This window comes from Oreochromis niloticus, linkage group LG15, assembly GCF_001858045.2.
Source record: "Oreochromis niloticus isolate F11D_XX linkage group LG15, O_niloticus_UMD_NMBU, whole genome shotgun sequence".
In the NCBI taxonomy this organism is placed as follows: Eukaryota; Metazoa; Chordata; class Actinopteri; order Cichliformes; family Cichlidae; genus Oreochromis; species Oreochromis niloticus.
In genome coordinates, this window is record NC_031980.2 from 31,858,844 (window position 1) to 32,003,022 (window position 144,179).

The window sequence follows — 144,179 nt, forward strand, 5'->3', positions numbered from 1 at the left end:
GCCATCAGTCAGGATTTCGCCCAGAAGCTGATTGACAGCATGCCAGGGCCTATTGCAGAGGTCTTGAAAAAGAAGGGCCAACATTGCAAATACTCAAAACTTTTGACCACGACTGTATATGAGCTTCATTCTTCATTTTTTTTAATGTCAGTTTTTCATGGTTTTATGTGGAGATATACTGTAATCCATCCTTCACCTTCCCTCTTTTAATAATTTCATCCTGCAAACTCTAAATACAGGTTACATTACCTTCCTATCTGTGTCATAAGCAGCATGCAGCTCCAGCTCTCTTTTTGTGCTGTCTTAGCAGAGCAATGAGATGTTGGAGCTACAGCGGACCCGAATGCGAGAGGAGATCAGAGAGTACAAATTCAGAGAGTCACGGCTTCTCCAGGACTACACCGAGCTGGAGGAGGAGAACATCTCTCTGCAGAAACTGGTGTCAGCCCTTAAACAGAGTCAGGTACAGACAGTGCTCAAGTAACGTCATGAAACTGTTTCAAAGTGTATGTATGATGCTGAAGGTCATTACACTTTAGCGCTGTCTTTGACGTATTAGCTACAGTTACCAGACAGTTATGTCTATTCCCTGCTGGCTCAGCTGTCAATCAAAGGTGTACTTATCTACTAAGAGGTCCAAAGGTTAAAGAAGCACAATTCATCTAACACAAAGAAAAGATTACCCTTCTATGTCCCTAGCTGCTGCTGACAGTCATCTGTCTTTCTTTATACTTCTTTTCTGAGTGAACTCTGAGAATCCATCCATTTGTCATTGTTCTTACCCACTTAACCAGCAACAATTGCAGGGGAGTCAGGAGCCTGTCCCAGCTATATACCAGGTATGCCCATGCAGATGATAATGTGTGGTTGAGTTGGTACAAAACTTCCGGGGCCTTTCTGTGTCTGTAGATTTTCTCCTTGTCATCTAGTATCTTCTCACAATCCAAAGATATGGATATAAAAGAAATGAAGCACACAAAGTGATTTAGAATAAAGGTGAAGGTGAGATTTCTTTATTATCTCCGATCCATTTCACTTTCCTGTGGAACTTCCAGTTTGACAAGTAAAGCATTAAGATTAAGATTAAGATTAGTCAGACGCTGAGCATGTGCAGCATTTCAATATTAATCCACTGTCAGACCAATGTTTGTGGATTCACTGCATTGTATTATGGAGAATCTTCAATCAGTCAGTCACCACGGTTGGTTTTTCTACCTGCTCAGTGTTAAATGCCTTGGAGTGGTTCTCCTCATATTTACATCACCGATGTTTTTCTGTGGCGGTCTCTAAATTCAGGTCATCCTCTACCTCCCTTACTTACGGTGTCCCTCAAGGTTAGGTTTTGGGGCCTTCATTGTTTTTAATATATCTTCTTCCCCTCCAACATATATTGAGCCCCTTCGAGGACATTTCCTATCACTGTTATGCTGATGATATTCAGTTGTGCATTTCTTTTAAGCCCCAAGTCTTATCTAAGCTCCAGCTTCTGAATGACTGTTTAGATTCGATTAAACGCTGGATGGCTGTTAACTTCCTCCAGCTTAATGAGAGACTGAACTGAACAGAAAACTGAAGTCCTTGTATGCGCCCCTGACAGATTTTTACCTCAGATAGTGAAAGCCCTTGGTCCTCTTTCGGTGTATGTTAAATCCTCTGTCAGGAATTTAGGTGTACTTTTTGACTCGACTGTCACATTGGATGGTCATGTTAAATCTCTGGTTCGGTCTTGTTTTTATCATTTAAGAAATGTTGCTAAATGGTTAAGCCCTATTGTATCTGAACTGGAGATTGCTATACATGCATTTATTTCTTGACGCTTGGACTATTGTAACTCACTGTTTATGTGTTTAAGCATAGGTTTCCTGGAACATCTGCAGGTTGTGCAAAACACTGCAGCTAGGCTTTTGACCAAATCCTCTAAGTATTCACATGTGACACCGTTACTATCTCATAATTCAGAGCCCATATTAATATCCTGGTTTTGACTTTTAGAGCTTTGCACTAAGAACTGTGGATTCAGTAGTTGCTTTTAAAAAACAACTCAAAACTCACCTTTTTAGAATTGCTTTTGGTTAATTTTTGCCTGTTTATTTTGTCTGTTTTATGTTTTATGACTTGTTATATTGTGTTATATTAATAAAATTTTACTTGTATGTATATCCCAGCTGTGATCTTCTTTTGATTGGTGTGATTACATTTATCTAAACATTTAATAAAACCGTAGTAACATAAATTTACAATTGTTTCCATTTAAAGAGGTGTCATATTTTAAAGCGATGTTCAGTATACGTACCTTCCATTGGATGAGGAACATCTGTAGGCTTTTGACATAAAACGGAATATAATATTTGGGGCTTTTTAGTCTTTATTATAAGAGGACAGTTGAATGGACAGGAAAGCAAGAACACAGCAAAAGGCCTTGGGTTGGACAAATATGTTACTCTAATCTTGTTAAAGTTTTATCTGGTTTTTTTTGTTTGTTTGTTTTTAATTGAAATACTGATGAGTAATTTTGTGGGGATCATGTCATGGAGTGGGTTGGAGGAATTATTATTATCCAACATTGTCTTTATTTTGGACAACATTTGCCTCTCCGACACCACCTTAAGAGAGTCCAGCTCCCCACAACGTTGCTGGCCTTGCGCATCAGTTTATTGAGTCTGTTAGCAGCAGCAACCCTCAATCTACTGTGTCATGTGACCACAATAACAAAACCTGCGTAGCCTGGTGAGTGATACCAGCAGCAGGAGGAATGTGTTTTTTACAAAGGTGGACCTACTCGTCTTCCTTCTTTGGAAGGATGACACTCTGGGCATCAACATGTCTATCTAAGCTTAAGTATGTAAAGCTTAAGTATTTAGGTTTCCAATTGCACAAAATATATGCATAAAGTTTAGAATAAATATATCTTGTGTTTACAAACATTTCAAAGCAATTGTGATTTTAATATAGGTTAATCACCTAAACAATGTAGCAGTGTCTCAAAATAAAGGTTCGTACGTTTGAAAGTGAATGTCCACTCTTGTTCAGGTGGAGTATGAAGGCCTGAAACATGAGATCAAAGTTCTGGAGGAGGAGACAGAGCTGCTGAACAGCCAGTTACAGGATGCACTGCGTCTGAAGGACATCTCAGACGCCCAGCTGGAGGAGGCGCTGGAGTCTCTGAAGAGTGAGCGCGAGCAGAAGAACCACCTGCGAAGAGAGCTTGTGCACCACCTCAGCATGTGTGATGTGGCCTACACTGGAAGTGCAAATCTAATATTCTCCTCAGCACCGCCCAGTGGAACTGCTACCCCAACTACTCTGCTCTCCCCAAACACAGAGGAGCCAACAAGGTGGATATCACACCTACAAACACAGGCCCACAGACATGTCTCCTTGACCCAGTGCATTCAGACTGTAATCTGCAGAAATGGGAGAGTAAGGGGGGGGCAGCAGTTACTAATTGGTCACTGGCCACAGCTGCTTGTGTTCAAAGGTCGTTGCTTACATGAAGTTGCTTTAAAACTTTTCTTCTTACTGTTATTGACACTATAGCTTGTGACAAGACACTTTCTGCTCTAATCTGCCAGATGTAACGGTCACCTTCAGAGTGGCTCAGGACCAGTGACGGCTGTGGGCTCAGCGCTCAGGGCTAACGGAGAGTGCAGAAGGCAGTGTCTGAAAACTGAGGGGGCCGCCACATCAGACCTCCTTACTGAGATGAACCTGACAGAGATTCAGAAGCTCAAGCAGCAGCTGATAGCGGTGAGTTCTAATGATATCATCCTGACATGTAGACTAAGGAAGACAGTCAGCTTAATAATTATAATAGTTTATGTCAAAGTAAATTAATCTTTAGTTGGTTTGAGTTCTACAACCACACCCAGTCTGCTTCATATTACCAGCAGTGAGTCAGACTGCTTTGTCACCAGTGCTGTTCACAGCATTTATGGACAGGCTTTTTAGGAGCAGTCAAGGCGTGGACTGTTTGGTGGTCTCAGGATCTCGTCTCTGCTATTTGGAGATGATGGTTCTGTTGGGTTCATCTGCCCCCGGCTTACACTGGAGTGCTTTGCAGCTGAGTATGAAGCAGGTGTGAAGAAAAAATCAGCACCTCCCAGTTTGGGCCCGTGGTTCAAGACTGTGAAAGCACAAAAATGCGCGAGTTTAAGGATGTTCGTGAGTGAAGGGAGAGTGAAGCAGGAGATAGAAAAAATTATATCATAGATATAAGTAGAAATTTGCTTCCTCTGAAGTAGGGTCAAGCTTAGAGAAGAGTTGCTCCTTCCCCTCATAGAGAGAACAAGGATGCCTCCTGAGCATCTCGTGGGTGAGGTGTTCTAGGCTAGAAAAATGGCAGACCCAGAGCATGCTGGAGAGATTTACTGACCCTGGGTCGATTACACCCAGCACAAAAAGTGTTTATTTAATATGACTAAAAACTGTGAGGATGATAAATAAGCTTTTAAGGAATAATGTAGCATGTACTTTGAATAAAAGTACAAAAAAACAACAATAAAAAAATCTGCTTTTCTTTGGATGACAGAACTAATAATGCTTTAAGAAGAAATATATCTGGCTATTATTCCTGTTTTGCTGTTATGACTAGAGATGCACTGATGTCTTCACTCACTTACATGCAAACAGCGCAGCATGTGGCTGTGCACAAAATGTGCATGAAACACACCGGTTCATAATGGTCTTTTGGGATAACTGTTCCTGGCTGAAAACTGGAAATCAGTGCATCTCTAAGTGTGATTCTCAAAGTAAATTATTCTTGTGGTCCCCAGGAAGCCCAGTTAGTAAGAATTTTTTGTAAAATATATCAGTGAGATAAGGGCTAGGCTAACAGCTAATGTCCACCTACACTTTAGCCACCAACAGCTAGTGGCTTCCAGGTTGCAGCTTGCTGCTTCTGGGTTTGTTTCCACAGTTGCTGATGGTCTTTAGTCTGAATTATTGCTGGACAATCCCATTCTGGTGCCAGGCAAGGAAAGATTTCTAGGTGTCGCTTAGATAATGATAGTGTCATTTTTGAACGGCTGTTTCAAACATGGACAGAACTATACACTCGGGTGACCATATTTTCATTTCCAAAAAAGAGGACACTTGGCTCAGTCATGAAGAACTTTCTTAAAGAAACATGTTTAACATATTTAAACGATGCCTTCTCTGTGCAGTTAATGAATTGTGAAATAAAATATTTCATATAGGATTTTACAAGTCAACAAGTGCAAAAAAAATAACTTAAAAGCTTCTGGAATTAAATAATGGTACAGAAATAATGCCTCATCTGCATAAGAAAAACTACCAGTACTGGGTCGGTACGAGGGAAATTTCTTCTGCAGTTCGTCTGAAAAGATGCACTTGCGTTTTGGGATCTTTTAAACATCATTAGGTGCGTTGCTGTGCACTGTCAGTCCCATCTGTGAGCACAGAACAACTTACAAGCGCTCACAAAGCAGCAATTAGGGGATGATGTCACACACGGGTCCTCTGTCGGAATATAGGAAAACCCGGACATTTTTATCAATCTCGAAAATCCCCCCGGACGCCACGGACAGAACATTAAAAGTGGACATGTCCGGGGAAAAGAGGACGGTTGGTCACCCTACTATACACGGTCTTGGCAGCAAGCACAGGCTCAGGTCAATTGCTTCCTTAGCTGGTTCTAATTCACATCTTCACATCAGTAGCAGCGTAATCTTTGGTTTTCCCCTTTTAATATGTTTAGATATTAAAATGATTTTTTCCAGCAGATAGTCAGATTGTGATATCTGTGCTACTGTCACTGAATTGGTTTCCATTTAAATGTTGTCTTTTTATTTTCATTTAAACAGCCTCCCAGCTTATTCAGAAATGGGGTTGTGGTTGCACCTCTTCTTATCTTTTTACTTTCTTAGAACAATTATGTTGACATCACTGTAACCTCAGAAACTGCAGTTTTATTAAGTCGCGCGGTATACGGCTTTCCTTTATCGTGCAGTTGTCTTCTTCAGGTTGAACGTGAGAAAGCAGCACTGATGACGAGCCTGCAGGAGTCCCAGACTCAGCTGCAGCACACCCAGGGGGCCCTGACCGAGCAGCACGAGAAGACCCTCCGCCTGAGCCAGAAAGTCTCGGCTCTCCGCTGTCTTCATCGAAGGGTCAGCCAGGAGGCTTGTAGCAGTCCCACCTCTCAACTCAACTGTGAAAGTCTGCTGGTGCTGGATAGAGACGATGAGGCTGAGGAGGAAGGAGAAACTGCAGAGGAGAAGAGTAAAAGTCTGGTATTTTCATACCAAACACCCAGTCTGGAGATCTTGCAGTGCAAGTACCGTGTGGCTGTGACAGAGGTGGTGGAGCTCAAGGCAGAGTTAAAAGTGCTCCATGAGAAGCTTGCTCAGTGTGTGGAGGGAGCAGTGGAGGAGAAGCCAAGGCAAAGCAGTCAGCTCCAGAAGCTGGAGAGACAGGTTGCCTCTCTGGAAAAGAACTGCCGGGAGGGACGGGATAAGGTAACAAAGCCATACTGCCAGAGAGTCTGTTTCCTCTCCTCTCCTGTGAGTCTGTGAGAGTGAATTTTTTACATTCTCTTTCTTTACACTGTGACCTTGATGTGAAGGTAAGATTAGTTTTGCCAGTTTCATTAATTTGTGTGTTGAGTGAATGAAAATTAGTGGATTGTGTTTGGAGGCCCTCTGTAGAGAGAACTGGCCTCCCTGTCTATCAGACTTGGGGTTGGTGGCTGCAGGAGGACAGGTGGATGTGAAAGTATCACTTATTGCTTTCCAATGAATGTGGCTGCTGTTGTCTTTCTCTGAGAGGAGTGTTCAGTTCAAACAGTGTTCAGCTGTCTCTTCAGAGATTTATATAGGTTTTTACAGTGGTTATACCAGCTTAGGCAGGATGGTGATGTCAGCTACAAACACTCATTCTGCCACAGAGTGCTGGTGACACCAGCTCCTGCAGTCATGCAACAAACAGCGGGCTGCAAACCTGAAAACTGATTTGGCAAAGTTGCAAGAAGAGTGCATGAGAATAAGGAAGTCGGCTGACAGATAGGTGGAGGAAAATGAAGGTAGTGGACAGATGGGGAGTGAAAGCTGAAGCTGAACTCCAGTGTGTTTGAATGAAAGCGAAGAGATGATTCTCTATTCCAGTTCTCAGATACTGAGTAACAGGGTGACACATTCATTATCTCTGTTCTGAAGAGAACAGCATTTGGTTACGAACAGTTAAGTAAACAACAAAGATTTCATGGAAAGGATGAGGACACTGAGTAAAGTAAGAGGGGGAAAGCACTTGTACAATAATGTGGGTGAAGCACAGATATCAGCGGTAAAGAGTAGGCTCAGTGGTAATGGTAGGAGCAGACTGGAATATACCAACTATCCTTCAGCTGATAGCAATGAGAAAGGTTTGTTTAACTCAGGGGTAGGAAACTCCAGGCCTCGAGGCCTGCAGGTTTTAGATATCACCCTGGGTCAACACACCTGAATCAAATGATTAGTTTATTAGCAGGCCTCTGGAGAACTTCAAGACATCTTGGGGAGGTAATTTAGCCATTTGAATCAGCTGTGTTGGATCAAGGACACATCTAAAACCTGCAGGACACCGGCCCTCAAGGCCTGGAGTTGACTACCCCTAATTTAACTAATGTCTTAATAGGACAGGCAAAGCTGAGCATTTGGCTCACCAGAGGGAATAAGATGAAGGAAACGGGGTCTGTCAAGTCAGAAATTGTGTTTTGGTTGCTATATATCATGAAGTGATATCTGATATTGAGGAACCGGTTTCTATCTGGTGATTGATGTGTGTATTTGATTGATTGATAATACTGTATTCATCCCGAGGGAAACAGTTTTAAAGGCTGCCGGACGATCCAGCACCATCATGAGCATCCCTTCTGACCATACATAGAATACACAAACATAACATTGGGAAGACCGGTTAGAGAGGTGCGAAAAAGAAACAGTGGAAATACACAATACACGAGGAAAGAGGAGGAGAAAAAACTCCTCCCAGACTGAGCTCCTAGGGGACAGCAGTTTGAGAACAGAAAAAAACACCTCAGCACTGAAAGCACATAAATCTTTACATTTTACAACATAAAAGCACATGACCTCTAACTGGGGGGGGGTTAACCCATTTAGACAGCAGTCCGGTCCTGCTGCCAGTCTTCCGGTGCTGCACAGATCCGCCTGCCTACTTCGGGTGGGAGTAAGCGGGGGAGGGGGTGAGTGCTTGTCTGTGTCAATGTACATGAGAGATTTGCATGTATGTGTGTGTATCCTGTGTTCAACTTGAGAGAGAGTGTCCTTTCACCCGGTTAAGCAAAAGTCAACAGTCCTCCAGCTGGCGCAGGTGACCTTGAAGGGTAGGAGCACATAGTCAAAACACAGTCCTGTTATCAGGGAGAATTGTCTGGTCAGTCTAGGCCTTGGGTAGCTGCATGAAGGAGATGATTGTTTTGGGTTCGAACGAACAACTGCATTCCAATTTCGCAGTTGGTCTAAATGTCCATCACTGGTCATCAGGTCTCTCAATTCCCGTCGCAGAGCCGTGAGCTTCTCCAAGATCTTATCAATATTGCATTCAGTAAACACAGTCTGAGTACTCTCAGCTTGCCCATCGTCAATCGTGTCGGCCAGCCTTGTGGGGTTTTGAACAGCTCTAACTTCTTTCTTAGTTTTTTGATAAGCCAGGTCCGAGCCAGCGCCAATCAGCCAGAACTCTGTTATCATTCTTCTGAATAGGTAGACCTCGTTCAATGCCCTCCATTGAGAGTGTCGCCAGGCACACGATGCAACCGAACATCGCGTATCCGGCAGCAAACATCTCTGTAGGACAATCGGGCTCCCCCGAGCCCAGTCTTCTCCTCGAGAATAGGGTGTCAATTTCGTTAAGGGACCAGCTGATCAAATCCATAATTCTTTAGGTTTTAGAGAACAAGACTGGGAGACTATCTGTGGGTTAGAGTTAGACGAGACTTGACAAGGACATAGAAGCCAAGCAGGGAAAGATAAGGGAGGGAGAGGGAAAAAAAGATGAATCCACCTCTACCAAGAGCCAAGAGAGAGAAAGAATTTTGTGCAAAGTCACTGTGAAACAGCTAGTGTTGAACTTCTGAGACATCAATCAATATTCTGCTTCTTGGGGGGTTTTTGTGTTTTTTGGGGGGACTACAATTTCAGTTGTGCATATGTTAATTTTTTCTCCTTTCCTTCTCCTCTCTTTTCAGATTTGTAGCCTGGAGTTTGAATTGCAGGCTGTTCAGTCAGCAGCCAATGAGAGCCAAGGGGCATTGAACGCAGCTCAGGATGAGCTGGTAACCCTGAGTGAGGAGCTTGCCCAGCTCTACCACCATGTCTGCCTGTGCAACGATGAGACGCCCAACCGTGTCATGCTGGATTACTACAGGTCTGACTGTTTTACTGCTCTTAGAGTATCCATGGAAATTCAAATAATAAATAAAATTACTCACATTATTGGTGGGCTTGTCTGTTCTATAAAAACCTCTTTAAAAAAATGATATCATCTCAAGAGGCCTGGGGAGCTTAAGGGTATATTTGCTGTTTGTAGGAAAGTGCTCTTCTGGACAAAGCTCTCGGATACACTCGCCCAGTTTGCAGGTGACTGAACTGAATGCTCGGTTACCATGGGGACCACTGTTGCCTTCACCTTCCACATCTTCTGTCTTTATCCTGTCTTCCCTCTCTCTCCAACCTGACACAGTGAATGGCCGCCCCTCCCTAAGCCTGGTTCTGCTGGAGGTTTCATCCTGTTTAAAAGGAGTTTTTCCTTCCCACTGTCGCCAAAGTGCTTGCTGATAGGGGGTCATATGATTGTTGGGTTTTTCTCTGTATGTATTATTGTAGGGTCTACCTTACAATATAAAGCACCTTGAGGCAACTGTTGTTGTGATTTGGCGCTTTATAAATAAAACTGAATTGAATCTTCTTGAGCTCCTCTCTCAGCCCTTGGAATTTCTCGAGCTTTAGGTGTTTCTTTTTCCTGATGTTACTGTTTGGGGTGAAACCCTCCATGCATAAGGAGCTTCCTTGTCTTGGTGTCGGTGACTACTATCTCCTCCTTTGGCCAGCTGACTATCCCAGCAGGGTATCTGGGCACCGGCATGGCACAGGTGTTGATTGTCTGCATCTTGTTCTTCCCATTCAGCTGACTCTTTAGGACTTGCCTGACCCTCTGCAGGTATTTGGTGGTTGCAGCTTTCCTAGCAGCCTCTTTGTGGTTGCCTGTGGGATTCCCAGGTACTGTCCACAATGTCTTCATTATTGCCTTCTGTTAGCACAGTCCCCTGAGTTATGACTGCTTTCCTTCTTTTCCTTCACCATCCAACTTCTCCAGTACAAATGACATTCCGATGTCATTGCTGTAAAGCCTAGTGATATTGATCAGTGAGTCTACATCTTGTTCACCCCTGGCATACAATTTGATGTCATTGATTTAGAGGAGATGGCTGCAATGATTCATCGAGTATTTCGAATAATTCAGCTATAAAAAGTTCTCGACGCATTCTTTGTGTTCTTTTTTTCTTTCTTTGCTTTGATGCTTTGTTTAATGCATGGCTCCGTAGTGTGCCAGTGTCAACATGGAAATGCGAATGGGAGATTAAAAGTGATATAATATAAAATATTGTGTTAAACTGCAATAATATTTAAAAATATAACAATAAAAGGTTTTTAACAAACCTATAAAAATATACATGGGCCAGTAAAACTTGGTGTTATCAGTGTTTTTTCAGGGCAGGCACTGACCCAAAGGTTGTTAGGTTGGCCACCAAATTATCATTAATATTAAATAACATCTACACATATATCATAATTTCTTATTTTCTGCATCACAAAAACTTTGCATCAAAGCACGTGCCAAACTTCAGCTGATATGCTCACTTCTCTTCATTGCAGCCGTCACATTTATATATTTTTGCATTCAAGAAAATGTTTTATTTAAAAAAACACCATTTTAATATGGCATTTTTCCTTTTTTTTTTTTAAAAAAGATAAGCAAAAATACATTGCAATGTCTGAAATGGAAACCAATAAGTTCATTTTGAAAGTCCTGTTTTAAAAAATTTTTTTTTTTTATTAATACTCAATAAGAGAAAAGTATTTCTTATCTGTTTAATTGATGGAATAATTGATAAATTAATTGATTATGAAAATAATCAATAGCTGCAGCCCTACTGTGAATTGTTCCGTTCTGTAGTCTTCAATGCATTTAATGCGGGCCCTTTTATTTACCTCATGAGCTAACGGTAGCCATAGTTACCATTGTTTACAACCTCCCCAATGCTAACGTTCAGCACTCAATCACTTCCAACTGATTATCAGTAAACAGCAGAGCGCGCACCTGGAGCTGGCTCGTTCAGCCTTTCTTGACACCTTTCTGCAGCTCCGGTAGTTGGCGTTCCTCCGTGCTACCTTGATCTTGGCCTCTAGTCCCTGTCAGTACTCTAACAGCAGCATTCTCCTTCTCCTTTTGATCCTCCTCCTAGTTCTTGCACTGCATGCTTTTGGTCACTACTTTTCATAGTGCTCAAGATATGATTGCTAAGCAAAGTTATTAACTAAATGCATTTTCTCTTGTGTGGAAGGGTACGTGACAAGATACAGAGCATTGTTTTATTCAGCTACAAAGTGAGGGTTTGGTGAGCATTGAGCTGTTTGCTTGCTTTTATTTTACTTGATGTCTTAGTTGAGAAAGAACAGGTTTAAAACACCTGTGATTAAAACTGCCAGAGTTGCTCAGAATGACACTAAAGGTTCTGTTCTATTATCTGTTCTATTCTTCCAGACAAGGCAGGGGCCTCAGGGGCCTTAGTTCTAGTCTCAAAGCCATGTGTACAGACAACAGCAAAGTTCTTCTCACACCACGCCTAGCCAGACGGCTCGCTGCTGTTGCTTCAACAACCTCAACTCCAGGGGAGTCATGGACGCCCTCGGAGTCTCCATCCAAAGAGCCCTTACATGGAGGGAGCCGAAGAGTAGAGAAAGAGGTCCTTCAGGTGCCATCTGAGCAGAGCCTGCCACCTAGCACACCTCCAACCCGCTCACCTAGCATCAGTGCCTCTTCATCATCATCGTCGTCTTCATCACCAGCCATGGAGCCAGCTGGTGAGCTGCGCAGGGAGCCCATGAACATCTATAACCTCAGCGCCATCATCAGAGACCAGGTAGATCTACCTGCACCTCCTGATGTGCTGCTATATTTCAAACTGCCTGGTCTTTCTTACACAGGCTTTATTGCCAAAAGTCTTTTCTCACCCCTACAATCATTGAATTCAGGTGTTCCAAATACTTCCATGAACACGGGTGTATAAAATCAATCACCTAGGCATGCAGACTGCTTCTACAAACATTTTTTAAAGAATAGGTCCTCGCTATTAAATATCCCACAGGCAACTGTTAGTGGTACATAACAAAGTGGAGGCAATCGGGATCAGCAGCAAGTCAGTCACAAAGTGGTAGGCCATATAAAATCACAGAGTGGGCTCCGCGGATGCTGAGGTGCATAGTGGCTGTGGTTTCCAACTTTCTGCAGAGTTAATTGCTGCAGACCTCCAAACTTCATGTGGTGTAAAGATTAGCTCAAAAACTTTGTGTAAAGAGCTTCATGGAATGGGTTTCCATGGCCAAGTAGCTACATCCAAGTCTTACATCACCAAACACAATTCAAATGCTATAAAGCACGCCACCACTGGACTCTAGAGTAGTGGTGACACTTCTCGTCAGACATCAGTGTCTCACAATTGTGCTTCTGGAAGAATGGTCAAAAATTCCTATAAACACACTCCTAAACCTTGTGGAAAACGTTCCCAGAAGAGTTAAAGCTGTTATAGCTGCAAAGGGTGGGCTGACATAATTTTGAATCTTATGGATAAAGAATGGGACATGACTGAAATTCATGGGAGTGTGAAGGCAGATGAGCAAATACTTTTGGCAATATAGTGTCAATCGTTGTTCCTCCTCTCTACCACCTTCTTTTCTTGCGGCACAAGATGTGACACCTTCAGTGGTTTCCATTTTTTTATCTCCTCATGTCTCCTCCCCAGGTGAAACACCTACAGCGGGCAGTGGACAGGTCACTGCAGCTGTCCAAACAGAGGACTGCAGCCCGGGAACTGGCTCCTCTCTTGGATAAGGATAAGGAAAGCTGCATGGAGGAGATCCTGAAGCTCAAATCTTTACTCAGCACCAAGAGAGAGCAGATAGCCACTCTTCGACTGGTGCTCAAGGCTAACAAACAGGTGAGTATGGAAATGTGATGAAGTTATTATAGGCAACAATATTTCAAAAAATTTCCAGTGCTGCCATTTCCCTATGTGTATTTAACAAAAAAGTAAAACCCCTCAGAGCTTTAAGCTCAAACCCAACAAGTAGTGACATAAGCATGTAAATAAATGGTGAATGGACTGATTCTTTTTTTTTCTATGCTTAAGTGCTTTCTTTCTAACAGTCACAGATGCCAACTTCCCAACTTCCTTTCTTCCTAAAAACTGGTTCTTGGCCTTCCTCACATGTTGGCTATGTACATCTCACATTTGCTTTCTTCCTCTCCATTATGCATATGAAACATATAAATGATATTTGCAAACAACTGATTACTGCTGTCCACTGCTAAATATTGTAGACAAATAGTCAAGAAAAGTCATTCTGAATCAGTATACATAATATCCACTAAAACCCGTTATATTAGTACCTACTTGGATCAAGGTCATAGTACCTGATACCAGGTACCTGCTCAGCTGGGGTTCCAAGCGATCCGAGCAGGTACTAAAATGTGACTTTACCAGACTTCCTGCCAATTGGCCGTCAGGTAAGTGTCCCTAAGGCTACGGCCACACTAATCCGTTTTCGTTTGAAAACGCATTGTTTTCTCTCCGTTTTGGCCTGCCATCCTGAGACGGCGTTTTCCCCAAGGAAAAACGCAGCGTTTTGGAAATGCTCTCGAAAACACATACACCCTATAATGTGATTTACTGAGGTCAAATGACCCAGGATGTGAGTGGGCGTTAAGGCGTCTGGGAAGGATCTCAAAACTGGATCATAGATGGCAGACAGTTGGTGTCATTAGCCACCTCCTCTCTTCAAAGATTCTCGTTCACAGTGGACATAGATGGCTTCTTTCACTCCTCTTTCAAACCATCTGTCTTCTCTGTCCAAAATGTGAACATTGGCATCCTCGAAGAGGAACCTTTGTCCTTTAGATGCAGATGGACAGCCGAGTCTTGTCCCGTGGAGGTGGCTCTTCTATGTTGTGCCATGTGTTTATGAAGTGGCTGTTTGGTTTCTCCAATGTAGAGGTCTGAGCATTCCTCACTACACTGTACAGCATAACACTACATTGTTAAGCTTGTCTTTGGGATGAACCAGTTTTTGTCTGAGTGTGTGGCTGGGTCTGAAGTATACTGGGATGCTGTTCTTTGAGAAGACTCTCCTGAGTTTCTCTGACAAACCTGCTACATAAGTTTTGACAATATTGTTACATTTGCCCTTCTGATTCTCCCTAGACAGAGGAACAATAGGGGGTCCAGGAACCTCTTAGGGACACTCCCAATAGGGCTTAAAAATCTGGAACTCTCCACCAATTGCTCTTAGAACTGAAGAAGCTTCTCAGATGAGAGGTGAAACGTCTTCAAGAAACTTAAAAAAGTCCAGATGCTTTTCTTTTCAAGCTTTTTAGACTACGATGAACCTTCACAGACACTTCACAGTAATGGAAAACCAGTTGATCCAAGTAGGTACTAATGGAAAAGGGGCTTAATATACAGTCACTAATATGTGTGTGTGTTTAACTAGACAGCAGAAGTGGCTCTGGCCAACCTGAAGAGTAAGTATGAGGCGGAGAAGTCCATGGTGACCGACACCATGACAAAGCTGAGGAACGAGCTAAAGGCCCTGAGGGAAGACGCCGCCACATTCTCCTCTCTGCGAGCCATGTTTGCTACCAGGTCAGAGAACAAAACAGAACATACTGAAGCACAAACATTTCCAGAAACTCTTTGAGAATCCATATGTTGGGTTAGTGCAGGGGTGTCAAACTCCAGGCCTCGAGGGCCAGTGTCCTGCAGGTTTTAGATGTGTCCTTGATCCAACACTGCTTTTTTAATAGCTAAACGACCTCTTCAACATGTCTTTAAGTTCTCCAGAGGCCTGGTAATGAACTAATCATTTGATTCAGGTGTGCTGACCCAGGGTGAGATCTAAAACCTGCTGGACACCGGCCCTCGAGGCCTGGAGTTCGACACCTGTGGGTTAGTGTGTCAGGGAACGCCTCTAAAGAATTTAACCAGGATGTAAGAAAAAGTCCAGTCGTTTCTCTTTCCAAGCTCCTTAGGATTACCATGATCTGGATTGACCGAGCACCTACACAGACAACCAGGATGTAATGTACATCACAGCCCAGCTCTATTTCTAAAGACAAACTGTCCAAAAACTCAGCTTTGTTTCCTCCCAGTCAACAGACTTTTTAATCTTAAAGAATAGGTTGATATTTCAGCAACAATGCATCTACATTTTCCTCATTTTAGTTGTTTCAGTCTTTACAAATGTTCCACACAGCACCCAGCTGGTTTTATCTGGAGCTTATTAACTAGCATCGCGTATCTTTTTCACCAAACTCAAACTAACTTATACATTCCACCAGGTAATGTGTAGTTATCCAATTAGAACATCAACTGTCTTTATTTCCACATTTTACGTTTCAGTTCATTTTCTACACTCAAACGTCTGCTTTGTGCAGGTGTGATGAGTATGTGACCCAGCTGGATGAGATGCAGAGGCAGCTGGCTGCAGCCGAGGATGAGAAGAAGACTCTGAACTCTCTCCTGCGGATGGCCATCCAGCAGAAACTGGCCCTCACCCAGCGTTTGGAGGACTTGGCCTTTGATCAGGAGCAGTCCCATCGCACCCGGGGGAGCAGGTTGACCCGTGGGAAAACCAGCACCCCCAAAGTAAGTCCCTCGACTTTGGCGTCAGCCTCCAGTCCTGCTCAAGGGTCCAGTCCAGCTTTGGCCCCTGGCAGTCTCCCTTCTATCAGCCCCACACCAACTCTTCGCGATGATCCCTCTGACCCCCTTAGCCCAGCCACTGCGGCTCTGGCCTCAGCTACCACCTCCCCCACCTCACACGCATCATCTCACAGTCCGTCATTACCATCGGTTGCCTCGCTGAGTGGCCCTCCAATGCCAGGGAGCCCCCCTTCTCTGCAGGCCCCCTCGCCTCCCTCAGCACAGACCCCACCCTCAACCCCTCTGAGGGTTTCTCACTCCCAGTGGACGGTGGGGGTGCGGACGTTTGTGGTCGACTCCCACAGTTTCAGCGCGAACATCTCCCCTGCTCCCGCTCGCCCCTCAGGCCTATCCAGGCACTGCACTCCACACACTCACACCCCTCCTCCCTCCCCACCACCAGGCCCACCCAGCCAGGATCTGCTCCCTCCTCCCCCTATCGGTCCCCCGTTCTGGGTCTCAGACGGTCCACGTGGAGCCCCTCACCTCGAACTCGTCCCCTGCCCAGCATGACACGCTCTTCCGTCCTTTACACTCCCTCCTCATCCTCCCCTTACTCCTTCCCTTACTCCCCATCTTCTTCCCACAGCTATTCATCTGCCTATTACAGCTCCTCTTCTGCTTTCACCCCCTCTAGCTCCTACCTCACCTCTGGCACCTCCACCTCCTACAGCCATTCCTCACACTACACCCCCCTCTATCCCAGATACTACAGCTCCTACAGGCCCCGGGAATGACGCTGTACTGCAAGCCTGTCAAAGGCTACTGCACTGAGCTCCTCGTTTCTAACAAACTGCAGCCCCCATAATGCTTCTCTGTTATCACCTAAGAGGGGGCTCACAGAAAGGAGGACAGACTGGTTTCCTGTTTCCTGTGCCTAAGCCGTGGCCAGTGGGTTCTGAATGTTCAGTGACTTTGCTCAGGGATTATATGGAGCACAAACGTCCCCGCCTTTATTCTGAGACTGCTGACTGGTGTACAGGAGGACATTAATGAAGACTTTCCAAAGTTTTTAGCATTTAGATGAATCAGGTTGACTACACATTGACTGGACACTTACGTTTAGATGAGGCTCATGACACATGAAACACTGTACTCTGTATTCAATTTAATACTCACATTGATTGGTAGTCTGTCTCATATCATCTAAACCTGCACATTTTTGTTTTGAAGGTGTGTTTGAAAACAGAAGGACACAGAGGAAGCAGTGTTTTCGCTGTGGGTCCTCTGTCCTAGACCACGGTGAAAGTCCTGATGGCACAGATAATGATGCATAGCTTTGGCACTCAGTTACTCTTGTGGAGCCCACAGGTTGTGTGGACAATTGTCTACAGCTGCTCGTTTTCATTTCCTTCCCTCGCTGCAGGCCAGTGTACATTCTTGGGACACTCCTCTCATCAGGCTGTTGTGGTCTTCTTTATCCAGGGTGTTGCCATGATAAAGCTCACCCCTCAGTATTTTTTGTTCATCTCTAGCAACACCCAGTGTTCTTTTTTATATATATAGCCATACACTCAGCTATGCATGTTCACATACGGATGCTTTTGTGCTGCGGCTGTCCCTCCGCTTGCCTTTGAAAGGTTGGTGTAATTGCAGTTGAAGGCTGTTTGGAAGGTTTGGGATGAAGAAAATCTTTTAAGACGAACAGGAAGCTGGGATGAGGGACCTTAAACTGTATGATCAGTGAATGATCAGCTGATACCATAGTATACCAGCCATACCATCTCATCTTGTGTGTTCTTGTAGCCAACACACAGTTTTCTGATTAATTTTTTCCCCCCCAAGGATTAAAAGTTTTCATTAAAAGGAAGTTTAATTACATTTCAGATTTGCCTGAAACAATTCCAAGGGAAAGATACACTTCTGTATGTTTCTTTTTGTCCATTTTGGGTCATTTTAGTAAAAGTCATCAAATTTCATGGCAAAAGAATGAAATGAAGGATGTTTTCCTCCTGTCAAATGTCAAAACTGCTCAAATTTGACCTGAACAGTATGTGAGGGTTAAACAATATGCGTTATGTGCCTTGTATACGAGAAATGTACATTATACAGCAGCCCCCACCTTCAACACTGTGCTCTCCACAGGCCTCTAAATCTGATAGCAGAGACTGGACATCCAAATGTTTTAGATTTTCAAGCATCCATCATTCTACTTAACTGGAACTACAGTCCAATTTATCGTCTTTACCAGACCCTGAAAAAATGAATAACCTAGCTTAATTAGTTCATCAGTGTTCATTCCTTAAAGGATTTCTTTGAGAAAATCAATTTCTCTGCGATTTTTTTTAAGAAGCACTGATGTGCTGTTCAGTTAGAACTGTATTTTTGGCTCCTTTTTAAAATAAAAAGGAATAAAATGTAGTGAAAATGGAACGACCCATCGACACCATCACAGAACACACTGCATGTATGGCATGGATATATAGGGAAGAGCACATTAGCTGTTAACACATTAGTTAGTAGATCACTGTGTTGTTTTCTTGGAAAGCTACCATATCCTCCAGAACCATCAGTGAATTTTTTTCATGTATTTATTTTTTCCTAAAATCACTTTTTCTGTAATATGCTGTCATAAGCACTGAGAGGAAGTGATTAAGCATTATTCTGACTCACTGCTGTCATGGCAGACTTGGTGTTAATGGCACGCCAACAGTGTAGCATCTGTAAAAGAATGACTGATTTCAGCATAGCTGAGGGCTCACCTCACCAAAGTGAACCTGACATACGTTATTCAGTCTGGCACGAGTCATCCTGCAGCAGGATGACCTGTAGCATCATGGTGTGGTTTGAACTGGGAGAAGAGACTGGCTAAACTGAGTGAGTGAGTGAACTTAAAGGAAGTGTGAAAAGAAATACTCTTCTTAGTCAAGGTTGATATCTTTTTTGAAACTGGCCTCTTGTGTAACCACTTCTTTGTGCTTGATTGACAGATGATGTGAAGCTTCTTGTGATGTGAGTCTATTGACAGTTATTTTGAAAGATCCTTGATGGGCCTTAAAGATCTGTTAGACCTGATATCCCAGCAGGTACCAGCTGTACGGTACGCACAGTTTAGCCTGCTCTGGCAGATTGCCTTTACCTGGACACAAACAGATAATGTGCTTCCTTTTACATGTTACTTCTACACCTGTACCTCAGGCTAAAATGCTGTTCTTCATGTATTTGTCTTTGGCTTGGATTACTTTTAGTCATAATACTTTTTTGGTCTGGATACTGTTCGTGTCAAAAATCTGGAGCCAAAATGATCAACTTTGTGTGGCCTGTCACTTGCTTTTTAGATTTAATTGACACTAAAAACAGTCAAAAAATAAATAAATAAAAGATTTGTTTGTTGCAATGCCGTTCATTGAAATTTGACAAAGCGCAGAGCCAAATAAACGAAGGAGCTCTCCAGGGGTGTCAGGCCTTCAGCACACGCACCAGCAGACTCCGTTCTTTGGAGCGAGGATGTCTGACTCCTCCTGTTTTTGTTACTTAACCATAATGTACAACAAAAATACAAATGTGTTGTGCACTAGCGTACACACTGAGTATTCACGTGCTCGTTAGACTGACTCACAGTCACAGCTTGGCCTTTCCAGTGCGGTCAGCAGCCTTCTACAGACACGCGCCCTCAGTATTGTTAGTCTCTTCTGCCCATTGACTGTATGACAGCCTCCCTGTAAGGCCAGTTTACTGTGCTGGGGTCAGCATACAGGGCCTACAAAATAGAGACACAGCTTCCTGATGTCAGTTCTTCAGGCACAGGGTCACACAGAGGTCACTCACTAAGGCACACAGTAACAGTAATGTTTCCACACTGGTTACATGTAGCAGATTAAGAGAACTTCAAATCTTATCGAGTGAGATTAACATTAAATGAGGTAAACTGAGAATTATTCTCAGCGCATACAATCTTTAATCACCACTGACATACTATCAAAAGGATAATCCTGCAGAAAACTGTTAGAAGATGTTTTTGAAAAACTCATTTGACAGACACTGCTGATTTGAATGTTGGAAAACAAGACCACTTTATTGAGAAAACTGCAATGAAAACTAAAGTAAAAAGGTGGACGTAAAGTAACTGATTATCCAGTCCTCAGAGGTGGGTAGTAACTAATTACATTTACTCAGTTACATTTACTTGAGTAACTTTTTGGAAAAAAATTACTTTTAGGAGTAGTTTAGTGCACTGTACTTTTGAATTTTACTTGAGTAATATTATTATAAAGTATTGCTACTCTTACTTGAGACAAACACAAACCTGCAGTTTGTGTAAAAGTGAGACTTCTTGTTTGTACATAAGGTTTGTTGTTTTAGTGTTACTCTATCTGCTGAGCTTGTTGTGCCATCTGAAGTAAAGTAGCAACATTTTTTTTTTGCTTTTCAGACTTTAAAATACCAAAATTTGCACTAAAATTTATATTTTTGTCTGTCTGATTATCTCATTTTTAAACATGAAATCAGATGTTATAATCAGTTACTCAGTACTCAAGTAGCCTTTTTTACTAAATACTTTTTTACTCTTACTTGAGTAATTTCTTGGACAGCTACTTTTTACTTTTTCTTGAGTAAAACTATGTTGAGGTACTGCTACTTGAGTACAGTTTTTTGGCTACTCTACCCACCTCTGCCAGTCCTACCCTGGATGATCACTTATTTATTTTACATCGTGGACCGCAGACAGAAACACTTTGATCTGAAGTCGACTGATTTCATGATAAAGTTGTAAAATTACACTGAAGCTCCAGATAACTGTCCACACTGCCCTGTAATCGTAAAACATAAGTTTTTATTAGTTCATAGAATAATGAATAAAATGTTGTTGTTTTTTACTGTGTAAAGAAAAAAAAGACATTTCCATTGTAGATACTGGAGAAACAGGAATTTCTCTGTCATTTAAATCATCTAATCTTTTTTCCTTGTCAGCCACTGCGGTCCATTCATTTCAAACACATTCACATTGTCCTGATCTAGAACAGTCATACTGCTTTTCCTTCTCCACAAGCATTCAGTTAGTTCATTACAGAAGTCATTTAATACATAAATATGCTTAGCTACTGTAAGCTGGGGAAAAGCAGACAGAAATGTGATTTCTTACTCATGTTTGGAGGGCTGTGCCAAATCATGCTCCAGGAGACAACTGTGTAGAAGATCACAGCAGAACAATACTTGCACTGTTTTGTAGTAATGATGAATACTACAATTTGATTTCAGTGCAGAAGTGACCTAAGTGAAGGCTAGAGGAAACGGGGAAAGCCAACAGTATTGTCAGCAACACTGCAGGTTTATCACTCAGAGACATACAGTATATCACTTTAGTTACATTGGTGAAGCAAAAGAGGACACATGCTGTCTGAGTTAAAGGAAACCATTGTCTTCTCTCTGTGATCCCCATACATGTAGAAACATATACAGTGACGCACATGTTGTCTGAACCAGTCACCCAGCATATAATGGCTCAGATAAATCTGAATCATTTAAAGATGCCATGTGTCACATGTGGTTTCTACCCCATTGAGTACCATTTGATATTTTGGCCAGCCTGGTTCATCTTTGATTGATGCATTAACCTTTGCACTCATCTCTGGACTGAATAATATACAGACAATAAAATTATAATCGGGTCGGGAAAAGTACAGACATTCTTTAAGTAGAAGTACTACTGTTAAAAAAATACCCCAGTAAAAGTTTAAGTACTGACTCAACTTCTTTACTCAAGTAAAAGTCTTATTTTGAGTACTTTTTTTTAAAGTAAAAAGTTGTTTTTGTCCAAAGCTAACTGAACCTTGTGCTATATTAATGTAATGATACAATAATATACACAGGAATACAAACTTTAGTCTAACTTTTTTTTAAATTCCAATTATACTCAGCTTGAATCAAAAGAAAAACAAGGAAATTATTTATTCTCACTCCTCTTCAGTAGGGCTAGCTAGATGCTGAAATACTGCAACTTACAGACATCTGCAGTCGTTCCGGTGTTGTGGCAAAAACAACAACAACAAAAACACCTTCCCACTTTAACCCGACTTTGGTACACGTCATCTCTTTTTATGCAACATCCTCTGGTGATTATTAAACACGCAGGACTGCCTTTTAAGTGATTATTTTCAAATGGGTTTGATGTTTGGAGGCTCGCAGTGACAAAATAACTCGACCCAAATCCGTTAAAGCAAAAATAATGAGTCAGTTTAGAAAATGTAAGAAGTAGAAACTACAGATATTTGTTTAAAAATGTCGGGAGTAAAAGTAAAAAGTAGTCAAAATGAAACTACTCAAGTAAAGAACAGATACCTTCAAAATTGTACTTAAATACAGTAACAAAGTAGTTGTACATTGTTACTTCCCACCTCTGATGATAATGGAGAGAGAGACAAATTACAGTGATGGGCAGCACGGCTGGCTGCAGACACAAAATCGGTCCTGACATTTTCAATCCAGATGATTGCTCAGAAAACAAAGACACACACACACACACACACACACACACATATGTGTATATATATATATATACATATATATATTGCATACAGTTTTGAAACAGTTATTCTTGTTAATCAGGTTGTTACAGTTGTTGTTTTGTTAGTTCTTAGCTGCACTGCACACATGTAGGAAAAGCTACACTTTAGCTATTAGCAGTGGCTAATGGTCAAAGTAGCCGTTCACTTTACTTGAATCCTTGACTCGCTCCATTTCTGATTACGTCCTTCATCTATTTTCTCACCTTGTTAATTTCACTTGCTTTCTCGTCCTCACAGTGGCCTTTCAAATATGCCAGACTACCAGTCCAGTCCTATTCATGCCAGTTTTTTGTTTATTTTTTTTTTACAGTTGTTTCTCAAAAATACTCCAATTTTGATTTTGAAGCAAGTTCTGAGCTTTCTTTTGCCCCCGAAAGAGGTCCTTGTCAGGAGTTGATATTTTATAAATGTTCAGGAACTTCACGATTGCTAAGTAGTCCAATTTTCTGTTCAGGTTTTTTACAGAGGAAATTTAAGACATTCATACTTGTGAATTATTAGAACCCTGATTTAGTCAATTAGTCTTCCTGGATTTTTGGCCCTGTTGTGGAAATCCAACTTAGATTATTTGCTGGAGGGATTTTTACCCCTCTTGAAAGCTGACAATATTGAACTTTAAATTCTGGAACTTGTGGAACAGATTTGGATTCAGCTATAAGAAAGAAATCCGATGAATAATTGGTGGAAATGGTTGGTTGTTGTCATGTCATAAAAGGTCCAGGGGATGTGGAAAAACAACAAAATGTGGTTGAAAAAAGAAGACATGAAGGCAACATATTAGATTAAAGGTTCTTGTCTGTATTAACTAATCAAACTGAAAGAGACAAGTCGCCATCGCCTTTAAAAGGATGGAAACACAACAAAGCTCATAAAAGCACTAGAAAAACACAGAACAGGAATAAGCAGCTACCACACACAGGTCACTGGCTGCAAACCAACAAGACTCTCTGGCACTAGAGCGCCCTTTCTCCAGCCTTAAAATCTCCGCCTTAATTGCTTAGTAAAGTTGCCTGGGGAAAGGACAACCTAAGGCAGGAGAGATGAAAATCCCTACAGACCCTACTAGGGTCATAACAGGTGGTATAAATGAAGATCTCTGTAAAACATGTGGGAGTCCCTCTTGCCATGAAGTGTCTTCAAAGTTTTCAATTTTTAAGTTGGCTACATTAACCGAATAACCAAGAAGCTGTCACCATTTTGCTGTCCATCATCTTATTTCTATGGGTCCTCTAGGAAGGGAAGAATCTGAAGCTGCAATTGTTCTTTTTCCTTCCTGTTAGTGATGGTTGTAAGTGGATTTGTGGCCTGAGATGAATAATTAGTTGTATCTGGACATTTGGCTTCTCTAGACAGTGGGTGGATAACAGAGGACCACATAGTTTAGATGTCCAGACAAAAAAGATTCAAGGAAAGCTTGAACATTAAAAAAATAAGTCTAGATAAATAGTCAAAGGGATAACATTTACCTTTAATGCTCACATGCTGGTCATATGAAATACCTAGAGCCTTTTAACACCACAAGAGTTTATGAAAAGGGCAGAAATTATGTATATATGCACATATTTATTTTATTCAATGCAACTGTAACTTTTTTCCCTCTTATGAACACACAACAATGTTTTTGGTGTTCTGATCAACTGGTAACTATAAACACGAAGTATAAAAATAATGGTCCAATAGGGAGGAAAAACAGTTTTTTTTTCTTGACACCCTGAAGCACTTTTATCAAACTTTGATGCCAGTTTACCTGTTCACCATGGCTCATAATCACAGCATTTCATGTAGCATAGCCACAGAAATTTAACAGATTATGTGCCAACATCACAAACTGTAACCATTTTGGTGTGGGATCATGTAGCAGCTGTCAATTTATATGATCATGTGGAGAGAAATGATACGGCGTTATTGAAGGCCATACTGGATCCCCGGAGTTAAGCGTCCTGGAGTGGTTTCTGTTTTTGCCACTCTTGTCCTTTATGGAACATGCTGTTGAGGTCACCTCCTTGGCTTACTATCAATATACTTAGCAATGTACCATCACAGGTGTAAGGAACAGAAACATTCATACCAGGGTTTGTGGAAATTTAAAGTTTTAAGATGAGTTTCACTTTAGCTTTGATGGAACTAAGTGGCTACCATGTTTCTACTGTTCTTAAATGCATCCATAGACCCACCAAGAACGATTCAATTTATCTAAGGGAATAAAGTCCACTTATTATGTATTCTCTGCAAGACTAATTTTGTATCTTTGTAGTTTCCATCACTTTATATGAGTTTTACTTTGCTCAGAGACAGGGACACTGCACTGCTTGCATTTAAAAACAAATAATTTTGTTAAATTTATAACCAACATTTTAATCTGCTTTTCCAGTATCATGCTGCTGAATGTACTACACAACACTGAGATTCATGCTTTCTTTTCATACTGTGATCATACTGGGTGTTCTGTGCAAACAGCTATTGATCTGTCGTTTTGGCACCCGGACTGTTAAATGTCATACCGCTGAATGTGTTCAATGCCTGTTTGCTTTCTAACCACTTGATATGCAGGTGTACATACCGAGTATGTCAAAGCTTTAAATGTACAGCTTTATGTAAATATATATTGCAAATACAGTTGAATACTGTGTGTCATTCTTTGCTATTGATCACTGCTCAAGTCACTTACACTTGACAAATTTCTGTGATTTTCATTTGTGTTTAGATGTATGTAGTTCCGCCTCTCTACAATCTGCAAATATACAGCCTTAGTCTTACTTTATATGAAATATTAAATTCAAATTTGACCCTTTTCTTCATGGATGTGTTGGTAAGTGTTAAATCTGTTGATAAGCCTTTATTATTCAAGTGGTTAAATGTGAAATAATACCATGCAAAGTTGGTTTGTGTCTATCTAACAGTGTCAGTTTCTTGCAGATTGTCAGTAGCCTTCTGCCACAGTGCCGTTCCGTATTCACTCCCCACAGCTGAGGGTTTGTCCTTCTTAGCACTGATCACAGGTAACAGCAATGTCATGACATACCAGCAGGTGTGTGATATCTCTTGGCAAGCATTCTCCACACATCGCTTTAAGCTCTGAATCCAACATTAGGTTATTATGTTGTTGTCACCTGCAATTTTGAGTCAGATTCTTTCACATGCTCACAGAACAAGTAAAGAAATGATGTAAAGGACAACAAGTAAACTGCCCCAAACCCAGATACCCTGATTTAGAACTGTATCACTATATTAAAGCTTGTAACCATCAAGAGAAAAAAAAAAAAGAATAAAATTGCTCTTAATGTTCCTGATTGGTACTAATGGCTGTGTGGGTTTCTCTGGGTACTCTGGCTTCATCCCATAATATGTGACACAGATAAAGTGCTTAAAACACTGTATGAATCTATGGTTTAATGTGGCTCATACTTTAAAGTTCTTTAAGGTTTGAGTTTCTCTGTACTCCAAAATCAGGAGGTGTGACCATGGCAGTGTACCCTGTTAAGAAGAACCAATGTCATAACACTGAAAAAAACCTAAAGTTACCAAATGACGAGTGAATGAAGCCCCATGTTCATCATGCAGTCTTTGTGTACTTTTATTGATGTCATAAATAGAATGGTGAATGATAAATAGATTGGTGCCTGTGTATTTCTACTCTTACTGGTCTTAATCTGTTTTGCATAACGTCTCAACAATGGTTTCTAACTCACACTTTCTTATTATCAGCAGTGGCAGTTCCTCAACCCTCTTCAGTTGCTCAGGAGATGTTTGTGAGTCTTCATCGCCTGTTGAAAAGAGCCCATGTTACCAGTCTGTGATACTGTCATCCCAGAAGAACTGCAAAACCGTTTCTGCATAGACTCGACCTGAGAACTGTTCCACAAAATGTTTGGTTATGTTTACTTTGAAAAATCCAAACTATTACTGAGACAGTTTCTACTGCTAGGAGAGCAACATGAACCACAGTCCCTCTTTATCTGCGTATCAACCCATTCAGTAGGAAGCAAGGTGTTTGAGTTGAAGCTGAGTGACAGCAATACCCAGAACTACAATAATACAAAGTCAGATGAAGTTTAAAGGTTTTATTTGTTTTGCAAATGATTTAGATCATTTCATTTCAGATCATTGCGATAAAATAAAACAAACATCACAAGACCTCACACATCTACATAATTTAATAATTATAGAAGAGCATTATGGAGAGGTTACAATTGAACTTTGGATAAAGGGTAGTATTAGTTATGTTAAAATAAAAAGATTTAAAAAAGAAAAACAAGCTCACAGTCTGCCTCAATGTTAAGATGATAATAAATGACTATAAAAGCAGAAAAGTTCAAGTTTATCATTTTGTCCACATCTGACTGCAGCCTCTCTCTCACATCCGTCTGCAGCTCTTTCCATCCTTGTGATCCCAATGTTTTTCCTGAAAAACATCCCCATAACAGAGTATGGCTAAACCCTCATTTGCACTTCATAAAGTATGCACAAGGCTTTAGCTGTTTATACTACAAAACTTGTTGCTTGTTTTAAACTTCTGTATAAGGTATAAACATTTACTACAACTTTTTTTTCCATTTCTTCTCCGGTCAGGTTTTATCACAGCTTTTCTTTAAAGTCCAGAAAGCTGAAGGGAAAAATATCTGTATGACTTAAAAATGACTAGCAGTTATATATGATAAATAAATAAATATTAGGGAATACCACCATTAACAGAAATCAACCTGTCTCTCTTTGGTTTAGTTGGAACAGATTGTAGAGAAAGACACAGAAGACTAGTCAGTAAACTGTTATTCACCTGAGTCCTGCTATAATACAGGCTTTTAAAATACCACCCCAAACAAAACACTAACAACCAAAAAACAACAATTTTTCCCAGTAATACATCCTTTAAACAGATAATATTGTGATTATGTGACTATTATTGCTTTAAGGAATTTCACGCATATGTGCACATATTTAACTGGACCATCTGCGCTGTTTTGACCAATCTTGGTGGCCACTCAGACCAAAAATGCCAGGTCCGATTTTTTTGTCCCAGTCGAGCTCTGGTTTGGATTGTGGAATTTGGTGTAAACAACATGAAAGAATGGATCAACGTAGGTCACCAGCACTGAATATAGAAATACCTCAGAGACACAGCTAAACACTCCTCAGGGTCAACACTATGAATGTCCTCGAGTTGCCCAGACTTGAACCTGATTAAACATCTCTAGAGAAATCTGAAAAATGCTGTACACCAACACTCCCCATTCAACCTGACTGAGCTCGAGAGGTTCAGCAAAGAAGAATGGAGAAGCTGCCAAAGGTGCTTCAACAAAGGCTATGAATACTTACGTACATGGTATACTTTGTTTTTTATTTAAAAATAATCAAAATCAAACATACAGCTTTCATTGGCCATGCTGGATTAATGACTCCCAAGTCAGGGAGTAAATTACACAGGTGGGTGGAAGGATAGTTTCCTTCTCAGGGGAGCAGTCAGACATTGAAAACTATCTTGACATTTTGATAACCAGGTCTATAGGTGATAGTGAAGTTAGGTGATAGTAATTAATGAAACTTTGTGGCCTCAGAGTCTATCAAACTGTATTGGAGAGAATGATTACGGGCGATGACATATCTCAGCAGGTATTAACGTACTCAGTAGGGACAAGACACACTGCAAGGCATCTTCTGCGGCTTAGTGGAGAGAGGCGAGCATGGCCGAGCAGCTTGGCTTGCTTGCCTGACTCTTCTTACTAGCTTCCCCCATTACTCCACCCTGATGGGACCTTTACTGTGTCTGATTTTAACTGGCCTCTTTCCACGATGAAACCAAGAAAGTCTTGGAAAAGACGAGAATATCATGAAGATAGACAGTTGTTAATGAAATCTCAGGATGTCATTTGAGGGTCTGAAATTTCTGCAGGAGCATTTGTTAAACCAAAAGACACTACCATGTACTCAAAGTGACCCAGATGTGTATTAATCACTGTCTTCCACTCATCCCAATCCTTTATTCTCACCAAATGTAAGCATTACTGAGATTCAACTTGGTAAAAAACAGTCGCACTCCTGGAGCAACTCAAAAATAGAGATAAGCAAGGGTAGAGGGCATTTATTCTTTGTCGTCATCTTTTTTAAACCGTGGAAGTTTATACAGGGCCAAAGGAACTCGTCTTTCTTCTCTACAAAGAAAAAAACTGTGCATAGGAGATAATGAAGGACAGATAATTCCTTGTACTAATGAGTCAGTAATGTACAATCCATGGCTTCATGTTCTGTCTGTTGAACAATCATTTGCACCATGAGGAAGAGAGAGAGCTAGATCCTTACTGAACATTTTGGCTAGGTAGTTAGGTCGGGCTTGGCAAAGGTGTCAATTTCAACTGGGGGAATGGCTGACTTAAGGTTATGTTGGTGGCACCAACATTTCAACCAGAAATTTTATTTTTGCTTTTAGTATGTGAAGGTTACGTTCACTGAACCACGAATATCTTATAACCAATGTGAGGTGGGGGCCTAACCCTGCTGCCAGAGTGAGAGAGTCACAGGTCAAGTCTTATGGGTGACGTCAGGGAGATGGGCACCGTTTAAAGCGGAGACTTGTATTTTTGAATTCAGAGGCAAGGAACTAATAATGAAACTTTGTTAGGCCCCAGAATCATTATGGGTGTTGACATATCTTAGCAGGTATTTACACCTTGTGTGGTGAGGAGTTCTTATTTATTTTGTAAATAATAGCCAAGGTGTAGCCAAGTGGCAGAGGGCTTCCACTTGGATGAAGCCAAGTTAAATCAACTTTATTTATTAAGTACTTCAACAACAGCTAGCACGGCCCAAAGTGCTGAACATAAATAAGAAAAAATATAAATGCTAAAAATAAAAATACAATATAGAACACCAACATCAGAAAGACAATGAAATCCAAAAAAAATAAACATTTCTATACTGGGTTAAAAGCCAAACCGAAAAGTTGTCTCCCCGAATCTCCTCTCTGCTTTTGGTAGATGATGTGAATCTGTTGGCTTTATCAGGGTGGTGGCCTCCAGCTCGCACTGGAGTGGTTCACAGTCCAGTGTGAAGTGGCCATCTGGGAGGGGCTCAGAGTAGTGCTGCTACTCCTCCACATTGAAAGGAGCCAGTTGAGGTGGTTCAGGCATCTGACAATAATGCCTCCTGGGTGAGGTGTTCTGGGTATGTCCCAATGGGAGGAGGCCCAGTGCAGACCCAGGACACACTGGAGATATTTTATTTATAAGCTGGAGAAGCTGGCTAGGGAGTGGGAGGTCTGGGCGTCTCTGCTGCCCCCGCGACCCGGGTAAACTGAAGAAAATGGATGGATGGATCAAAGCATTTTATTAACACTATAAAAAGGTGCTATATAGTTCTTCTTATTACTGTGGAGGAGAGGGTCACAGTAAAACCAGTGCTTGTCTGACAAGGGTGCCTGGGGAGGTGATTTCAACACACAGCGGAGACATATCATGTATCAGATATCCTGGCGGCAGTGGCGAGCAAGAATGGATGAAAATGTAGTGTTAGCTGTGCGGTGCACTTTGGAGTGCTTGGACCTTCACATAGCTGTTTTACACCTTGGCTTCGGACAAATCACATGATGATTATTGGGTTAGTGACCTTCAGGACCATCTCCAAGGTCACAAACCAAGTCTGGGTTAAATGGGAGTCTCCATCATTTGTTAGAATTGAAGAGGCTCCTTGATGCGAGCTGAAATGTCTTCACAAACCAAAAAGACGTCCCTCAGACTACTGAAAACAGAATGGGCTATTTCCCCTATACTGTTGTGACAGCTAAGCTATGTTCTTATTTATTATGTTCATGAGGTTAAACTGGCGATCACAGAAGTAGGAATGATGAAACGGCACGCTTTGACTCTTTGCTTTTATTCAGGTAGCAGCATCAATCAGCACTGTCCTACTTACACACTGCAGCCCCGCTCAGCCCTGCAAGGCTAACAGATTACACTTCACACAGCTGAAGACCGAATATCATACAACAGTCACTTAGATAGCTTCTTCACACTCATACACACTAACCTGCACCAAGACCTTGTGCAGCTTCCTGTACAGGGTGAGAGATCACTGTGATGTGTGTGTGTGAGAGAGAGGCCTCTAGTTTTACATCAGTATCAAGTTTGTGTGTCTCTGCTAGAGTCCAGGGAGTTTTTTGGAGACTAGGACTAAGTGACAAGTTGCTGCCTAATGACGCGTTCACTCTGATCCTGGCTGGGACCTGACAGAGGCTGATGTGCCGCCAGCTGCTCAAAGTGGAAGAGTGGATCCATAACTGCAGCTGACTGCACCTTCAGTTAACAATTTTTACACCCTTAACCTGCAGGAAGAAGGACTGACGTGGATTAAAATGCATGTGTTAGTTTTATTCAATTTTGGTTGCTTAGGTAACAGGTTGCTTTACCACCACGCTCATGACTGAAGTACAGCGGGTACCAGGAAACACAAGTGCAGCAGCTGTGCTCAGATAATCAGATTTTCTTTTCCTAGCTGGGTGAAGCTGCACAGAAGAATGTGAGTCATAATTATATTCAGGGTGAATTCAGGAAACGTGGTTCAGTGCTGCCTTTATTTCCTATGACAGGAAAGCAGTGATGGTGTCCTATAAGTGGACTGACAAGCAACCCAGATCATCATCTACATCCTAGTCAAAGATATATATTTTTTAAACAATTTGTTATATCCATAAATGAACTGTTCTTAAAATGACCTTTGCATGAAGTTCATCCCTGTGTGAAACGCTTTGTAAAGCAGACTCAATTAAAAAACAAACAAACAAACAAAAAAAAGGTAAATTGACTGATTCTTATATCACACTTTTCTACTCTCCTGGAGCACTTTATACAACACCCACATTCACAGAAGCACTTTCATTTCAGTGCTTCCTATCTAACATTCACAAACTGATGGATGCTTGAGAGACCCTGCAACTTGGAGCCAGGGATCGAACCATTAACCTTGTGATCAGTAGATGACCTGCTCTAGCTCCTGAGCTACAGACACCCCAGGATCATACACTATATTAGATATTGCTGTATTGCCAAGATGAAATAATTTGACTACAGCCATGTGAGCAGTGCACAGGAGGAGCGCTCTGACCTTTACACAGCCGTTTCACACTGTGACTCATGGGGCAAATCTGGGTTAAATACCGGGGTTCTGCTTCACTACTTCTTTCCTCACCTGACCTCATGATGTTTTCCACTGAAGTCATGTGAGTTGGAAAAGACATAGGAGGATATTTTTTGCACTATTTGACCAAGACCAGTATCATCATATTATCATGTTTTTTCAATATTTTTTTCAAGTATTCCATAATATCCATGTCAAAACTTTCAGTTTCACTGTATTGATTACAAAATTATTCCTGCAGTGATTTGTGTTCCTGTTGTCTTTAGACCCGTATCTAACTTTAGTTTTTCTTTATAATATCATACAGGACATTAATGCCCAGCAGTGACTTGTTATCAGGACTCTATGGCTGCCAGTCTGTCCACAGCCTCTCCAGATAACATGAGATTAGTGGCACAACATTCATACCAGACCAATAACGAGATGACGATACACCAACTGATGGTGTGACATCTCACAAACAAGAGAGCGCACACTGGCACTGTGTTATTGGCTCATTTGGCTGCTATAGTATCATTGTAGGGTCTTTACCTTACATTAAAGCACCTTGAGGCACCTATTGTTGTGATTTGGTGCTATATATATATAAAAAAAAAAAAAAAACTGAATTGAACTGCTGTCAAACTAGAGGCCAGAGGGAGAAAGAACGAGTGTAAGGAAGAAAGTGTCTGGGACTCTCCTAACTGGAACTGGTAGATTTTTACAGATTTCCAATCCTCCCATCAGCCATTTAACCTGCTCATAGATAATGCTGACTGTTGGGCCTTGTTGCTGCACTCTGTTATGGGAGGCAGCTAACTAAGCCACAATGCTTCCATCTGCTGTCACATTCTGTAGTCGTACCAAAACAGAAGACACACTACAGGGCTGATGTGGAGATCCCCTGAATATTAACCAAGCGGATGGCCTCCAGCCATTATTACACTTTTAGCTTCTTTGTCATACAAGCAGGAAGATTTATTCTGATCTGTATCAGCCATGAAACAAATTCAGCAGCAGCAGATGGTCAGATGGCTGCTACCCTCAGTATCTGAGTGTGTCTCACTCATCACAATAAGCTTTTTTAACTCTCTGTCAACATGTTGACCTCTTTGTCTTGCTGCCTGCAGATCGGTTGCATTGGAGTCGGGGCTGTGCTGTCAGTCATACTGCAGCTTCCTGTTAATTCATAGTTTTGGAAAGCCTATCAAGTCCACAATGCTCTACACCCTGCTAAGCACTGTCCTGGCAGAACACACACACACACACACACACACACACACACACACACACACACAATGTTACACATAGCCATAACACTGTCATTGGTCTTAGAAATATGGCAAGGCAATATTTTTGTTTGCTGTCTATCATATTCCATAACTGAAGCTTGAGGCCCACACACCTGGGGCCCAGCCCCAGCAGTCCCTTGTGCAATCATTCATAGCTTTAACATCCTGGGAGAAGGAAACACTTCACAGATTCTCTCCTTTATCCACAACTGATGACAAAGTTGGAACAAAAGAACTCCTGCAGTGTCACACTCAGTGTCCAATGTTCTGAGGGACTAAAGTCTCAAAGTATCCCCAGGACCCACACAGGCTTCCGTTCACACTGTGCTCCCCTCGTGCAGCCTGTGGAACATGTCAGTATTTCAAAGTTGGGGCTACGAGGGTCCGCAGTGGTGGCTAGCTGTTGTTTTCAGCCGTCATGTACTTAAGGGCGGCAAAACCGTACCGCCGCGACATGTTCTGTTGGAACTCCTCCTTCAGGGTCTTCAGGCAGACCCGGTACTGCTTATTGGAGCGGAACTTGGTGATGTCAAAGCTGGGTGCATGAGGCATATGGATCATGAAAGCATTGGGCAGAACCACAAATTCATACTCCTGTGGAGAGAAAAGAACAAACTTTCAGTCTGAATTCCTCAGGAATCACCGTTCATACCTGAGTACATCTGATCTGGTAACATGTAACTGCATGTGCCACATTTCTCTTCAGCTGGTCTCTAAGAGGAGGCTGAGCAGGTCATGCATAAGAAGCTAGGATTCTCAATCGAACTGAACCGAAGTGCACAGTTAACATCATTACTATTCTCATATTTTCAACAATAAGCAACACCTGTCACAGGACACACACAGACATTAGATATAGTGAGAATAAAAATTTATAAACACAAATTTGTTTCTATGACTTTTAGAAGTTGCATTTTTATGCTCCAAAAAAGGATGTTTACATAAAGTCCTCTACTTCAGTCAGACCTGACCTATGACCTCTTAAAATTAAAATCCAGTCATAATGAGTTGCATGCTGCCTTCTTCTTCAGCTAAAAGAGAACAGAACTTGTGACTGTAAAGCCATACAACCCGTCCAATCATTTGACCGACTGAGCTTTTGAGCTTTCTTTATCCTCATATCCTCAAAATACAAAAATAAATGTGGTTAAATTACACAGTGGAAATAAAAATTATCATAAGTTAAGTTATCCTAACGTGAAAAAAGTGGAATGTAGTGGAAAAGGATTTCATCATTTGAAAATATTCTGTATCACATTATAAAATAAACTTAAATGAGAAATTTAAACGTTTTCCATCCATCCATAGACTGCTGCTAGTCCGGGTCACAGAGGCAGTCTTCTTAGCAAAGATGCCTAGACCGCCCTCTCCCCAACTACTGAAAAATTTCCTTGTTTAACTACCTTCTTGACCTCATGCCCAGGGATAGACCAGTCATCCCTTTTCCCCCACAATTTTCCTCTTTAATGGAAAGGATGTCAGTGGGCTCAAAGAGATCCTCCTAATAAGTCAGTTAGTAAATTGACTGATACATTTTTCTAATAGTTGGAATGCTTGAAGTGCTTTTTTCAATATCTTAGCATCTAACATTGTTTCACACACTCGCACTCTGATGGGGAGCAACGTGGGCTTCAGTATCTTGCTTTGATATGCAGACTTGAGGGAGTGAACCCCCAACCTTCCACATGGTAGACAACCAGCTCTACCCTTCAGTCCACAGCCACACCACATTCAATTCAATTCAATTTTATTTATATAGCGCCAAATCACAACAGAAGTCGCCTCAAGGTGCTTTATATTACATTCCTTCCACCACCTGACTATATCCTCAGTTGAAGTCAGCAGCTCTCCATCATCACTGCATACAGGTGAGCTGGAAGACGCTTCTCTATTCTGAGTCACTTGACAGTTTGTCAGCACTGCCTTGACGTCAGTTGAAAGTCTTGTTCCATAGCCTCACCAAACTCCTTCCATTCCCAGGTTTGCCACCAGTCGGTGATGAGTTGTGCTGATCAGCTATGCTTCTACCTTTGCTCAAGGTCCAAAACACCAGTTTGAACGATTCTTTTAACTGCTGAGGAGAGCAACTGCTGACTTTTCTCAGAGGAATGTTGTCCTGGTCTTATCTGATAGAAGGTTCTAGCTGCTCAACAGTCCTGAGGCTCCAGATGTTCTAAGCTGGCGAATGGTGTGGAGGCATGGACTCTGCTATGAAGCCGTGCTGCTGGAATAGATGCAATATGCAGTTTAGCATCGTCCTGCTAAACTATGAAAAAGACATCTGTGTGGAGCAGATGTTGCTCTAAAATCTGTATATACCTTTCAGCACTGATGGAGCCTTTCCAGATGTGTCAGCTGCCAGTTCCATAGGCTCTGATGCCCCCAGTAGTATCAAATATACAGGCATTTGAACTGAGCACTGATAAGCAGTCAGATCATCCCTGTCCTCTTTAGTCCAGAGGACGCAGCGTTCATGTTTTCCAAAAAACATTTTGATTTCGATTTCTCTGACCTCAGATCAGTTTTTCACTTTGAGCTTTGGTCCAGCGGAGACAGCAGTGTTTGTGGATCAATGTTACAGATGCTTCTTCTCTGCATGATGGAGCTTTAACCTGCACATGCGGACGGCACACTGAGCTTTGTTCACACACGGTGATTTGTGAAGTGTTGCTGAGCCTGTTCACTGATTTCATCACAGACTCACGCCTGTTCTGCAGCCCTGCCCGAGCCATGAACACCACAACCATCCATTACTTATTTTTGGCCTTGTCCCTTGCACACAAAGACTTGTCCAGATTATCTCAGTCTGTTGATGATGTCATGTACTGTAGACAATGAGAATGTTCAGTCTTCACAATTTAGGAATATTACTTTGTTATTGTAGGGTCTTTATCTTACAGTATAAAGAGCTTGAGGTGACTGTTGCTGTGATTTGGTGCTACATAAATGAAACTGAAGGAATTAAGCTAGTTGCAAAATTTCTAGATACATTTTTCTTCCTTTGTTTTCTTCTGAGAAACTCTTTTTATATCCACTCATGTTACTGACCTTGCATGTTTGTCCAGTTGTGAGTTTAAACAACTGATATGTTATTGTATGAGTTTATGAGATTTATAAATCACTGGATTCTGTTTGTATTTACATTTTACAAAGTCCCAATTTTGGGAGTAACTGAGGTTGACAGTGGGAGCACTGAGCTACCTGTGCATCCAGCTCCATAATGTGAGCCACCTTGTTCCAGCCAAAGCCCACAAAGCGGCGGTCATACTCAGGACTGTCCCTCCTCACCATAACATAGGGCTCAAAGTCAGCCTCCCACTGCACTCTATAGGGAGTGGTGGCTGTCCGCCATTTGGCAAAGTTAGTTGGTGCATGGCCTTTAGTCCACACATGATATCTGTAAGGAGAAAAAAGGAAAGTAGTTTACCAGAGCAGAAATGCACTCTACAGTTTCTAAAATATTAGGTGGTACTTTGGACACAGGGATACAAAGCTCTTTCTCTACCGTAGATGTGAAAATTGAGTCTTTTTTTTTTATAGAGTGTTTACCCCACTCTTCAGACCAAATCATTTTTGATGGCAGTACAGTTATCTATTTTCATTAATTTATTTCAAAGTATTTTGTGAAACCAGCTTCTTATCCTTCTGTTCCAGATGTAAAGCAGCAGGTTTGATTCTGGATTCCTGGTTTTACTGGATGTCATGTGTGCCTCATTGCAGCTTTCTGCTAGTGCCACTCATTTTTAACGGAGATGCCTGCATGTCTGCACTGAGCACCCCTGGTCCGCCTTCCCTTCAGAGTAGTGGTGTTCAGACTGCTCTCGTCCTCTGAGTCCACTGACAGAACGTATCTGCGAATCTACTATTTTTTTCTGGTTCACATACCTTCTACGACAAACAGGGACAAACATGTCTAACCTGAAGGTGAAGAGTGTGCCCATGTCCAGCTGAGACAGCAGCTCGGCTTTAGATTTCGGGTATGACAGTCGATACCGAAGTGTCTCAAAGGCGGGAACCACTAGAGCTTTCTTGGTGTTGGCCATGTCCAGCTGCACCACAGACTTCCTGCACATACACGGTAAGTGATTGTTCACAGTGTCAATGCGGAATGAGATCAACATTTAGAGCTGTCCTTTGGTTTTTACCTGATTATCTTACCTGAGATACTCATAGAGGCTGTACATAGGCAAGAAGTCAATGTCTGATAGGAACATGTAGGGTGTGTTGACGTGTCGCATGGCCACATTTCGTAACAAGTTGACTGGGTAGAACTGACCCTCCTTGTAGACAATGTGGTAACCGACATTCCCCCGACTCATCAGCACCTCAGAGCCCTGAGCATAGCGGAGGAACTGCTGGGCTTCAGCATCTGACAAATACAGGGCGAGGCTGATGGGGCCTTCCCAGTGCTTACAGATCGCCTCCAACATCTGGAGCCTTTAAGACCAGATTACAGGCATAGATGACATACCCTTAAATAACTTATATATATATATATATATACATATACACACACACACACACACACGCATTACAACTGGAGTATTAGCTTTTTCAGCCAATGACAAAACATCTGCTGTCCTTTCATATTAGAGAAAACAGCAGGAGATCTTGCAATGAAAGACAACTACTGGATTGCAATATTTGAAATGTTAAAAGGGAAGTCTGCTTGCTAGCTGTGGGCAGTTCTTGTTCTGTTTTGTTCACAATGATTATTCTGAACTGATGTTAGAATAAAAACATGAAAAGTCAATAAAATAATTAAGAAGTTTCTTTTAAACCACATATTTCTGTCACTGGCAACCACAGGTTGCTTGGGAAAAATGAGTATACCCTGAGTAGTTGAGAGTGGTGGCTGGAAGTTGCAGGTACTCACTGTGAAATTGATTGGTGAAGCCCAAGTGAGGCAGGCCTAGAGGCTGTCAGTGGTAATTAGGGTAATTAGGGAAAAATGTGTATTTCCTGACTAACTGGTGAGTAGTTGCAAGAGGCTGCTTGCTGTAGCAAAGTGAAATTGATTGCAAAGGTGCATAGAGCACTGAACCAAAAACCTCCTTCTATTTGCTTTGGTTGCAAACAGATTTCTGTGTTTGCCCATAGATAGTGTGGAAAACACTGACTGGTCTGCAGAGTCTAAGCAGTAGCGAAACTTTTAAAACTGCAGTGCACACCAGAAACAGAGATCATTCCCCTTTAAACTAAAAGCTGAACTTTTTGAAATGTGTTGGTTTCCGTGGTGAGGCACAACTTTAACTCTGACGGCAGATGTTTGGTTTGACTTGCACTTTTCCAAGTTACGTTACCATTCGGTGGTTAGCTTTTAAGTGTCGGCAGACAATTCGATTCAATTTTATTAACAAAGCGCCAATTTCACAACAACAGTTGCTTCAATGCCCTTCAAGACCCTAAAATAATACAGACTGCCATTTTCCATGCAAACCATTACTAACTATTGCAATCTACTAGCGGCCAAAGCAATCACAAAGATGTTTTCAGTGCAGCATCGTCTTTGCAGCAACCTCCAGCAACCACTCAGCAGCCATCAGGAAATATTTTCCTCTAGTGACCAGATGTTGCCAGGGATTCACAGACTGGTTTTGATTTTGATAGTAAGTAAGTAAAGAATTTTGATGCTTCATCCACTACATGTATGTTATACAGTCAGTTGTTGATTATTCATTTCAACTAACTATGTTGGTGTATTGTCTAGTTTGCTACCAGTCAATATTTTAGCAAGCATTCCCCATCATGAAGATTATGTGAAAATAAACCTTTTTAATGCTACTATATCGCGTTGATCCAGATTAATGCTGAATAAGAGGAAAATAGAAAATAGATGAACCGATCCCACTTTCGGATGTTAATCAAGGACACTTTTAGACTCCAAAATTATTAACCTAGAAGCTCAAAAGTTCTGGGGGTAGTAATTTTTACTGACTGTTAAATACCTTTCCCTGGTGTACGATTTTAAAAACATGAAAATGCAGAGTACAGGCTGAATGGCTAACCTTTAAACACTTCGGGTAGGCTTGGGTATTTAGCAGTATGACAAAAGCTGCAAACTGAAAAAGAGCTGTTATTGGAAGTACGTTTGCTTCTGTTTTTTAAGTATCTTAGTATTCTTTAGTAGTGCAGGACTATATATAAACCATTAGCCTTTAAGGAATACTTTGGTAAATGATGATTGCAGCCAAGCTCCAGTACGTATCTGAATTCAACTAGAGTTGTCCCAAAAGCCTAAAGGGACCTAGATTCTTAAGCTCAAGCTTCAGCCTTACTGAGGCAAACCATTGTTAACTCTATAATAGGATGTTACTTATCAAAAGGCTTCTGAAGAGATGTAGATATATTTCTCCCCCTCTGTCATACGTAAGAGGTTTGTTCCTTTGATCTTTATCAATAAACAGATTCACCAACACAGCTGTTGATTGTGTGTTTTTTCTAACCAGGAACAGCTCTAATATGTTTTTTCTTAACATTTTCAATGTTCTAAAACCTCTGGAAGCCTTCCACTTCATTGTTCTGCCCACTTTGAACTAAACACACCTGTGTAGCTTCTGTAAGTGTGGGTGTAAACCAGCACCTGTCCATAGAGAGCTGGGCGACGAGAGTGACATCTGTGTTGTCAGAGCTGGGTTTATACTCATAGTGCAGGAAGTAGAGGTGTGTTCGATGGACAGTGAATCGCTCTCGACGAAACTCGTAGCACGGATCATCTTCATCCAGCTCTGACAGTGTCTTCTGGAGCTGCAGATAGAGAAAGATAGAAAGAATAAGACATTTTATAGACCAGAGAGACAGAATCTCAACAAAAAAACTAGACAAAACATGCATGTCACTGAGTGAAATAGGTATTTGATCACCAAGCAAAACATGTCTCAGTACTTGATGGGCAAACCCTTTTTGCTGGTAAAACATTTCTCGTAGTTTGCACACATCTCAGGAGGGATTTTGTGTTATCAATGGTAGTCTTGGTCACTGTGAGCTGCATTCAGCTGCCTTCAGATGATTAACAAGCTCCTATGTAGTTCTGGACTGATCCACCACCTCACTCTTAACCATCCTCACCCTACAAGGCAAGATCTTGCAAGGGGCTGTGGCTGCAAGGTGTTTGGTATCTATGAGAATGGTAATCCCTGAACCATATGGTGGACAGAGGTGAAAGGAGCAATCAAGCTGAAGGAAGAGTCCTATCAGGGTTGGTTAATTCAATTCAATGTTATTTATACTGTGCCAAATCACAATAACAAGGCGCTTTGAATTGTAAGGTAAAGACCCTACAATAATAAAGAGAAAACCCCACCAATCATATGATGAGAGTGGGAAGGAAAAACCTGGCATAACCAGGCTCAGGGAGGTTGACACGGTACTATGAGGCCTGATTATTCAAGACAGGGAGCCAATGAAGAGATGCCAGTATAGGAGAAATATACTCTCTCTGTTTATTCACCGTCAGTACTCTTGCTGCAGCATTTTGGATTAACTGAAGGGAGTTTTTAAGACAACTTATAATAACAAATTACAATAATTCAGTCTAAAATTAATAAATGAATAAACTAGTGTGTCAGTGTCACATGATTTTAGAGATCTTGCACAAATGAAAGAAAGCAGTCCCACATATTTGTATGTGCATTGAAGGACATATCCTGATCAAAAACGATGCAAAGTTAAAGTTTCCTTTCAGTGTTACTGAAGGCCAAGGTAATTACAACACTTGTCAAAGGGCAAGTGTTGTACTACAAAGCAAACAGGGATGACAGACTAAGGTTGGTGTTCCCACAGCAGCAGCGGGAGCAAGTTTTAAGATTGGGGCATATTATTCTGTTGGTGGGGCATCTGGGAACTAAGAAGACAAGGGACCGAATTGCCAGCAGGTTCTACTGGCCAGGTATGAACAGAGATGTTGAGGAGTTTTGCCAATCTTGCTCAATCTGTCAGCTGGCTGGTGATAAAAATGTTCCAAAATTTCCTTTAAAGCCTTTACCTGTTATTGATGTTCCATTCAGTCGCATTACAATGGATATAGTGTGGCCGCTAGAATGAACCCAGGCAGGTGATCGCTATATATTAGTGGTTTGTGACTACAGTACCAGATATCCAGAAGCATTTCCCCTTAGGGAAATTACAGCTAATCAGATAGCTTATGCTCTGTTGCAGGTTTTTTCCCAGGTGGATACTCCATCTGAGATTTTGACGGATGATGGTTTTGAGTTTCTTTTGCATACCCTGATGTAGGTGTATAAGCTTTTCGGTATTAGCAGTATTTGGACCCCCAATAAGATGGCTTGGTGGAGAGATACAATCGAACTCCGGAAGCAATGTTGAAGAATTTCATCTGAGCTAATGCTAAAGTTTGGGACATGTGGCTTCCTGATTGCCTGTTCGCTTATAGGCAAGTGCCTCAAGCATCAACCGGCTTTTCACCTTTTTCACCAGCTCCTTTATAGCAGGCAGGTGAGAGGACCATTGGATGTTCTGCAGGAATCCTGAGTGAGGCCGAAGAAAGAGGTGACGATCGTGTTGGACTATGTTCTTCAGATGAGAGAGAAAATGGAGCAAAACACCAAATTGGTGAAGAGGCATATGCAGAGCACTGTTACAACAGGGCCGCAAGGGAGAGCTCGTTCAGCCAAGGACAGCAGGTACTCTTATTACTTCCTACTGCTGAAAACAAATTGTTGGCTAAACGGCAAGGTGCTATGCTAAGAAAGCCGAGTTCAACAACTTATGAGATCCAGATGCCAGAGAGAAGAAATCCAAAACAAACATTTCACATCAATAAAGCAGGGGTGGGCAACTCCAGGCCTCGAGGGCCGGTGTCCTGCAGGTTTTAGATATCACCCTGGGTCAACACACCTGAATCAAATAATTAGTTCATTAGCAGCCCTCTGGAGAACTACAACACATGTTGAGGAGGTAATTTAGCCATTTAAATCAGCTGTGTTGGATCAAGGAAACATCTAAAACCTGCAGGACACCGGCCCTTGAGGCCTGGAGTTGCCCACCACCTGAGCTAAAGGAATGGAAAACCCAGAATAATCCAATCCAGCAGCAGTTGTTGGTGCAAACTGTGGCTGAGGAGGATGATATCAATGAGCAATTTATGCCTGTTGGGCTTAACTCTGCCTCTCTTGACCTCTCCCATCTCTCTGTAACTCAGCAGGAGGAACTGCATGCCATTATTCCTGCTGAGTTATTTTTAAGAAGAAACCAGGGGCGGCAAACCTTGTGGAGCCTGACATCTGCCTGAAAGAGAGTACACCAATATGGCAGAGAATGTACAGGATTCAGCAAAAATTGCTGCCAGTTTTGGAGAAGTAGGTAGCTCTGATATTGGATATGGGGGTTACTGAGCCCTCAACCAGTGAATTGACCAATCCTATTGTGATAGTAAAAGTTGTAATTGTAAAAGAAATTGTAATTTCGTTTAAACTCTGTTCCAGTGAAAATAAAAGCATTCTAAACTCAAATGGATTCCTTGGAAAGAAAAGTTTCACGATCTCCACCAATCCATGAATTAATTTGTTTTCAACTGACAGCATGGCAAGAGCATTTAACCTCTGCTGCCCCATGGTGTTGCATGTGAAGGTCTTAATTCTTTTCCACTTTATAATCACTTCTGCTGAATCAAGCAGAAGCTTTTCAATTTTTAGCAGTGACACTCTTTCAGATAAGGCATCCTGAAGGTTGTTCTCAATTAACTCGAGCAGAAACAGAGTATTTCCTGTGTGCAACTCAAAGAGACTGTACAGTGACTTCATCCTAATTTTGATCGCTCCTTCAAGTGTGACACTGGGAAATGATGTGACAAACTTCCTTCAGAGAATACAGTCCGTTATTCTCTGGAGGAAGTCGGCCGGAATAAGGTGACCACTTTTGATAAATGTCTCCTGTACCTGCATGACACATTAAGTCCTGGTATTCTTTCTCTCTCAGTCAGCCCATTCTCTCTGAAGCTGTGTGTTTGACTGGATGGTCATGGCCATTTATACATATTGCTTTTTGAGGATATACATAATATTAAACTCTGGTGTCAGCACAGAAAAACTGTAGAACCAGTAAAAATGAAGATGCATGCATGAATGAAGATCTCAGCTCAGTCTGGATCTTATCCAGGCATTTTTTCCTATCCACACAATTCTCCTAAACAGCGTTCGCTGTTCTGCTGTTGCAATTCTATAACAGTCACAGGTCTGGTCTGTTAGTAAAGCTCTTCTTTTGGGGGACTTGGGGGGGGGGGGGGGGGGGGGGGGGGGTTAATGCAAATAAACCTGCAAAAGTAAAAAAATACTTCCAAATCAGAGAGTCCTGTTGAGTGTTAAAGTGCCCACTCATATATATATATATCTATATATATCTATATATATATATATATATATCTATATATATATATCTATATATATATATATATATAATATATATATAGATATAGATATATAGATATATATAGATATATAGATATATATATATATAATATAGATATATAGATATATAGATATATATATATATATATATATATATATATATATATATATATATATATATATCTATTGCATCATCATAGGTTTGCACAATGAATTTATTGCGAGTCTAAAAGTCATTTTGTCCCTAACCTAAAAGAATGTAATTTCATGTGCTAAAAAGTTTCTGCATGTTATGATTCTAGCAAGAACATACCTGTTGTCTGCTCTTTGCTGACTGTGAAGGTCAGTGGCACTTTTGCGTCAATCTGAGCCACTGACTTTGATCATTAGCATTATTACCGACATGTGAACATAGTATATTTCACACTGTTTGTGTGTTGGGGATACAAGTTTCACCTGGTTGGAGTTTTGTTTAAGTAAATGTTTATCACTATTGACAGTAGAGGGCAGCAGGGTGCTTACTGTGGGACTGTTATGGCAAGACACACCTCTGTTCATTCTCCTATTCTACAGATTAGTAATGGCTCCAAAAGCACAGAAACTCATTAATGAACACTGAAGTTTATCCTCTGTAACTCCAGGATATGTTTACAATGTCCAATATGTAACACTGTAACTTACTTGAGCTCCTCTGGCTAAAATAAAAATTGCACAGATATGCTACAAGCACAGGTAATGTCTTTTAACACAGAATCATTGTCATGGTCCTGGGTCATCTTGACCCAGCGTTCTTAGTTTTTCTTGTGTTTTTGTATTTTGTTAGTTCATTATTTATTCCATGGTTCCTAGGTTGTTCAGTTTAGTTTATTGGATTCCCACTTGTGTCTCTGCCCTCTGTGTCTTTGTTTATATCGTGGTGTGAGTTCTTGTGCTGTGGTTCCTTGTGTTTTATTCTGGGGTTTTTTCCCCATGTTTCCCCAGCGTGTCATGTCTGTGCTATCCCTCGTGTTCCCTCGCTCCCTCGTCTGCCTCTCCTCCACTCCCACATCATGTTTCCTGTTTTATAGTGAAAGTCTTGCGTTTTCATGTTTATTCTGTTCAGTCCAGTCGCCCACCTTGTGTCTTCTCACTTCCTTGTTATCCCTCTGTGTATTTAGGTCAGTGTCTCTCTCAGTCCTCTGTCGCATCCTCCCTCATGGCTGTGTGTCTCTCCCTGTGTTTCCCCATGAGTTCATATTCTTAGATTTTCCCAGTTTAGTTTTGTGTCCCTCCCTCTGTTCTCAGCAATAAAACTGTATTCATTCATTTTGAATTCATGTTTTTGCTTAAGTGGGTTTGCATTTGAGTCCAATTTGTGGTTCACGACAATCCTGCTCTCTTAAAATGTAAAGATCAGATCACTTAGTTTTAGATTTTCTGTTCAGTGTTTGTGTGTTAATTATACTTGTAGAATGTACAAAGCAGGTATGACGTTATTCAGACCCCCCCCCCCCAAAAAAACCCCTCCCAAAACATTTGAATACTTTCAGTAGCCAACTTGACTGGGAACACATAAAGCATAAAAGTAATACGAGTCATGTCAATAAAAACTTTAGGAAGTACAATATATATGGATATAGGTTTCTTCCTTCCTTCCCTTACCATCAACAGATAACTATCCCTCCCTGAGCCTGCTTCTGCTAGATGTGTCCTCCTGTTAAAGGGCTAAGGATAGGAATTCATAAAACCTGGCGCACACCTCAGAAGCAGTAAAGGCATCATGAGTGTAGGTGATGCAAAATGTCCATGTGCAACCACTACAAAAATTTGAACAAAGTATCCTCAACGGTAACTTTCATCTACATGTCTGACTAGCCAGCGTACCCTGAACCTACCATGTCAGGTATTAATTTAATATACTGGGCATAGAAGGTACATCAGGAGATGTGGAAACTCAACATGTATGTTGTCAATACTAAGTCAAGAGTCAAGAGAATTTCTGCCTTATGTTCCAATTTATAAGAAATTTACTGTTTGTTTGCTACAAATGTAACTTGTTTCTAACTAACTAAATGGATGATGGCAGTTTGAATCCCACAGTGGTTCAGCACCATCTCAAATAACTTCACTACACTGACAACAGAAACAGAAGTACAGGTGCAGTTCCACATACATTCTCACTGTTGTGGTCAGCCTCACTGGGACAGCCGAACAGCTCTCGTCGCAGAAGGTTGCCATCGTACTCCAGAAAGGTAAGATAGAGATTCCGAAAGAATTCCACATGCTTGTTCTTTACTCGCAACTTCTTTGGAGAGTTCCAGTGGATCACCTGTTGAGGAGAACCACAGACTGAGAGCAGTGAAGACGCTTCTGGTACCACCATGTTCTAAAGAATCAGAGCAATAAACCAACTTCATTCTAACAAAACATTTACACTGCGCTTTGCCAAGAGTTGAGAACAAAGTTACTACTTGTTGTTAACACTTGTCCGTTATTTGGCTCAATACCTGGCAAAAATAATGAGAGAGCAGTGAAGAAAAGCCTCATTATACCATTTCCTAAGATGTGAAATTACTTCACTCAGTGCTTTAGACAAAGGTGCCATTTCACCAACTGCACTTTTTATGCAGATTGATATAAATACGTTGCAGCAATGCCGTGCAAGATGCTCGTTTGTCACTGTCAGCAACTCAATGTTTTGGCCAAGAACACTTTGTGGACATAGAATGAACTGCCAACCGTGCGAGGAGCACATGCAGCATTATCCAATGCCAGAAGATGCATTATAGAAGAAAACACAAGAAAGAATCCACAAAACTGCCAAAACATGTATGAGGCTATTTACGGCGTGGTTTCACTTTTGATTGAGCTTTTCCTAAAACTGATTCAGCAGTGCTTCTTAATGTCTTTGTTTAACGGTCTCAAAAGCGCTGCGCTAGTGTGGAAAGTTAAAGACGCCCAGTTATTTTCTATTATAGTCTACCTTGACCTGCATGACTGAAAACCTACACAGACCAGTGTGGATGGTAAGCACAGTAATAGCTACATGCTGGTGTTATTTTGGATGTGAGTTTAGAGGAGCAGTAAATCTAAAGAGCATGGTTAATGGCACTAACAACTAACATTAGAGCTAGTTTTGAATGGCTTTTTTAATAGTACTCATATGCAAGGTTTGACATGTGTAGTTATTTGAAAACAGGAAAGTAAAATAAAGTGGGGAACACCTCCGAGCAAGTTCATATCTGTCTTGATAAATGCATAACGGGGTTATCAAGATCTCACCTTTAGGTCGGACACATCTTTGTAGCACTTTTCGGAACGGGTGTGGTCAGACAGCTGGACGTTCCAGAAGCAAGGCAGCTGGTGAACCAGGAACGGGTTTTGTTTGATCACTGCGTTAAAGATATCCTGCAGACACAAAATCATATAAGATATGATATCCCCACACAGAAAAACACATATTTAGGTTTTTCCATTCTTCAATCTGGGAAAAAGAGATATGTCTTGCTGAATGTTTTAAATGTGGTACAAATGCTTACTTAAAGACCGAAGTTGGAATCTGCTCTGTGAGTATTTTTCTGTGTTTAATTGATTTATTTAGATTTTTTACACACATGAATCATTTTATCATCATCACCAACAGGAGAGGTGGGAGGGATTACTACCTGCCTCCTGGTTTTATCTTTAATAAAAAGCAAGTGTAAAAGATATTCTGGAATCTTACTGGTCTGGGCCCAGTTTCATAGTTCTGACTCAGCCACCATCTTGTTAAGTGTGCTGTATGTATGCAGATGTTCATCCTTATACAGTCCATTTATACGTACACTCACTCTCATAAAGCGAAAAACTTCAAATTGCTTTGAGGAAATGAAGTCTGGTTACATCTGACAGACTTTTCTTTAACTTGGAGATTTTTGAAGACTCACAAAGCAAAAGTCTAAGTGGCAGCTTTAGCTTCCTAATGGGAAACATAAAAACTCTTTAACCATGTAATGAATACTACAATAAAGTGGGCTGACAGTCCATGGAAGGAAGTCATATAACAGAAGGCAGATGGAAAGCTGAAAGGAGCCTGCTCGTTTTCCAAACTGCCTACCTTGCGGGAATTTACTTAATGAAGGTTTAATTTAAATCTCATAACCATACCTCTCATCTAGACAAGCTCTGAATAACTAAATGGAAAAAGGATAACTTCACAAAGCTCTCAGTGTTTGCCCTGTGACTGCTGATGTGGAACAACTCAGAGTATGATAACATGTCTTTGTGACCAGTGGCACATAGGTATGCCCAGGTGGACTGTGAAAACTGTGTAGATCACTAACATATACATGAGAGTTCTATCATCCTGGCACAGGCACAAGACAGGACTCCAGTTATTTAGTATATTTAGTTTTGCGGAAGATCCAAACAAAGTTTCAGAGGTGGAGAAAGAGTCTTAAATTAAATTTTATTTAGCTTGTGCGTGTCAGTTACTGACAAGCCAAGAGGAGCATGGATCCGGCAGTAGCTGAAGCAAAAACTCAGGTGTGGCAGGAGCTCATTGGTATGGGCCATTAGGTCCCTGTACAACTATAGTGAAAGCTCTCGATCCAGCAGTAAGTCGGACCCTTTGTTATCAATTCTGTTCCTAAATTTTATGAACAACATTTTTAGGTGAGGCAAGTGACTTTATAGGCAGTGACCTCCAGCTCCCACTGGGTGATTTGCAACCAAGTGTAAAGCAACAGAAATGAGAATTACCACCTCTAAATCTGACACTACTGTTCTCAGATGGCAAAGGGCTGCATGCAGCTAAGGGAGGATTCGCTGCCCCAAGTGGAGAAGTTTATTTTGACGTCCTATTCACTGAGCGAAGAGTGAAGCAGGTCACTGACAAGTTGAGGGAGGACGTCTATAAATAGACAGCTGCCTCTGTAAGCTGGACCCAGATAAGTGTGAGAAAACGGATGACCCTTGAAGGTTAAAACTATATCTTTTGAGATACAATGTAAAGCTGGGCATACACTGTGCGATTTTTGGCCCATTTTGAGCCGATTTTTCAGTTGTGCGACCGTTTTGGGGATCGGCCCGAGTTTCGCCTTAATCGTGTGTCGTGCATCGTGCAGTATACGTGGGGTAACGAGAAGCGATTAACTCCTGAGGACCAGCTCCCGATCATCAATCGTTTGGTTATAAGAAAATCAAACCTGTTTGACATCCTCTCGGCCGTCGTGAGGGTGTCAACACAGCCTCTCACACTGCACACGCGCAAACACAGAAATGAAAGTGAAAAGACAGAGCAACACGGCACTGCAACGTGTGATGGAGGCACAACTTGTAGAACTTTGGCAAGCTCATCTGAGTCTTTTCGATGTGACCTCACAAAATTATCAGGATCACAACAACCGTGAAAAGAGTTGGATGGACATTGCTGCTCAATCACAGCTGCCTGATCAATGTTTTTCATTAGCAATTGAGCAAAGTTGATGGTGGTGGTGTGTGTGTCTGTGTGAGTGAAAGACAGAGGGAGAGCGAGAGACAGATTTTGTGTTATAAGCTTCATGTTATGGACGCACAGTGTGAGCACTCAGGTCGCATCAGATCAGGCCGTATAGTGTGAGACCCTGCATTGTGACCTACGAACTTCTAACCCCTGAGAGTCAATCGTACAGTTTGAGCAGGAGCTGAATAACGCGACTGGAAAAAAAAAAAATCGCACAGTGTATGCCCAGCTTAAGACTAATGCCTGATTTAGACTTTTGCAGGGAACCTTTACCATTATGTGTTCATGTTCCAGTGTTTCAACTGTGATGTCAGCCAATAAAAATAAATAACTTTTCTCTCCCAGGTCCCTGCTCTTTGCTGGGGCCAGTGAATTTTTTGATATTTTTTGGGGGGAAAAACAGTAATAGTGGATAACTGACCTTCAGAACCATTTCCAAAGGGGGGGGGGAACCCCAACCTCTGACCCCAACAGGGCCAGAGTTGATTTTGTTTTCCAGTTACTGCTGTCACATCATTTTGTTGTCAACAAATTAAAGAGTGTCAAAAACATTTGAACAGTTCAGTCCCCAATATCCAACATGTCATTAATTGTTTTTTGTAGTGTCTATAACCTTTATTGACAGCAACATTTGATACAACATACTCATACTAATTATACACAACTGAAAATCTTTTTTAATGACTTTTATTATAATGGCAGGTTTACCCACCAGTCCCGACTACCTTTTCTTGATGATTTCATTCAGTAACAGTTCAGATTTTAACTGTCACTGAATGGACAGTTGTCAAATTTAAAGGACATTTTTACATTGGTGCAGCACCATAATGCTGTGCTGTCAGTATATGAAAGCACAACAGGTTTATTTAATTATGTAAGTCCTAAAACACTACTACTTCAAATACAGCTGTTTTCCCAATTTAAATTACACAATTGTGATGTGAGCTATGACACTGTCTGTGTGTGTGTGTGTGTGTGTGTGTGTGTGTGTGTGTGTGTGTGTGTGTGTGTGTGTGTGTGTGTGTGTGTCTTACCTGGTCTGCCAAGGAAGTGGACAGCATGCTCATTAGTTCCCTTTCTGCAGTCAGTCTCCACATCTGCTCCCATCTGAGCTTTCGCAGACGATCCAGGAGGAGCAAAATAACCCCTGTAAAGTGGACACACACATGCTCAAACACACACACAGACACACACAGACACACACAGACACACACAGACACACACAGACACACACACACACACACACACAAGGGTACAAACAAAGATGGTAGCTTAAGAAACAGAGTGACTGGCGTCTAGCTGGCCTTCCTTAAGATCAGCTAGACGCAGTGCCAGAAGTGTTGTTTCTCATTCAGGTTTTCTCACTTTGTTTCCTTTCTTAAATTCTGTCATCTAGACTTAACTTGACACAGCTAGCATGCTAAAAGCAGGTTATAAGGTACTCACCAGTGTTAAAGCCTCTGCCCAGTGCTGGCCAGGGTCGATGGTTCTTCCACAGGTTCCCCAGATACCAGTCACTCTGGTTCTCTACCAGACCTAGAACTTGCTGACCTGTATAAAAAAAAACAAACAAAAAAAAAACCACACACATCATGACTGTTCTCACTTGTTTTTTTTGTTTTTTTTACCTCAAACAAGCATCTTTTTATCTCCACAACCTTCATTTATTCAACTCTAACCTGCTGCACAGTGGCTGCAATGTCATTAGTAATTTTTGATTTGTAGCATTTTATTGAGGAAAAAAAAAAAAAGGCATTTCATAAGGGATGAGAACAAAACATCATGATTATGTTGGGAGGAATAACTGTATGCCATGGTCCTGGATCTGGTGACCCACTGTTTGTGTTTTTGATTTAATATTCTTTGATTATTGTTATTCATGGTTTTAGTTATCTTTATTTCTTAGGTTATTGTGATCTTAGTTCTTCCTCACCTTTTATCTAGCCTGCGTATAGTCGGTGTTCCTTGTTTCATGTCGAGACACCCTTGTCTCTATGTTCTGCATTTCCTGTGTCTCCCCAGTCAGTCGTGTCTCCATGTCTCAGCCTCAAGTCTGCATCTTTGTGAATGTCTCATGTTTTCTGTCTCATTTTGTTAGATTAGCTCAGCTGTGTTCCCACCTGTTTCCCATCCTCTTGTTACCCCTCTGTGTATTTAAGGTTTGCTGCTGGATGGCCTGTTTATCTCCCCTGATGGTTCCACTTTCCCCATCTCAGATCATCATTTGCTATGAGCCTATGTTTTAGTTTCTTCCCAGTTTAGGCGTTGTAGTTTAGTCGTTGTCTCTTTTCACGTTGCATTTGTGTTCTGTTCCGCTGCTAATAAAGGCTCACTTTCGGTTTAAGTCTGTCCGAAGTGTCTGCATTTGGGTCCAATGTCTCTCCACTCCGCACGCTCTGCCACAGCAGACGTCAAACTGAGTTAAGCAGGACTTTAGAAGGACGTATGTGGATTAAAAATAACTACAACAAGATTGTTTAGATAAGAGAATTTATAGAAACAATCTGCTCGTTTCTAGAGCGGGTTGATTGCATCATTTGAGAAAGTGTTTCAATAGCAATAACACTAGATTAAAACTGCAAGAATGACATAACATGAACTTAATAGTGGAGTGAAAAACTGTTGCCTCACAGCGAGAAGGTCTTGGGTTTGAATCCACTATCTGGCCGGGGCTTTTCTGTGTGGAGTTTACATGTTCTCTCCTATCAATCGTCTCTCTACAAGGAATGTTAAAGAAAGGTCACTACGCTCGATAACTCACTGTACTCAGATTTTATCAGTTTAAAAAGCAAATTAGAAGCTTGATAACTTTTATCCTAGTTTTATCCTAGAATAAAGGGAAAATGAGTAATGTATTCTGGGTAACTACTCCTGGTTTTCCTACTGTGTGCATTATGTAGAGACAGAGATGGAAGCTGGACGCATCAGTGGCCGACACTTTAGTGTCAAATATCTTAACATCCAGATCCAGATCCAGATCCAACAGAAACCTAATCATATCATAAAACGAGCTTTTTTGTTAAACACAACAAAGTGTCATAAACTTTAGTTGCCTCATAAATTGAACCATGCTGCAATGAAAAGAAGCAAGAATTGAATTCACTCATACATTTAAAGCTTTTGAGCCACTGAACAAAAAGTATAAAGACAGCAAATGGGTGGAATTAAATATAACTGGGAGATTAAGAGAAGAGAGCAGGAGGGGAGTATGTGGGCTTTAAGGTGAGAGATTACTGAAGGAAGCTGGGCAGAGATAAAGGTTGAGGAAAGAGGCAGTAGGAGCCTGGAGAGAAGAGCATGGGTGCAGTGGTGGCAGGTTTAATGAAGGCTATAAGGAAGATTAATGAGAGCTTATTGGAGCAGGCAGCAGAGAGCAGGGCGCTCCTTTACAAAGGCTACAAAACAAAGGACACAGATCTGCCTGAGCAGAGCTCAAATACAAAAAGCTATAGTTTATAAAGGTTAATCAAACTGGATGGCCACAATATTTGGGTGAGATTAGTTGAGTTCCAAGTGAAAAAAAACAAACACAGGAAACAGTTATTCAGTATTAGACTGCATCATGAAATAAATCAAAAACAGCACTGTCCGAATGTTCCTACAGCACCTGAACTAAGCAGGAGTGCGAGTGGTAGTGACAGAGACAGGGCGCAGCTCTTTGGCCCAATTACTCACCCTAAGAGGTGTAATCAAATTACACCTCTTAGCCACTTAAGATTTTTACTTAAATTAAATTATAAGTTTATAATAAGTTAAATAATAAGTTTACTTAAATTAAATTAAGTAAACGTATTTTTTTAAAAACAGTCCAACTAACTCAAATAGCTTAAGTTCATGTAACATTTTTCAACATATTATTTTTTGATGAACTTATTAGCAGCGTTGGTCAAGTTACTTGAAAATAGTAATTAGTTACTAATTACTGATTACTTCTCCAAGAAAGTAATCCCATTAGTTTACTGATTACTTATTTTCAGAAGTAATTAGTTACTTTAGTACTCATTTACTTTTAAAAAATATGATACACAACCTGAATATTTAATAAAGCAATAGACCTTTCAGCTCAATTCTATTTTTTCTGCATAATCCATCATATAAAATTGAATCAAATGAAAAATTCTCTTTTAAAAATTGTTTTATAAGGTTTACTGTTTTAATTTTATACACATTGCATTAAGCAAAAATTATATGCAGCTGTCTTTGACTTGAAGAAATTTTCTGCATAGTCCATCATATAAAATAAAATAAATTTTGTATTTACACTCACTTTTTCAAATAGATGCAAGTAAAACACGGCAAAAAATACATAAAATCAAAGATTCAGCGCCACTAAGTCCTGTCGCTCTTAAATCTATTTTCACCTGTTTAGCAGGAGTGGGGCGGGTGGAGGTTTGCCCGGGGGTAATCTGGGGGTTTCTCTGTTAATTTCACATTCCTGTGGCAGTGTGCTAGGTGTTTGCTCAGATTTGAAGTTTAATTTTTCACTGTAGAAAGAAGTTTTCTTCTCACGCAGAGCATACAGCGGATGCTAATGTTTTTGTCACTTTATACTGAAACAAACTCAAAGTAATGTCCGTACTTCCACGCTTTAAACGCTGCATGGCCGTATTCTCTCCCGCACTCCATATTATCCATTGTTGATCTGCACACATCTGTTGCTGCCACGGATGTCACACGCGTGTACATTACGTTACAGTAAAGTGTTACTTGTAACTTGTAATGTTTCTGCTCCTGCTCCTCATTAGTTTGTGGTCAGGAAGTGGAATTTCTTGTAGATTCCAGGGCCACTCATTCTGTGTTATGCTCAGATTCTCTCTCTCCTCAGGCTGTGTTAAGTGAGAGGTTCACTCATTCTGGATCTGCATCAGGAACCGTTCAGAGGGAAAATGTCACCATAGCCCTGTCTTGTGTAGATGGGCAGGGGCAGAAATTCAAACACGGGTTTCTGTGATCGGATCTGTGTCCGGTCAATTTGCTTGCCAGAGACTTAATGTGTAAATTAAATATAAATTTCATCTCCTGCCATGATGGTATTACAATAACGCAATCAAACTGTGATTATGTGATGGTGAAATATTGCCCTGTGATTCCGGCTTTGGCTTATGAATGGAGGAGGGCTGCTTGTTGAAGAGCTCATAAAAGTGACTCGCGGCTGCATGCCTCCAGACGCTTGTTTTATGGCTGCTGGAGACTTGAGTTGCACATCTTACTTTTCTCCACATGGGCCTGATGACAGATGAGGAAGTGTGGTATAGAGTCAAGAATGATAATCTAACTGTAACATGTTTTGTTTTGTAACTCCATATTTGCTAATATAATCCATAAAACAGCAAAAATATTCAATAATGTGACCAAACCACCTATGAGTACTGGGGCCCATTCTCCCAGCAATTACATTAGACTGGACAAACATGCTCAGCATGTAGAGCTCTGTAGTATCCTCAATATACTGAAGCAGGTTAGGTATCCAAACAAAGAAGAATTCCCACATTTAGAATAAGAACAGCAGAAAATGCCAGAGCACATACCTAATATAACAATTTATACGTGCATGTCAGTGAAGCTAATCCTGTATACCACAGAAAAATAATCCATCTTTTATGAAGGTCAGATACAATAGAACTGGGGAAGTGTTGAGTAAAGAATAAGAACATTTTGGAGGTTTTAGTTTGCAATGCTATTGAAGTGCATTACACAGAGAGGTTTTTCTGTTACTCTCACTGATATGAGGAAGCCTGACATTTGGAGTAGAAACAATAAGAGCAAGAGTCTGGACAACAGTTTTTATAACAAAATGAAACTTTTTACCTTTCATAAAAGTAGGAACAGAGGAATGTTGTAGGTTCAGTTCAACTAAGTTTTATTTATATATTACCAAATCCCAAAAGCAGTCACCTCGAGGCACTTTATTTTCTTTATTATTCTTTTTCCCCTTCTTTTAGCTGCTTCCGTTTGAGCTTGCTACGCTGGATCATCTGTCTTCATCTCACCTTGTCCCTGTATCCTCCAGCCTCTGCATACATTAACCTCCTCTGAGGTCTTTCTCTTTTCCTCCTGCTTTCAGTCCATATTAACCATCTGTTGTTCAGTATATCCACTCTCACTCCTCCAAAGTATCTCAGCCTTGCATTTTTAAGTTCAGAGTTCAAAGACTCTACAATAATACAGAAAAACGCCGAACAATCAGACGACCCAATTTGAGCAAGCCCTTGGTGACAGCGGGAAGGAAAAAATCCCTTTTAACAGGATGAAACCTCAGGCTGAACCAGGCTCAGGGAGGGGCATCCATCTGAGAGAAAAGGAGTTGCATTACCTTTGAACTTGTGGAAGACGGCCCAGAGTTCAGCAATGTCAGTGGCAAAGGTGATGTCTGTGTCCAGAACGATGACTCTCTGTAGATCTGATGGCAGGGTCTTTGTCAGTACCAGTTTCATTAGCCCATAAATCCCAGAGTAATGTTTGTTAGGAATCCATGAGACTTCGGACTGAAACACAGGAGGAAATAAGGGTTGGGATCATTTACTGTTAAACAGAAATAGCTCATAATGTGTCACATTAAATAAAGCAGTAGCCATGAGATCATTAAGCAGCCCAATCAGTAAAGCATGGTGATGGAGTCTGTGTTCCCCACCTTCAGCTCATCTGCGTCATAGAAGTCCACCCTGACAGCAGGAACCATCCATGTATGAAACAAGGAGGACAGGATCTGCTGAGCAATGGAGTCTGTGATGAAATGGAAATGAAGGGGGATTCCGCCTGTAGACACACACAAATACCAAGCTCCAGTGAATTCACAGCTTTTACTTTTTACTTCCTGCATCATATCACAAAACATTCAGTACATGCACAGTGGGAGTTTGGAAATGAAACTGAATAGAAAGGACAAATTGTCCATTTTTACAAGCACACAGTTACACAATGTCTGGATAAACTTTAAATAAATTCTGCAAAACGTCATCAATGTGACCATGATCCACATATAGAAATGTGTTTCTCATATTCTTTGAAAAATGTTCACTACACATCATGTCTAACACACAGATGGTATATTAAATGAGCAGCCAACAAAAATCTGAATACTCAGCAGCTTGTGAAAAGCAGATAAGTTAACAGCTGAAAGCAGCATTATTTCCTTCTTGTGTCCTACATCCACCAACATTTTTAGGGAACTTTTGATCTATTAATGCCACAAGTGGGCAATAGGCTCATGTTCACATTTTTCATTGTGTTTATTTACATGAGCTGTCTGCTAGAAGAATAACCATTTTAGCAATGTTTGTGAGAGACTGAGTTTAATAAGGCACAAGACGTACAGGTACAGGAACGCAAACTGTTTTCATATCCATTCCAAAATGCACTCATCTTTGCTGTAGTCTTAGAACCCAATCTTTTCTTGTTTAGCACATAAATATAAACTGTACTTTTCCAGGTCAATAAGACTATGTGATATGCTTGAGAACTCCAGAAAAAGAAAGCAAGTCCAGTTGTTTCAGTTTCAGCATTAATAAATGCATGCGTTAAACCCTGAGGCTGCAAGAGACAGACATGGCACACTGATGGAGAGATGATAATCTTACGTCTCACTTCAGCTCAGGGAAGGGGTGTGAGGGATGGGGATATAAAATAGGTGTTCAGGACTTCTGAATCAGGTCAAAGGAAAGTGACACTAAGCTGAGGATGTGAGCACCCTGGGGTGTCTTATGCTGATTGACTTTGTGTATCAATGTGTCAGCTGCACTGGCTCAATAAGCACTGAAGGCTGGGAGCTGTCAGAATGTATCAGAACCCAGAAAATCAGAAAAGCTGTCAACACAGCAGTGCACATTGAAAAGACCTTCACATCCTTTGGACAAACAGCAACAAGGTATTGATGGGACGATTAGGATTGCGCTAAAAAGCAAGCAAATATGTCACGTACATCTGATTATAAAAACTATTAGGATGTAGTGACCCATGACAATTTCATCCTCATGATGCAATGGCGTTTCCTTGTGGATTTGGTGAAAGACAAATCCACAAGACTAAGATCCACTCTGCTTATATCTGCTCAGAGTGAAGGATTATCCTAAACTACAACAGATGGTGTGTGTGTGTGTGTGTGTGTGTGTGTGTGTGTGTGTGTGTGTGTGTGTGTGCGCGCAACTGGGACACCTTTTCCCCTCTTAGTGCCCAAATAGTCAGACCATTGGCCGTCTGGGTGTGTGGTTGTAAAATTCCATTGAAGGTCTGGACCTCCCTGGTATCCACCCATGGGCAGGGCCTACAGCCTCCCTCACCTGAAGCTGATTGAGGCAATCAGGTTGGAGATTTAAGCTGCTTGCTGACACTGCTTCCTCACCAGTTCGTCAACTACCCTATTTACTCCAGGAAAACTCCATCACACCGAATCACTCATCTTGGAAATCTGTTTGACACCCTTAAAATACAGCAGACTATCTGGGGAAGTACTAAGTACTAACTCCGTATGTGTTCAAATGAAGTCATTATAGCTGTGCAAATAAACAATGATGAAGTCAAGTTGTCACAGTAAATGTTGACTTCCATTTACGTTTGGACTCTCTGGTTAACTCTCTGGAAATCTGGTTAACCCGCCAGCTCTCGGAATCATCTCCTTGCCTCACCTGCCTGCCCTCCTGCCCTTATACCACCTCGGGACCTTCACCACTCAGGACAGCTGCCACACACCACCTAACCCACCTGGACCGCACCACCTCTTCCTCAACGCTTCCATCTCCCACCTGCACATATGTACCTAACCACCAGCAGCTGCCGTTGCTCTCTTGGACCTGTCCCCTTGCTTATCCCTCTCCCCTGGCCAAGACCCTCACGCCCCATATATCAAGCCTTAAATCAAGTACTAACGTGAACGTCATTTTGGTGTTAGTCAATAAACCTTTGTTAAACCCTTTACTCTGCCTCCGCCTTTGGTTTCCTGCACGTGGGTTTGGTTTTTGGTGCTCGGCCTCCGGCCGCTTTGTGACAATATGACTGTGCTTTAACATATCTAATATATCTGTTTTTTTAATATACCCGACTGAGTGCTTCTGTTGTGTGGTGTGCCAGTCTACTGTACATTTTTAGAAGTTTAAGTTTACATCCACTTCTCTTTTAAACCACCCCAACTTTTCTGTGAAAGACCCTCACTGGAGATAAGAGTTCAATTGTGGTAGAGCAGTTTTTAGTGCAAGAGACTACATTTTCCAATCCAAAGTAAGATCAAGACCCCAATCATGCACTTTTAACATATTCAACAATGACGGAGAAAATTTAGCCGAAACATCAGAACTGTGGTGCATAAAAGAGTCCCATCTTGTGCAGGCTCAAACCTGCACCAAGACAATGCTCACTCACTGACTCAACCAGTCATCACGTTTGGCCTTCTATAACTTCCTTGACTTTCAGTGTCACATTGGCCATATTTACATCAGATCAGGCTTTTGATTTTATAGATCTGTTCTCAGAATCTTTTGATCACACCTCATTACTTGTAACACTTTTGGAAATGGTAACTAGTTAGAAAATAGATATGTAGGGAAGGTATGGTGAGACGGTAGTCATAGTTCAAAGTAACAACTGTTGAATAGGCATACATTGTCCACATTCATTTTTCAAAAACTGTTCAGCCCAATCTCTTGCTTAAAAAGCTTTTTTTGTAGACGTGTAACAACGCTATGTTACTGTGGCAACAGTATTTACTTTTTCCCTGGTGCAGCCCTTGAGGTTATCTGTCTGGAACAGGCCACTTTAGCCTTAAAAAAAACATAAGAGTGGCTCACAGTCACAGATGTGTGTCTGAGATGACCACACGGAGATATTCGCTCTCACTGACATCAGACAGAGCCAAGAGTAGGAAAAACTCTCTGAACCGAGTGCTTCAAGCAGTCTGAAGCCTGAGCTGCGAGGTCATAGAGATTACTTGCACGCTGACCTCAACATTTTCTACTTGTCTTAATATTAGCATACACCATTGTAATGCAGGGTGGATGTAGCTCAGGAGGTAGAGGAGGTCATCTACTTTTCAGAAGGTTGATGTTTTGATCCATGGCTGCTCCAGTCTGCATGCCAAAGTATACTTGGGTTATTCCTCTGATGCATTCATCAGAGTGTGACAGAAAGCACTTATGTGTAGTAAAAAAAAGTGCTTCTATGAGTGGGTGAATGAGGCATGTTGTACAAAGCGCTTTGAGTGCTTATCACACTTTATATAACAACCAGTCAATTTATCTTAGCTTATGTGTCAGAAAATAGCAAAGACAAAATAGGCTCATTTTGAAACTGATGACATTATTTATCTGCTGAGTTAAATTGGTATTATTGGGACAGGACATATACAGTGGCTGCTGAACAGAAGACAATGATAAGAACCTCCACTATGTGACAGAGTGCAGCATAAAACGGCCATCTCTCAGGCGTGACAGCATCAGTCACACAGACAGGCTCTTCTACAAGGCTCTCCATCATTTAGGCAAGAGATTAACTGGTAGCAAAAAATTAATTTGCTAAAACATCTAGTGGCAGAAATTAAGCAGCAGAACAGTAAATATAAAGAATGAAATGGCACACATCTTTAAACTTGTTTCACAGGGAATTAATATCATATTCAATAATGAATTACAAGGTGACAATAGAGGGACGAAATACTGTCACAAGGTCAGAGTGGATCTGTTGATCAGTGTCCCAGATGCTGTTCCACATTTTGATTCATTCAGCAGGATTCCCTACACAATCAGAACAATCCAACAGGATGACTGCTCGGGCAACTGTCTGCTCAGGAGGAGGAGGATCCATCATGTTTTCACTTTTTCAGTGAAGGGGAGCCCTATGAGATGTCTTCTCCTCCACTTTTGATGCACCAAGTATGACTTGGAGAAGACTCAAAAATCTCAAGAGCCTTCTTATTCCAGCTTCAGGTATAGTTTGACATTTTGGACCCGAAGTGGCACCAACTACCTATCTGCAGTTGTTAGACTCTGCACTGTTGGTGAGGTTCATGAGCACGTTGCAAGATCCTGGGGAAAAACCCTCGGCTTACCTCCATCGCTTGCAGGTGGCATTGAACCGCATTGTACATAAGGGAAGTATACAGCCAAACAGGTCGACAAACACTTCCTGAAACAGTTTTACAGTAGCTGTTGTTGCTTGCTGTTCTGCAGCTAGAACTTAAGAATCAAGAACCCCCATCACTTGCTGAGCTTTTGTGGCTGCTGCGTACTGCAGAAAATAGGCAAGAAACAGAAAGTAGTTGAATAAAACCGCACCTCTGTACTACAAAACTGAAGGTTGTCTCCCATAGACAGAATGTTCAGCAAGTGAAATACAGGGTGAATCTGAGTCAAGCAACATCAGTAGGTTGAAAATCTGAAAAAGCTGACCTGAAAAGCCAATTGATTTCCCTCATGGAACAAATGAAAATGACTGCTTCTAACAAAGAACAGATGCAGAAAGATGAAACTAAAAAACCTGACCATGCAAAGACCAAACCAGGGCCCTCTTACACAGCACCTCTACTTTAAAGCCAAAACTGTGGTAGTGTTTCCATTGTGGGGAGGATGGTCATATTGTGGCCACCTGTGAGTTAGATTCAACTCATGCCTTGGTAGCTGCAAAAAAGAAGGAACTAAGAATTTGTCAGCAGTTATGGGAACGCCAGAAAGGAAAACCTTCATTAAACTGAAGACATTCCCTGTCGTGAGACAGATGGGGACTGCAATGGGTCAAACACGTACGACTGATAAAAAGCCGAAAGGTACCGCTAAGAAGTGTGTGATGTTAACATTGCATGCTGAGCGAGGTCATTTCAAATTACCCAAAGGTTTGATAGGGGCAAAAACTACAGCACAGGTTCAGATGGAGGGCAATTGTGTTAGCTGCGTAATGGATACAGGCTCCCAGGTTACCACAGTTCCCGAGTCTTTTTACAATCAGAACATTCCACAACATGAGATCAGAGCAATCCTTGAGCTTTTGGAGGTTGAAGAAGCCAATGGCCAATCTATGCATTATCTAGGCTACATTGAGATTAATGTTGTATTCCCCAAGGAGTTTTTGGGTGCTGAGGTTGAAGTTCTCACACTTGCATTAGTGGTTCTAGATGACTTGACTTTGGGAGATCAGGTAAAACACTGCTCAAGCTGTCTGATGAGACTCGATTTAAGCACAGTAAAGCTGTCCGAAAGCGTTTGCAAGAATTTAAACAGGCAGGTGTAATCAGGGAGTCCACGTCACCATTCTCTTCGCCCATAGTGGTGGTGAGGAAGAAGAATGGGAACATGAGTCTCTGCGTTGATTACAGAAAGCTCAATTTGCAGACAGTGAAAGATGCTTACGCACTCCCGAATTTGGAGGAGACCTTCTCCACGCTGAGTTAGTCCCAGTGGTTCTCTGTCCTTGACTTAAAATCTGGCTGGCCATCCCTCCCTGGTTCTGCTGGGGGTTTCCTCCTGTTAAAAGGGAGCTTTTCCTTCCCACTGTCGCCAAAGTGCTTGCTCATAGGGGGTCATATGATTGTTGGGTTGTTCTCTCTATGTATTATTGTAGGGTCTACCTTACAATACAAAGCATCTTGAGGTGACAGTTGTTGGTGATTTGGCGCTGTATAAATAAAATTGAATTGAAATGAAATTGAATACCAATGCCATCACTATGGGACTTGGTACTGCCTTGTATCAGGAGCAGGAGGGTCAGATAAGAGTCATAGCATATGCTAGCAGGGTTTTGTCTAAGAGTGAGTCTCATTACCATGCCCACAAATTAGAGTTTTTAGCCCGAAAGTGGGCAGTTACAGAAAAATGTTGTTATTACCTTTATGGTAGCCAGTTTACGGTCGTAACTGACAGTAGTCCTTTAATATATGCAGTGAGCTATCGTTGGCTAGCAGCACTTTCTATGTTTAACTTTCACCTTCAGTACAGAGCTGGAAAGCTGAATTCTGATGCAGATGGTCTTTCAATGTGACCACATGGAAAACTGCTCAATGACACTGTTTCAGAAAAACAACGGGAAAGTACATTCAGTGAACAGTGGTTCACTGAAACAGATCTGTCTGTCTCGTCAAGGAATCACTCTTGGCCCAGACGTGGTACCAGCTATCTGTGAGAAGCATCTCCTTGGCTGTAATCCAAGTGAAAACACAGATGTGGAGTGTGCGTTCACCCTAGAACACTCAGCCTTGTCTGTAGCTGATGAACCAGATGAGTTTATAAATTAAGATCAGTGGGGTGGTTTACCAGTTATTCCCCACATGCCAGTAAAGCAGCTAAGACCAGCTCAACAAGCTGACCCATGTTTCATAGCTCAACTTGAGACTGGGAACAAGGTTTCACCCAACTTTAGAAAGCAACTGCCCGATATCCCCTTGCTAATTCGACAATTCAGTCTTCTTGAGCTACACAATCAAATACTGTACCGGACACAACAAGTTGGAGGTTGTGTAACCTGGCATATTGTTCTTCCTGAACAGTTTCGAGATGCAGTCCTCCAGAGTCTCCATGATGATATGGGCCGCTTATGCATTGTACGTACTATCAACCTCGGTGAGAACAAGATTTTACTGGTCAAGCAGATGTTGAGGGAAAGATTTTGAGGGAAAAGGTTAAAACCTGTTAACACTGTGTTCTTAATTGACTCAATGGACAAAAAGAGCCTGAGTAATATTAAGGGCATTTTGCCATTGCCATCCCAACACCAAACCAGAAAGCTCAAACAGCCAAGTGCCTGTGGGGTAATTCCATTGTCCACTATAGGATTCCTGAACATTTGCACAGTAACCAAGGGCCTGAATTTGAATCACACATCATCAAAGAACTTTGCAAAAACATTGGTGTTCACAAAATACATACCACACCCTACCACCGGAAACACTGGAGTGTTTTAATAGGACTGGTTGAAGATGTTTGGCACATTGGAAAACAAGGGCAAATCACAGTGGCATAGCTATTCGAAACTGTTGGTCCATGCGTATAATTGTACAAAGAATGATGTAACAGGATTCTCACCTTATGAATTAATGTATAGTTGTCAAAACAGATTGTCTGTTTTAATTCATGCTGTCCACCTGAGAGGGAAACATAAACTTGCTGAGTGGGAGTCAGATGTTTATGTTGCGGTAAAACAAGATGGAGATCTCCCAATTTACCCAATAAAACCCGAGAACAAAGATGCTACTCAGCGAACCGTTCATCGAAATCTCTTACTCCCGTGTGGCTTCAACACACCAACTGGGGAGAAGCCTGTTATGACAAAATTCAAACACAAGCCAATAACACGGTTATCAGCTAAATAGTATGATGAGACTGAGCCTTCTGAGACAGAGGAGGATACCATCTGGCTTCATGAGAGGCTTCACAAAGAAACCACTGAATTCACCACAATATATGAGGTTCCTAAATCATGCTCTGATGCAGCTGATAGTAAGATAGTGCAGCCAAGGTGTTGATGATACAGTGGTCAGAGAAAACTTGTCTCATGATAATCCAGAGACCACTGCAGAGTGAAAAACACTTGATTGTTGATGCTGTTCTCCTAAGTGGAGATGACTCTGACATTGACCCTAAGGCCATTAACAACAAAGACTCACAGCAAAGTGTGGAAGGTTGAAAAAAATGGACACTATTAGGCATTCAGTGAGAAGCAGACTTCAACCGGAAAGACTGCAGTACACCCACTTGGGAAACCCACTGATATCCATTGTGCAATATTTATTCCAAGGCTTGAGCTTAGCTTTTACCGATGCTTTACAACAGAGTAAAGTGTCAGAAACTCACCAGGGGCTATTCCCTCAAGTGGTGAAGTCACAGCCATTTCGGATGCAAAGGGACTTGCATGACTTTAGGAGAACAGAACTATGGTTTCATGACTGGTGATGACTAGATTGCCATGTAATGTACAACACATTAAAAACAGAACTTGAATTTAAAACTAATTTTGTTCATGCTTCATTCCTCAAGCACAAATGTTTATAGATATTTGTTAGTTAATTGTGGATAATGTGCATTTAAAGTAACTCTGACCTTGCTCTTAGGTCAGGTTTTTTGATTTGGTGATCAAAGGACTGAAAGTCCCCAGAGAACTTCGAACTTTAGACCTTCTGGAAATCCATAGAAGAATGATGATCTTCCATTGCAAAGGATGTTGTGCCACACCCCTTATGGAATTGAATCTTGCAGTCTGATTGCCTGAGTTGTGGTAGGACAAACTGTGCAAACCGTACATCAATCGTTAGACTGATTTCACACCAATAAACTGCTCAGATCACCCGACAGGCCGGAACTGGGTCTTACTTTAGTATCTGTGCTCGCACAGTATTTTGGTTATTGTTGTTGGTTGACATACAGTGCATGAAATTTTAATACAAAGCGTTATCATTTTCTGTGGTTGTGTCTTGGCTCCCACTGTTCCTGAAGTCCTCTGAAGTCGCCATCTTTAACTTTATTTTATGTACTTATTTTTTTGCACACACTGGTTGCAGATGCCTGCCCCTATGTTTTTTTTCATAATTCATTTGATTCATTCTTAGTTTATCAGAATACATCAGTTTTTTGGAAGACATTATGAACTAATCAGTGTGTATATATAAGTACACAAAAACAATAAGAAAAACAGAATTATACTCCACCAAGTCTTTTATTTTAAGAAAAGGAGAAAAGATTTGCTGTACCTGTGGAAGAGGACAGATTTAACCAGTGTCACCACATCTCGACTTGCGTTGTAACCTGCACATACAATGGCCACATGGATGGTCTGAGGAGAAAATGACAAAGCGATTAAGAAGGAGATGTGCACAGCACAAGGAACAAAGTATAACTGTGAACTGGCTTAGTAAAAAAAAAAAAAGACAACAGTGATTGTGTGTTGGAGCATTCATTAACTCATTCCACCTCATTTCAAAGCATCAAGAGATGAATTTTGATCAGCTAAATCATATCAAGTTATTTGCTTATGGTCTGTTTCCTTGCAGTTTTGGGGCTTTTTACTTGTAAAAAGCACTGCAGTGAGTCCACTGCAAAGGGCAATTATAGTAACTGTCTAACAAAAGTTCTCAGACGTGTATAAAACTCAACTGTAAGATGAATCTAATGAATCTAATGACGTTTTAATGAGAAGAGTGAGGAAATAGCTTTGATAATACTTTTATGATCCTATACTATATACTTTTATGATAATATCTTCATACATTTAGAGCAGATATTCTGATAATTCTCAACAATATGTTGACTTCACAACATGTAGTTGAACAGATGGCTGGAGATTCTCCTTCATGGTTCCATTTACCACAGCAAGTCTTCCAGGCTGTGTGACAGCCAAAGCGCAGATGACAGTCAGGACCCGTTCCCCAACCCTAAGGCGCAGGGAACAAACCCTCTCATCCACCGGGAAAAACCCCAACGTACCGGCAGCAAGCCGAGGGGATATTAGAATACCAACCCCAGCCCACCGCCTCTCACCAGGGGTAACTCTAGACTGAGACAGAGTCCAGCCCCTCTCCAGGAGACTGGTTCCAGAGCCCATGCCATGCGTAGAGGTGAGCCCGACTATATCTAGCCGGTACCTCTCAACCTCACGCACTAACTCAGGCTCCTTCCCCACCAGAGAGGTGACATTCCATGTCCCTATTGCCAGTCTTGGCAGCCGGGGATCAGTCCGCCAGGGCCTCCGCTCCTGGCTGCCGCCCAGCACACAATGCACCCAACCCCTATGGCGCCTCCTGCGGGTGGTGGGCCTGCGGGAGGATGGGCCCATGTCTCCTCTTCGGGCTGTGCCCGGCCGGGCCCCATGGACTAAGGCCCGGCCACCAGACGCTCGCCCTTGGGCACCCTCCCCGGGCCTGGCTCCAGGGCGGGGCCCCGGTAACCCTATCCCGGGCAGGGTAAACTGTTCCCTCGATATTCTCTTCATAAGGGTCTTCTGAATCACATCAACTCCCTGGACTAAAACGGAGTCGCAGGTTTCCTGGTCCTGCTAACATCCACAATCGGTCCTTTGTGGTGCCCCTGTGTTGCTGATCACCTTGTCATACACAAATGTTGAAGACGCACATATTGTGGTCATTCAGTCAGGTAATTAACAATCCTGGACACAAAAGAGGCATCTACCTGCATCGCTATCGGCTTATCACCCAAGAGGGTCGGTCTGATAGTGCTGAATGCATTGGAAAAGCCGAAAAACATGACCCTCACAGTGCTCACTGGCTGGTCCAGATGGAGCATTCACTGCAGTGTTGAATCTGTTGAAGAACACATTCAGCTCGTTGGCTCTGTCCTCATTGTCCCCAGCTCATCTGCTGTTGGATGGCCTGAATTAAGTGATTCATGCCATTCTACGCCTCTCTCATGCTGTTCTGCTGGAGTTTCCACTCTAGCTTTCTCCTAGAGTCGTCCTTACCCTCTATGACCTTGTCCTTCAGTAGTGCCTGAACCATTCTAACCTCCTCTCTATTGCCCATTCTGAAAGTCCTCCTCTTGTCATTGAGGTGAGCTATGATGATTTAAGGCCGCTTTTCTAGCAATATCTTACTTAGCAGTTTAGTATAGAATATAAATAAAAAATTAAATTAAAAACAGTTCAAACAACAAAAAGACAAATATGTCGGCTGCCAGACCGTGAGAAAGTTCAAAAAGAAGAAAAGGTACAGAAACAGAGGTTATACTTCACAATAGTAGTCACAGTGACAGTAGTCACAGTAGGAACCCTTGGATAAACAATTAGCAAATCGCTTTACAGAAAAAGCTGACATAAAATGAGTTGACATAAAGTGCTCTTATAAGCGCAGACTGATGTTACACTCAGCCAAAAAAGGCCACCATATCCTCCCAAATTTGTCTCTAGTGCCAACTATATTAAGTGAAGCTTTTCCAGTTGTAGAACAGACAGCATCTCGTTGAGCCAGTGTTCAAAACTGGGTTGGGTAGCTGACTTCCAAGTCAGTAGGATGAGTTTATTTGCCACCTCCATTCCAAGGTGCACAGCCATCTGAACATAGAGCGACAGCTGATGTGGCCCTGAGGAGCATCTAAATATTGCTCCAAATCAAAATCTGGCAATGTTACAGAAAAATGATCCAGAAAACCACTGAAACACTGCAGACCAGAATGCGGTTAAGAGTGGGGCAAAACCAGAATAGGTGGGCAAAAGACCTCTCAGCCAGTTGGCTTCTGTCACATACAAAGGATATTGAGGGAAATATGTGATTCAGCATAACTGATTTGAGGGCTCTTTAATCTGTGGATCACAGTGCGTTATGATTCATGGCAGGACACTGATACTGTGTCAATGAGTGGATCACAACATGGATATATTAAAGCTTACATTATCAAGCCTCCTCACAGAGTCATATCTCGGTGAGGAGGCCAGCAATTAACTAGAGGAGTAGGCTAAAATATGCCTAAAGGCATCCTGTAGTAGGCAGTCATACTATGCTAACAGTGCTGTGGTATGTGGAAACATCTTTCAAGGTCATACTGCATTACTGAGCAGAAACTTTGAATGGTCTGTTGTGGGTGGAACACTGTAGTATTAGAAACCCTGCTTATGAAACCTGCTAGGACAAATATACATTAAACATATCTCACCTCACACTTATCCACCACTGGGTGCCGGACACAGTCTGAGCTATTACCCACTGTAACAGCTTTCTGGCTCTCATTGTCACCTGTGCCTTCCTCTGAATGTGTTCGGCTTTGGTTGCCACGATGATTATTGCTCGGAAGCTGTGCAGATGGGCTCCTAGGTGGACGGCTAAGTTCTCGGCGCAGCGCCCGGTTCTCTTCCTCCACCACCCGAACCCGCAACTCTAACGCCTGCCGTTCACCAGCTCCGCCCACTGGGGTGGATGAGAGGGCTTCCAATGGAGAAAGAGGGAGGGGCTTCACTGTGGAATTATAACAGGGAGAAACTGATTTAACATGATTAAGAACATCAGTGTCAGTGGCCAATATATATGAAGTTGAACACTATGGGTTGGTCAGTGTGGGTTTTTCTATACAGAGAAACCACTGATATGAAACGTCACTGCACAAAAACAAATCTAAATTGAGGCAGGTAAGTAGCTTGTCCAAGAAGAGGTGTGTCAAGTGTATAAGGCTAGAGCTTCAGCTGTTATTTATTCCTATTCATGGCTCATACCCATGGACATATCTTATTAATCTGGAATGGTACAACAGAAACATAAAGTGCTGTGCTACGTAGTGCAGTTGTAGGCTTGATTTAGGAGTGGTACGACCATCTTCATTCTTCAGCACAACCTGAACTTTGTTGGACAACTTTCTTTCATTTCTGAGGATTTTTTATGTGTGGCCAGTGCCATTCTCTATACTATTGCTTGCTGGAGCAGCAGGTTGAGGCTCCCAGATGCCAACAGACTCAATACACTGAACCTCAAGGCCAGTAATGCTGTGGGGATGGAGCTGGACTCCCTTAAGGTGGTGTCGGAGAGGCGGATGTTGTCTAAGACAAGGACAATGCTGGACAATACCTCCCACCCACTCCATTACCTGGCCAGTCACAGGAGCATGTTCAGTGAGAGACTGAGATTACCCATAATGCACCACTGAACAACACAGGAAATCATTCCTCGCTGTGGCCATCTCCCTGTACAACTCCTCCATCTAATGTACAGTACATAGTGCAATAGCTGCACCCTTTTGCACATCCTCTACAGTGAAAATAACAAATAACAAAGTTTTTCAGGTTAGAGTAAAATATCGGTCATATATCTAGTCTTCACAAATAGTTCTTTGGATGTTTCTGCCTTTTCTTCCAGTCTCTGTCAAGATGATCGCACACTGCTTCAACAATGTTGAAGTCTGCATTCTGAGGAGGCCAGTGAGCAGCAGATCAAATTATAAATGGTTTCAAGTGCACATTCAGACCTGTGAGACTCATTTAGACACTCAGACATTGAGCCATGGCTCTGTGCTAAATAAAGACATTACTGCATCTCTGCCATTCAAAGGCACTTTGTATATAGTTTATTAATTAATAACTGACATATGAAATGTTCTCACAGGCCAGATTGTATCGTGTGCCAGCAGTGGCCCATGTGCCGCATGTTTGACACCCCTGTCTTAATTCAAATCAGTTCACTTCAATTTCATTTAGACAGCACCAAATCACAACAGTCGCCTTGCGCTTTATATTGTGAGGTAGACTCTACAATAATACATACAGAGAAAAACCCAACACACAGTGAGTGAGAAAGGTGACTGAAGAAGAAATACTCAGTGCATCATGGGAATCCCCCAGCAGCCTACACCTACTGCAGCATAACTAAGGGAGGATTCAGGGTCACCTGATCCAGCCCTAACTGTACATATATATTTAGCAAAAAGGAAAGTTTTAAGCCTAATCTTAAAAGTAGAGATAGTGTCTGTCTCCTGAATCCAAACTGGAAGCTGGTTCCACAGAAGAGGGGCCTGAAAACTGAAGGCTCTGCCTCCCATTCTACTTTTAAATACTCTAGGAACAACAACAAAGCCTGCAATCCGAAGTGAAGTGAAACGAATTCTTTAATGGGGGGAGATGTCATAAGGTAATTTAGATAAGATGCCTGATTATTTAAGACCTTGTATATGAGGAGCAGGATTTTGAATTCCACTTTGCATATCATGCGAACAGATCAAGAGGGGACTCCATCGCCGTTGCTCTTTGTGGATTATAGTCACTCAAGACCAAACTGGTCACTCTTGGCCTCCCCGCTCTTACATGTGCCTGGATAAAGGACTTTCTCACTAACCGGCCCCAGACTGTAAGACTCGGCCCTCATCTCTCCTCTACTCGCACGCTGAGCACCGGCTCCCCACAGGGCTGTGTGCACAGCACTGACTTAGCCCCCTATATATATATCAATGGTGAGTGTATGGAGATGGTCCACACCTGCCAGTTTCTCGGTGTCCTCATCACCGCTGAGACCTCCTGTACAGACGACATCACAACGGTCGTCAAGAAGGCCCAGCAGTGGCTGAGGGTCCTCAGGAAGTGCAGAGGGTCCTGAGGGTCCTCAGGATGTACAAAACAGGATTCCAACCTACTGCTGACCTTCTACCGCTCATCCATTCAGAGCCTGCTGACATACTGCATCACAGTATGGTACGGCAGCTGCACTAAGGCGGATAGAGTGAGGCTTCAGAGAGTAGTCAAGGCAGCACAGAAGATCATCAGCTCCGCTCTCCCCTCCCCGATGGACATTTATTCCTCCCACTGCCTCAGCAGAGCAACAAACATTACCAAAGACAGCTCCCACCCTGGTTTTGACCTGTTCAACCTGCTTCCCTCAGGGAAGTGCTACAGGTGCATCAGCACAAAGACTGAAAGACTCGAGAACAGTTTCTTCCCAAAAGCCATAACCGCACTGACAACACAGTTCCACCCCTTAATCCAAGGACTTCCCTCTATACACAGACTACACAGCTACCATCACCACTGTGCAATACTTAATTTCCATGCAATAACCCACATTGTAAATATATAACACTTTATTTTTTTCCGATTTGTATATTTATACATTTTATATTTTTGAATACTCTTCATATGTATATAGTGCTGCAGAAACTGTACCTCACCCCCCCTTCCCCACATGTCTGCACTAAGTAGGAGATCCTCTTTATGTCGTTGTACATCTGTATAGTCACAATAAAAGGCATTCTACTTCTAATATGATTAACTTCCCAGAATGGAGTTGTAAAGGAATTAAATACTTGGAACATATATTTGAAGGAACAGACTTTACTCCATCTGACAGAATAGATGTACAGTATGTGATTAACAAGATTAGATTTTTAGAATAACAACAAATAAAATCTATAGTAAAAAAGAAATTTAAACCTAAAAAGTTGAATTACAAACACCATCGAGTGTGGTACAATTCCTTAATCGCAAAACCACCGAATTACTGACTAAAATATACAGAACACTATCCAAAATAGATGAATCAATATCCGTTCCTATTGCAAAATAGGAGGGGATATTAGTCAGTTTAGGATATCAGTCAGCTTAGACCAAAACTTCTGGTCTCAGATTTGCTTAAAAACCTCTAAAAATTGATTAGAAATCTATTTATTTTAAAAACTTTTTGGGGGCTTCTTTACAGTTTACTTTATTTCTATGGTGTGTTACATTTTCCTATTAAATTGCTTATCACTACCTCTTTTGTCTTATTACATTTGCTTATCAGCTTAAGAGTCATCTGTGAAGAATTGTACCAACCTGCATGAAAGTGTCTTTACAAATAAACATTGATGTATGTAAGACATTTTAAAGAGCCACATCACTGCTGGATTCATGCTTTGTTCACAAACCAGTTCAAACGGGATCAGCCCAAGGATCATAGCTTCAAAATTTATAAGCACAACAAAAGGCAAATATCCATAAGTTAATTGGGCACAAAGTAAAATGACATGTTTTCTGTCCCCTTAAAACACCAAACAGCCCACCAATAACACTGATGGCTTACAGACACGGCTATGAACAATAGAAGAAATCGGTTTGCTGCTCGGTATTCATGCATTGCTTTGGCAATACTATGAATATGATCAAGCCAATAAAACTATGAAATAAAATGAACTGAACTGAGAGGTAGTGATAGAGTCAAAATGTAAAACTGAATTTGAGCCAGTAGTAGCACATCGGTCCTGTCTCACACATCCGGGCTTAACCTGCAGCCAGGCCCTGTCACAGCTTATCACACACCCAGGAACAGCATCCCACCACCAGGAATTTACTGCCAAATCTAATAATTACTTGAAGACCTTGGTGACTATTCCATTATGGGAGTGTATACACATATATGCTCTCCAGTGACTGTGACCCCAAGTCAAAATTACCAATTTAATCATAATTAATAATGTCACTACTGCAGCATTTCAATCCTGTGAGTCAAAGTGATTAAAATGGCTCCAAGAATTTTTGGACATTATTGTCTGGAGGAAGTAATCAACTTTAGACAGGCCTCAGTAATTCATTAACATACCACCTCAGGAAGAAAGTTGGGAGAGAAAGGTCACTTTGTCTACAGGAAATTTGTATCTTCACACTTTCTGGGACAAGCCTCAGGCTTTAATATTAAGGCATGACATGCACTGAAAAGTATGACAGTACTGTACCTTATTTTAATCCCAGCAACCTAAACTTTTATCTTTACTATGGATGGCTGTAGCTCAGGGGGTACAGCAGGTTGGTGGTTTGATCCCTGGCTGCTCCAGTCTTCATGCCAAATATCCTTGAGCAAGACACTAACCTAGAGTTGCCCTCTGATGCATTAAATGTGTGTGACTGTTCGATAGAAAAAAAAATATAGAAAAGCTGCTTGCATAAATGGGTGAATGAGGTAAGTTGTATAAAAGCAATTTAAGTGCTCAGAGTAGAAAAGGACTATATGAGAACCAGTCCAGCATTTTGTTAACATTTAATCAGCTCAACCCCATTTTTGAAAATAGGTAATATTTATCTGTAATTATTTAAAAACTTAACAATGTGTTAAATTTAGAAAAGAATAAAGTCAAAAATAAAATGTTAAAAAAACCTTTTATCATTTTTGGAAACAATGCTCTTTTTGAATTTTAAAACAGCTAGGACAGGAGAAAGTTTCCCAGTCTTGCATCATTTGTTTTTAGAAGTTTTTTTTTTTTTTTTTTTTTTTAAATCCTGTCCTGTCTGGCAGCTTTTGCAATCAGAATTATGATCTGAATGTGATATTGTACCAAACACAGTTTGCTTTTCCAAGAAGAACTCTATAGGCTCTTCTTGTTCTTGTTTTATGTGTTTATGTATTCATTTCTATTAGTGTTTCTATTATTGTTAGACTGTTTCAAAACGGTCAAACAAACAAACAAAAAAAGACATAGAAACCTAAATAATTTAAAGCCATAAAAGCTGCAAATAACTTTGCCAATACCTATTGTCCTTACCTTGAAAGCTCCCGACTGACAGGTAAAGCCACGTAAGTGCTGGGATGAAGAGCAGGGCGAGGGAGGCCACCAGGAACTTCCGGCGCCCGCGACACATTCCCAGCATCCTCGGGACCAAAGCAGATAGAAAGAGAGGTAAAGTGACCTCTATGTGGGTAGGAGCTGCTGTCCAGGCTGAGTCATAGCACTAAGGGAGAGGAGAGACCAGGACAAAAAACCCCCCAAAAAACCCAAAAGAGGTTAGAGAAGAAGCACACATTACACAGTCTACATAGATTGACTATTATAATGATTATTTTTCATTCCTGACGCTGATGATGTTTAAGCAGGTGCACTGATTCAGCTTCAGAAGAAGGTGACATACCCGACAACTAAGGGATTTCTAGAAAGCATGGCATCTTGGAGAAGATAGGACACCCTAAAAGCCATGTAATCTGCTCCGTTAGAATTTCATCCAAGTGTGTATGATACACAAATGCCACTGGTGGAGATGTGATATCTGCATACTAAATTTTAAATGAGCGAAGAATGGGTGGTGGCCTGTCACTTTCCTCTTTACATGCTGTGACGTTTACTTACAGCACCAAAGCTATATTGTGTAGGATGAGGAACAGGTTAAAATCTGGGTTAAAATACCCAACCTGTTCCCAAGCAAACAAATGGTTCTGACCAAGCCTGCAATATATGGTGAATAGGACCAGATGACTGTCTGAGAGTAGAAGTCAATCATAACAATAGTTGGCAATGAAATGCATCATTGCCTTGTTAGGAAGCACAGGTTGTGCAAGTGGCTAACATTTCTACTTTCAATTCAATTTATAGCACTACATAATAAAGTGAAAACTACAACAATCAGACACTGGCGAAAGTAGGAAGGAAAAACTCCCTTTTAATAGGAAGAAACCTCTGGCAGTACCAGGCTCAGGGAGAGGTTGGGTGTGAGGGGAGGAAGAGAGGAGACTAAGATCAAATCACACAACATCAGATAAAAATGCAAAAGCAGGAGAAAATAAGAGACTACTTGGCATGCTGGCATGAAACTCCACAACACTAACACTTTACAGAACAGGAGCACAATGTGATGGCCAGAAATATGCTGGAGTAGTGGGTGAAGGAGCTATGTTAGGCTGTAAGTAGATTTCATAAAACCTTAGCTGGATACAATGATCTTTGTTTATATTTACTTGTTAAAGGACTTGCTTGGATTAGATGACTGATTTGACTCAGTTTGTCTCTACGAGGTTTGAGTCTGTTTTGACTACCCAAAGCATGAATGCAGGTTCAAACAAAAATAACAGATACAAATGCCATCAATCAGTCGTGGTGGATTAGGTGAGGCTGTTTAGTAACTTTACTGTAATGTCTTAAACATACACACAGCCTGTGCGTATTAGATGTAAAAAGATGACAGCTCTCTTTTAAAGAACTGCAAAGTCTGCTTTAGGAGGCAGGAGGTGAGGAATATCATGTTTGTCTGCAAGGAAAATATGGTTCATATGCTACTTTTGGAAGCTTTGCATTTTACACCTCTTAGTTTTCACTCACTCACGATTAAGCTTAAAAGTACAAACTACTTCACAATGCCGCTTAGCTGGTGGTTTTGATTCTGAGGGGTAAATATGTGACAAGCTGGAGGTGAAATCTATCTACTGAAACTATTGCCATGAAGCCAATGCATAGATTCAAAGTACACATTTGGGTGGCAGCACCTATGAAAACACAGCAGTAATGGCTCTGGTAAATGAGAAAAGGCTGGAAACTAATTTCTCATCTTTGGGATGGATTTAAGTTACTGTGCCTCAGATGAAGTTGTTATTCTGGTTTAACATATTACACTTGAGTATAGAGCAGATAGAGCACTATGGTACAAAGACAACACTTTTGAATTTGTGTGATTATAATAAGACATAAACCAAATCTCATGTTCCTATCACTGCATCCATTTATTGTATACTATTGCACATGTCAGATCCAAACATTTAGCAGTCTGTTTAGCTGAATATTTTTTGAAAGACTTTTTGACAAAAAACAAAACAAAAACAAACATAAAACAAGTTAAAATAAAAAATATCAGACGAAATTATCCAGTCAAACTGTTCTTTTAAAACTTAAACCACACCTTCAGAAATGAAGTCTGACAACTTTCATGTTATTAAATATCACATAACACATCAGGCAGTCAGACACTATGTGACTTTATGACCTAAAGTAATTTACCACAGTCTGTCCATAACGAACATGTTCAAACGTAAGTGTCCATAAGTGCACGTGGCACCAGGACTTGGCTTCATCGGGTGATGGCCACCAGCTCGCACTGGAACTGTTCGCAGAAGAATTTGAAGCGGTGGGAATGAGAATCAGCACCTCCAAATCTGAGGCCATTGTCCTCAGCTGGAAGAGGGTGGAGTGCCCGCTCTGGGTCAGGGACAAGTTCCTGCCCCAAGTGGAGGAGTTTAAGTATCTCTGAGTCTTTTTCACAAGTGACAGGAGAAGGGAGCAGAAGATTGATAGACGGATTGGTGCTGCGGCTGCAGTAAGGCAGATGCTGTACCGGTCCATTGTGGTGAAGAGGAGAGAGCTGAATGTAAAAGCGAAGCTCTCATTTTACTGGTCGATCCACTTCCGTACCCTCACCTATCGTTACACAAGCCATGGGTAGTAACCGAAAGAACAAGATTGTGGATACAAGCGGCAGAAATGGTCTCCCTCCAAAGCGTGGCTAGTCTCTCCCTTAGAGATAGGGTCAGAGGTTCAGCCATCCGTGAGGGGCTCAGAGTAGAGCCGCTGCTCCTCCACATCAAAAGGAGTCAGTTGAGGGGGTTCGGGCATCTGATAAGGGTGCCTCCTGGGCGCCTCCTGGTTGAGGTGTTCCGGGCATGTCCCACCGGGAGGAGGCCCTGGGGCAGATCCAGGACACGCAGGAGAGATTATATCTCTCGGCTGACCTGGGAACGCCTTTGTGTTTCCCCGGACAAGCTGGAGGAGGTGGCCGGGAAGAGGGGGACTGGGCTTCTCTGCTTAGGCTGCTGGCCCCGCGACCCGGCTCAGCGGAAGAAGATGGATGGATGGTAATTTCAGATCAAACCAGATCTGCACTTAGCAGATCCATGGATTCAGAGTCTTGTACAATAAGACCTCTCTGGGTTGAATTTCCCTAGCAGAGCATTGCAAAGAAACGATTAATGTCATTAACCTATTTAGTTTTTTCTTGTTGTGGCTAATTGATTATATGCAGCACTGACAGATTGACTTTATCTATGCCATGTCTATTTTTGAGAACCTGGGTTTTTGATTGATTGACTGAGAATTAAATTCTTCCTGTCAGAGCCCAAAAGGTTGAATCTGTTCAACTGGACATACCATTTTCAGTGGGAAAAATGGTTCGCCACTTATCCAAGTGACTTCTTCAGTCTCAGCTGACTGTGAGTTTCCCCAACCTTATAAACAGTACCTTTGCACAGTGACTGAAACTAGTCCAGTTAATGAACAATGGGCTGTGAGGTCAGTTCCTTGATCATTAATATGCAAAGTGTCATGACCATTGATCAACAACCACTGATCAAAGGCCACTGATCATTGATCATTGGCCATGAGTATAATAAAATGAACAGAATCAACCTTTTGGGATTTACTTTCCTGGGTGATTGAGGATGCATCAAAACATTTTTTCCATATAGTGTTTTAGCTTGAAGTAACTGCATCTGTTTCCTCTGTAAAGCTGTGTGATTTTAAACTTTATTTCCATTAATGGGGGTAAATATTATTATTTTGATTACCAAAGGGGTGTAGTGATATGAAGTAGAAACCTAGCATATCGACTTTAAGAGTCAGATCTGAAACTAACATTTGAAATCTGACTTTAAGAAGATGAACATGTCAAAATATAATATCCTGTAAACCCTCATATACTGTGTGAGCCTGGACATGGACATAATGCGTTGTCTCCAGAGTCCACTGTTAATATGAAAAGTATAAGCACATATCACGATGCAAGAAGAAAAGAATTTCTTGTTTATTCAGTGAATGTTTTTGTTTAGTGCTGGCAGGCCAGAATAACAAAATCAATGAAGCAGTGACCAGAAGAGGCTTGTTTGCTGATCCAACATACTTCCCTTTAAGAGGCAGCCTCCATGCTCATTTATAAAGACAAACAGGCATAATCTTGAAACATTATGCATTCGGGGACAAAAGGCAATATCGATTGTTGCCTGATTAGTTTAAGGTTTTTGACTCATTTACTGTTAACATCTGAATACCCAATCCTCAAAGGTGAATTTACTGACAAGATTTTGTGCAGAAGCACTTAATGAAGCTGAAACATCCTCCTGATCCCATGCTCAGAAAATGATCTGAATCATAGCCAGGGGTTGTGCATGCATTTATACACACAGATGCGTGGTCATTCTAAAAGTATAATATTTTTACCTTTGAATTAAGATATAAGAAAACAATAAATAATTTAAAAGTTTTGTATTGTATTGTTTAGTTAATAACAGAGTTACAAAGTTAAAATAGTGACCATTATTAAGATTATTTAATATGTGGTGACACTGCCTTCAAACTGATTATTTATATTGTATTTTTTTTCCTCATTTACTCACATTTTATATATTCCATTAATAATCAATTTATATGCCTACAGTCTTGTCAAATTTATGCTAGCACAGTTGTGTTTGTTTGTGGAAATATTTGCTTATGGAGCGATGTCTTGCACCTGTGCAGTCCTCCAAAATTCCAACTTTGCATTGCTCAGTGTAAATGGCACTGTGCATTGGTGGAATGAATGCCAATTAGTTGACAAGTGGCCTGGAACATGGAAGGGAGACCGAGGCCGTTTCTCAATATGCGTATTTGTGTGTACTTGTGTTCTCGTGCACTTGTTATATGTCATCAGTTGCAGACCAAGTACTGTCCCAATTTAAAGTACACATCAAACCAAGTATGCTCAAAATTCCCAGATGTGTTCTCGCTCCTCCCATTCTATCACGCATGCATCGGTGGTGACTTGTGTGGACCTGGTGCAGCAAATATCTAAGAATGCATTTCATCCAAAACGCAAACGTGGCAATGGTGGAGGAGAGTAGCTAAGAAGTTTGAAATATTACTCTCTGTGTAACAAAATAAACTTTTAAGATATTTTCCGGCAAGAATGTAGCTGTGTAAACAAATATCTGCTCGATTTATCAAGACATCACATATTTGCAAAAGTGTTCTAACGATTTTGGAGATGTCTGTTACCCCACCAGCTCAACAGCTGACCGCGGAGGTCAAGGCTCAGTAGAGCCGGCGAGAACACTTGATTCCCGGCACATCTTTTTGAAATCCTCATGGTCTTTTGCTACTCAGGTTCAACATGAGATAAGTGACTTAGGTAATTTCTAAATCTTATTTATTTCAGTGTTTTATTTGTTCCTGAGCAAATCGGTTTGGCAGTAATTGAAGTTAAAACAGTTCAGTTATGAAGCTTATTTACGGCATTCACACTATTGTGATCCTGTTTCTCTTTATTCTACCTTGTTATTGTTCTAGTTTAATTTTAAAGTCTTACTTTGAGATCTGTCAGCATATTTTAAATTGAATATTTCACGCATCATATCCCCCTGATGTAAAAATATGCTGTTCTTATTTAAACAGCTGACTGTAGAACATCTGACTAGTGTTGCTGAATAATGGGGGTTTCCCATACCTGTTTGAAGCGAATTCACATGCACAAAGCAATAATTAAAAAAAAGAAGAAGAAAAAAAAAAAGGCTAATACAGGACCAGGTTCCCACCCCCCAGAGTCAAGCTTCTTGCACGTAATGTCTCCACAGTTATACACTGTAAAAGCTTATAAGGAATCATGAACCCAGCGTCTCTACTAAACATCAAACATGGTGTCAGAAGTTGTGATCTGGTCGTGTCCTAAAGAGCTGCCAACGAAATGCTAAGGCAAAGGTTTTCTCAACACCTTGATGACATAGCGAGCAAGCAACCAGCTAGCATTGTTCAGCTATCGTATCAAAGGCTAGTAAACATTAATGACCATGTTGGAAGGATTCCGTAGACCAGAAGCATTGATGTTCAAAGGAAACACTGCAAAGAAGCGGCATGTGTTCAAGCAAAAATACGATTCATTCATTGTAGCTGCTCATTCAGATAAGGATGCCCGAACTAGAGCGTTCATCCTACTACACTTGGCCAGCTCTGAAGCCATCGAGAAGGAGCGTGTCTTCCTTTACACATGGAGAACACAGACCAGTGACCAGAGCAGAATCAAGAAAAGACGTGGAATGTCTCAAATGCAAATTCTGCAAACTGTGTAGTCCTCAAACAAACATAACTATAGAAAGGCGCAAGTTTAACACCAGAAACCAATGACCGTGATGAAACAATAGTCTTATGTGGACTTGAAAAATAAGGCAGGCAGTTGAGGTTTCGCCAACAACCTCATCAGAGACATACTCATTTGTGTAGTACATTAATGTACACCTTCCAGATATTGTACAAAAAAGGCTTACATTGCACGATCTGGGAGAGTTTGCAAGCCAAACCCCAACACCAAGGCGTAGGAGATGGACTGTTTAAAATTGTTTTTAAAAATTTACACTTTTTTTTTGCTACTGATATTCATGGAAATTACATGTAAATTGATGTTGACAAAGTGAAATGTTGACCATGTTCTTACCAGTGAAACAGTTCCAGGTTTCAAGTGAAAGGTTAATTTTCAATCTATTGTTAATGCATTATGCTGAAGATGTTGCTGTTAGTCATCAGACATAAGCTAAAGAATAAGATTGTAGAACATCTCACTAGTGTTGTTGAATTCGAAGTGCATGCACGCAATAAAAAAAAAATGGCTATCACAGGACCGGGTTCCCACCCCCGGAGTCGAGCTGCTTGCATGTAATGTCTCCACAGTTATGCACAGTAAAAGCTTATAGGGAATCATGAACCCAGCGTCTTTTCTAAACATCAAACACTAACATTAAAAATATTTTAATTCAGAAGGAAACATTTTCTCCGGGAGCAGAAACAGGATGTTAATACATGGAGATCCTAAGACTGCTCCAGAAATGATCAAATTATGTTTTAAATATTTGTTCAATTCTCTTCCAAACCCCAGCAGACTATTGTCAGTCTTGAGTGTCTACTAAAATAAAAATAAAAGCATTCTAACATCTCATCTGTTTGTTTTTATTCAATAAGCAGCATAGCTGTATAGTACTTTTATTAAGACAGATTAAGCTTGAGTTTCTGTCATGAGACATGTGCCCAACTGTATTAAGCTTAGACATTATGAAACAGATAAAAGTAAAAGCAAATTTGGCCAAAATGCTTAAAATACCTATTTAAATTATCTGTTTTTTTCTTAAAGAAATCTACCACATCATGTGTCTTTTCAATTGCAAATATTAATCACAGTTAAATTAAGAGGGGATAGCAGTAAAAAACCCTGGAGCTGAGATGTCATCGAGTATACTACCGTTCCAATTGTAGAATGACGATGAACTTACAAAGTGCGGACTAGCGAGAACATAAGTACGGACTTGTGTACTTGAGTATTGAGAAATGGGCAGAGTTTAGCAGGAGTGGGAGAGACAAGAGGGGGGAAAAAAACAACAACAAACAAAACAAAACAAAACATTAAAGATTCAAACAAAATTAAAAATGTAATGTATAAAGTAGAGGCAGTGGCTGCCGTGGACAGCTGTCATGGTTTTTGAAACAGCAGCCCTCTATATGTTGTACAATCATGTTGCTATAATTAAAATAGGGAGGACTCCTAATTTTCACCAGCATCACCCTCAGAGGAAAACCTCACTTTCTCCCCTGTAGGCCCAGCCCAGAAGATGGACAAACCCAGCATTTCATGAACAGTGGGACAGCGAACTTTGCATTAGAAGTACTCACATCCTCAGCCAAGCTTAGACACTCTGGACTGTTACATAAAAATGCTATATTCACTCCTGTAGAAAGTTATACATTTAAAATATACATTATCCTCTGTGGGTACTCTGGTACGAATGATACTGATTTGCTATTGGCAAAACACAGTTGGGTAGAATTCCAGGTTAAATTTTTTAGTTCAACATACAAGTGACAACTTATTATCTTTCACCAGTTTTTATTTAATGTCCTCTTCATGTAGCTGATTACATTCATTGTTAAAAGCAGAAACTGTGCAGATCTGAGATCAGCAGCGTTCTTAAACACCAAACTTACTGTTTATGCTCATTGTATACTGATGACTTTACATTTTGTCTTTAATTTTCTCAATAAAACAGCTGCAGCATTCACTAACAATATATGGTACTTTAGCCTTTGTACTTTATTCCATTAGTTACATCTGGCATTATTGCAAATTTACTCCAATATTAAATTAAATGTATTCTGCATTAAGAGTGAAGATACAGGATGATTCGTCTGCTGTCACTGGGTGGTGCTGAGGTCTGAATTTGAGGGCAGCTCCTGTAATCACAATGAGAAAAGAATCATTACAAACTGTCAAATGTGAAGTTTATCTCTGAAATCTGAAATAAAGCTGATATTTCCTTGTCCTCACACACCCGTATGTACGGGTAGCATACGGTAACAGTGACTTCTTTAATCAAAGTAAATTCATTCATGTGCACGGATTAGCTAATGAGCACAGCTTTACCTAAAAGCCAACTGTAAGCTTAGCTAGCTAGCTAAGGACTTTACTGATTAGCTTACAAACACACATTTAACTTACCGAAAAAGTGCAGCAGGATCTCAGGTCCTTCTGTTGATTACTGCAGAACATCTCATGTTGTCAGCATGACACAGTCAGTCATGGTTTTGTAAAGTAAACGCTGGCCCTCCTCTCAGCATCCATGCATCCATCTGCCATTCCCGAACAGAGATAGGCAAGTTTCTCCGTGATTGCAGCTGTTTGTCAGAGCTGTTACGATGACCCATTTGAACAGTATTATGGTCAATGTTCCCTCTAATTTTTCATGTGTCTGAGCGAACACACAAACTCCCTGAGCGATCCCTTGGACCACTGTGAGCGACATCAGACGTGTGCACTGTGGTCACGCCAGCATCTAATCCATCCAAGTTACATGGTTTATTAAAATAATCAAATTACAGCATTTACATTTATGTTAGACTACTTTTAATTAACTGCTTTAGCCCACTTACAATGAAAATTTAAAAAATCCTGTTCATGACCTGTGTAGTATGTTAACACTATTGGAAGTAAAAATAACTTGAACTCCAATTTTGAAAACACAACTTTCTTTCTTTCTTTCTTTCTTTCATAAAGCTCTGACTTGTATTATGAGTCTGTGGTCTGGGAGAGAGTCCTATAACTCTGTCTGCAAAATACAGTATATAATGACCAATGTTGGGCAATTAATTATATAGTTACTACTTCAAAAAAGTAACTCAGTTTGGCAAACAAAGATTTTTGCAGCTATTTTTTTTTTTAAAATGCAGCCAAGGCGTTTTTAAATAAACATTTCAAACTATTTACAGAACAATCAGCTGTTCTGCATCAAATCTGATGTCACACAAATTATTTGTGCCACTCCAAAAAATAATTTCTGTCCACTATGAGATAAAGGAGAACAACAGCCTGATACCTGCAGGCCTGACAACAGGAGATGTATCACTCCTGTAACACCTGTAACATTCAGCAGTCGCCTCATTGTTCTGACACACACAACAAAACTATTGACTACACTACACACTAACGACACAAGATTTGCGCTAAATGTCTCAAATCTCTCACATCTCAGAACACCGCCGTCACTCCTAAAACTTCCCCCCGTTTCTTAACAACTAGATGCCACGTTGCCATATCATTTTTTGATTGGTCGACACGGTACTTTTTTCGACCAATAGGAAAGAGTGGGGGGTTTTTGGTTTTGGTTTTGCTCACAGGCGGAGAGTGCTTTCCAGCGTTTTCCTTATAAAACGCCGTTTTTACCGTTTCTTCCCGCAGTAAATATAAACAACGATAGTATTCAGGAAGAAAACCAAACATTGCATATATTTTTATCATAACTCTGGTTTTACGTGGCCTATCAACACAATTTAAAAACTGGTATAAAGTCCACACTTTTCCCGTCAATTGTTCCGTCTGTCCTGCTCACATCTCCAATGGTTGTACACGTTGTCATTAACGTGGCTTCACTGCACATCAGCCACGCCGCTTTGCTAGCTAAAACACCGGTGTCGGCACACAAGGACGCTGTCGTAGCCTGTCAACGACGTTGATTGGCTGCGTATATACGAATGTGAATCGCATTATTGGCTGGACTATGGGATAAGGTGGCATCGTTCTAATCCCATACGGGAGCAGCCAGTCACTTACTGACTAACACTGCAAAACAGAATTGTTAAAGTATTAATTTTAATTTCAATTCAGGTTAGATTTTTTTTGTGCGCAACGCAGATTTTCTGTGCGCAGAGACCGTGCCAGCAGTGCGCAATTACGCACGTGCGCAGCTTAGAGGGAACATTGATTATGGTTATAATTAGAATCAGAGTTATAAGAAGGGAGACCCCTTGAACATAAATCAGCATGACGCAAACTACTAATATGGGCCGAAAGCACATCCTTGGAAAAAATTATCTGAGGAGAATTTTTATTTTTGTTTTACCCCGGTCCCACCTTCTAACATGGAGGAGGCGGGGTTTGTGACCTATACTGTAGCCAGACACCAGGGGGCGATAGAGACTTTTTGGCTTCGTTTTGGGGGGAGCTGTTAGGTCATTGGTTAGAACTTGGATCTTCTTCACGGTAACTGGTTGCGCTGCACATTTCTGACACTGCCCACATCTGACAAAACATGCAGGTAGACGGTCAGTCAGCACCTGCCCACGGACTACCAAGCCCATACTACCATTCAACGAGCTTTTCCCCACCATGACCGTATTCCTGCGTGCAACTGTTGCCGCTGAGCTAGGCAGCTGACGTACGGCTGTCTGTGTGCTCAGTGCCATCACCGGAGGACTGGGAAGCAAGAATTAGCATATCTGAAAAGGAAAGGTTGTTGGCGTTGTTTTCGCAGCTTTCAGTAAGATTAAAAACACTTTTAAGGAGAGGGGACTGAACTTGAACCGTTTACCATCTCCTTCCAATATTTAAGACTGACTTAGAGGAAAATGCCCCAGTTTTTGTATGGGAGGACGGCACACAGTAATTCCGCTGCGCTGTACACATGCTTAATGACCGTATGGAAAAGGGCCTTATAGAAATGTAAGCACAAGGACTTTAAAGGTTATAACAAGCGAAACAGATCGTGGCATAAATACGAGGGTTGTTAGCGTGACCGTGATAGTCATTGGTGAATAATGTCACACTCACCTGATGCAGATAACCTCCAAATGCTGCTTTTATGAGCCCTCGATCAAATCAATACCCAGCACTGAACCCCGTGGCGCTTTTTAAAAAGAGAGCTGAGCCTGCAGCTCAGTCATAACGGTCCTTCTGGCGCAAAATAAGCCCGTGCTCCGTCGCTCACTCGCTCCATCAGGTTGGGATTTTCTCGGGATATTTATGTGGCCCAGCAGCCTTGGCTGTTAGCCCCGGCTACCAGCAGCGACATCTGAGCCTTTCCTTTTGCTTCGGGCTAAATAAAGACTTAATCTCACACCGGTCTGTGCTGCGTCGAAAACACGGCAGCTCCAGTCTCATTAAAACAGCGCCGGCTTCGCGTTTGTGAGAGCAGCAGGCAAGAGACGAACAGCCGCGACGGTCCACAGCGGGAACACGGAGACCCGGTGTCGCTGCTCCGCTCAAGCTCGGCCACTTTCAGATCGCTCCGAGTTCCCAACACACTTTAAAATCCTCCAGTTAAGATATTCCAACATCGTCCGTGTCCTGGTTCTGTCGGAGTTTTCGGCCTCAACATACATAGCAGCTCTTTCTTCCTGACAGGCAGCCAACATCCAATCCCAGCGCTGGATTCTGGAAGTGTGGGAGGATACAAAGGAGTCGATTAAACGGATTGGAAGTCTTGGAATTGACTAACCTACTGATGGGCTGAAGACCTCAGCAGCCCAATTAACACAATCGAAACACAATTGAACCGAAGTACTGAGAAGAAAAAACAAAACAAAAGCTGAGGGTCAGTTTTGAGATTTTTGGGTTCATCACAGTTGACATTGCTTGACCTACCTACAGGCTCTCTGTCAGGTCAAGCAAGGCAAACAACATTTGCCTTGTCATGTCTTCATATACACCAAAGTCTCTCTCTGTCCTTCCATCTCCTTTCATCTCACAAAGCCTTCTGCCATTGGGATATTTCACCTATATTCATCCATCCTTTATATCAGTGGCTGCAGCCAGCGATTGTCAATGGAAGAACACTTCCTTTGGATCTCATTGGGAACTGGAGTTTGTCTCGATTTCTCAGGCATGTCCATGTCCTCTAATGGCTGGACCTTGGCCAGCAGCTTTTTCTAGTTGTTTGTACATGCGCAATGGGGATAAATCTCAGATCTTTGACAGGACTTAAGGGTGATTAGCATCCAAGACAAGCTGCCACTAGTTCTGCTCTGAGATCAGTTATGAGCCACACTTTGTGTGGAAACAGAGCTAGCATTAGCAAATGCATGATAAGTTTAACTAGCTGTTTTCCAAACACCCTGCCTTCTTTTTTCAATAATATTTTTACGCCCTCTTGTAGATATTGAAAGTTAACCTTGTCACAAGCTGCTTAAGTCTTATTTTTTAAAACATGTATTTTAATATACTTTTATTAAAAAATAAGATGTATGCCTGTTTTTCTGAGCTCATTAACAGCAGCACCCATATAACACTGATGGGGACCTTTTTCCTACAGAATAATCATGTTCAGTTTTAATAATTTATAATGATAATAATAATAATTTAAGCCGACAGTCAGCATAAGATCTAGCATAAACCTGTCCCACAGGTGTTTTTTGGATCACATATGTACTTTAATTTATTTTGTTATGTTATGATTAAAAACATTTATAATTACATATTTAAAAATCTTAATTGTTCTTCTATAGATGCTACATATTCATTGTACAAGACAAAATCAGTTACAAGCACTATTAGCATCACTGTTTTATGAATTTATTTACAGATTTCAATGACAACACATATTAGTACCACTGCACTAAACATTGTTTAGCAAAATGTATTTACAATAAAACAGTGTACACATAATGACAACATTTAAATGTGACGTTACATATGTGAAACGTCACCATTTGTTTTGAGATCAGCTACTTCAAATATATAATTTGTAACGATTTGAGTGTTATGAAAATAATTCAAAAAGAGCCCACAAAGACACAAAAAGAGGTAAAACACACAAAAACCTAACTGAAACTAGCAAATTCCATTACCCCCCTCCCCTCCACGATACAGAGTTGTGGTATGACCTAATTTGTAGGTCTTTATATAGACTCTTAGTTCATCAGCCAAGGAACTGGAGCAGCTGCCACTAAGGTAACTCAGAAAACAGAGAAAAAGATTAAACGAAGTCATATACATAACAGTGTAAACTAAAGTGTGCACACTTATTTTAGAATACAGTATTGTGTGATTGTATAAATCAATCAATTCTAAACCAAAACCAATTCTTTATTACTCTTTAAAATAAATCATATTTTTAAAGAAAGCAAAATATAAGTGTAGTGTTATGTAAGTCTCTATTGTAGCACTGTGATGTTTGGCAGATATTACTCAATATGTGTGGCTGCAGCCATCACAGGAACACACATAATACATAGACTATGTCCGTTATAGTAAGGTTAAAGCAGGCAGCACAAAACAGGTAATTCAGCGGTCCCCAACCTTTTTTGCGCCACGGACCGGTTTATGCCCGACAATATTTTCACAATATTTCAATAAGGTGTCGCGGATAAATACAACAAAATAAAACTGCCGGTACCGAAAAAAAGAAGATTTATTCATAACACACGTGAAAAGACCCAGGAAAACCGAGTTAACGATAAAAACGATAACAAAATAACGCTGAAAACCGATAAAAACCCTGAAAACCATACATTTCACACCTGAGCCTCAACTCTCGCGGCCCGGTACCAAACGACTCACGGACCGGTACCGGTCCGAGGCCCGGAGGTTGGGGACCGCTGCTCTAATTGGACCCAATTTTTTATGGTGGAGCAGTTTGTATTAATGCAGCTCTCCTGAGCTCCACCTGAGTAACAGTCCTCAGAACAGTGGATTTCGCACTTTTACAGTGTTTGTCGATTTCTATCTGAAGAGTTATTTCTTGTATCAGAAGCATATTGATTTACCTTCAGCCTCCTCAGTGATCTGAACTGCCTCACTTTTTTCAGAGAGAGGCCTACATTTACACTGGATTATTTTGGTTAGCAGGCCTACAGTGCTCTCCCTCACGGTCCCTTCTCATGAGTTTTGAGTCCTTCTCTTGGGAGAATGCTGGTTATTACTGAACTGGCTGCATCTTTGTAAATAAGTCAAAGTCAAGTCAAAGTCAAAGTCAACTTTATTTGTCAATTCTGCCATATGTACAGGACATACAGAGAATAGAAATTTCGTTACTCTCAAACCCTAGATGAACATTTAAATATAAGAGAGTGATTAAAAATGCAAGTAAAATAATTAAAATAGTTTAAAAAAGTAAAATTTGAATAAATACAGTACAATTTTACATATACCAAAAAAAAGCTATACAATAGCTTTTATAAATTAATAAATCGTTAGTGAATCACACTGCAATTGTGACATCACAAAATTTGCCTCACTAAATAAATCTGCCCCACATTTAAATGAAATCCATCTTATTTTCCCATATTTTAGAGTTGTGATCCAGTGAAACTCCTTTCTTCCTCCCTGTTTAATATTTCTGTGTCTGCCGAAAAATTCCTTCCACCCATCACTTATCCCAGCTGAACTGCAGTGTAGTAAAAATTAATTCTTAGGACATTAATCCTTAAGACTGCAAAACAGCAAGGCACACTATACGAACACTGATTATACAGGATCTTAAGCACACTTTTATCAGTTAATATACTGTAGATCATAATCTTGAGCTTCATAGCATTTATAGCACCTTCACGTGCTATAAATGCTGGCTTCCTAGAGTATTTAAAAGTAGAATGGGAGGGAGAGGGTTCAGTTTTCAGGCCCCTCTTTTATAGAACCCGCTTCCAGTTTGGATTCAGGAAACAGACACTATCTCTACTTTTAAGATTAGGCTTCAAACTTTCCTTTTAATAAAGCATATAGTTAGGGCTGCATCAGGTGACCCTGAATCCTCCCTTAGTTATGCTGCAATAGGTGTAGGCTGCTGGGGCATTCCCATGATGCATTGAGTATTTCTTCTTCAGTCACCTTTCTCACTCCCTATGTGTTAACAGATCTCTCTGCATTGAATCATACTCGTTATTAATCTCTGGCTCTCTCTCCTCCACAGTACGTCTTTCATCCTGTCTTCCTTCTCTCAACCCAGATGCCCCCGCCCCTCCCTGAGCCTGGTTCTGCTGGAAGTTCCTTCCTGTTAAAAGGGAGTTTTTCCTTCCCACTGTTGCCAAAGTGCTTGCTCATAGGGGGTCATATGACTGTTGGGGTTTTATTTGTATGTATTATTGTAGGGTCTACCTTACAATATAAAGCACCCTGAGGCGACTGTTGTTGTGATTTGGTGCTGTATAAATAAAATTGAATTGAAAATTGAATTAAATTAAACATCATGGAACTGAAGCAAGTTTTCATATTGCACACTGTACTGATAAACATGGAAAGCTATTTACAGACTGAGAATTTATTAAGGATGCTTTTCTCCCAAGCTCAGAGTTGTTATTTAATGGACTTGTAAACAATTATACAATCAAAGCAAGGATACAAGACCCTGCATCAGCCAGAACTGTGGAATGACGCATCCAGGAAATGGGTGACATTGTAGCCACAGCCGCCCTGGGGCGCACTGACAGAGGTGAGGCAAAAACATTCCTGTCAGAAAAGGGACAAAGCCATCCTGAACTCGAAGACGAGAAGTGGGTTGTAAAACTTTTGTTTCTTGCTGATATAACTGGACACCTCAACGAGCTTAATCTCAAACTGCAGGGAGCAAGACAAACTGTTTTAGATATACGCGACATGTGCAGTACATCCCGTTAAACCAGATGTTCTTCCTCTTGCCCCCGGTACTGGGGGCATTGGAGTTCAACAGGTCAGTTGTTTATTGCTTAATTACTTTGTGTAGTATGAATGGCCTTAAGGGAGGTTTTAATTAGTAACAAAAACTGTAAAACTTATAAAAATACATTTAAAAGTCCAACATTTCTGCCTACAGTGGCTTGCAAAAGTATTTGGCCCCCCTTGAACTTTTCCACATTTTGTCACATTACAGCCACAAACATGAATCAATTTTATTGGAATTCCAGGTGAAAGACCAATACAAAGTGGTGTACACGTGAGAAGTGGAACGAAAATCATACATGATTCCAAACATTTTTTACAAATAAATAACTGCAAAGTGGGGTGTGCATAATTATTCAGCCCCCTGAGTCAATACTTTGTAGAACCACCTTTTGCTGCAATTACAGCTGCCAGTCTTTTAGGGTATGTCTCTACCAGCTTTGCACATCTAGAGACTGAAATCCTTGCCCATTCTTCTTTGCAAAACAGCTCCAGCTCAGTCAGATTACATGGACAGCGTTTGTGAACAGCAGTTTTCAGATCTTGCCACAGATTCTCGATTGGATTTAGATCTGGACTTTGACTGGGCCATTCTAACACATGGATATGTTTTGTTTTAAACCATTCCATTGTTGCCCTGGCTTTATGTTAAGGGTCGTTGTCCTGCTGGAAGGTGAACCTCCGCCCCAGTCTCAAGTCTTTTGCAGACTTGAAGGGGTTTTCTTCCAAGATTGCCCTGTATTTGGCTCCATCCATCTTCCCATCAACTCTGACCAGCTTCCCTGTCCCTGCTGAAGAGAAGCACCCCCAGAGCATGATGCTGCCACCACCACATTTGACAGGTGTGTTCAGAGTGATGTGCAGTGTTAGTTTTCCGCCACACAGTGTTTTGCATTTTGGCCAAAAAGTTCCATTTTGGTCTCATCTGACCAGAGCACCTTCTTCCACATGTTTGCTGTGTCCCCCACATGGCTTGTGGCAAACTGCAAACAGCACTTCTTATGGTTTTCTGTTAACAATGGCTTTCTTCTTGCCACTCTTCCATAAAGGCCAACTTTGTGCAGTGCACGACTAATAATTGTCCTATGGACAGATTCCCCCACCTGAGCTGTAGATCTCTGCAGCTCGTCCAGAGTCACCATGGGCCTCTTGGCTGCATTTCTGATCAGCACTCTCCTTGTTCGGCCTGTGAGTTTAGGTGGACGGCCTTGTCTTGGTAGGTTCGTGGTTGTGCCATACTCCTTCCATTTCTGAATGATCGCTTGAACAGTGCTCCGTGGGATGTTCAAGGGTTGGGAAATCTTTTTGTAGCCTAAGCCTGTTTTAAATTTCTCAATAACTTTATCCCTGACCTGTCTGGTGTGTTCTTTGGACTTCATGGTGTTGTTGCTCCCAATATTCTCTTAGACAACCTCTGAGGCCGTCACAGAGCAGCTGTATTTGTACTGACATTAGATTACACACAGGTGCACTCTATTTAGTCATTAGCACTCATCAGGCAATGTCTATGGGCAACTGACTGCACTCAGACCAAAGGGGGCTGAATAATTACGCACACCCCACTTTGCAGTTATTTATTTGTAAAAAATGTTTGGAAACATGTATGATTTTCGTTCCACTTCTCACGTGTACACCACTTTGTATTGGTCTTTCACGTGGAATTCCAATAAAATTGATTCATGTTTGTAGCTGTAATGTGACAAAAAGTGGGTAGAGTTCAAGGGGGCCGAATACTTTTGCAAGCCACTGTATGTGTTTGTGGTGAGCAGCAGATCAAACAAGCTAAGAATTATAAATGGCTTCAAGTGCACATTCAGGCTTGTGAGCTCAATGTAAGCGTGGCGCTGCTGATTTACCACAGTGTTGCTGGAAAAATCTCCTCCACAGAGAAACTCATTTCCCCAAAATAAAGGAAATGGAGGAGGTGTGCGCACGCTTTGGACACCTTGCTAACCATGAGGTATTCCATTGCATTGCTGGTGTAATTGCTGGATACCAGATTCTTACATTTGGAGAACCACAGAAAAAAATCAAATATCAACACAAAATCTCTGTGATGCCGGAGTTTCGTTTCATCAGTGTGTAATTTCAACCTCCTCATTCAAACAGTTTGAAAACCTGTTTGTACATGATGTTTCTAGCACCTCCTGTTGTTCACAAGTGGAAACTGTTTCTCAGCCTCTTTGCTTTTCTCATTCTGATGCAGAATGCAGCCCCCTGGATTCCCACAGGGTTGCATTCTCAGCCCCCAGCTGGACGCCCTGTTGACCTATAACTACACTCCAACTAACCCAACCAATGTAAACTTCTAATGTGTGCCTTCCTCCTGTTTTCTATGTATTCCTCTTGTTTGTATATATTCATCTTGTTTGTATATACTCATTTTGTCTGTTTTTTATTGTTGCTGTCCTGCTATTTATAATTTTATCCATACACAGTTGGTGCCAAGCACCCACAATTTTGTTTTCCATGTCCAATAACAATAGAAGGGTATTCTATTCTATTCTTCTATTTTAACAAGTTTGTGCTTTGAATACAGGCCTTGTATTCACCAGCAGGCCTCTTCCTCTTGGGAGATGGAGAATCAGAATCAGCATACTTTATTAATACCCATGTCTGCAGAACCCAGTCGCAATAATGACACCATATATTCAGCCTATTTCAAATAAAAACATAATTCCCTTCACATTATACTTACAAACATGTCATATCAGTATAACACTCAAGGCAACTGAGGGGCCCAGCACACAGAGTCTCACACACTTTTATGATTGTTCAGAAAGACATTTTCTTTTCTGTTCACTTCTTGCACACACTCTACTTCTGCAACTCTCACATTTGCTTTTCAGGACCATTGCTGCTGTAACTTCACTGCAGCTTTGGTGCTGTCAGCCTCAGTACTGCTCATCTCCACACACACACATAAGTCCCAGTGTCCCACTGCGTAAAATAGGAGAGGTATAATTAGGTGATGGCTGGCAGCTGTCCCAGCCAGCCTCCCCTGGCACTGCCCCTGAAACCCCTGTACCACCCTTCCCTGCAGCTGAGTCACAAACCACACCCTGCCACCACATCTGTTGCTGCAAACTGTTTTAATGTCACTTTTCAGCAGAAACATAGCAGAAAACCTATTTGCTGTTAAAATTTACCTTAGCATGGCTCTAACTTCATATATTTCCCTTACATTTTCATTATTGCTGTTCTGTTTTGTATATAATTTGTGTATCTTTCTGTAAGATGATTTATACATCGGGGAAACCAAACAACCTCTGGCGAAGCAGATGGGACAACACAGAAGAGCTAACTCGTCAGACCAGGGCTCTGCAGTCTATTTAAACCTAGAGACCAGTGGACACTCTTCCAATGATGAGGATGAACACGTCCTGGACAGGGAGGAAACCTGGTTTGCTAATTTTGATCATTCTTCCAGAATGTGAGACCTGGCTCACAGTCTCTGCTCGAATTCATCCCAAAGATGCTCTGTCTGGTTGAGGTCAGGACTCTGTGCAGGCCAGTCAGGTTTTTCCATACCAAACTCACTCATCCACATCTTTATGGACCTTGCTGTGCACACTGATGTGCAGCCATGTTGGAACAAGGAGGAGGCATCTATTTCCAAGAAATTAGGATCATGAAATTGCACAAAATGTCTTGGTGTGCTGAAGAATTAAAGGGGCCAAGGACAACTCCTGACAAGTACCATTCTCATGGCAACTGCCAAGCCCAGTCTCACCCATCGGATTGCCAGATGGAGAAGTGGGATTCATCACTCCAGAGAATATTTCTCCACTGCTCCAGAGTCCAGTAGTGGCGTGCATCACCATCACATAACCACTGCATCCGACACTTTGTATTACACTTGATGATGCATGGCTTGGATGCAGCTGCATGAAGCACTCCACACAGTGTTCTTGAGCTAATCTGAAGGCCACATAAAGTTTGCTGAAAGTTGGCGATCTCTGTGTACTGTGTGTATGTTTGTAGAAGCAGTCTACATGCCTAGTTGCTTGATTTTATACACATAAAACATGTGGCCATGGAAGTGTTTGGAACAGCTGAATTCAATGATCTGGAGTGTATAAGTGTAGAGTGTATAACTTTACAGATTTTTTTGCCACTAATTAATTTGCTGCAAAAAATCCTGGCACAACTTCACCTGCTTCCAAGGTGCATGGAGAAGATGAAAGAATTAAAAAAGCAGGAACTCCAGCAACACTTGAGTAAACTTACCCTTCATGTTGTCTTTATTCAATTTCTCAAAAAAAGAGTGCAATAATTTATTCAGTCGTGAAAACCGTTGTAAGCAGGTTTTCTGAATGAATCTGTGTATTCTATTAATAACAAACATGAACAATAAACTTAAAGCTTGATGGACATGTTAAATATGTAGCATGAAAAGCATTTTAAACAGGTCTTGATTATAATTAGCTCACTTTATTTTTTGCTAATGCATTCCTTCACCAGAACTTGATGAATCATAACATGTAGCCTTTTTAAGTTACTTTAAATACATTAGATCTCAATTCAATTCTAACTGGCCGCCTAGCTATCATCAAGCCTCTTCAGTGCATAGAGTAGCTCACACACACATGGATTTATTCATTTTCCATGATCTGAAATACTCCTGTAGTATTTATCAATTGGGCATACAGAGTCAGATGCCCAGAAGTTAAAAGAAAAGTCACTTGCTTTAATTCTCTTTTGTTCCCTTCCTTTTTTTTGACTTCAGATGTTTTTCTCTTGGAATTGGCTAAAACATGCCAAAACAAATGCATTTTGGTTTCAATTTTCTTGCACTTTAAAACATTACGTTTCACAATGACACACTGTGTGCAATGAAGAAGATGCTTTGCGACACCTTTAACTTTAAAACAAATATAAAGTCAACTCTGACAACTACTATTTAAGTACATAAACTATACTTTATCTTTTTATCAGTAATAAACAACCAACCAACCAACCAAACAAACAAACGGTGAACTGTATGTTGGAAAATGACAAGATGAATTGAAATGGTAAATGGTAAATGGTAAATGGCCTGTATTTATATAGCGCTTTCTAGTCCCTAAGGACCCCAAAGCGCTTTACATATCCAGTCATTCACCCATTCACGCACACATTCACACACTGGTGATGGCAAGCTACGTCGTAGCCACAGCCATCCTGGGGCGCACTGACAGAGTGCTAAGATGATTTTTGTTAGAGAGACTTCTGGATGTTATTCAGGATGTCGCCATAGACAAAGTTGAACAGCGCCTCCTTTGACTTGGTTCCATGGAGAGAAGACAGATGGCCAAGTATACAACTAAAGTTAGCTTGTCAAATTTAAACTCCTTAAATTGAACATCAAACAAAAGATTGATGAGCTGATGAACAAGGACTCAGATTTACACAGTCATTGTTGTATTTGGTTATGTGATTGTCTAGGGTGAAAGTCATTTTAATAATTTATTACGTGTTTTATTGTGTAGTTTTGTTCCCCATTTTTGGTTGCATGCATTTATTTTGAAAGTGTGTCACTTCCTACCCACAGTCTCCTCTAACTTAAATAATGACTTGTACCTGTAACAAAGGGTGTCGCAGCTAAGAAATGGATGCTAACAAATTTTAATTGGGGTAATGGCACTTGATAGTACTTGTGAGGAATTGTGAGGACATTTTAGGACCGGGCTCTTATTAGATGGTTATTTAGTGTTTAGTTAGGCCATGGACTTGATTAGTTGCCTCGCAGCTCTGGATTTTCCAGATATAACTTAATAGTTGGTGTTTTTTTTGCTGCTTTCTTTCTGGTCTGCCCTCCTCTTGGGTCACATGATAACAACGACTTCAGAGAAGAAGTGGAAGATCCTTTCTGCAACAGGTCAAGGGACTGGCAATTTATCTGTTGCTGCAAGGAGAACCTTTTCACACTGAGACTCAACATTCTTACTTATTTTTCTTTTTAAAACTTTAAGGCATCATCTGAAAGCTATTAGCTTTGATTGTTCAAAATGGTTTATCTTTAGATAAGCCATATTAGTTTGGTGGTGGGAAGTTATGTTTTGCAAAATGGGAGATGAAAGCACTAGATGTAAAAGAAGATAATTTCATTGGTGATTCAACTGTCCTGCTTTATTCTCCACTCTGGTTGGAGAATAATAAAATCAGTCTGTGTGTACTTTGTGTACTCTGAGTGACAGTTCAAGTAGTTTCAATTCAATTCAATTGTAGCGCCAGTGTCAAATCACGGCAACAGTCACCTCAAGGTGCTTTATATTGTAAGTTAGACCCTACAATAATACATACAGAGAAAAATCCACCAATCATATGACCCCCTATGAGGAAGCACTTTGGCAACAATGGGAAGGAAAAACTCCCATCTAGCAGGAAGAAGCCCCCAGCAGAACCAGGCTCAGGGAGGGGCGGGGCCATCTGCAGCGACTGGTTGGGGAGAGAGAAGGAAGACAGGATAAAAGACATGCTGTGGAAGCGAGCCAGAGATTAATAACAAGTATGATTCAGTGCAGAGAGGTCTATTAACACATAGTGAGTGAGAAAGGTGACTGAAGAAGGAATACTCAATGCATCATGGGAATGCTCCAGCCGCCTACACCTATTGCAGCATAACTAAGGGAGGATTCAGGGTCACCTGATGCAGCCCTAACTATATGCTTTAGCAAAAAGGAAAGTTTGAAGCCTAATCTTAAAAGTAGAGATAGTTTCTGTCTCCTGAGTAAATATTTCATTATAACTGCTAAACTCTCAGTTAGTGCCAGCTGTTCCTTAACAGCCTCTCCTCTGCACTTTTCCTGTGCTAATGATCTCTGCCCATGTCAACAAACAAGCTTTTACTGGACATTTTCCCCAGAAGCATCCCTGGATGAATACTGTCCTCTCGCTGTGGAGCATCTGGTGATTCAGCTGGAAGAGATGGTTCAATATCATGAAACAGAAAAAAAGAGAATCTGACCTTTGACATTACTATTTTGACTCCTGGCTTTTATTAATTTGATTTTATGGTGCTTTTTAAGAAAAAAAAAACACTTTACTTACTTACTAGTTAATGCCACTTTCTCTGTTTATTCATGAAATCTTAACCTGGCATTATGCAACACACAAATCTGCATTTACCTGCATATTTAAAACATTTTCTTTGTTAGTAAAAAGCATCAAGTACTGAAAAATCACAAAACTTTGCACATTTCTGTACACATGTTCAACTTTAATAAAAAAAAATGTATAAATCATAACAGTAGTGTTGTTACATTTGGACTTTATTTGTGCTATTACTACAGAACACTGACTTAGATGACTCATTTGAAGTAGTTATACTGACATTTTCAGCACACATTGCATTTTTAATTTACTAAAAGCTCCACTGCATTTACTCTGCTCAGTAAGGACCATCACTGACAAAGCTGAAACACAGGTGAATGTAAATAATGTCAACATCATTATTACACAATAAAACATCTGAAAATTAGTTCCAGGAAAAACCGATAAATACCGCAAAGCTTGATGTAGGGAAACAGTTTATCAAATGACTTGATGGGGAAACATCACACTGTTGTAGCCACAGTACCCACAGTTTTAGCCACATTTAATAAATAAAAAATAAGCAAAATACATTAAGTTAATGAATACATTTATAAATGAAATGTAAATGTTTGTGCAACATAAAAACCCTCTTTATGATGCCTTTGGTAATAACATGATATTTTAGTTTGGCAGACCTATTCATTTATGATAAAATATATAAAATTAAATAAAAATGTCTTGGTGTATCCTCCAGGGGAATTTTTCTACTGCTAGATAAAATTAAACTTAGTAATCAGTGCATTAAATTTCTGAAGTAAGACTGGATATCCCTGCCAAGGTATCTCCCAATATTCACAATATCAAACCTCTGTTGACACTGCTAACCATCACTCTGCAGGGTCACCTGCAGGTAAATGAACTATTTTCAGGGATATTTCATCACTTGCTTATGGCGGCTCCTCAGTCTTTTCCTAGTCTTTGGTTTGCATGTTACTCATTCGGTCACTGAGCTCATCAAAGTAATTATCAACAAAGCGAAACATCTGGATGACGGCGCTGAGCAACAGGATGTCACAATTCATGTCCAACTCCAACTCCTCACTGTAGTTCTTCACTGGAATGATACAGGACAACGGCACACCGAGCCGAGAGCCGACCTCCTGCATCTGTATGACAGAACACAGGAAAAAAGTATTACTACCCTCATCTAATTTTTTACTCACTAAAAGAGAGAAGAGGAAAGTACAAACTCACCAGATCCTTAATGTAGCCACTCCTATATACATTTGTCACATCCTCCTTCACCAGTGGACAGGCTTCATCTATTTTAGTGAGGAGGACCAGCTGAGGAATACCTGGAAACAAAGGATCAGGAAGACCACTTCCAAACTGCCAGAGATGTTTACGTATTGGACTGTAAGAATTTTAGGAATACATCTGGACTCATTTAGGATCAAATAAGCTGAAGTTGAAAACTTTGATCGCATGAAACAGTCTGGATGCAAAACTGATCTGCCTCCAGTCAAAATTTGATATGCTGTGTACAGATAAATACAGGTTTTCCATGATTTGCACATCACTGCATTTTCCCTTGATTTTGTTTACATGGCATGGATTGTATATTCCACATAGTTTTCACAAAACCAGAGCCAGCTGATAACCTTGTTCAGAAAAAAAAGAATACAATGAAACTGAAGAGGGACTTAGTTGTACTGACCCATTAAGTTGACCTTTCTGCGGATAGCATCCAGCTTCTCCTCCAGCCCTGTGGGCATGATGGAGACCTTGGAAGCATCAATAACATAGGCCACACAGTGGATCTTATCCTTGAGTCCAGGAGATGTGCGATAGCCGTGGGCCTCAGGATGCAGAGGAGCTGAAGGGTTGAACTAAATGACACATTTGAGGAGAAACAGAGACACAGTTTGAGCCGACTGCTGACAAATCAGTGTTTCATACATTCAGTGTCCTGCTGATGTGATATAGCACCTGATAACGGTCTGGCAGGTGACCTTTGAGGATGCTGCTGAGGTCATCAATGTCAAGCCCCGCCCCTTTGGTCTCCTCCAGTCCCATGGTATCACACAAGATTATTGGAAGAGGTTTCCCTTCACGCCCAGCTTTCACAGAGTAGGAGCGAAACTGTTTACAGTACAATGAGAATGAGTGACAGACCACTGAAACTTTACCACTGAAATCAGTCACAATAAGTGGAAATCATCAGACAGCAGACACAGACCTGTGTGGTGAGGCTGGTGGAGGAGGAGCCAGATATGGCCTGGCTGGTGACGTGGCCTCTGAATACAGAGTTGACAGAGTTAAAGAAGCTGGACTTTCCAGCTCCAACTGGTCCAATGAGCAAAACCCGAGGCTGGGTCACAGAGCTGACTGTGGGTTTGTAGCTTTTAATGCTCTCAGTCAGCTCCGTCCTCTTCCTGTACAAAACAAGGAGATAAAGAACTTTAGAAGTCATATTGACTGTGAAATAATTTGTACTACTGTCACTTCTTTGAAAGAAACATTTGCAGTTACAGGCAAGCATAGCAAACAATATTGCATAATATTGTGCATGGTTTGTGATCATAATCTAAAATACTTCTATATAAATATACATATATATACTTCTATGCGGTTTCAGGTACGGGTGGTATGCAAAGTCATTTGAATTTTGCAGATATGCCAGAATGGTGGTTTTATCAAACCTACCCAGATTCCCAGATTACAGTCCTCCATGGTCTCTCAAGTTCAGTTGCTCCTGTTAAAGAGAAAAAATAAATGATAAATATCAGATGGTGTGTGTGCGTTTTAGGTGCACTTTGTAGCACAGTTAATGTGCTAAATCTAATGTCATCAGGTTGAATCTTAGTTTTGTTTTTAGTAAATCATATATAAATTGTTGTACAATAAATCCCAATAAACTTCACGCTCACCTAGTCAAGATTTGCAAGTCATGTTATTATATTTATCTTTAGACTGTCACATCTAAAATGTTCGTCTGCTCGTCTGCGACAACTAAATGAAAATGTGATTATTCATTATCATTCATACTGAACTTACCCTCCACTTCATAGACTTCACAATCAGTCAGGTTGAGGTTATCGCCATGCATTTGTGCAGCAGGGAAGTTGTAATAATTTCCTGGATTGCTGTGTGCTACTGCTTGGCTTCCTTTGACAAGAACCAAATTTTCTCCAAAATAAGGCCCAGTGTTAGCTATCATTCTCACTGCATATGCAGAATCATTAACCGGATATTTTATGAGCTTTTCAGCATTAAATGTGAAAAGAAAAGCCTGATCATCATTCACGTACTGTCCAGACTGACTAAAAGGTTGTTTGGTGTAGCCTCCAAAAACAAAACCAGAGTTGTTGTAGCCCACAGACACAGTGGGAGAGCAGTTGTCACATCTTTGGTGAAATGCTGCACCGGTGAAGCCGTGGATGCTGGCCTTGTACAGCAGCTGCAGTTTGACTCCTCCCAGCTGAGTGCAGATTGTTCTCTGCTGGCTTTGTGTTAGTCTGGGGTTCATAGTGGACTTGGACGTCTGAACTGAGTAAAGGACAGTTTATGAATTTGTGGAGCCCATTGAACCAAAACAGACACAAATGGTCAAAACTACATTGTTTTAAATCACACAAACTTAAAGCATAACTACAGCATGAATAGAATTTCCAAGTCACTATGATTAGAATTATTCATGTTATTCTTTCTTATGCATTTCTTGCTTAAAACGTGGTGATAGAAAAGCCTGATTTAGTTTACTACAGATCCCTTTATTATGCCCTTCATATTTTGTCTCTCGGTTTCTTTAAAATACTAAATATCCTCAGATTATTAATAATAATAATCACAAGAATAAGAGTAAGATGCCACATTTTTACTGGTTGCAGGTATTTTTAGAATATTTTCATGCATTTTATTTAAATAAATAAATCAGCGAACAATAATTACACTATTATTCATTAATTAACTACCAATAAACTGCATTACAAGGAAAATGGCATTCATGATCTAATCAGAATCAAAATATTAGAAATATGCATCTCTTCAATAATTTCAGTTTTACCTCCTGTTATAGAGAGCTGAGGAAAAAACAGCAGAGATCACAGATGCGTTGTTCAGATGTGACAAGCAGTTTCAGGTCGGCAGAAACGAAACTTAAAGTCTCAGACTGGAACACGCTGGATTTCAAAATAAAACACCGTGTCCGCTGGCTTTTCAGTTTAAAACACATAAAACAAACCCAGGCGGCACACATCATAAATAATGTATACTTTTGCTTGCGTGTTATAGTAAACCACATTAACATAGATCGATTGAACAGCGATTTGCTCAGAAGGAAGTGAGTGTTAGAGCATTTGATCATTATTAATTAATTCAACTAGAATTCTCCCCAAAGAGTAAAAATCAACCATAAGGAAACTATAAGAGCGGAGAAGCCCAGACTGCCCTCGGTCTGGCACTGGAGATTCACATCTGAAAATGTAAACAGCCATCTCTTCCTCCAGCTCCATGTTAACCTTTATGACTTTATTCAAAGCAGTAATGGAGATGGAAGAGAGAACGGTGTACACTGCGTAATGCTGTGTAACGTGAGGATACATGTGTGCAGGGTGAGGATGACTGAACCACGTAAATTTCATTTTTATGCTGTGAAAGAAAAAACTGAGAGCACTGAATGAATGTCAAAACCTTTAATGACCTAATTTTGAATCACAGTTGTGTTGCATTCAGAATTATATTTTATCCATTTCATTAAGAAACAAGATTACTTGATCTATGTGCATCGTTTTGTTGTTGCTTTCACAGAAATGTTAAAATCACACAAACAAAAGTTTTAAAATGCCTTAGTGGATTTTGAGCAGTGTTTCGGGTCGTTGTCTTGTTGAAAGATCCAGCCCCGGCGCAGCTTCAGCTTTGTCACTGATTCCTGGACATTGGTCTCCAGAATCTGCTGATACTGAGTGGAATCCATGTGTCCCTCAACTTTGACAAGATTCCCAGTCCCTGCACTGGCCACACAGCCCCAACAGCATGATGGAACCACCATATTTTACTGTAGGTAGCAGGTGTTTTTCTTGGAATGCTGTGTTCTTTTTCCTCCATGCATAACGCCCCTTGTTATGCCCAAATAACTCAATTTTAGTTTCATCAGTCCACAGCACCTTATTCCAGAGCTGGCTTGTCCAAATGTGCTTTAGCATACCTCAAGCAGCTCTGTTTGTGCTGTGGGCGGAGAAAAGGCTTCCTCTGCATCACTCTCGCATACAGCATCTCCTTGTGTAAAGTGCGCCAAATGGTTGAATGATGCACAGTGACTCTATCTGCTGCAAGATGATGTTGTAGGTCTTTGGTGCTGGTCTGTGAGTTGACCCTGACTGTTCTCACCATTCGTCACTTCTGTCTATCCGAGATTTTTCTTGGTCTGCCACTTCGAGCCTTAACTTGAACTGAGCCTGTGGTCTTCTATTTTCTCAATATGTTCCTAACTGTGTAAATAGACAGCTTAAATCTCTGAGACAGCTTTCTGTCTCCTTCCCCTAAACCATGATGGTGAACAATCTTTGTCTTCAGGTCATTTGAGAGTTGTTTTGAGACCCCCATGTTGCTCCTCTTCAGAGAAAATTAAAAGAGGAGGGAAACTTACAGTTGACCCCCTTAAATACTCTTTCTCATTATTGGATTCACCTGTGTATGTAGGTCAGGGGTCACTGAGCTTACCAAGCCAATTTGAGTTCCAATAATTAGTTCTAAAGGTTCTGGAATCAATAAAATGACAACAGTGCCCAAATTTATGCACCTGGCTGATTTTGTTTAAACAATTATTGCACACTTTCTGTAAACCCAATAAACTTCATTTCACTTCTCAAATATCACTGTGTGTCTCCTATATGATATATTTAACTGACATTTTTTATTGTAACAACCAACGATTTATACAGGAAAATAATGACTATTAACAAGGTTGCCCAAACTTTTGCATCCCACTGTAAGTGGTTATCGAAACGTGATTGTCGACTTTTTTCTTATTACTAGAAAAGCATAAGCCAAAGCTTATAGTCAACACTACTAAGAAGTAGCTTAACCTGATCCAGGGCCAACTGTTTATTCTCTGCCAGGAAGCAGTGTAAACAGTGAAAAGGAGAATTTACCTGTTATTAAGAACTGTTTGATGAGGTGGAGACACTTTGAAAATGTGTCTATAGTTGGGCCAGTCCAAAAGATGATGAATAAATAAAGGGCAGATTAGGCATTATTGGTTTGCTTGTGTTTTCTGTTTTTTGAGCAATAAACACAAAACATACGCTTTAGGCTGGGACAGTTTTTGCAGATCTCTCCAAGGACTGCATGAATTGAAATGTTGACCAAATCATGGTGCTGCATGACAAGGTTAGATATCATCAAAAAAACTGAGACTAACCACTCAGGGGTTCGTGGAGTTACAAAATATCAAATTTGAATGCCAGTCTATTTAAACCCTGTCAAGCAATTTAGCTTAAAGTCACAGAAATATCACTGAGGACCCAAGAGCCAAGTCGTTTTGTGTTCATACAACAACATGAGTTCATCTCACTGTGTGTAAGTCTGTCTATTCTGCACTGTAATTTAAGTTAATGTTTCTTGTTCATGTGGCTGCCTTTTACTGCTGAAAAATTAAGCAACTGACTGTTTGGACTATTGGAGAGAGTCAGCTGTTTCATAAGAGCCTCCCCCTCTGCTCTTTGCTGTGGTCTTCATCTGTGCTCCTAATGATTTCTGCCCACCTCGACAAATAATCATATTTATCAGCCTCATTAGACGAATACTGTCTTCTTGCTGGGGGGGTCAGTTGGTGTTTCAACTGGAGAAAATGCTTCAATATCGTGAAACAAGAGAAAACAAAAGCTCACTGAACACCAGGACTTCTGTATTGTATCAGTCTTGCTGTTTGGTCTGTGAACATTTGTGACAAAGCTGGAGAAAGCTCCCTGTCTATTATGTGCATGACACTGATATTTTAAACACAATTTCAAATTGTGCTCATTTTGAAGTTACTTTGCAGCTCATCGACTAATGATAGTGTGACTTCACACTCAATCAGGTGGAGATCATTGCAACGCATCACTGCAGAGGGGAAGTTGTAATAATTACCTGGATTGCTGTACACTACTGGTTTGCTTTCGTGGACAAGAACCAGTGCTTATCCAAATTAAGGCCCACAGTTAGCTATCATTCTCACTGCATTGCCAGGACCAGTAACTGGATTTTTAAGGAGTTATTTATCATTGAAGGTAAAAAGAAAAGCCTGATCATCATTCACGTACGGTCCAGACTGACTAAAAGGTTGTTTGGTGTAGCCTCCAAAAACAAAATCAGAGTTATTGTAGCCCACAGACACAGTGGGAGGATATTTGTGACATCTTTGGTGAGATACTGAAATACTGAACCATTGAAGCCATGGATGCTGGCCTTGTACAGCAGCTGCCGCTTGACTCTTCCTAGCTTGGGATTCATAGTAGTAAGTGATAAACCTGCAGTCAGCTGAGACTGAAGAAGTCACTTGGATGAGTGACGAAATGTTCCTCCCACTGAAAACGTTACGTCCAGATGAACAGAATCAACTTTTGGGGATTTACTTACCTGGATGATTGAGCATGCATCATTAACAGTGTTTCATGAATACCCTCTCTTGTCTGAACATTTCCTGTTAAAATTTAAATTTACAATAACTGATTACACAGCAGTGAGAAGTAGACTTCATCTCAGTAGATCCATCCATCCATCCATTCACTTCCGCTTATCCTTTTCAGGGTCGCGGGGTGCGCTGGAGCCTATCCCAGCTGTCATAGGGCGAGAGGCGGGGTACACCCTGGACAGGTCGCCAGTCTGTCGCAGGGCCAACACACAGGGACAGACAACCATTCACACTCACATTCACACCTAGTGACAATTTCGATTATCCAATTAACCTATCCCCACAAGCTGCATGTCTTTGGATGGTGGGAGGAAGCCGGAGTACCCGGAGGGAACCCACGCAAACACAGGGAGAACATGCAAACTCCACACAGAAACACACCGGCCTGATGGTGGAATTGAACTCAAGACCTTCTTGCTGTGCGGCAACAGTGCTAACCACCGTGCCACCGTGATGCCCATCTCAGTAGATGTCTTTCTGAATTGGCTCTAAGTTAATGGATAAAGTTCACCCACTGTTATCATCTTTAATGCCCTGTACCAACACAGTGCAGAACAGCTACCTGAACCCCACTCCCACACATGTCGATTGTCTTGTTAATAATTTTATTTTTTCACTATATACATCTCTGGATACTGTAGCTACTCTGAAAAAGAAAGCCACAACTTGACTCCCTGGTATAACTCTCAAACCTTAGAACAGATAACTTGTAAGCTGGAGAGGAAATGGCGGTACGGCAGATGTGTGGCCCTCCAAGTATGTTCCTTCTGCAAATATACCGCAAACCTGTAGAGCTGTGGTGGCTTCATGTATGGTTGTGGTGGCTTCCACAGTCCATACTCAGACCGTCTGTAAAAACAGTAGCCTACATAGCAGACAGGTCTGGCCCAGATCTGGTATCAAGCCAGCACTGCTGGCTGACTTCTGGCATGATAAGACGTATGTCATCTAGACATGGGCCAGGCCTGGTGTAGATGGCACTGTTTATGTGATGGCATGCTACATCTGGCCCGATTGTGGTTTGGTTTATGTGGCCCAGGCTCATAGAAAACAGGTCTGGCCCGGATCTGGCATCAAGCTGGCACTTCTGACTGACTGGTGTCATGGCAAGGTGTATATCAACCAGATGTGGGCCAGGTCTGGCAATGATGGCACTATTTATGTTGTTTTTTTCCTATTTTAGCTAGAAGACCCAAATGCCATGTTGCAATACTATACTGCTATGGTAGCCAATGTTTCAAATGCAGGTTTGACAGGTTTGTGAATGTACTCTTTTTTCAAAACTTAATGAGGGTTTACTCATGTTTACCACCGGGTAGCATCAGGAGGTAGAGCAGGTCACTTACTGATCGGAAGGTTAGTGGTTCGATCCCTGGCTCCTCCAGTCTGCATGTCAAGAGTATGAATGTAGTTAGGAAACACTCAGTTTAGAGAAAGTGTGTGATTGGTTGAGTGTGGTATGTTTGTATAGAGCACTTTGAGTAATTTGGGAGAGTAGAAAAGTGCTACATAAGAATCAGTCCATTCACTGTCTGAACAGAGTTTCGTAATGTTACTTTTGCACTATTATGTTCTGGCACACGTTGTTATTACATGGCTTGATTAAGGTACACATTAGGCTGACATCTGGGGCCAGAGCTGAAACTGTTCTGGGCCCGCACAGGACCACCAGTGTGTCTGCAACTGGCCTTGTGATGGCCCATGTGTGGGTCACCTCTGGCAAACCAGGTCTGGGCCACCAAAGGGCCGTCATTCTTTGCGGTATGTGGGCAATGTGTAAACACACTGAGTGGGTCAGATGCGGACCATACCAATTTTGCTAGCTGGGAGGAAGCCACGACAGCCCTTGGGGTATATTTGCAGAAGGAACAGACTTGGAGGGCCACACATCTGCCGTACTCTCATATATTAACTTCTGTACTGAGAGTGCAACAACAACAAAAACTCTTAAAGTGTTCCCGAACCAGAAGCCATGGCTCAACAAAGAAGTGCGAGCCCTACTAAGAGCATGCGACAATGCCTTCAAATCAGGAGACCAACAAGCCTACAAAGAGGCACGCCAATCTCTGCTAAAGGGCATAAAAAAAGCCAAGCGCAAATACAAACAGCACCTCCAGGAACATTTTAACTCCAGAAACAAGCGACTCACTGGCTACAAACACAATCGCACACAAACAAACTCTTTGCATATCACCTTACCTGACACTCTAAATGATCTCTTCGCCCGCTTTGACCAACAAAACAGGGACACCAACACCTATCCTGCTGTTTCAGAGGGGAGCGATGCCCCCATCCAGCTGGGGCAGCATCAAATCAAACCACACTGCACAGAGTCAATGCGAGGAAAGCAGCTGGTCCTGACGGAGTAGCAGGAAGAGTGCTTAGCGCATGTGCAGACCAATTAGCAGCCTTTCATCTTCAACCTTCAACCTTCACTGCTATAGTCTGTAGTACCATCCTGCTTTAAGTCAGCCTCCATCATTCAAGTGCCCAAGAAGAACACGGTGAGCTGCTTGAATGACTATCGTCATGTTGCTTTAATGCCCATAATCACCAATTGTATTTAGAAACTCATCATGTCACACATTAAGGTTGTCATTCCTGCAGACCTCGATCCATACCAGTTTGCATACAAGGGAAACAGGTTGACAGACGATGCCATAATAACAGCTCTTCACACAACCCTCACACATCTGGACAATAGTAACACTTATGTGAGAAAGCTGTTTGTGGACTTAAGCTCCACCTTCAACACAGTTCAACCCCACAAACTGGTTAAAAAACTAATCAACTTAGGACTCAGCAGCTCACTGTGCAACTGGATGTTGGACTTCCTGAGTGATAGACCTCAGAACGTCAGGACTGGAGAGCACACCTCCTTTTTTCTTTGTATTATCTGTATAATTGTATGTTCATAGGGTTGGTGTGTGTTGCCTTGGGCAAGCCATCCTGTGTATTGGTCCACGTCTGGATGTCCAGTCTGTGCTTCGGGGATTCTAGACTGCACACAGGCTCTAGGCAGTGGAACATTAAGGTGAGGGAAGTGCTATTGCCCAGTTGTGAGGTAGTTTAGGTGGGCGGGGAAAAGTGATGGGAATAACGGTGTTACAAGTAACGGCGTTACTTTTTTCAGTAACGAGTAATCTAATTAATTACTATTTCTATCGTTACAACGCCGTTACCGTTACTATCAAGAAAATGCGGTGCAGTTGCGTTACTATTTTTCAACAAACAGACGGTTGAAGCTGTCTTCAGCTTATCGCACCTTGTATCAGTTGCACGGAAGTAGCTGTAAGTAATCTGGGCGCTACAGTTTTAAGCAGCTGCGCGCTCCCCCGTGGACGGCAATCACTTTCTCGCATACGATCACTTTTTGGCACAACACCTGTAGCTAGGGGGGCAAAACAGTCGCATGAGTGCTGCTGTTTGACTGAGGAAGAATAAAGTAGTCGTGGTAAGCCAATCACATGACCACTTCAAGATGACAAAGCAACAAGGTGATATTTACCAGTTTTTAAATTGTGTTGATAGGCCACGTAAAACCAGAGTCATGATAAACAATATATACGCTGCGTTTTTTCCTCAATAGTTTCGTCAAGTTTACTGTCTAAGCGCTAGCACGCACTCTCTGCTTATGACCAAAAAAAACCCAAAAAACAAAAAAACAGCCCTTTTGTGTTGGTGGAAAAATGCTAACTGAGTTACTAACTCAGTTACTTTCTTGAAGAAGTAACGAGTAACTAAAATTAATTACTTTTTCAAAGTAACTTGCCCAACACTGGCGGGGAGTCTCAGATTCAGGAAAGCCTATCTTGTCCTTTTTGTCTGTTGTTGACTAAGTTTGTGACTGGTGTTGAGGCTGTATGGAGCCCATAATTCATACATTCAGTGTCTTGCTGATGAAATGCATTACCTGATAACAGTCTGGCAGGTGACCTTTGGGAATGATGGTGAGGTCATCAATGTCAGTTCCCGCCCCTTTGCTCTCCTCTAGTCCTGTGGTATAACAAGATTATTGGCAGAGGTTTCCCTTCATGCGTACCTTTCACTAAGTAAGAGCAAAATTATTGGCTACACCCCAAAAAGTGGATCACTGAAATGAATCACAGTGACTGGAAATCATTAGACAACAGACACAAACCTGTGTGGTGAGGCTGGTGGTGGTGGAGCTAAAAATGGCCTGTCTGGTGATGTGACCTCTGAATACACAGCTGACAGAGTTAAAGAACTCATTGGACCAGCTCCAACTAGTTTTCCACACAGCTATGTTCTGTCTCTGTTCTAACGTTCAAATAAAGTCAGTAAATGAAAAAGGGTTCCTTGTTTATGCTTTTGATTTTGTCCTCTTCTCCATGCTCATCCTAATTCATGAATCTTGCTCCTTTTTGGCTCTGCAGGAGCTCCAGTGTCAGCAGGAAGTCTTGATGAACAACATCTTGGCCCAGCAAGAGTTTAGTCTTCAAAGAGCTCTGCCTCCTTTCCTTTCAGCTCCATATGCCAGACCCTGTCCTCCCCAATCAAAATACTGCCTAGATGATCACCCCTGTCCCCCTCTTTCCATTGCAGGATGCACACTAGAGCTGAGCAACACAGCTGAAGCAACAAGCAAAAAATGCAATATTCCTTTTCCAGCAGGTGACAAAGTGGAGTTTACTGACTTCCAGGACTGCAAAACTGAAGAACCAAGTGGGGGAATTTGGCCATCTGTCTGAATGAGTGAAGAAAAAAATTATAATAATAACTGCCTGCTTCACATGTTGCCATTGCAGCAAAATAGTCATTTTATCTGTGTAAAATTATTATTATCATTATTATTATTATTATTTTATTTTTTATTTTTAATTTTTTTTACAGTGAGTTTCAGTTATTAAATATAAAACTGAATACAAAGAGAGACCCACAAAAGAGCAGCAACTGAAGACGGATGCAGTAAAGGGCTGGCAGAATATCTCAAAGGAGGGCAGAGCATTTGGTAATAAAAATAAAAAGATTCTAGTCTTCAGACAGTCATTGACTGGTTCCATCCAAGTGTTAAAAACAATCCCTATGTTTAAAATTATCATGGCTTGTCCAATTAATTTTGCGCCTCTGAAAATGGGAATATTGTGTGTATAAAAATGGCTCTAATTCATAAGCAGTTCATGTAATAGTTTGTGTAAAAATGTTTAAATAAAGCTGAAAGTCTGCACTCTTGATTTCTTGAAAATCCACTGTGTTGGTGTAGAGCTGCAAATTTATGAAAGAAGTATCATTATCAAAATGCCTAACTGTAATTATTTTATAAAGCCAACATCCTGGATTTTTTGTTGTTTTCTAACTATTTAAAATTCTACTTTTACCAATCATTTAATTGTCAAATTTATAGGAAGTCCTATGGCATCCAGTCTAATATAAATATAGTAGGCATAAAAGAAAACTCATTACTCATTAGTGTATCATTACTACAGAGTTTGATGTGAGGGTAAAGTGTCTGAAATGACAGAATACTAAAACGTTGTTGTGATTATGCAAATGAGGACCCAAATACAGGACAATGGAGGCACGGTGGTTAGCACTGTTGCCGCACATCAAGAAGGTCCTGAGTTCAATTCCACCATCAGGGGATAGGTTAATTGATTAATCCAAAATTGCCCATAGGTGTGAATGCGAGAGTGAATGTGAGTGCGAATGGTTGTCTGTCTCTATGTTAGCCCTGCGACAGACTGGCGACCTGTCCATGGTGTACCCCACCTCTCGCCCTGTGAAAGCTGGGATAGGCTCCAGCACCCCCGCGACCCTGAAAAGGATAAGCAGAAGCAAATGGATGGATGGAGGCAGAATGTTCAAAAAGAGGTGAGCCTTTGTTGTGGCTGATTCAAAACTCCAAAATAGACTAAATTCAAAAGGTATAAAAGAGCAGTCCAAACAGAAACAGAATCAACTTTCCTGGATTTACTGGATGACTGAGCATGGAGCAAGACAAGAGGGTAATAACACACATTCATTATGAGACACACAAAAAGGTAATCAAGGCAGTCGGACAGAGAACAAGCAAAACTCAAAGATGATCAGAATAAAACTGTAAACGTGGTGATGTCACTCAAAACTCACAATCCAGTACGATAACCAGGAACTCAAAAGTCACAGTAATGAAGAAAAATCCATAACTCAGAAACAACACAAAATCCTAGGGCCATGAGAACCTTCAACTGTTTGCACTGATGATGAATAAACTAAGGGTTTTTTTTATTTTTGCTGTAAATGAACCATTTTCAGGGATATTTCATCAGCTACTCGGGTTGGTACAGCTGCTTCTTAACTTCATTCTGCTCTGTGGTTTGCATGCTGCTCATTCGGTCACTGAGCTCATCAAAGTAATCATCAACAAAGCGAAACATCTGAATGACGGCGCTGAGCAACAGGATGTCACAATTCATGTCCAACTCCAACTCCTCGCTGTAGTTCTTTACCGGTACAACACAGGACAACGGCACACCGAGCCGAGAGCCGACCTCCTGAACCTGTATGACAGAACACAGGGAAACTACTATTATTATTATTAATTATTATTAACCACAAAAGCAGTAAAAAAAATTAAGCGCTTACCACGTCCTTAATGTAGCCACTCTTATAAACATTTCTCACATCCTCTTTCACCAGTGGGCAGGCTTCATCTACTTTAGTGAGGAGGACCAGCTGAGGAATACCTGGAAACAAACCAGAAAGATGACCGATAAAATACGATAGGTTCTTATAATGAGGTTTCAGTATCTGAAGATCATGTATCTGGAATAATCCATCAAAACAGTGCTGTGCAAGAGTCTTGAGTCACTCATTATTTTTTCATATTTATCTTTTTTAAGTGGTTCTGAGCAATAGTTATCTAGTCTTTATGAAGATTTTTGAAGGTTTTTCCATTAAAGCATTTCCACATATTCTTTGTCCAGTTATTGTAACTGATCATGTTCCAAAATACTGCTGCCACCTCTGTCCCTGGCTTTATAATGAATTGCATCATGATGAAATTAAGATGAATTGTGTTGAAGAGGAAAATTGTTCTGTGGTGTGACCAGTTTTACTGAAATCATTGACATCATGATCTATGTCATAGAGAGATAGATCATGTTATTGTGTGATGTTATGGAACGGGAATCTTCACAGGTGTTTATGTAGGTTTTGGAGAAACACATGGTAACATTCAGATGAGATTTGAGGAACTGCTTACTTCAAATCACATCAGCATGAATCACAAAAAACACGGTTTAAGTCCAGCTGCTAAACTAGCCTGCCAGCATTTTTATATTTTTGGTTTATTGAATAAAAAAAGAATTTGACAAATTTCAACATTTGAGATGTTTCTTTGCATTGATAAATACAGGTTTTTAATGATTTGCATTCATTGATTTTAACAGGCAGATAATGAGGTAGGTATGGTTTGGGGAGCATTGGCTTTTTTTCCCCTTTAAATCCCGACCTATCTGGCAGCGTTTGCAATCACAATAATGATCTGAATGCAGTGTTGTGCTTCACATTTTGCTTTTTCAAGATCAGATCTAAAAATTCTCTAAATGCTCCTCTTGTTCAGGTGTTTATTTTATCTGTTTATTTATTCATTTCTATTTGTGTTATTTCAGTTATTACATTATATGTCGTATACAGTGTGACAATGTCTAAGGCAGGACAGACAGGGAAAAACAGGGGGTAATAAAAGGATCCACAATGTGTCACCATGTGCCGCGCCTGTAAGAAAACAAATTTGCCGCACCTACAAAACTTCAAAAATACACAGGTGAATAAATCAACAGTGTGTGTGTGTGTGTGTCTGTGACTGTGTGTGAGAGAGAGTGTGTGAGTGTAGATGTGTCTTTTTCTTTGTCACAAAATATACTTGAAAATGAGAGTGGGAAGCTGCAATAACGCTATCGGGAACCTTGCTGACTCAACTCTACTGACCCATTAAGTTGACTTTTCTGCGGATAGCATCCAGCTTCTCCTCCATCCCTGTGGGCATGATGGAGACCTTGGAAGCATCAATAACATAGGCCACACAGTGGATCTTATCCTTGAGTCCAGGAGATGTGCGATAGCCGTGGGCCTCAGGATGCAGAGGAGCTGAAGGGTTGAACTAAATGACACATTTGAGGAGAAACAGAGACACAGTTTGAACCGACTGCTGACAAATCAGTGTTTCATACATTCAGTGTCCCGCTGTTGTAATGTAGCACCTGATAACGGTCTGGCAGGTGACCTTCGAGGATGCTGCTGAGGTCATCAATGTCAAGCCCCGCCCCTTTGGTCTCCTCCAGTCCCATGGTATCACACAAGATTATTGGCAGAGGTTTCCCTTCACGCCCATCTTTCACAGAGTAGGTGCGAAACTGTTTACAGTACAATGAGAATGAGTGACAGACCACTGAAACTTTACCACTGAAATCAGTCACAATAAGTGGAAATCATCAGACAGCAGACACAGACCTGTGTGGTGAGGCTGGTGGAGGAGGAGCCAGATATGGCCTGGCTGGTGACGTGGCCTCTGAATACAGAGCTGACAGAGTTAAAGAAGCTGGACTTTCCAGCTCCAACTGGTCCAATGAGCAAAACCCGAGGCTGGGTCACAGAGCTGACTGTGGGTTTGTAGCTTTTAATGCTCTCAATCAGCTCCTTCCTCTTCCTGTACAAAACAAGGAAATAAAGAACTTTTCCCATTTTAGAAGAAGTCGTAGTAGTAAAACCATTTTTCCTAATTTTACTTCTTTGACAGAAGCAGTTGCAGTTACACATATTCCATGTTTTGCATGGATGCTGTCAAAATCTAAAGGATTTAGTATACCATAGTATGCTAAGTATTCAATAGTATACTTTACATTTAATGTAGAAAGTATATTGTGCAAAACTGAGGAATGTTATTAGATCAAGCAGGATGGTTTCTTCCTTAAACTTACTCAGATTCCCAGATTACAGTCCTCCATGGCCTTTCAAGTTCAGTGGTTCCTGTTAAAGAAACCAGTAAGTTTATTTGTGATTTCAAATTGGTGCCAAAATCCCCCAAAAATAATGTAGCTCAGTTTTAGTGAACTACTAGTTCTGTTATTATATTAGAAATTTATCAACTGCAACATTTTAAAAAAATATGATTTTTTTATAATTTACCCTGCACTTCGTAGACTTCACACTCAGTCAGGTTGAGATCATTGCCATGCATTTGTGCAGCAGGGAAGTTGTAATACTTTCCTGGATTGCTGTGTGTTACTGCTTGGCTTCCATTGACAAGAACCAGTGCTTCTCCAAAATAAGGCCCAGAGTTAGCCACCATTCTCACTGCATATGGAGGATTAGTAACTGGATATTTGATGAGGTTTTCACCATCAAATGTAAAAAGAAAAGCCTGATCATCATTCACGTACTGTCCAGACTGACTAAATGGTTGTTTGGTGTAGCCTCCAAACACAAAACCAGAGTTGTTGTAGCCCACAGACACAGTGGGAGAGCGGTTGTCACATCTTTGGTGAAATGCTGCACCGGTGAAGCCGTGGATGCTGGCCTTGTACAGCAGCTTTAGTTTGAATCTTCCCAGCTGAGCGCAGATTGTTTTCTGCTGGCTTTGTGTTAGTCTGGGGTTCATAGTTCAAAGCTCGTTGTCTTTAATCTGAGAAGTCTATTAGAAACACACAAACAAATAATAAAAACCCATCATAAGCTTAACACCACACTGCAGCATGTATAGCATTTCAAATGGGCCATGATCAAAATTCCTTTCTCCCTTTGCATTCCTTGATTGGATCTTAGTGAATCAGAACATTTTGTCATATGGTATGGCAACACCACAGCTTACAGATGACTGGCTCGAGTCTGGGGATCACCTCCTATATAATGAGCCAAGTTTTACACAACCAGCCACATCAGAGATTGTTCCAATTTGTAGCCGATTCTACTCTGTCTAGAAGATAAGGCGCAAGCAGGGGTGAGCTACCATTTTTGGGGGTTTTGTAACTGTTCCTTTCAGCGGCTCTGGTAGCAATTACAGCCATGGTGGAGAGCATGATTGACTGAAAATCTTTCTCTCATTTGATTTACTTTTACTGGAGCAAATAGAGATGTTTCATAGGGGTGATGCATCTGAGAAACATACTTTTTAAAAAATGACAGTGTTGGAATTCAACTCAGTTGTCTCAAATATTGCATTTCAGTACATTATTTTTTTCTATAACACTTTATACCGCTATGATTGTCTCAGAGATATCAGGATTTGTGTCGTGGATGAGAGAAGGAGGACCCAAACGCTGGACTCACGGTGCAGGATAATGGTGTTTTATTGTAGGTAGGCTGGATGAACAGAACATGAACTGGAACGACTGACTGGGTGACTGAACTTAACTGGCTGACTGGACTGGACTGGACTGGACCGGCTGGCTGGCTGATTGATTGAACTGAACATACATCCACATCAACATCAACATCAATGACACGACAACGATCGGATGGAACTGAGGACTTAAATACACGCTGGGTGATGAATGATTAGAAACCAGTGAGTACACAGCTGAACTTAGTCTGACTAATGATACATGGAAATAACTGGAACACAATACGCAGGCGGTATGCTGGCACGGAAAACAGGAAGTGAGAAAGTGAATGTGGCAAACAAAACTGAACATGAACAAACTGAAACCGCTGGGTCAACGACCCAGGAACCCTGACAAGAGACAAATATTAATATTTTTTAACCACTATAACTGTCTGAGCAACATCATGTAGTAATAGCTAAAAATAAACCAGAAAGATGTGATCATTTTGTATGTTAAGCCTATGTTTGTATGTTTAGTCTTATGTTCAAATTAAGGCTAAAGTGAATCAATTATTGGGTGAGAAAAATAATTTTTCCAAAAATGGAAAACAATCAGAAGATTAAACAGGCTGATGTTACTGAATGAACAATGGGCTGTGAGGTCAGTTTAATTATCATAAATAATAAACAATAAACAATTTGTCACGATCACTGATCAATGGCTGATACAGACTTATAATTTTGTTTTTTCGAAATTCTATACGCAAAAAGTGAGCGTGAGAGCCCTCGGTGCGCCTGCTTGCTGCTGAAGTCAAAGTAAACTTTATTGTCCTCTCCGCTACATACAGTCCAGTATATAGAGAGACGAGACGACGAGGCTCCAGTTACAGCAGTGCAAATAAACAAACAATAAATATAAGAAGAGTAAGAAAATAAATATACACTTTAGGACGAGGGGTAAAGGGATCAATAACAATTGAAAATTTATAATTTACAGTTTGATGATTTAAAGTCTCACACACAACCGTCGAAAGGGGAGGGGGGCCGGCTGCTTCCAAATACAGCACATTTCATTCATAATGTTGTAAATCCAAGCGCATTATGTATTCATGATTTGAATCCTGGGTTGTGTGAAATCCCAGAAATAAACCCTAAACAAAATAAATCTGTGAACTAAGGTGTAGGTCTATTAGGTTAAGTTGTGGTGATCCTCGAGCTGGGGGATGGGTGTTCATACTGGAGTGCAAAGAGGGAGTGTTCGCCCGGGGCGCCAAACAGGCTAGGACCGCCACTGAATGCAGCCAATGAATTTGGGAACAGCCAAAAAAATTATATATAACTGTCAAAAGGATTAGACACACCCAGCTTATAAACTGTGCCAAACGTTTCTCCCACTAATATCATGAGTTTAACACAGATGTACTCGTTGCACTTTCTTACAGTATCGCTTTGTACTTTTTGTTATATTTTTAAAAAGTGTATCCACAAGCTTAAATGAAAAGTCAGAGTAATAAATTACTGGGCTCATTAAGTCAGTTTAACACAACACTTCCACACAACAACAAAAACCAGCGCACAAAAATTTTACGAAGTTCTGAAAATCATGCAGCTCTTTAATATTTTCAGTCTTACCTGCTGTGGTTAGAAACTGAGCGGGGATCGTGGTTGTGCAGATCACACGTGTGACAGCCGTCTGTGCGCTGTGCAAGTGAAGCTGGATGTCTTGAACGCCTTACGTGCAGTGTTGTTAAAGCCTGTGCTTTGTGGCGCCTCTCCTTTCAGTTTAAAATATCTAAAAGTAACAATGACAGAAACTACAGCTTCAACTTCTCTGTGGGGTTAATGATTTATGTTCGTACATTCGGTCTAAGTCTGATCTAGAAAACTATGAGTATTAATTTCAGGAGAAACAACAACAAAAGGTTACCACCAATACGTCAGCAGTACTCCGACGTAATGACAGGTTTAACCTGTTAACCCTGTTCGCAGTACCTATCTCCTCCCTCAATTAGAAGTCAGCCTTTCCCTTAACATTATTCAGATAATAATGGAGATGGAAGAGGGAACACAAGATGATGCCACGTGTAACCTCAACTCTCTATAAAGACAGCCTGTGCATCTCAATGATGACAGGTCTGAAACACATATGTGTGATTGTCTTAATCTACTGTAATTTTACCTAATTAACAAAACAGTGAGTGTAGTAAGTTTTAATGAATGAAAATTTGACTGATAGAAAAACATCAGTCTTATAATAAAAATAATGGATTTATTAAGAGTTTTAGCTTTATTAATGAAAGTTTTTGAGAAATAAAAGAGAGCATACTGTTGTACAAGACTGATTACATTTCCTGTTTAAATTGCATTGAAATGCAAATATTGACTTGAGTCTTATTTTTATAAAGTAAAAAAAGATCATGTTGTAGGCACAAAATCCTCAAGGATGTTGTTACAATTGAGAAACGCATATAATAACAGACACAGTCAAATCCAGTCTTATACCACAGCTCTCTTGATACTACACCTCATGACTTTGAGCAGGTGACCCAAACATTTTGGTTTCACCAGCCTTAGTTGTTGTTGTTTTTGTCGTTTTTATTGACTTATTGCATTATTCTTTCTCTTTTATATTTTATTGCATCATTGTTTTGCATTTCACTTATTTTAGTTGCATTTTACATTGTTAAGCAAATGTGCTACATAAATAAACTTGACCCTGTCTTCCCAGCCCAGGAAGGACACGCCCCTTTTGGTGCTGACATTCAATAAATCTTTTGAACACAAGATGGAAATCAAGTATCTCTCTATTAACAAACACACAAACCTTGTAAGTGGTTGCCTAAAGAGGGCCTCAGACAGAGGATAATTGTTGTTTTTTATATGTACATTTTATACAGCCATGAAATATGAGCTTGACATGTCTGCTAACATGCTAACCGTTATAAACAAGTTCCCCTACCAGCTGAGGGACAAATGGACAATTGTGTTTTGATTTCAAGGATATACATTATCATAGAGCTACCTTTGAGGATATGGAAGACTGCTACACTGGACATCCACTACTACTGTAACCTTTAAGTAGTTAGCTTTACTAAGATCATGAGTAAAACCAGATTCCCTTAAAAAAGTAACTTGGAATAAGAAATGCTTGTTGTACTAGCAAATGATTTTTTTAGTGTTGCTTACTTACACTTAATTTTAAATAACAAGACAAACAACTGTGCAGATTCTTTAAGGGAATGAGAACTCATGCAGTTCATATTTTGTGGTTCTGCAGGAGCTGACGAATCAGAGAGGGATCCTGATGACAGAGATCCAGCCTGCATCTGTGGCCACAAGCGAAGTAGCTATCGATTAATCTGTCTTGGTCACTTAGCTCCACCCTGTGTTCAAACACTGATATTGCAATGATAATCATTATATTGGTATGACGTTAGAGATACTAAAACTGCTGCAAGTTTCACAAACAGGACACAGTTTATGAATACTAATTATATAGCTACAACAGCAGCATTTACCAATCAATGTTTTAAACTAATTAATGCTAAAAATGAAAGTCCATTAACCTGTTTCAGTGCACAATTTCTCCAGCACTCTGAGAAAGGAATAGAACATACTGTTTCAAATGAGAACAGTACAAAAAACTTGAATTATTATATGATCTTATAGTTGTAAAATATGAATAATGACATTAAAGTGTCAGTTTATTTAGATATTCTTGTAGAGTTGTTTAAGAGAAGAAAAACAATTTAGAAAATGAATTCCATTGCTCGAGATGTTGAGCTAAGCAGGACACCGATGGGCATAATTGACAACCTTCAAGAGGATAATTAAAAATGAGATTTCCATAGCAGGTTAACAACAACTCACTGCGGTGCTTTGACCAGCAGGGCGCTGGTGGAAACTGAAACTTACTTTTGGCTGAAGACAGAGGAGGGCAAGGAGAACGTGGTGGTGGTGTGTGTGTGTGTGTGTGTGTGTGTGTGTGTGTGTGTGCGGGGGTTATCAAGCCATATGCCAAGAGTGAATGAGACATCGACTTACTGGTCCACACCACGAGGATATGAGGATATACATCAACAACATCGGAATGTCATTCGGACTGGAGAGAAATGTAGTCAAATGGTAACAAAGAGTCGGTGGTCAGAAATGGGAACCACGAAGAGGCTGCTAGAAAAGTCGCAATCACCAAATACCTGTAGAGGATCAGGCAAGTCCTCAGGAGTCAGCTGAATGGAAAGAACGCGATCCAGGATATCAAACACCTACGCTCTGCTTGTGATCATGTACCCTGCTGGATTAATACGTTGGCCAAAGGAGGAGATAGAAGCCACTGAAATCAAGACCAGGAAGCTCCTGGAGCTGGAGGGTTTCACTCCAAGTCCAGCACCCTAAGACTGTACGCTAAGTGGAAGGAAGGAAGGAAACCGGGGACTAGTGAGTGTCAGAACCATCATCAGAGGATGAAACAAAGAAAATCTGTGAGTACTTAAGGAAGATGGTCACAACCAACCCCCTGCTTACTGAATACCTCAGGCAGCAGAAACCCAAGAAAGAAGAGGACCAAGAGGAGCAACCATCATGGAAGGAGAGGCCCCTGCATGGTTTGTACCACTGGCAGATAGAGGAGGTGGCTGACATCCAGAAATCTTACCAGTGGCTGGACAAACCTGGACTGAAAGACAGCACAGAGGCACTAATCATGGCAGCACAGAAACAAGCTCAGCATAGTATACAGAAACATCTGTCGCGAGTATGGCCTGAGGTCAAAATGGGAGACGCCCCTAGTTTCATTTAGCCTGAATGCATAGGTCATATTTTTAACCATAAACCTGGAAATCATCACCCATCATCGTGGTCCATCTGAGTAAATCATTTACTGATAAGCTACAGTGTAGGTGCTAATAAGAAAATCAGCCTTTGGACTCTGACCAATCCTATGTGTGCTCTCTGTGTGTGTTTGAATGCAGGCGCCTTCTGCCCTCTAATTAAAGTCATTTAAGTTAATATTTGCTACTGACTAACTGAACTGTCTGATACTGTCAGCTTTGCCCTAAGAGTCTACCCTCTGCTCCCTTCTTGTGGTCTTCCTTCGGGCTCTTAATGATCTCTGCTCATGTTACTGAAGCTTCAGCTTCCTATTTTCCTATTTGTTTTTTCCTTGTTTTAAGTAGCAACTCCTAAAAATGTGCCAGAGCACATTTTAAATCAACTCCACAGGCATTTCAGATTTTAACACAGGTGTTGATTATTAAACTCCGGAAATAATAATAATAATAATACATTTTATTTGAGGGCGCCTTTCTAAAACCCAAGGTCACCTTACAAAGAGAAAAAGCTATCAATACATGTCTTTTATTGATGCCACAAATGTTTGTGTTTGAGTGTTGTTGTGTGTTGTTGTGTTTGCACCATTTTGAGTACAATAAAGTTACATTTTGTTTACAGAAATTGTAACTTTATGCACAAATTAAATTCCAAAAGCCAGATGCAACTTGCTCCAAAAATAATACACTATACTGAGTGTTTCTCTTTTGTGCATATGTGCACCTTGCAGGCAAAAAATTACACAGAGTGCTGAAATATTTCATGTTAAACCAAAACATCATGTAGGAGTTGGGGTTGTTAACAGTAATTTAGTTTATTAAATCTATTAACTTGTGATGAAATATTCAGCTACATGGAGAAAAAGAGGTAATAACAATGTTCAAAATAATTTATTATCTTGAGACTGATGACCTTTAATGTCATTATTTTCTGTTGCTGAGCTCAATTAAAATTAAGAACCAGTTCAACAAACTTTTGGAGGGAGAAACTGGATGTCCCCAGACAAAGTACAGATACTATATCTCCCAATAACCACAATATAAGAAGCCTTCAAATTAGTAGTTTAGCTTCTAATTTCTCCCTTCAAGTACCCCAGTTAACAAAGGGAACTAGTACTCAGTAGGATCACCTGCAGGTACATGATTAAATCATTTGAAAGGAAAGCTGCTCAGAATATTACATCATCTCCTCAGTCTTCTCCTAGTCTTTGGTTTGCATGTTACTCATTCGGTCACTGAGCTCATCAAAGTAATTATCAACAAAGCGAAGCATCTGGATGACAGCGCTGAGCAACAGGATATCACAATTCATGTCCAACTCCAACTCCTCGCTGTAGTTCTTCACCGGAACAACACAGGACAACGGCACACCGAGCCGAGAGCCGACCTCCTGCATCTGTATGACAGAACACAGAGAAAAAAGTATTACTACCCTCATATAAAACGTTTATTACTAAAAAATAAATTTAAAAAGCAGTTTAAAAAAAAGTAAAAAATGCTTACCACATCTTTAATGTAGCCACTCTTATAAACGTTTCTCACATCCTCTTTCACCAAGGGGCAGGCTTCATCTACTTTAGTGAGGAGGACCAGCTGAGGAATACCTGGAAACAAAATGAGCAGGAAGATCACTTTGACATAATGATTTCTATTGGATTGTTATTGGAATATCCAAATTCTTTGAGTTGTTTAAGATATGAAATGAAGTTGAAAATTGCTGTCATGGTTCCGGCTCACTTGTGCAGAGTTCTGTCGTGTTGTGAATTTTCCTAGTTTAGTTAATAATGCTTGTAGCTACAAGTTCCCTGTTTAAATTTGTTTCCTTTCGTGTCCACTCTGTCTTAGTCTCGTCTGTGCATCCTCCCTAGAGTCCCCTGTATGTAGTCAGTCTTGTCTCCCTGTCTGTGTGTGAAATCTGCATCTTTGTATTCTGTACTTTCCATCTTATTGTGCCAGTCACTCTTCTTCTCTTACATTTAGTTAGTTCTTGTCTCCTGCCCTTCTTCCTGTGTTATTTTCCTTTTTGATTACTTTGCACTTTTGCAATCAGACTCAATAAAGGCTTGTTTTCTATTAAGCTCATTTCTGCCTGTCTACAGTCCATGCATGGCTGTTAAACTGGTCCACCTATAGCTTTTTTAAAAATATTTTTGGCATATCTTTTTTGTTAAAAAAGGAAAAAATGTCCAATTTCAACACATAATATACTAACTTGCACAGATAAAAACAGATTTTCAGTGATTTTTACATTATTGCATTTTTGTCTTCATTTGTTTTACACATAGACTGTCTAATCCCCCAAAGATATGACAAAACCTCAGGCACTGACCTATTAGGTTGACCTTTCTGCGGATAGCATCCAGCTTGTCCTCCAGCCCTGTGGGCATGATGGAGACCTTGGAAGCATCAATAACATAGACCACACAGTGGATCTTATCCTTGAGTCCAGGAGATGTGCGATAGCCGTGGGCCTCAGGATGCAGAGGAGCTGAAGGGTTGAACTAAATGACACATTTGAGGAGAAACAGAGACACAGTTTGAGTCGACTGCTGACAAATCAGTGTTTCATACATTCAGTGTCCTGCTGATGTGATATAGCACCTGATAACGGTCTGGCAGGTGACCTTTGAGGATGCTGCTGAGGTCATCAATGTCAAGCCCCGCCCCTTTGGTCTCCTCCAGTCCCATGGTATCACACAAGATTATTGGCAGAGGTTTCCCTTCACGGCCAGCTTTCACAGAGTAAGTGCGAAACTGTTTACAGTACAATGAGAATGAGTGACAGACCACTGAAATCAGTCACAATAAGTGGAAATCATCAGACAGCAGACCTGTGTGGTGAGGCTGGTGGAGGAGGAGCCAGATATGGCCTGGCTGGTGACGTGGCCTCTGAATACAGAGTTGACAGAGTTAAAGAAGCTGGACTTTCCAGCTCCAACTGGTCCAATGAGCAAAACCCGAGGCTGAGTCACAGAGCTGACTGTGGGTTTGTAGCTTTTAATGCTCTCAGTCAGCTCCGTCCTCTTCCTGTACAAACAAGGACATAAATAATTCTAACATTTTAATTGTGAATAATTTTGAATGTAACAGTAATGTTTAGTGTAAAGCCAAAACAAAACATGGTAACATGGCAAACAGTATTGCATAGTATTTTGCAGGGATGCCACCTTAAATACTTTGTAGAGTATGACATTCAAATATAGCTTGTTTGTCATTAAGTGTGGATAAAGTAACTGCATTCAGTTCAAAAATAGATTATTGCTTTTTTCCCGATCAAACTCTTTAAAATACATTGTGTGTAAAGCATCAGGCAGTTGTTGGCTCCATCAGACTTACTTAGATTCCCAGGTTACAGTCCTCCATGGCCTCTCAAGTTCAGTGCTTCCTTAAAGATAAAAGAGAAATGATACAGTAATGTTATTGAATTTAATAAAGACATTAAATTCAACTCTCTAGATCTGCAGATACATACTGGGCCAATCCCAAGCCTTCATTTTGCTTTGAGTCATTTGGACATGGACTTGCTGTTTTTTCCCTGCTAACCTAAATACGCTTGAGCTTCATGGCATGAGCTGATGACTGGGATTCTCTTTCAGGATTTCTGGTAGGGAGCTGAACTTGTGATTCCATCAATTATGAAAACAGTACCGGTCTTGAAGTAAAAGCAGCAAAAGCATTCCTACACCATCACACTGCCACCACCATGTTTGATTGTTGGTTTCATGTTCTTATTATGAAATGTTGTGTTAGTTTTATGTCACGTGTAACGGGACTCAAATCTTCAAAAAAGTTCACTTTTTGTATTGCGAGTTGACAAAATAGTTTCCCAAACGTCTTGTGGCTCATCAAGCTGTCAATTTTAAATATATATATATATATATATTTTATTTTATTTTATTGTGGATAATGGCTCTCACCGTGGTTCACTCAAGTCCCCAACTTTAGATGTCACTGACTTTGTTTCTCAAGTTTCTTTATTGTTTTGTGATGTGTTGCTTTTTGAGATCTTTTAGCTTACTTCATTTTTTCAGACATCTTTAAATTAAGTGATTTCATTATTCAGCAGGTCTGTTAGTAATCATGCTTGGGTGTTGGCATATTGTAGTATTTGTACTGTGATATATCAAATTTATCAACACTTATCTGCAACAGCTAAATGACTACGTGATGCCTTATGTTACACTTACCCTCCACTTGGTAGACTTCACACTCAGTTAGGTTGAGATCATTGCCATACATCTCTGCAGCAGGGAAGTTGTAATAATTTCCTGGATTGCTGTACGTTACCGCTTGGCTTCCACTGACAAGAACCAAGTCTTCTCCAAAATAAGGCCCAGTGTTAGCTATCATTTTCACTGCATATGCAGAATTATTAACCGGATATTTGATGAGGTTTTCAGCATTAAATGTAAAAAGAAAAGCCTGATCATCATTCACGTACTGTCCAGACTGACTAAAAGGTTGTTTGGTGTAGCCTCCAAACACAAAACCAGAGTTGTTGTAGCCCACAGACACAGTGGGAGAGCGGTCGTCACATCTTTGGTGAAATGCTGCACCGGTGAAGCCGTGGATGCTGGCCTTGTACAGCAGCTTTAGTTTGGCTCTTCCCAGCTGAGTGCAGATTGTTCTCTGCTGGCTTTGTGTTAGTCTGGGGTTCATTTTGGACTCTTGGTTGTTTGAGCACAGTAAAGAAAGTGACTGAATCTGTGGAATCAATCACAAAAAGACAAACACAATCTATATGAACCCCCAAATCAGTTTTAATGGCTCAGCATAGGGCAGTGGTTCCCAAACTTTTTTTGCCAGGCCCCCCTTTTTTACAAGAAAAATGTTCGCGCCCCCCCACCACCTAACCCCCCAAACACATCCTCCAAACACACACACCCATATTTTGTTTACAAACTCCATTGCGGTTTATTTCACACCTCAAACATTTAGTAAACAATTAAGCAAATACAAGTAAACGGCAATAAATTACAGGTAGTAATAAAATATACTACTAACTCTTTTACGCTGCGTCCACACCTACACGGGTATTTTTGAAAACTCAGCTGTTTCTATGCGTTTGGGCTTTTCGTCCACACGTAAACGGCGTTGCGATTCACCGAAAACGGAGATTATTTAAAACTCCTTTTTTGCGTTTACGTGTGGACGAGGATTACAGAGTTCGTCACGCAACGTCAAAGGTATGTGCCTCTTTTCACGTCACGCTGTGTGCCACGTTATTGTTTACATGAGATGAATTGCAGAATGGCAGATAGAGACAAAATACTGTTACTGTTAATCTGACTATCTTCAGGTTTTACACGCTTACATACACACGCAGTTACTGTCCCTCCACTTAGAAAGGCAGAGGTGTCACGGTGTGATTATTTTACGTGTAGTTGGTTTTTTTTCCTGTGTAATAATATTCAACATTGCTATCAATACATTTTTCAAAAAATGTCTCTCTGTGCAAAATGGGTTTAAACACATAAACAGCTGTGGGATACTGTTTGTCCGTGATTTGAACCGGGGGAACAAATTACGGCAGGATCAGCCTGATATTATTTGTATCCCACTGTAACTTTACTGCATAAAGAGCTAACATGTCCAAAATGTCAGGAGTAGTTAGTTATTACAAGAAGTGTTTGTGAACTAAAAATCAAGAATGTGGGATCCTGTTTGTCCGTGATTTGGAGAGCCCAGCGCGTGCTCCCGACGCAGGGAAACTAATTTTGTAGGGGAGACCTATCTTGGCACTTGTGCAGGTGAAGCCAAAGGGAAGATATGCTTCACCATATTTTCCTGTCTTTGGCTTGGAAGGAAGTTGGTTTGGAAACATATTTGGCGATGCTTCATCTCCTGCTTTGCGTTTATGTGGGAGCCCCGTTAAAAACCTGTCCACAGTGTCCAAGCGCCCTTTTTTTTTTTCTTTTCATACACTCCCCCTGCAAGGGCTCTGCGCCCCCCCTAGGGGGCGGGCCCCACACTTTGGGAACCTCTGGCATAGGGAAAGAATCACAATTTACAATAATTTCTATTGAGACCTCCAGTAGATATTCTTAGTGTACAGGCTGTGATCAGCTGACCTGCTGTTCCATGTGGATTTACACACCTGAATTCAACCAGATGTGAGCAGATGTTTCATGAGCTCTCCTTGGTGATTTCCATCAATTAGATGGATGCACTGGTCCAACACACTGTTGTTTACTTTAAACCCATCACAGTACAGAAATATAGAAATATATAGCAAACTAACTATTTTCATGTAACCTTTAAATAACACAGTTAGTCTACCTCAGTTTGTCTCTTTCTATTCTTTCCCTGTGAAATACAGCAGCTGCACCTTTAGCTAGCAAAACACGGTGAGACTATTTGGTGTTTGAAGGCTCAGTGACAGAAAATAATAACTCCTCTTAAACCAAAACTAAGGAGCCTTATTTGAAAATGGAAGGAGCAGAGAGTCCAGATATTTGTTTAAAAATGTAGGGAGTAAAATTAAAATGTTGTCAGAAAAAAACTCCTCAAGTAAAATTCTACTTAAGTAGCTACATTTAAAAACAACATACATCATTATTTTCCTTCTTTATTGCCTTCAGATGTTTGTTTCTTGAAAGAACCAAATCTAAATGTATGTTGCTACTTTGGTCTCAACAGAAAAAAATGAGTTAACGTAACGATGTCGTAAGTTTCATTCCTAGACAGACTGGCATAAGGATGAGCACGTTTTGTTCTCCCACTCCATCAGGAATCCTTTAACACATTTGCAGTGGTTGCTTTTAGAATAATGCGTACATTTCACTATATAAATAGAATTGAATTTGTGACTTTAGCAGCGGCTACTACTCTACTCTTACTCTACGCAACTACATCAGTATTGTTACTATCCCGAAAGGAAAACTTTAGTTAATAAAAATCTTACAGGCACAATTTTAAGTTAAATTCATTAAGCTCTTTAACATTTCTGCTTTTACCTCCTGTTCCAGGCGGACGAGGGAATGTGAGCAGGGATCGCGGTCCGTGCTGTAAACGCATGGAGGACTACAGACAGGTGTGCCAAGGTAGTTATTCCAGGTGTTGTGCCAAACACCGGCAGAGTTTGTTACCCGTGCGTCGGGAGCGCGCACTGGGCACGGAGCGCAGACGAGGACGTTTAGCCTGATAAGAGGACAATCATGTCTGTGTGTCATAAAAACTTTAACACTCAGCACGTTCTCAACAAGTGAACTGATCTGATAGAATCTGTTCTGCCCAAATAGGGGTAGGCTGTAGGCAAGACTGGGGCAGAAAGACTTAAAAAGACTATGATCAATCGCATTAACTAATTATAATCTAATATAATCTTAAATATACAGTAAATATACAATAAAGTTATTATTGTGTTTTAGCTACAGAAGTATTTTAGAAGAATAAAACACACAATTGTTTTCATTGGTGCTCTTAGAAAGGTGCATTTTTGTACCCAGCAGAAACAACTTTGGTGCAACAATCAGAGCATATTTCTAGGACGTCTGGAAACGAACACGAAGCCGTTTACTTGTTGAGGATGTGGTATATTGAGTGTTAAAGTTTATATGAATCGAGTTTACATGGAGGGGATTATCCTCTTAACAGACAAAACGTCCCATCCCGTCGATACCACGTGTATCTCAAAATTTCGAGTTAATAAGTCGAAATTTCAAGAAAATAAGTCGAAATTTCGAGTTATGGATACTTGTTTTGGTTTTTTCAGTGGCGGAAAAGGGCTTCCATACACGTGAGAATGATAAATGTACAATTTTCTGTTGTAACCTGCAAACTGAACGGTAATGTAACGACTTTTCTCACAAAAGAAAACGTTTGGGTCCGCGCTCCCTGCCCAATGCGCGCTCCCGGAGCGCGAGGACACAAATTCCAACTTTGGCACCACTTTCGAAAGAAATGAAACTGAAAGTGTCCAACTAGAAAAGCTCCTAGAATAAAACCCGGTGTCTGATGTTTTTATTTCATTTCCTTTCAGTTCAAGACAAATACAACATAAGTCGTTAGTTAAACTCATGGAAGACACACCTCCTCTGAACTTTTTCGTTAATTTTTATCTTCTTGGCACCCGTGCGTCATGATCCGAGTGCGTCTAGTGAGCCTGTTAAACTTTATCGCTGTTTCCGTTTGATGTCTGCACTTGGGTCCACTTGTAAGCTCCTGTTACACGGTGCTCCAAGCAAACCGTGTTCACTTCTGAACATTTATATTCATAATAACATGAACAGGAGGAAATGAACGTTAGAGACATTTGATCTTAATTGCTTCTCCCAAAATAATAAGGATCACTTTAAGAGTGTGAGATGAGAAACAAACTGATCCGTGCATCATCACATGCTGCAGTTTTCCAGCTTCTTCTCAAGAATGACACATCTTACTGGTTCTTCAGCTATTAAATTAAAAAGACGGTTCATTAAAAAATATATACAATATAAACTAGCACACATAATAATAGTAATAAGGATAAACTAAGGAGCTTGGAAAGAAAAGTGTCTGGACTTTTTTAAGTTGCTTGAAGACGTTTCACCTCTCATCTAAGAAGCTTCTTCAGTTCTAGGGTCAAATGGTGGAGAGTCCCAGATTTAAGCCCTGTAGGAGTGTCCCCCCGAGAGGGACAAAAGGACCCCTTGATGATCCTCTACCTAATGAGATGAGCCAAGGTGTGAAAACGGATGTAGGTCACAATCAGCCAAGGTTTCGGGTGAGCTCATTGTGAAAGCTAGCCCCACCCTATCATGTGCTTTCATGCTTTCAAGCAACTTAAAGAAGTCCAGATGCTTTTCTTTCCAAGCTCCATAGACTACGATGACATGGATGACTGAGAACTTTCACAGACATAATAACGATGAAGGAACTCTGCACAGCATTAATGACAGAGAAATCAGTCCAGTTTCAAAGCCTGTTCAAAGTGCAAAGACAAATCTTCCACTTTAATCTTTCTGATGGAAGAGAGAAGGCTGTACACTGGGCGATAGCACATGTGTAACCTTTAGTCTCTAGAGAGGGTGTGAACCACATTTTATTTTTAATTTAATAATAAAATGGTGAAAAAGTTTCATTTTTTTCCCGTGAAAGGGAAAAAACTACAAAACATTGGTGAATGTAAAATGTTTTAATAAAGAAGCCCAAAGACTGATTAAAAAATATCTGTCTCACATACAGAATGTAAAGCGTAGAGTCAGTTTTATCACTTACAAACAAAACAAGACTGTTTAAAGTTCCTATGTATAGCATGTTGATGTGCTTTACACCTTTTGTTTTTTTATGTCAAAAACAACAGAAACACAAGTTTCTGTTACAAATAAAAACTCTCTTCTCTAACAAATTGAAACAGAAGCAATTAAATGATGCTCCTAATCTAAACGCTCAGAAATCAGAGATCCAGGGCTGTCTTGAGCTCTTTGTTCTGTGGTGCGTTGTCCTGGAAATACAGGTCAGCATACTGCAGGATGTGATCAACAGCACTGAGAAGCAGCACATCTGTGTTTACATCCAGGTCCAGCTCTGATGAGTAGTTTTTCACTGGAACGATGTAGGAGGTGGACATGCCCAACAGAGCGGCGGCTTTACCCATCTGCAAACACACAGACACATGTACACCTCCAGTGTTTAGTTTCTTCAGCTGATCAAGAACAACATCAAACACAATCAGCATCTCCTGAAGATGATCATCTCAGTGTGGTCTGTGAGGAAAGTTGTTCTAACGTCACGCTGACTGTAAACTCTTGTTGTTTGTATTCAGAAAATCAAACAAAGTCAAATCTTTTCAAGCTGTACATTTCCATTGCTGTTTGCAGGGTTTATCCTATTCTGGTTTGTGGAGCAGTTACAGTATACGAACATTTCTTGAACTGTATTTGGTTTGTTTTAACTTACCACATCCTGAATTGTGCGGCTCTCATAAACACCAGTGACATCTTTGGCTGTTTGCAAACAAACTTGGTCCACGTGGCTGAGCAGCGCCACCTGGTGAACACCTAAAGAACAGAAACACACTGTTGTGATGAAGACTTGCAAAGACAATGCAAATCCTTTAAAAATGGCGCTCAGTTCTTTTGTTCTAGAGATAAACATTTGCTCAGCTTTCTTTGTTGTCCTTCTGACCTGATGCAGCGTTCACCATCGTCCTTATACTTTTTCACTAACTCATCTACATAAGGTGTTTTAAAGAGCCGTGGCGTTTTATCTCGAAACAACATCTGTAATCTCCACATTTCGACTTTTTTCTTGAAATTCAGGCTTTATTCTCAAAATGATAAATAATATTCTGTTCTTAATGTAGCCCTAATACTCTGTCGTACTGGACCCTATTTTTAAAAAAACACGAAAAAAAAGAAGAAAAAAAATCACACAATCTAAAATTATTTCTTCTGTTATTATATGTTCACATAAAACCTGAAACCCATTTAGTTTTAGACGACCGGGCCTAATTCATACAAAGAAAAAAATCACTAACAATGTAGAAAAAAAGAGTATTAGGAATGTTATTAAAGAGCAGGTGCACTGAGGCAAACGTCAGCTAACTCAAGCAACACAACCTTTAGCGTCAGGCTCTGTGTAAACGTGTGTCTGCGGCTCACCCAGGTCACTGATGTGCTTTCTGAGCTGTTTAAATGTGGTGCTCAGGCCTTTGGGGTAAGTTGTGATTTTTGAGGCATCCACCACAAAGACAACACAGTGGACTTTGTCTTTAAGGCTCGGCCTCTTCACATAGCCCACAGTTTCTGAGGCGGAGACTGGCTGGTCTGGGCTAAACTGGAAGAGAGAAAGTATTTTAAGTTATTAAAAAAGAAAAAGTATTAAAAAGAATTATGCTGTGTGCCTTCATGTAAACATTTATAGATGTTGGCACAAACCATAAGGTACAGCTATGGGTAATGGCTGTTTTACTAATCAGAGAAGTTGGGAAACTGATTTGTTTTGTTTTTTTTACATCACAGGACTATATGACCAGTCAGCTGATCACCACGGTTCTTTAGTTTACCCTGATGGGAATAAATATCAGGCATTAAAAAGGGTTTGGAGCTGCTGTTAATTTTCTGGGTGACTTGAGGTTGCTCCAGCTTTCTCCCACTTAACCTAGCATGCATTTCTAAAGCCAAGCCTAAATTAGCTGTGAGCATTAGCTCTGTGATGGACTAATAACATGTCCAGGGTGAAACCTGGCTCTTTCCCACTCTCAGCATGACAGGATAAAGGAGGTATAGCTGATTCATAGGGAACAAATTTCATGCTTCACTTTAATGTCTTAAGGCTATAAAAGAAGAGTCAACAGCTTCACTGACAAGGACCACAACCTCAAACACGGTTAAATAAAGTCTGATAGTAGATGAATGAAAGATGGATGGGGTGAGCGATGAACTAGGCCTGAGACCACAGTTTGAGTTAGGCCTCACTGAACATCTGAGGCCAGTAAGGCAGGGTGACAAACTGAGAATGAGTGAGGCAGGGTGGGGCACTGAAACGAGAACAAACAGGGCAAGGCATGCTTACCTTGTGTCCTTCAGGAACATGGCCTTTAACGACTGACAGGATGTCATGAAGAGTCAGTCCGGTCATCCCGTCTTCACTCATACCCATGGTATCACACAGCACCAGCCCAGTATGATCCTCACCCTTCTTACCCCGAATGTTGAAGGACTGCAGCTGGCACACACAAAAAGGAAGTTAATAGGACAGAAACCTAAAGTTTAGTTTCATTGACATGGATGAACAGAGGCCTTGTGGATGCTTTCCCTTTTTGAAATGCTTAAATAATCTCATGAAACTATTAGTCTTAAAGGCCAGATGAGGATCTGTGTGTTTATTTTTCCTCTTAGTTAATATACATGCAGATGCTCCTCGTGTACCTTTTTGGTAAAACCGGATGAGAAGGAGCCCACCATGGCCCGGTTGGTGACTCTTCCATTAAACACAGACTGGACTGAACTGATGAAGCTCGACTTTCCAGAACTGACCGGGCCCAGGAGGAGAACCCGGGCCTGAGGCACCTCCTCGCAGCTCGGTCTGTAGGAGGTGATTGTCTCCATCAAGCTTGTCCTTTGCCTAGGTTCAGTGATACATTCAGTGACTCATTGTGTTTGAAAGTTTAAAAATGCACTTACTTGACATCTATTAGTTTCTGCTAGTTGAACAGGAAGTTATTGAACAGCACAACTGTACTCACTCTTCTGTCCAGTCCATGTTTCTCCATGGAGATTCCAACTTCAGTTGACCTCCTGAAAAAAATATAAGAATTGCGGTTTGACAAACTAGTATTTGTTCTATTTATATAAAGTTCTAACATTCATCGAGGCTTGGGTTTAAAGCAGTGGCATTCAGTGACTTCAGCAACCCCCCCCCAAAAAAAAAAACCCCCAAAAAACAATTTCCTCCTGTCTTTGAAAATTCGACTAGATTCAAACATACCATTCTGACAGCCTTTTCCTGAACTCTTCCTGGGTGTCGTCCCCTTTGGCCACTCCTTCCTGGCTAAAGAATTGTAAAATTATATTACTACTATAGTTGTCATCTAACTAAACCTAGTTAATTTACTATTTGCTGACAATGGTAGAGGATTTTTTCAGACCCATTAGCAAAAGTAACAATAAAACACAATGAAAACACTTCACTACACATAAAACTGTATTAATAACTAACAAAAAAACAAGCAAAAATAATTATTCTACAGAAAAATGTAGTTGTTGTCCTTGTCTTTTTTAAAAGAAAGGAAAAAACACCTTTTAACCAGCTCAGAAACACAGGCCTACATCTTTATTTTAAAAAGTGTATTAAATATATTTAATATATAAAAATCACCCAGAACCAGTATTTTAGCAAAAGGGTAAGAGACGGGGTACATCCTGGACAGGTCGCCAGTCTGTCGCAGGACTAATACCCCACTCAGATTTCAGCAGCTCTGTAATCAAGCAGAGCTCATTGTGCTTCCAGAGATAATAAACAATTGTGACCACAAGATGGCAGTAATGCAAAGAATGAATGCCAACAGGTATTAGAGAAGCTTCATGACATAATGATGTTTAAGATGAAAGAAAAAAAAAAACCTTTTCTTTGTTACGTTGTAACTGATGTCTGTTTTTAGATTTCAGCAGATAAGCACTGCTTGTCTTTCTTGCTCTGATTGAATGCCACTGATTAAAATGACTTTGTAACCAAAAAAGAAAAGAAAAAAATGTCCAACTTTATTATCAGAATCACTATTAATCCCTGAGGAAATCATGAATATCCAAAGCTATTTGTGTAAAAACAGCTTCACAGTAGCGTGGTGAAACACAGGACTAGAGATATTAAAGGTTTCTCATACTTATTTGGGTCTTTGACAAAAGAACTTTGTGTAAAAGGAGGCTCACCCAAGAATGTGAACTGAGGTTTTGGTTCCCTTGTCTCTGAACTATTTGTGACTTCGCTGTTATCATCTCTGGTGAGAGTTGTCGTGCCGAAAACAGAAGGGACCGAAGTAGTTGGAGCTGCTGTGAGTGTTGTCAATCCATTAGAACTTGAGGGTTTGGTTGTACTTGCTGCAAGTCCAAAGCTAAAGCCACTAATAAAAAAAGTACACATTAGAGGAAGACCTCTTAACAAATTTAAAGAACAGCATGAAACTGTATTGTGAAGTATTTTAGTCTGACGTGTTACACTTAAAACACAATATCAGCAACCTCAAGACATGAGTCAAAAAGAGCAGAAACGAAATAAAACGTGATAGAGCCAGGTTCAGGTGTGTGTGTCACAAGTTAATCTGGCTGTAGGCTATGGCACTTGGCCACAGGTGGCGCTAGTTGGCTCCGTTTGAGTGCACAAAAAACTAAAGTGCACGCTTTAGTTGTAGAGGGAATTGCTCAGAGTAATGAAACGTATATAAAACGAATATAAGGAAGACAAGACTCTCTGGATCGTTGACTCTTGCTGTCTTGTGAACAGCATCAGTGTGGTGAAGATTATTTGTTTGTCGTTTTCGACAAACCAGGTAAGTTTACCTGGTTTCGACATAACACCAGGTAAACTTTGACGTTTTAAATATTTTTTGTTGAATTTCTAACATTTGTTGGTGCAGCCAGGTCTTTTCCCTTCCTGTTATTTGACGGTATATCACACTGACTGCTATGGGCCACAGTGACAGCACTACAGCTGTCACTCATCTTTGCAAGAGTGAATCTTGTCATTTTAACTATCAAACTTTGTAATACTAAAAGTTGCAAACTTACCTGGGTATTTCTTTACCAGACGAGAACATAACTCCTGTAAGTAGATGTTACCAGCAGCTGCAGCTCAGGACAGACCGCAAATGAAAGAGCCACTGCCTTTTCCGTAGAAAAGAAAATGAAACTTAAACTGTCACACAAACACCAGTAATGCAAATCTGAGTGTAACACGCTCGTGGGCGGGGTGTGTTGCGTTGTGGAGTTGGATTGGTACTAATAAAGTTAAAGCTGCAGAAGCAGATGTGCAAAAACACAGCAAACAAACGAAATCGCAACCTCCTGGATCACACACGGAAGCAAGAAAAGGAGTAGCTAGCTGGCCAAATCTGCCTAGCAACCTAGCTACATTTTCCAAGGCTAAAACAGGCTGTTGTTCCTGCATCATCATAATAAAAAGGATCAAACCAACATCAACAAACATCAAGTGACCTAATTTAGCAACAGCAAACACGATAATATATTTATTATACTGTTTAAATGAATAAATAAAACACTTAAAATGCTTACCACTTGCTCCAGAAGCGAGTTTTACATAAACAAGAGCACTTTTGTTCTATTTCCCCCGCCTCGCAAATCTATGACATCAACAAAACATGATTGGTCCACTGACCAACAGCAAACACATTGTTGTGCACTCTCTCAGTTTGGTACTTTTACTGGCACAGACACACACACACACTGTAAGTGCAAAAATAATATCAGATAGCAACAATCAGTAATATATTGCAGCTTTTGAGCAACGTGGACAGTAACTGCAGTCAGAGAAACTTTTAGGTCTACATGTATTTAAGCTCATGCTACAAACTCACACCGTCTTCTTCATCTACATTTGCCAAAGTAATGTATAGACAACAGTAAGTTGGTAAGCAGCAAAAGAGAGAAACTAACTACAGGTTGTTTCCAGTGGCCTTATAGCCTACCATAAACACAAACTATAATATGACTGCATACTTTCAATATATAAGCGGTAATAGTCTTTAAGTTCTTTACAAAAACTATTAGGACTGTTATCACTAATTGGTAAAATTACAAAATGCTGGAATATTGTAGGCTTCTAGTTTTTTTAATTTATTATTTATATACAAATCTACATGACCCTGTGTAAAGTGATCCCCCATATAGCATAAATTAAGTGTGGTTTTTGTGTTCAGTCCTGAACTGAATCTGACTGAGATGCTGTGGCACGAACCCTCCATTGTGGCTGAATTACAACAATTCTGCATAAACAAGTCACAAGGCTATGTAGGTTTGGATCTTGTTTCCCCTTAATAATAAACACCTTCATTTAGAAACTGCATTTTGTGTTTAATTGTGCCATCTTTGTCTAATATGTAAGTTTGTTTGATGATCTGAAACATTTAAGTGTGACAAACATACAAAAACAAAGGAAATCAGGAAGGAGGCAAACACTTTTTCACACCCCTGTAGACACACAACACTATTTTTGCTCTTTCTGTCACACACACACACACACACACACACACACACACACACACACACACACACACTGTCCAAAGAGACATTTGTTAGATTAACTGGTGATTCTTAATTGGCCAGAGATGTTAGTATGTCACTGGTTGTCTGTGTGTGTTAGTGCTGCAATAATAGACTAGTGACCTGACCAGGGTGTGCTTCGGCTCATGACATCAGCACCTCCAGCATGGAAGGATAGATTCATTATGGGTATAGGTGTTGCAATCCCAGAATGTCCACACGCACTTGATTTGCGTGTCTAGCTGATTTGGCTTAAATCACAGCATACCATCAGCTGATCAGACCCAGGTGTGTCTCATGGTTCATCTTTGGTGGTCAGCTGGTAACTCAGGTAGTGTTCTAGATAAAGACGATGTTGGATAACACCTCCCACCCACTCCATGACATGCTGGTCAGTCACAGGAGCACGTTGAGTGAAAGACTGAGATTACCGAAAAGCACCACTGAACGACACAGGAAATCATTCCTGCCTGTGGCCATCTCCCTGTACAACTCATCCACTGAACACACTGTTTACTGCAACAGCTACACCCTTCTTGCACATGTTCTTTTTCAGCTATTTATTAATAAGTGACTTTTATGTATATATATGCCTGTATATATTGTGCTATTCTTAGTTAGTGTATTGTCTGTCTCTGTTAATGTTTGTTTATAATGGAGCACCCTAGGGATCAATAAAGTATTCTGATTCTGATTCTTTCTTTTAAGCCACAGCCATTGACTGCTTTGCCGATGGTCTTTGACCTCCCAAGGACCTGTCAATTCAACAAAGAGGACAGATTGCTGAGAATTCGGCCACAGGATTAGGTCTGGTGTCAGGTTGGAGTTGGCAGTCTAAAAAGGGAAGGTACGTTTTCTCTCCAGGCCAACAAGCATTCTTCAGCCATGTCCAGGAGGCCTGATCCTAGATGTTGGTTCATGGTTATGTAGAGTAACCAGCTAGTGTAATGCTGTTCAGACTTACTCATTAGCTCTGTATTGTTATTCCTTGTATCTACTACAGTAGCTTTGCATGATTTAGAGTTCAAGATAATAATTATTTACATTACACTTGACCTTGGTGAAAGCTCCTCACCCACTGACTGAAATTAGCCTTTTAGCTCCCTGCGCTCTCCTCTTCAACAAACTTGCCTCTATTTCATTTGCCCACATAAACAGAAGCTTTGAACAGAAGATGGGTTTTTGTGGTCACAGCCTGAGCTGTGTGCCTGAAATGACCCAGTTAATGATATTTGCTCATGCTGAGATCATACAGTCATGAGCAGAAAAAATGCCTTTGAGCAGTTTGAAACCCGAAGTCTGGCTCACAGGGATTACTTGGATATATGTTGATCTTATTATTTCAAACTTAGTATAATATGAGAATCCACCACTGTGATTGTGTGTATGACAGAAAATAAGAAAAAGTGTTTCCCTCCCTCTGCTGCATCTGATTACTTACCCATCGGATGCAGCAGAGGGAGCTCTCGTCTTGTCTTTAAAGCTGTGGCTGTTCACCTTCTACTTGTCAGCAGGGGTCAACCTACGGCCACATTTCCTTGTTTTGTCCCCCAAGTGGAGTATCCCATAGCTGATATCCAAAATGCCCTCCTGCTCTGAAGGACAATGTGTTCTGAGCCACAATCATTGTCATCACTCATTAGCATTTAATATAAAGTAAACATTTACCAGCAGCTGATGGCAGTGCCTTGGATATGAAACCGTTCACAGATGTGTCTGCACATGTTAATGTAGGTCTGTTTCTTTGATTGTTTGCTTTCAATGTTAGAACATTTTTACATCAGAGCTCAAACGATGGGAAACCCTTAATCACTGTAATTAACCTGGTATATATTAATACACAGTATATCCTGTGTGATTAGTTGTATTAATGTTTATGGATACACTTGATTACTATTATACTACAGTCTTTGGGCACAGTGTTATAACAGTGCCAACAAATCAAAGTATTTGGGAATTATTTTTCACTGGCTTTGCTCAGTTACATAAGATGTTGTAGCAGTAAGAAAGAAGTATTGTTAATGAAGTTTTATAATACTTGGGGGCATTTAAATTGAAAAATTGTATTACTCAGTTGCATCAGTGCTGGCTATTATTTTAGAAATCTGCATACAATGAATCCGACCTTTATAGAAAGAATATGATTTGTATTATCTCAATGATTTGTCAACATATTGATCAACACGTATAAAAACATAGAAAAAGAAACAAAAAGTCACAAGTTGTTCAGTTTCCACATTGTTGCAGGCTTTAGTTAGCTTTAATTTTGTAGATATGGGTTAAAATTGATTAATAATAATAATCACATTTTCTCTCTTTTGTCTGTCAAACCTGAACCTGACCAGTTTTGCTTACTCAGTACACGTCTCTGAGCTAAACCTCTGCTCCTTCTGGTCTTTATCTAGACTGTTCTGGCTGGCAGCCTGTAACCAACCAGGTGTAATAACAGGCCACAACAACACACGACTACCTTTACGGCATTTTGACGATGACAAGTTTTTGTTTTGTCAGCAAAAATAACAGACCCTTAGTTTACTGTCTGGAGCCCGGTTGTAGGCGGAGCTTGTGAAGTTGAGCCGATTAGATCAGAAGACTGGAACTTATCGCAGTCGAAGACGTCTGACACGCCACTTAATTATAGAGTTGGAGCTGCTTAGTTATCTGAGGACAACACCCAAATAAAAAGTATATCCTGTCACAGTCTTCAGGTCATGACTGAGTGTCATTAAAAGTAAGTCCACCTGTTGATGATTTGACAGGAAACACCATCTACAGGCTGTATTTTGGTCATGGAGGTCAATGCCCGGCAGAAACTGGTTTACCTCAAAGCTTTGATTAAAAACAACCTGGTGAGTTCACTTTCCAGAAACCATCAACTGGTTTGATATTTTTATAAATACAAGTACTGTACACTTAAATAACCTCTTGGGATGCCTCGGATCCTTTAAAATATGGAGGTAATATGTGGTTTAATTAAGATGACCAACCAGCCAGTTATTGTGTAATCATTTCCAGACGTTTGACAGTTTTGTCTTTTTTCATGTAAAAATGACAAATAATGAAAGCATGAAGATAAAGAAAGCAGAAACCTCTAAACAAAAATGATGGTGCTCAATATTGCGAAATTAGATTTCTATTAGTCAGATAGAAAATCTGAGGTGAAGCTCTTCTTTTAACTCCTTTTTAATTGAAAATACTTCAAAAGCTTGAAATGCTGTCTTTCTTTCCTTATTGGTATTATTTCAAATCAATATCCAGAATTGGCTTAAACCTAGTTTGCATCTGCAGTTCACTGGCAAGGTGCATGTAGAAGATCACAAAAATGTCACATTAGAAGTAAATCACAACATCTACACACCCACAATCAATACACAAGTAAAATGCTGGAGTTTAAGATCGAGTTTCATAGAGTTACTAATCATTACACACAGAAAACATTTTTTATTGGATCTCTAGTAAAACATTAAAGTTAAAAACATCTCTCACTGAGTGGACGTGACCTCAGTGTCTGCAGTAATGGTTGTGACCCTGCTGCAGGCCTGAGGCCTTTAGTAAGCGTAATAAGTAATGAACTCAATAAGTGCATTTCAGAGGTAATCTAAATTTAATCCTACTCAAAAATGCTGCAGACAAACATAAACATGTTTCAACCAAAGCATTATTATTCCAGTCTGCAGTCATTTATAATTGGCAGCTCTGTTCTGTTCTGCCTTTCCACCTGCACGCATGGAAAGCCTGGTGTGGAGGTGGTCTGCAAAGCAGGTTGAAGCATCAACAGAAACCGTAGGCAGGCTCAAACAAGCTGATGAGACTTTCAGATTTTTTTATTTGCCAGTACGATGCAAAGAAATATATCAGCAGAGGATTGGCACCCGAATCATGTGTTATGATGCACAGAGACTGTGGCTGAGCTCACTGTCATGTAGGATTGTATTTAAGATCAAGAAGATGTGGTCTGTGCAGCTTCCTGTCGTCAGGATGTTTGCAGCGAGAGTTGGTTAGAAGACCTCTTTATCTTTAATTACACTCTATGTCGCTGAATGAATGTAAACTAGTAGCGATCAGTCGATGGATAACAACTTTTGCGAGGCTTCTCATCAGCTGGGACTGTGAGTTCAGGCAGTTTAGACAGCTCTGACTCAGCAGCCCCCAGATGATATCTGTGGACTGGAGAGCTGCAGGTGGGAGGAGGAGGAGGAGGAGGAGGAGGGGGAGCAGTCTAAACAGGGAGCTATGCTAACTATGTAGTCGTGTGACACAGCAGTCTCTTTTAAAGGCTACAACCCCCACTCACTGCACCTTAATCCTTCCACACTAGATGACACACTTATAATCAAGTTCTCACTCTGTCCTCTGAGAGCCAGCTAGTAGCCCCAATAACCTAATGTGCAGCAAGGACTGAAATGAAAGCGCTGCAGGGATCTGGATGAAACAGGCTGGAGCTGAGCAGAGGGATGGGAGAATAACAACTTGAAAAGTGGCTTTGATTTAGAAATGCTCCCTTACATCATCACTGTGGCAGGCAAACAGCTTGAAATTAAAAGTAGAAGGTCAAGGTGTGGTAGAAGATTAGATTAATAGACAAAGTTCAAAATCTGTATCCCTTAAAAACAGAGAAGATTTTTGTTCTATTAAACATTGTTTTTAATTGAAAATAGTCCGTTTGATTTTCAGAGCTAATAACATGGACAATATGGCCCTCAAAAAACATTTTTTAAGCTACGTTTTGCTGCTGGGATGGAGATAAATGATGAGCTCTTTTATTTATTTATTTAATATCCTTCAGTGCTGATTCATTTTCCAGCTGCGTTCTACATATCCAGTGTTGGGGATGAGTACATGGTGCTTGGGTTTCGACAGGTACAAGTTGGACAGTACATGATATTCCACCAAGCCAGGTTACATGACCTGTTTATCCATTTCACTCTTTATACCCCAAAGGTCACCTGTACTGAGCCTTACTGAGCTTCACGTGACTCATAGCTCATTTTGAGGGCATAATAATAGCTGCTAATCACAGACATGAAGTATTGCGAAACAAAGTTTCCCAAATGCTAAGAATAAAACAACCGAAAGGGAAAGTGCCCTCAGGGGGCATCTGCAGGTATCAGCACGAATTGTTTGCTGTTCTGTCAAGAGGGAGCTGATCTTATATCACTTTTGTTTTTTTGGGGGGGGGGCATAGATTGCATTAGCATGTAAAACTTCTGAAGCATCTATAATGTACATTTTGTAGTGTATACTGCACCATATTTAAGGTGTTAAAGTATTTCGATGCCTTCCTCCATATATGTGCTGCTGCTGCTCATTTACCTGACTCTGTCTGTCCCACATTATGATTCATGTGTGGTAGAGTAATTGAATGGTGGCCATGCAGTCTAAAGACTTTTCAGAGCCAACATGTGCTTGAGCAAAACACAGAAACGTCACACTGCGCCTTTACTGTGACTCTTTGTGATAAAGTCATAATCACTGTTTACTGATACTTAATTGAAGTTTAATAGCTTTTTACTGGTTTAACAATAAAATGATGATAAATTAAGTTTGCCAGCTGGTAAATAACTGGTTTGTAAGCCAGTCTGATCATTATCCACAAAGTGAATGTAACGGTGTAACTACTGTTTATAACAGTCTGTAAATGGTTAATAAATACTGTTTAGTGCATCTGTAAATATCATTTGGATTGCTTTAATGAAGTTGTTTGTTATGCCCAGTGGCTCGTGTTTGTTTGCAGAGACTTTATATTTAGTTTTTCAATGATAAATGGTTAGTAATCATATGACATTCCTATTCTTGGGGGATGCCTAGAGCCTCTCCCATCCCTTTGAATTGGACAAGTGGTTAGGAAAATAAATGGATGGGTGATTAGTAAATCTTATTAAATGCAGTTGTTGTGATGCAATCAATTTTAAAGGGGGATTTTCTATTTGCTTTGCTTGGACTTGTTTTTCCTGACAGCCAGTGTGAATGCTTGACTCTCTGGCTGTTCACACACACACTTACTCATCTGCTAAGATCTCTTTTAAAGTGACGTGTTGCATGTTTTGGTTTCTTCTCTTTTTTTTAGAAAATGCAACTCAACTGCACTTATTCCAGTCAGAGTAGCGGTTTTCCCGGTCTCCTTACAGGTGACTGTAAGTGCTTTCTTTAGATTGTTGGACAGTGTCTGGGTGGTGTTGGTTTCTCTCTCTGCTGCCTGTGACTCACTCTGAAACCCCATTGTGTTTTATTGCAAACACTAGCGCCACAGCGGAAACATCTTTTTAAAAATCCTATCATGGTTAGACAAATAGTCCGAATCACAGACTGTCACAACAAAGAAGGTCAGCGTTTGTCTGTGGCTGCACTCTGCCAGAGGCTGAAGCAATGATACTATCTCTGTTACAGGTTTTTCTTTCAGTTGGTGAAGATAGTACCAAATGCAAAAAATAAAATAACATTTCAAAAATCGACTAATTTTGAGCTAAAGTTGCTTTTTCATTTACATATAGTCTTTTTTCTCTTTATACAGAGAAGTGCATAAAAGTATTTTTGTGAAATCTTATACCAAATATGGTAAAAGGTTTCAAAGCTAGGCCTACCTCAAAGACTGTCATAGGACTTCAATGGTAAATGTTTGAATACCTGGAAGTCTTGGAAAGATGCTTTAATCGCAGCTAATGGCAGTTCTGGTCTCATATATACTGCCCGATTAACACAGGGCTACACACTTCACTTACCTCATATGCAGACCGCCTCACCTTCATCTGTATCAGCCTTCAGATTTTCTGTTCCTGTGACCTGAAGTTCTTAGTCTGTGGTAAACAGAGCATGAATCATGCTTCTCTGCTGTTAGCATTTCAGTGAAAGATAAAACCTTGGTTGTGGTGTTATGTTTAAAGATAAAACCTTGTGTAGTCTCTGTCACCACATTTTTAACCACTATTTGATTACTTAGTGCAAAGACATGACAAGTCCCCTCTCTGGTGAAGGTATTTTGCTTATGGTTCATTCACTTAGATGCTTAACCTTCATCATGCAACGTGTTACATGTGGGAAGTTTGACACTGAAAGGCTGTCTTCACATCCATCCACTGAAGATTTGAAGTTTCCAGGCTCACCCTGAATCCAGTTTAATCCATGAAAATGTAAGTTGATTTTGGGGCAGCACGGTGGTTAGCACTGTTGCCTCACAGCAAGAAGGTCCTGAGTTCAGTTTCACCATCAGGCCGGGGTCTTTCTGTGTGGAGTTTGCATGTTCTCCCCATGTTTAAATGGACTAACAATGAGGTGGAGTTGTTGCTGCGAGTACAACAAAAGTACAAAGTTGCAAAAGTGAGTGAGAATTAAATAATTTGAAGAAAAGCTATCTGAAGCATGTACAGACTGATTAATTTTTAATAGGGCTGTCAAAATTGAGCGCAAACAAAACAACTGCTGTATAATGCCCTCCGCTATCTTAGTTTAACTGGTCACATGACTGCATCACATGACTAAAATGTGTCATTGTTTTCGAAAAGGCTCCAGATTCGCTGTCCACCACACTGTGACACGAAAACGGCGTTTTCAAATGTATCCGCTTTGGAGAGCGTTTTCAAAACGCTCCGTTTTTCTTGACCGAAAACGCCGTCTCAGTGTGGACCGAAGGCCAAAACGGAAAGAAAAAGATGCGTTTTCAAGCGAAAACGTATTAGTGTGGACATGGCCAAAGACATGCAGATAGTGGGGATAGGTTAATTGGAAACTCTAAATTCCCCATAGGTGTGAATGTGAGTGTGAATGGTTGTCTGTGTCCATGTGTTAGCCCTGCAAAAGACTGGCGACCTGTCCATGGTGTACCCTGCCTCTCGCCCCAAGATAGGCTCCAAGATAGCCCGCCCCCCCACCACCCTGAAAAGGATAAGTGGCAGAGGATGGATGGATGTAAGATGATTTTGTGACAAGCTAACAGCTAACAGCTCATCAAAAAGAAGAGTCTCGCTAAAAGCTGTTATTTTGGATCAAAAAGTTGCTGCAGTTTAAAATATTTAAGCTAATTAACTGAACTTTTAAGCCATTTCATTATTACAGTTAGCTTTCTAGTGTCAAAGTGCTATTTGTGATTAAAAGGCATCATATTCAGTCAGTCTTATTTATGATTGAAACCAGAGACTGTTCAGTTTCTGAATTCAGAGAAAACTGAAAGCATCAACATACCTTTTACAATAACAGGAAAACTTTGTACTCTAGTAAGTGGCAGAGGTCAGTGAGATTATTAAATGCCATGTTTGCAAGTCTGCTCAGCAAATCTGGCTGCTAGCTTACACAGGCTGTAAACAGGCCGTAATTAGCAAGTCAAGCTATCTGATGTCTCCCCGTCACCAGACCTGCTTGTTTGTGCACGAGACTTTGACACCGGATCCAACAAATAATATTCACAAACAGCTTAAACTGGAATCAGTTTATTTTTGGACATCTCAGTAGTCGCATATGGAAGGAACCAAAAATAACTGGACAGGAAAACACTGCTCTTTCCATTACACCATCTGCTGAGGAGGTTTTATTTCCACCTTTTTGGTGTCCTTATTTGTGTCTGTACTGTGGCTCACTAAATCAACTGTTCAACTAGAACAGTAATAGAAAGATTTCAGTGAAACCTAGGGCCAAAGGTCAAAAGCGGTATGTGACAAATTAAGTACACACCATCAGCCAGTAGAGACACTTTTAGTAGAAATAAGCATGTGCATCACTTTATCTGTGTCTTCCATTGTTGTGGAGAAATTTTGGCCCACCGTTTTGTTTTTAGGACCAGGTTTTATGTTGGCATTTTTGCATTCATTGGATCGTGGATCAATGAAAGCTTGGAGAGAGGAAAGAGCAAAGTGCTGCAGATCAGACTCAAACCCAGGCCACACTCCAGCTGTGTGGCATGTGGTTGCCTATTCACCCACTGACCTGGCCCATTCTTCTTTAAAACGTTGCTTCACTTCATTGTGGTGTGTGGGCACTCTTTTAATCACAGCTCTCTCGCAGGTCCTGGTACAGTATTTCAATCAAATTGCGGTCTGGACTTTGGCCGGGCCATTACAGCATCTTCATTCTTTTCTTTTCCACCCATTCTGCTGAAGATTCGCTGCTGTCCTGTTACCTGAGCTATGGGCCGAGCTTTAGCTGTCAAACCTCACTATAGAAGACTCCACTCTCCCCTTTGGTTTTGTCTGTTCGAAGGACATTGTTCCATAAGTCTTGTGGCTTATTCAGATATAACTTTGCAAACCTACGCTGTGATGCCATGGTCTTTTTAGAGAGAAGAGGCTTTCTCTGCAGAACTGTTACAAATAATCTAATTGTACTGCCATGAACTTCAACATTTAACATGCAGGCCTATAGTTTTTGTTCCTTTGTGAATAATCTTTCTCACTGTACAATCAGACAACCCTCTAGGAAACAGTGGGAAGGAAAAACTCCCTTTGCATTTGATTAGCAGCACAGATGTTATCACACTTCCTATGGAAGCAGTAAAGGTCTAATTATTTTTCACCCACTGCTTCTACTTTTAACATCAGCGATTTTATTTTAATTTTGCTAAGAGACATATTTTTTTTATTGTTCTTATGTTATGTATAAACCTTTTTCGGTATGACTGTAACTATGAATGCACATCTATGGCATGAGATACGTCCACTGGCTTTTCAACTCAGTTCTCTGAGCCGTTGCTTTGTGTCATAACTCACTGGTGGCAGTCTTTAATCCTTTTGGCCAGCAGCCTGATGAAGAGAACATTGTTCAGTGTCTCAGTATTTACATCTCCAGTGTTGTCTGGGTGAACAAACCCTTGCAGCTCAGTGGAGTTTTGCTGAGGAATGTCAGCAGCTGGCATTAAAACTCAGATCCAGCTTCCATTTTCTTGACCCTGACGGCTATTTTCTGTTTAGCCTCAAATATATTTTTGTCTCATATGACAGTCTAAAGATGTTGTTGATACCTTGGTGTGATTTAATTTAT

At 40.8% G+C, this 144,179-nt stretch overlaps 6 protein-coding genes across 10 annotated transcripts in view; 1 reads left to right on the top strand and 5 right to left on the bottom strand.

The window, feature by feature from the left end:
- LOC100711213 (protein bicaudal D homolog 1) overlaps positions 1-16,652 on the top strand; it is a 29,245-nt gene extending 12,593 nt beyond the window's left edge. Inside the window, exons 3-11 of one of the 2 annotated variants that reach the window (XM_013273690.3) lie at positions 308-463; positions 3,031-3,335; positions 3,573-3,747; positions 5,982-6,476; positions 9,203-9,381; positions 11,779-12,157; positions 13,037-13,231; positions 14,784-14,935; positions 15,727-16,652. In XM_013273690.3, the coding sequence (XP_013129144.2) occupies positions 308-463; positions 3,031-3,335; positions 3,573-3,747; positions 5,982-6,476; positions 9,203-9,381; positions 11,779-12,157; positions 13,037-13,231; positions 14,784-14,935; positions 15,727-16,507 (2,817 nt within the window). In that variant the 3' untranslated portion in view covers positions 16,508-16,652. The remainder of the gene's footprint in view (positions 1-307; positions 464-3,030; positions 3,336-3,572; positions 3,748-5,981; positions 6,477-9,202; positions 9,382-11,778; positions 12,158-13,036; positions 13,232-14,783; positions 14,936-15,726) is intronic. The other variant, XM_005454042.3, reaches the window with a different exon arrangement.
- Positions 16,653-30,343: 13,691 nt separating this feature from the next.
- On the bottom strand, positions 30,344-85,268 carry large1 (LARGE xylosyl- and glucuronyltransferase 1). Its single transcript, XM_019346207.2, has 15 exons — positions 83,937-85,268; positions 72,617-72,803; positions 67,286-67,584; positions 64,370-64,457; positions 55,351-55,475; positions 55,033-55,204; positions 50,166-50,270; positions 49,754-49,866; positions 46,520-46,645; positions 45,411-45,566; positions 39,478-39,641; positions 37,053-37,331; positions 36,813-36,959; positions 36,096-36,291; positions 30,344-33,488 (listed from the first exon to the last, which is right to left on the bottom strand). The coding sequence occupies exons 2-15, from the start codon at positions 72,720-72,722 to the stop codon at positions 33,291-33,293; spliced, it is 2,274 nt and encodes a 757-aa protein (XP_019201752.1). The 5' UTR covers positions 72,723-72,803; positions 83,937-85,268; the 3' UTR covers positions 30,344-33,290.
- A 10,648-nt stretch (positions 85,269-95,916) lies between these two features.
- Positions 95,917-99,946, bottom strand: LOC109194893 (interferon-induced protein 44-like). 2 transcript variants are annotated; one of them, XM_019346243.2, is made up of 8 exons: positions 99,820-99,946; positions 98,811-99,302; positions 98,460-98,508; positions 97,993-98,188; positions 97,743-97,895; positions 97,471-97,642; positions 97,008-97,108; positions 95,917-96,919 (listed from the first exon to the last, which is right to left on the bottom strand). In XM_019346243.2, the coding sequence occupies exons 2-8, from the start codon at positions 99,280-99,282 to the stop codon at positions 96,725-96,727; spliced, it is 1,338 nt and encodes a 445-aa protein (XP_019201788.1). In that variant the 5' UTR covers positions 99,283-99,302; positions 99,820-99,946; the 3' UTR covers positions 95,917-96,724. The 2 variants fall into 2 exon arrangements, 1 of the variants encoding a protein (XP_019201788.1); XR_003214249.1 differs by having other exon boundaries at positions 96,823-96,919; positions 97,008-97,167.
- A 9,393-nt stretch (positions 99,947-109,339) lies between these two features.
- LOC109194892 (interferon-induced protein 44-like) lies at positions 109,340-115,649 on the bottom strand. The gene is made up of 8 exons (XM_019346242.2): positions 115,325-115,649; positions 112,558-113,062; positions 112,350-112,398; positions 111,883-112,078; positions 111,633-111,785; positions 111,361-111,532; positions 110,014-110,114; positions 109,340-109,928 (listed from the first exon to the last, which is right to left on the bottom strand). The coding sequence occupies exons 2-8, from the start codon at positions 113,027-113,029 to the stop codon at positions 109,698-109,700; spliced, it is 1,374 nt and encodes a 457-aa protein (XP_019201787.1). The 5' UTR covers positions 113,030-113,062; positions 115,325-115,649; the 3' UTR covers positions 109,340-109,697.
- Positions 115,650-119,387: 3,738 nt separating this feature from the next.
- Positions 119,388-125,705, bottom strand: LOC100710945 (interferon-induced protein 44-like). Its single transcript, XM_019346244.2, has 8 exons — positions 125,475-125,705; positions 122,706-123,222; positions 121,855-121,903; positions 121,350-121,545; positions 121,120-121,272; positions 120,848-121,019; positions 120,022-120,122; positions 119,388-119,914 (listed from the first exon to the last, which is right to left on the bottom strand). The coding sequence occupies exons 1-8, from the start codon at positions 125,688-125,690 to the stop codon at positions 119,720-119,722; spliced, it is 1,599 nt and encodes a 532-aa protein (XP_019201789.2). The 5' UTR covers positions 125,691-125,705; the 3' UTR covers positions 119,388-119,719.
- Positions 125,706-127,614: 1,909 nt separating this feature from the next.
- ifi44g (interferon induced protein 44g) lies at positions 127,615-132,884 on the bottom strand. Of its 3 annotated transcripts, none has more exons than XM_013273702.3 (9): positions 132,726-132,884; positions 131,871-132,061; positions 130,930-130,992; positions 130,688-130,739; positions 130,371-130,566; positions 130,015-130,161; positions 129,102-129,276; positions 128,398-128,498; positions 127,615-128,095 (listed from the first exon to the last, which is right to left on the bottom strand). In XM_013273702.3, exons 1-9 carry the CDS (start codon positions 132,752-132,754, stop codon positions 127,895-127,897), a joined length of 1,155 nt encoding a protein of 384 aa, XP_013129156.1. In that variant the 5' UTR covers positions 132,755-132,884; the 3' UTR covers positions 127,615-127,894. The 3 variants fall into 3 exon arrangements, with proteins under 3 accessions (XP_013129156.1, XP_013129155.1, XP_013129157.1); XM_013273701.3 differs by having other exon boundaries at positions 130,015-130,167; XM_013273703.3 differs by lacking the exon at positions 130,930-130,992 and having other exon boundaries at positions 130,015-130,167.
- Between the last annotated feature and the right edge of the window lie 11,295 nt (positions 132,885-144,179).

What these genes read in the sequence shown, in the direction of transcription:
- large1 (XM_019346207.2), bottom strand. Translation starts at nt 72,722, where the DNA reads ATGCTGGGAATGTGTCGCGGGCGCCGGAAGTTCCTGGTGGCCTCCCTC. An exon ending in ATGACGCAGATGAGCTGAAG is followed by an intron (nt 55,205 to 55,350) that starts GTGGGGAACACA and finishes CCTGTGTTTCAG; the next exon opens with TCCGAAGTCTCATGGATTCC. An exon ending in CGTCTTCCACAAGTTCAAAG is followed by an intron (nt 50,271 to 55,032) that starts GTAATGCAACTC and finishes TTTTTTATACAG; the next exon opens with GTCAGCAAGTTCTAGGTCTG.
- LOC109194893 (XM_019346243.2), bottom strand. Translation starts at nt 99,282, where the DNA reads ATGAACCCCAGACTAACACAAAGCCAGCAGAGAACAATCTGCACTCAG. An exon ending in ACTGTAATCTGGGAATCTGG is followed by an intron (nt 98,189 to 98,459) that starts GTAGGTTTGATA and finishes TGTTTTGTACAG; the next exon opens with GAAGAGGACGGAGCTGACTG. An exon ending in CCACCAGCCTCACCACACAG is followed by an intron (nt 97,896 to 97,992) that starts GTCTGTGTCTGC and finishes TACTGTAAACAG; the next exon opens with TTTCGCTCCTACTCTGTGAA.
- LOC109194892 (XM_019346242.2), bottom strand. Translation starts at nt 113,029, where the DNA reads ATGAACCCCAGACTAACACAAAGCCAGCAGAAAACAATCTGCGCTCAG. An exon ending in CCACCAGCCTCACCACACAG is followed by an intron (nt 111,786 to 111,882) that starts GTCTGTGTCTGC and finishes TACTGTAAACAG; the next exon opens with TTTCGCACCTACTCTGTGAA. An exon ending in ACCTGCCAGACCGTTATCAG is followed by an intron (nt 111,533 to 111,632) that starts GTGCTACATTAC and finishes TGTGTCATTTAG; the next exon opens with TTCAACCCTTCAGCTCCTCT.
- LOC100710945 (XM_019346244.2), bottom strand. Translation starts at nt 125,690, where the DNA reads ATGACACACAGACATGATTGTCCTCTTATCAGGCTAAACGTCCTCGTC. An exon ending in TCGTCCGCCTGGAACAGGAG is followed by an intron (nt 123,223 to 125,474) that starts GTAAAAGCAGAA and finishes TTGATTCCACAG; the next exon opens with ATTCAGTCACTTTCTTTACT. An exon ending in CCACCAGCCTCACCACACAG is followed by an intron (nt 121,273 to 121,349) that starts GTCTGCTGTCTG and finishes TACTGTAAACAG; the next exon opens with TTTCGCACTTACTCTGTGAA.
- ifi44g (XM_013273701.3), bottom strand. Translation starts at nt 132,754, where the DNA reads ATGTTCTCGTCTGGTAAAGAAATACCCAG. An exon ending in ACCTCAGTTCACATTCTTGG is followed by an intron (nt 130,993 to 131,870) that starts GTGAGCCTCCTT and finishes ACAATTCTTTAG; the next exon opens with CCAGGAAGGAGTGGCCAAAG. An exon ending in GCCGCACAATTCAGGATGTG is followed by an intron (nt 128,096 to 128,397) that starts GTAAGTTAAAAC and finishes GTGTGTTTGCAG; the next exon opens with ATGGGTAAAGCCGCCGCTCT.